Genomic DNA, 144,179 nt, shown 5'->3' on the forward strand with positions numbered 1-144,179 from the left:
ATGTATTGTTGATTGTAAAAGATAATCAATATGTTGATATAAACATATAAAATCTGGGTAATTTACTGGCCTATCTATACTGATGGGAGGAAAAAATTGTTATATTTAGACTGTGCAAACACGATGAACGTATTTTCTGTTTACATTTTATTAATAATGTGTTTTTGTGTTGTCTTTACATATGGATCTACCTTCTGTATTAATTTCACGTCACAAGATTCTCCTCACTGAGGAATAAAAAAGATAAAATCTTTCCTTAACAGTAAAATAAGTCTAAAGCTTATATATGATTATTATGTTAAAATGATATACACATATATATACAAGCAGCACCACATACTTATTCACAATACTAAAATATCTTAACTATTGCAACAAAACATTTGTTCTCTTCTTCACAATCTGATCAAGGGAAATGACTCTTAATTAATATGTAAGTCTATGTCATCAACATTTACCTCCCTTGGTACTACATCAAGCATGGCAAAAGTAATGACTACAGTGCCTTCTCTTCACTTACATGATTATGTATTTTTCATGAAATCACCTAGAGCTACCCAGTATATCATTTTCAGACTAACATTGACAATGCTTTGATAATTCTAAAATCATATACTATACCAATCAGAAATTAGATATAATACCTAACTGATGAGTGAATACATTTAATGAAATTAAAAATAATTATACAAGTGATTTTTTAAAAAGAGATTCAATCAGCATAAAATTTATATGTTTATTTATGATGATGGGTAATTTCTCAAATGTTACACAGATATTTTCAAATGGAATTCATGTAGTAATAAATCATTGAAAACAATTAAACATTGCAATTCTATTTTACTTTAAACACAACGTCTCTTAAGGATTTTTTTGTAAAACCAGTAGTTGTGGATGTATGATTTAGTGTTTTTTTTAATGAAATAGTAAAAAAAGAAAATACAAAACACAAAATTTAACTGACACCCTCAATTCTCAGATGATCATAATTAAAATACAAATGAAGCTCTATGTATGCAGTCTGCTTTATACAATGAGGTTTTCATTAAATTCTTTTTCGTTTGGTTAAAAGTCATACAGTCACAGTAATGTTTTAAGCTATCTACAATGTTTACTGGTACAGGAAGACCTCTACTGCCCCTCTGTGCATTACGTCAGGCACAAACAGGTATCCCAGTAAAACAAGACCTTTGGTAAGCTAGCTGGATATCACCCTTACTTGACAAAACTCACAAGTCACTTGCCACATTTGAACCCACAGCTGTCAAAATCAGGTGCTTCAAAGACAGCAAGTGACTTTAACAACTCTGCCATAAGGAACCCATTTTCCAATTTAGGATTTCAGAAAATTCAACTGCCCGTACACAGGGAAAATGAATTACCAAACCATCTGGTGTTCACTTTTTAACAGAACCTCTTCATGATGTTGGGAGTTTATTTTGTTTACTCCCATGCAAACATTTATAAAGAAGACATTAAACATACATAATCTTTCATCATCTTTTATCTACCGGTAACACTTTTAGACGACTTAAATGAAGTAAAGAGTATACACTGCCTAAAAGTAAAACTTTATGAAATTTCAATCATAACTTCATTCTAATATCAAACATCAATAAACATGTACAACATATATCTGGATTTTCTAACTGTATACTGTAATGAATGAATGAAAACTATGTATACAACAGTCTAAAAAAAAACAGGTCATCAAAATTTGTAGTATTTATCTAATACTGATTTTGTGAAATCGTTTTGTAGGCGTAGAAACATGTAGAAATCCAAAAATATAATAAATATATATATTTAGAAATACCAAAGTGTTCATATGCTCAAAGTAATTACTAATATACAAAATATTTATTCATGTAGATCTACTTAAAGAAAAATATAAAAAGACTACAGAACATGTTACTCTATATAACAAGAACCACTGCTGAACAAGGACCATGCTCTCTATATAACAAGAACCACTGCTGAACAAGGACCATGCTCTCTATATAACAAGAACCACTGCTGAACAAGGACCATGCTCTCTATATAACAAGAACCACTGCTGAACAAGGACCATGCTCTCTATATAACAAGAACCACTGCTGAACAAGGACCATGCTCTCTATATAACAAGAACCACTGCTGAACAAAGGCCATGCTCAACATTTTTCTTATTTAACGATAGAACATTGTTGTAAAATGGTTTCAAAAACATATTTTTGTCAACAGAAATGAGTTAAAATTTCATATTTGACCTTGACAGTAAAGGTCATTTACAGATCAATAGATCAATGTACATAGTTGTGTCTAAGTGGGAAGACAATCCATTCATTATAACAAAGTTTTACCCAATTTGTAACCAAAATCGAGCAATATTGAAAAATTTGACCATGAAGGTCAAGGTCATTTGTGAGTAAAGGTCAAGTTCAGTCCCATCAACTTGAAGGTCTTGTCCAAACAGTTGTCCAGTTATGAAGGCAGTCCAGTGAGAAAAAATAAAATAATGGCCAATGTTTAAGATTTCAAACTGCAACAACAAGATGCATGACCTCATCCACAACATGGACTCCGCTTCTAAAGAAATAAAAATAAATGATACAAATAAACCCAGTGAAATAATAAAGGAGTCCGACTTCATTCACTTTTTTGTAAAATGCATCTTCTACAGCACTAAAGATACATTATAAAACAATAACCTTTTTTTATTAAACTTATTCTCAGATTTCAATTCCATGTTTAAAAATAATATTGACTTTCCAAAGTAGTTTTATATTTCCTATTACCTCCCTTTTAATTTGTTCATTGTATTACCTTCCTTTCAAATATATACTTTCTGTTATTTCCCTTTTTATGTTTCTTTTTATTATATGGACTTTTCATTTCACCCCTTTCTTATTTAATTCTGCTTTTTACCACACAAATTCTGCTACTTCTTTGAGCTCTTAAGGTGTAAAATTTGATATACATGTACTGTTATCTCTTTTCCAGCTATTTAACACAGATTATTTTCTTTAATTAGACATTTAATTCAATATTCACTTCATCACAAAACTTATATAATCAAAGAACAAAATGTTAAGATGTAAAAAAAGGTTTAAAGAGCAAGACTATTTTCTACACAATCTTTCATTACCTAAGCTAATACCTTTTTTATAGCAATCATATTTTAATTGTAAAATGAAAATGTTTTTTTGTACAGCTATTCACAGACAAAACAACAGTTATGTTAATGCAAAAAGTATGAGGAGACCTTCCAAGAACATAAACATGTACAATGTATTTGAATGTTATGTAACTTTTCAGATTAAAGATTTTCTACATACCCGATCAAAAAGGTTGATACCAGTATGATTCAAGTGTGAGAGAACATAGACCATTCCTTTTAAACATAATACAATCTAGTTTTAACTGACAATAAATAAAAATATTAATACATTCTTGATGTGCTAAATGATCAAACTCCTGATTGCTTTGAAACAATGAATGCAGGTCAATGTAAAGGTCACCAGACTGGTTTTAATAACAAATTTAGGTCAAAGTAAAGGTCACCAGACTGGTTTTAATAATGAATTTAGGTCAATGTAAAGGTCACCAGACTGGTTTTAACAATGAATTCAGGTCAATGTAAAGGTCACCAGGCTGGTTTGAAATTATGAATTTAGGTCAATGTAAAGGTCATCAGACTGGTTTAAATTATGATCTTAGGTCCGGGTAAAGTTCATCACTAGCAGCGCCCTCTGTTACATTATCTCCTCCATTCCTCTTTCCTTCATCCATCTCTCCTAGCTCCACCTCAATCATATTGTGTTTGTCAATTTCTGCCAGCTCTGCTTTCGACAGGTGAGCCACTACAGCTGCACCATAGCTGTCCCCTAGCACATTTACAGAGGTTCTTAATCTGTCCCTAATGGTGAAATAAGTAGAAAAAAAAATCAAACAGGTTAAATCAAATCAATGAGTTAGAGAATCACATGCCAAAATCAGATGAAAACTTCAATAATTAACTGAAATCACTACAAATCCTTCATGGAAAACAAATTGTGTAACAAATTTTGTAGTACTTCATGGAAAAACAAAGAAAGCTGTAGTGCACTTTGAATATCAAGGTGAAAATTTGAAGTTTGTTAGCCAAAAGCATAGAGTCTAAATCCCTGCAAAGATGTGCATGCTGGCTGGCTGGCCTGGTAGCAAGGTTGTTCCAGCATTCTTAAGAATAAGTGAGCTCCTACAGTTGAGTTCACACTAAACTTCCCACCCTTGTGCACTTCTAGTGCACTAGAGCTGAACTAGAAGTGCACACCAAGTGCACTTTGTGCAATCTTTAGTGTGAACTCAACTGTGTCTTACTTTATTACAAATTTACTTTTTTTATATTATATCTGCATACACTGCTGTTTACAGAATAATGTTATGTAGTTATCAGTTAAATTAATAAATCATATAGACAGATAGATCAAATAACATCTGTTCTAATAATCACATCATGATCTATTGAATAACCTTTTCATTATACATATATGCAGCACTTTTTTACATTTAATTACATCATCATCTATTTTTCATAGAACAATCTGCTCCTTAGATCACATGTCATTATGAAAACAGATGTATTGAAACACAAAAATATCACTGTCATATTTATGGACAGACAGACAGACAGGACCAACTTTTTACCTTAAGTAGAGGTGGTATCATAATCATTACACTTAGAAAAACTATTTATTTCAAAAATTTACAATTCAATTTACAATATACAAAAATAAGATCTGCCAGAAAGAATAGCCATAATATTTATAAGTGTGATTCTGAATGACTTAATGTGAAAAGGTTTAAGTAGATTAATGTATCATAAAAGAGCCATTATCAAGATTCTTTATCTATGTCTTATATTTGGCATTAATGTATATAACTAGAACAGATCATACGAGCCTTGGATAAAACTAAAAAAAAGCCTTTTGATATCAGTCATAAAAGTAAAACTGTCATATACAGTATGTCTTTATACTCTTGTGTAGTGGGTGATTACAAGTGATTTTTCATAACAGTTACAGTAACACTGTTAAAGCTGGTAATATTTTCCTATGTACTTTGTTATAATTGACAGATGGTCTTTAGCTCAGGGTTAGCTGTACTGATTATACATTTTCTGAACACTCACTAACCTGATCTGTGCAATTAATTACAAATTTTTACTCTAGTTTGCTCACAAATAATCTAGGATAATCTGCCTTTAATTTAAATATAATATGTGATAAAACACGGATGCTTCAAAATAAATTGGTAAGACCCAGCATGAAAGGAATGCTTAATTAATATAATGAGTTTTACACCAGGCTCTATAAATAGTCCCAACACTTAGCTCACTGCAACTAAGTTATTATAAAGTAAGTACAATAAAGTTAGTATAAAGTAAGTACAATAATATAAAAACTTACAAGAACCAGTCTACTGCCAGAATGAGGCTGACATCTTCTACAGGAAGTCCAACAGATGTTAGAACCATCAACATGGTAACCAGTCCAGCACTAGGAATGGCTGCAGCACCTATAGCAGCACAGGTCGCAGTCAAACTGTAATATATAATCATTTTAACTTCATATTCTATAATATAAACTTAATTAAAATCAAATATAGTTTCTTTACATTTAAAGCAAACCAACTTTAAGTAATATGAAATCTCCAACTAAAGAACAAATGTCCTACAAGGAATTACATAAGACCTGTACAAGCAGACATCTTGGTAGAACAACCTAGAGTAAGACAGCCACCGGGCTTCCTGAAATGAATGTATATAACATAACAAAGTAGATAAAACCCATTGCAAAAACTTCAGATAGTAGAATTAAATATTCCTGTCATGACTTAACATATACGGCAGTAAAAGTATGGTAACTAGGCCATTGTGTACTTTCTGTCAAATTTTGTTTTCAATCTCCATGCAGGCAATGCACAGAAGAACTTACCTACAGCAAACTATTTATGAAATGATTGTGTACTGCCTGCCTTGTGTTGTACATGTAATCAGGAGCTATTGCAATACTAGTATTCTAGCTCAAAGTTAGTAACATTTATCAATTGGTATAAATTCTAACCATCCAAATCAGCTAGACAGCTCAAAACTTTTAGAATCAGTCAAATATCTTGTTTGTAATACCTTTATACTAATGAAAAACATATCTTTCACAAGTTTTATTCCATAATGGAGAAACCTGTTTAAACCAAAGAATTGCCAACAAAGCAATATCAATAACTTGACACAAATACTGTTCATGTAGAGATATTTGATAAACATGTATACTATCATAATGAAAACCAATGATCTTCTCACCTGTTAGCTCTTTAAAAAATCAGGACTAATTACATGGTCACTATAAATTAAATTCTCTGTCCTCAATGCTCACATAATGCAAAACCCTCTCAACAAACATCACTACCAAATCTTAAGTCAGAAGGCCAAAGTGTTTTTTATTCACTGAATGGACAATTTTTTGGTAGTGAAGTGACTTATTCATATAAAAGCCATTGTGTACTAGCATAGCAAATCTAGGCCAAAGCTTTTCTCTTGATGTTGGTCTGACAACTTCTGGTCAAGGCCACAGTGATCTTGACCTTTGGCCAACTGGTCCTCAAAATCAATAGGGACCAACCTCTGACTGTAGGTCAAAGCATTCTATAGTTACATGTATTTGCTAGACAAGCTCTTTGTGGTAAAGGCCACTGACTCGTACCTTTGCCCTCTAAATCAGATAGGTGCCAACTCCTAGTTCAGATTAACCTCCATAGCAAAATTGCACAAGCTTTTAATGGAAACAGCCATGGTGACTTTAACCTTGATCCTTGACCCATCTGACCTCAAAATCAATAAGGACCTCCTACTTGTCATGATGACTATAGGCCAGTGTTTTCTTATAATGGCTTGGACAAGAAGATGTGGTTAGATGGACAAATGCTGAGAAAAGCAAAACATATGCCCATTTCTTCAATTCTAAGGGAAGTAACTTGCACTAAACTTCAAATATATATATTTTACTTAGCAAGTTATCTTACCTGACAGTGAGAATCTGACCAAATGAGAGTTCTATACCATTCATCTGAGCAATAAAGATTGGTGCAACAGCCTCGTACAGTGCTGTTCCATCCATGTTGATGGTAGCACCAACAGGGAGCACAAACCTCGTCACACGCTTGTCTATTTTCATTGTGTCCTCCAAACACTGGAATGTCACTGGAAGTGTTGCCGAACTAAAATAACAGACTTAAATCATAACTTCAGTCTTATAATTCTTTAATACAACATAAACATACATTGATAAATAACTATTAATTATACTTTAAGAAAAACAGTCAATAATAATTTGAATCAATGCTGAACAAATATCCTATATATTCCTCATGAATTAACAATGAAAATAACTTGCAGTTTATCATTGTCATACATGTTTTTTTTTCTATAAATATTTCAAAATCTATTTATACACAAGCAAAAATTCTACATACACTGTATAAATAATGAAAAATATATTTGACTTGAATGAATTCTCTATAATTAGACTGCATACTATAATATCAGTGTAATAATGAAATTAAAATTACTCACACACTTTTAAACTGTTACAACTTAATAACAGATGTATATGCAGTATTTTTAAAGGAGAATGACAAGTTCATTTATACAACTATTTTACAAATCATTATCCAGTATTATTGGTATAACAAACTTTATGACAGCAAATTTTAAGGTTTTTACTTGTGATTACCTTGAAGCTGTAGCAAGGGCAGTAATCCATGCCTGGAAAACAGCTTTGCATAGTATCAGCGGACTTTTACGTGTGATGATAAAATATGTGAGAGGTAGTGATACAAGGGCGTGAACCCCAAGCCCTGCTACCACGGTAACAATGTATAGACCAAGACGTGCTGCAACAGCCTGAATATCTTCAAGTTCTAGAATCTTCCCACAGATCAAAAACATGATACCAAATGGTGAATACCTGAAAAATATTATATCAAATGGTGAATACCTGAAAAATATAATATAAAATTGTGAATACCTGAAAAATACTATACCAAATGGTGAATACCTGAAAAATATTGTATCAAATTGTGAATACCTGAAAAATAATTATACCAAATGGTGAATACCTGAAAAATATTATATCAAATGGTAAATACCTGAAAAATATTTATACCAAATGGTGAATGCCTGAAAAATATTATATCAAATGGTAAATACCTGAAAAATAATTATACCAAATGGTGAATACCTGAAAAATATTGTATCAAATGGTGAATACCTGAAAAATATAATATAAAATTGTGAATACCTGAAAAATACTATACCAAATGGTGAATACCTGAAAAATATTGTATCAAATTGTGAATACCTGAAAAATAATTATACCAAATGGTGAATACCTGAAATATATTATATCAAATGGTGAATACCTGAAAAATAATTATATCAAATGGTGAATACTTTCTGTAAATTCTTTTGGAAATATAAAAATGAAAAAAAAAACCTTCTGCAAAGGTTGATAATATAATACACTCAGAATTAAATTTAATATGGATTCTTGTGTGATTCTTAGCCTGATTTCAGTGAAAAGAGTTTTTTTCACTTTTCATTTATGTGTTATTTTTCACAATAAAAATGATTATGGTATTCTGGGAAAACAGGTAGAAGGAATGATCTGAAAATTTGCACATAATTTATCAAATGGAACAACATATTGGAAAAAAGAATTCAGTCCTATCATGTCACAAAACCTCAGTGGAGTAAGTCCCTTAAAAATTATTTAAAAAGTACATTTTGCCATTTAAGCCAACTGACATACAACTGGTGAGAATCACTGACAACACTCTGTTTCCTACATCACTCAATTTCTAGACTTAAGTCAGAGATAAAAACAGCACCATGAAATCTATTCTGCAAATATTCTCTGCAAATTGGGAACAATAACTTAAGTATATATAGGTCAGTAAATGTCTGTTATAGCTTGTATTTGTTGGAATTTTCTGCCAGATTTTTGCATGCTCTATCTCCCTATTGTCAAGAACATTTACGTGACTCTTTCAAAATTCACCACCAGCTCTGGCAGAATAATAAATAATTGATTTAAGTCAACACCAGCCAGACAAGAGAACTTAATTGCTTTTACGCATCCATATATCTTCATTTGGGTAAGAGAATATGTCTAAAAATAATTAAACATAACAAACTACAGCTTTATTTCACAATCATCTCAGTCAGAGCACTGCACTCGTCTATATGTATATAAATAATGATATTCCTTACTACAATATAAATAAAGATATTCCTTACAAGTATATATAAATAAAGATATTCCTTACTAGTAGATAAATAAAGATATTCCTTACTAGTATATATAAATAAAGATATTCCTTACTAGTAGATAAATAAAGATATTCCTTACAAGTATATAAATAAAGATATTCCTTACAAGTATATAAACAAGAATTTGTAACAGAGTTACCAACGTCCCCCGCCCCGGGAGTTTTATATGAAGCATAAAATTGTGCTATTTCAAAAGATTGAGGTATGGATCTCAGGACATTCAGTCCAAAATCATGATCAATGCTAGATCTGCAAATGTAACAATAAATTTGTTAAAAAAATAAAATGAAACACGGAATTTAAAAATCTATCATGTTAAGCTTTGACCTCTAAGTGTGAACTTGACCTTGGAGGTAGGGGAGCAGGTGTTGTGCATGACATAACGTCTTATTATTGTGACTATTTGTGCCAAGTTATTTCAAAATCCCTTGAACTATGAAGAAGTTCTAGATTCAACACAAAATATACCCTATAACAGACTATGTTAATTTTTTACCTCTAAGTGTGACCTTGACCTTGGAGGTAGGGATGCAGGTGTTGCGCATGACACATCCTCTTATTATAGTGACTATTTGTGCGAAGTATTTTCACAATCCTTTGATCTATGAAAAAATTATAGACCTGACACAAAATATACCCTGTAACAGACTATGTAAGTATTTGACCTCCAAGTGTGACCTTGACCTTGGAGGTAGGTGACCGGTTTTTGCGCATGACACATCATCTGATTATTGTTAACAATTATGGCAAGTATTTACAAAAGTCCTTCATAGATAAGAAAGTTATGGACTGGACACTACATATACCCTCAAATAGACAATGTTGACCTTGAATGAACAAGTACGACCTTGACCCAGAAGGTACGGGTCTGGTTGTTGCGCATGACACATCGTCTTATTATAACAAACATTTGTGCCAAGTTATCTCAAATTCCTTTGATAAATGACAAAGTTATGGACCGGACACGAAATATACCCTGTAACAGACTATGTTAATATTTGACCTCCAAGTGTGACCTTGACGTTGAAGGTAGGCAACTGGTTTTTGCACATGACACATCGTCTGATTATTATGAACAATTATGGCAAGTATTTACAAAAACCCTTCACAGATAAGAAAGTTATGGACCGGACACGAAATATACCCTGTAACAGACTATGTTAATATTTGACCTCCAAGTGTGACCTTGACCTTGAAGGTAGGTGACTGCTTTTTCCGCATGACACATCGTCTGATAATTGTGAACAATTATGGCAAGTATTTACAAAATCCCTTCATAGATAAGAAAGTTATGGACCGGACACGAAATATACCCTGTAACAGACTATGTTAATATTTGACCTCCAAGTGTGACCTTGACCTTGAAGGTAGGTGACTGGTTTTTGCGCATGACACATCGTCTCATTATTGTGAACAATTATGGCAAGTATTTACAAAATCCCTTCATAGATAAGAAAGTTATGGACCGGACACGACATATACCCTCAAATAGGCAATTTTGACCTTGAATGAGCAAGTGTGACCTTGACCCTGGAGGTAGGGGTCTGGTTGTTGCGCATGACACATCGTCTTATTATAATAAACATTTGTGCCAAGTTATTTCAAATTCCTTTCATAAATGACAAAGTTATGGACCGGACACGAAAGTGTGACGGACGGACGGACGGACAAACAGACGGAGCCTATTTCTATATAATAAAGATATTCCTTACTAGTAGATAAATAAAGATATTCCTTACTAGTTTATATAAATACATGTATAGATATTCCTTACAAGTATATATAAATAAAGATATTCCTTACAAGTATATATAAATTAAGATATTCCTTACTAGTAGATAAATAAAGATATTCCTTACTAGTATATAAATAAAGATGTTCCTTACTTGTATATATAGAAATAAATTCTTTGCTAGAATATAAATAAATTGCTTGAGAAAGATAAGAATGCAGATAAATGTGTCTTTTAGGACCTATTACTGAACACAAGCTATAAACACAGTATTGTTGTAATTTTGCCAGATACTAAAATTTTGAAGGTTCTAGAAACAAAGAAGTTTTAGTGAGTAAAAAATTTCAAGAACTAGTAACAGCATGGTTGCAATGGGCCCTCTATAATGAATTGAATCTCATCTTTACCTTTCAACAGTTTTTGCCTGACAGGCTACATTATCTGCCATCTGGGTGAATATACCTGCATGAAGTAAAGCAAAACAAACTGGCCCTTCTTTGAATTTGGGACTGTACATTGTTATTTTAAGAGATAAGATTAATGAATATTTTAAAAGTAAGAGGCATCTAGTTAATGTAAGACACAGAAAATCTTGTTTTGATTAAGGTACATAAAATTAATAAGGTCAGTCAATTTTTTTGCATCACTATGCATCACTCCCCTACAATAAAAGCTTTATGGAGATAACAGACTTACTACATAACAAGAGCAATCAGTTTGAAAAGGAGATAACAGACTTACTACATAACAAGAACAATCAGTTTGAAAAGGAGATAACAATTACAACAAGACAAGGACAATCAGTTTGAAAAGGAGATACTGACTTACTACTTGACAAGAACAATCAGTTTGTAAAGGAGATAACAGGCTTAATACATGACAAGAGCAATCAGTTTGAAAAGGAGATAAAGGACTTACTGCATGACTAGACAGGAGATAAAGGACTTACTACAACACAAGAACAATCAGTTTGAAAAGGAGATAACAATGATACTTACTACATGACAAGAGCAATCAGTTTGAAAAGGAGATAACATACTTACTACATGACAAGAGCAATCAGTTTGAAAAGGAGATAACAGACTTACTACATAACAAGAGCAATCAGTTTGAAAAGGAGATAACAGACTTACTACATGACAAGAGCAATCAGTTTGAAAAGGAGATAACAGACTTACTACATGACAAGAGCAATCAGTTTGAAAAGGAGATAACAGGCTTACTACATGACAAGAGCAATCAGTTTGAAAAGGAGATAACAGACTTACTACATAACAAGAACAATCAGTTTGGAAAGGAGATAACAGGCTTACTACTTGACAAGTACAATCAGTTTGAAAAGGAGATAACAAACTTACTACATGACAAGAACAATCAGTTTGTACAGGAGATAACAGACTTACTACATGACTAGAACAACCAGTTTGAAAAGGAGATAACAGACTTACTACATGACTAGAACAATCAGTTTGAAAAGGAGATAACAGACTTACTGCATGACAAGAACAATCAGTTTGCTAAGAGATAACAGACTTACTACTTAACAAGTACAATCAGTTTGAAAAGGAGATAACAGATTACTACATGACAAGAGCAATCAGTTTGAAAAGGAGATAACATACTTACTACATAACAAGAGCAATCAGTTTGAAAAGGAGATAACAGACTTACTACATAACAAGAACAATCAGTTTGAAAAGGAGATAACATACTTACTACATAACAAGAGCAATCAGTTTGAAAAGGAGATAACAGACTTACTACATGACAAGAAGCAATCAGTTTTGAAAAGGAGATAACAGACTTACTACATAACAAGAGCAATCAGTTTGAAAAGGAGATAACAGACTTACTACATAACAAGAACAATCAGTTTGAAAAGGAGATAACAGACTTACTACATAACAAGAACAATCAGTTTGAAAAGGAGATAACAGACTTACTACATGACAAGAGCAATCAGTTTGAAAAGGAGATAACATACTTACTACATGACAAGAACAATCAGTTTGAAAAGGAGATAACAGACTTACTACATGACTAGAACAATCAGTTTGAAAAGGAGATAACAGACTTACTACATGACAAGAACAATCAGTTTGCTAAGGAGATAACAGACTTACTACTTGACAAGTACAATCAGTTTGTACAGGAGATAACAGACTTACTACATGACTAGAACAATCAGTTTGAAAAGGAGATAACAATTACAACAAGACAAGGACAATCAGTTTGAAAAGGAGATAACTGACTTACTACTTGACAAGAACAATCAGTTTGTAAAGGAGATAACAGGCTTACTACTTGACAAGTACAATCAGTTTGAAAAGGAGATAACAGACTTACTACTTGACAAGAACAATCAGTTTGAAAAGGAGATAACAATGATACTTACTAAATGACATAATAAGGAAATAATAGACTCACTAAATAACAAGAATGATCAGCTTGAAAGGGAGAAACTTATTTACAGCATAACATAAACAATCAGTGTGAAAAGAATATAACTCACTTACCCTATAACAAGGACAATCAATTTGGAAGGGAGATAATGAATAATCAATTTGAAAAGAATGTACTTTACTTACCACATGACAAGAATGATTAGTTTCATGACAATATCGTTGAGTATATCAAAAAAGTCGATCATAACTTGGCCCCTTGGTCCCATCTTGCTGAGAAATATTGAGAAACCAACACAAAAACAAATCAATCCTGAAATATATCAGAAAACAACACATTACAGACTAGCATGTGGTATTATGATATTAACAATTATCTTAATAAAAAATAATTAGGACAATGACCTGAATAATCTATATCAACATTTATAGTAACACCATATAGGTCAGTATTCAGCAGTAACTTTTTTTGCCTTATAACAGAAAGAGGTTTTTTAGAAACTAAAACCAAAATAGTATAGAAATCCAGTCAAATGAAAATGTTCGATTAATGACTGATTTTGTAGTAATAATTGCATTACTAATGCAGTAAGGGTTTCTTTTGCACATTTTGGTCTCTTTTTTGGTAATTTATGTGGATTGTAAGCGCCATTTGCAATGAGTTAATTATTATCTTTGTTATGACTACGAAACTCAAATGGGAATAAGAAAACAAACTGGGAAACAACAATATCTTATCAACCGCAAATCTTTCAATTATGAAGATTTCCTTTCATCAAAAGACCCTTAATACTCCTTTAAATTGAGTAAGCTTTGCCTGCTTATCCTATCACAAGGGCAAGTAAAATCCATATAGCACTATATAAGATCTCATTTCTATTGTACTCAATTGTTACTGTAGAGAAATTAATTTGCTTAATAGGAAAAAAATATTAAAGTTTTTTAACAGAACAGAACAAATATTAAAGTTTTTAAAATGTGAAAATGTTACAATTCTCAACATCATATAAATTACTGTTATAAATCATATTGAAAAGCATTAATATTATTATAGCCCAAATACTGTCCAAAATTAATGATGCAAAGCCCTAAAACTACCATAAAAAAACATGATTTAATTACAAACAGCTCCATGCATTCTTTCAATAAAACCCCAAATCCCTACCACCCCACCCCCCACCTCAAAACTTCAAAAAAGTAAAATTAACATAATAAAATTTAAAGAGCAATTGGGGGCAAAATTGTTAAATGTTATTTTAAATCATCCCTTTAGGCTTCTTTTTCATGTGGATTAACTACTGAAATAACATGTTCTAGGGAGAATGCTTGTGCCCTAGAGAAACTTGCCAAAATTAACCAAGCCTAATGGCATCACTTAAACCTTGGTTTCTCCAGTTAATTTAAATAATTAGCTCTGACGTGAAGTAACACTACATTTTCTCTATTTTGTTACAAATACAATAGAAAAAGAGAGAGAGAACCAAATATAGAATGCAAAGCATGCAAAAAAAAGACCAGTGTAATTAATATAAATATTCCAGAAAATTCGTTTCTATTCTAAAACGAATTTTTTTTTATTTAAGAAAGAGATGTAGACAAGTTTTTGTTTCTTTTTTTCCAATAAAATGTTTTATTTATAATTCTGAAATTTACTTCTTTCTCCCTCTAAACATTAAAGGGACTCCACTGAATGAGGATTTCTGGACATGGCAGGACTGTCAAGATTTTATACCATTTGAGCCGCGCCATGACAAATCCAACATAGTGCGTTTGCGACCAGCATGAATCCAGACCAGCCTGTGCATCCGCGCAGTCTGATCAGGATCCATGCTGTTCACTTACCAACCCTATTACAAGTAGAGAAACTGATAGCGAACAGCATGGATCCTGATCAGGCTGCACGGATGCGCAGGCTGGTCTGGATCCATGCTGGTCGCAAATCCATTATGTTGGTTTTGTCGTGACGCCGCTCATTTGATGTGGGCCCATAGCAACAACATATGTGCAAATTGTCAGATCATTCCCTTACCCCATTTTTCTTGAAAAATAATGTCTAGTGTGCAAAATAAAAGCTCACTGTTCTTTCCAGATTAATCATTTTTGAAGTGCAAAATGACCTACAAATGAAAAGCTTTTTAAACACTTTAAACTTAAATTTGATAAAAAAAAATGCTAATTATTGATTTAAAATGGAATGTTTATTATTTATTTTCAATGGAATTCTAAGTATATTTCTTAATTATCTATTCATATATTTCTGTTTAAAAGTACCCCAGTTGATCTATGTATGATTGTCAAATTTTACGGTTTTTTTTTTGTTTTGTTTTTTTGCTTTAAGAGCTCAGTGGATAGCTCCTTTAATGTATTAAAGATGTTATGAACTAGAAATGTGTCATCATGCCACGGATGCCCCTGCATGCAGCCAAAATTTCAAATGTTATAATATTTAGTTCCAAATTTGTTTGCACAAATTATTTTTTTCATTCTAAGTTCAAAGCCCTTAAAACTTTTCAATGTTAACACAAACCATTTTTATACAATGTTCAAGGCACTGAAATTATTCAGTCTTAACCTTTTGAAAATAGCATATTGCATATTTGTAGCCAAAATAATGGCTATATACATTTCCACAAAAGTATGAGTGCTGAAACTGAAAGTTCAAAATTTTTCCAACATTCAGGAAAGATAAGTTTGTCCAAAATCATTGAACCACGACCAAATTCAAACTTAAACTGCTTATTCCTAAGATGTATCTATATTATTTTCAAAGTGAAAGGGACATAACTCTGCCAAAAAATCATCAAACCATGACCAAATTCCAACTTGACCTGCGCATTCCTTTGACATATTCATATGTCAATTTTGAGTTGAATATGTAACACTGTTGGGTTGATAATGAACAGAAACTGTAAATTTCATATCATTTTTAAAGTGAAAGGGGCATAACTCTGCCAAAAATCATCGAACCATGACCAATTTTGACCTTGACCTGTATTTCCTCATGACATATCTATATGTCAAATTTGAGTTTAATATGTGCAACGGTTATTAAGATAATGAACGGAAACTGATGATGACGGAAGGACAGAATGACGGAACAGGGTAACACTATATGCCCCTGCCATTATATGGCGGGGGCATAAAAAACCTTCTACGAATCAATTTAGACATTAACATTTATATATAGAAAACATTATAAAGATAACTTAACAAATACAGTATATTCTAAAATGTTTGATATCTTAATGTGAAGGTTTAAAAGGCATCCATGGGGAAAAGATTATGTAAATGGGCAGAAAATGACATGTTCCAATTCAAAAGCAGCACTTTTACCATATTACCATAATAGTGTGGGAAGTCATGAAGTTCAAAATCCATTTTTCATTAAAGGAAATATTGGTAAATGAGCTTCAAATCCTGAATTGTCTGTCACAATGTGTTACTGTCATAATGTGTTACAGCAGATATTTTAATTTTACAGTATGCTTAAGTTTGATATTTGAAAATATTGATAATTGCTATTCAGTCTTTTTTCAAAGCAGCATGCCTCAAGATTCATGTCAATTTTCATAAAAATTTTGAAAATGTATTAAGAAGTAAAATATTTTTTTAAGTGAACAAGGAACTTTCACATTGCAAAACGGCACTTACAATTCACGTTAATTACCAAAAAGAGGTCAAAACATACAAAAATAGCCCTTACTTGTAGAAGTTAAAATATGTAAAAATACCACTTGCTCGAATATAACATGTAAATCATTAATTGAATCTTGAATCTTTTTACTTTTCTTAAAACCTTTGTACATTTTTCTCAAGTTTAATTTTCTTGAAATATTTTGGCTCATCTGAAGACGTGGCCAGCTTTAATATGTTAATAAACCTCTTTTGAGTACAGACAGGACCTGTTACATTTTAAACTATACACAATCTAGATAAATACAGTATCAATACATAGTGTCATTAAAAAATTGGCATTTTTTTCTTCTTCAAATAAACATGATTGGTAATAGGGAATGCAGCTTCTCAAACATATTTCCTGCATTCTCTTATTCAAATTAGACATATTCAGAAATAAGGATTTCATGCATTTTAAATTTTTTTTCTAAAATTTAAGTATTTTCCAGAAAGATTGGCATAGCATATCATTCAGTTTAGAGAACCTTTATGAAAACTGAACATTTAATTACCAAGAACGTTTATTCCATTTCCATATTTCAGTCCACGTTTTTCTACCATCTCGACATATTCTACAATCTGCTTCGTAAAGTTACCGTCTTGGCTCGTGTATAGTGTTGCATTAATACGCTCACCCGTAGTCTCGTTTACCAGTATTGTTCCGTTAAGAATGATGTCATCAGTGAAAGGTAATAATTTAATACGTTTCTTTTTCACTTCTATATCTGAATATGATGTCTTCACATGCTGAAACATGGCCTGTGCCAGGTTGTCTGGGAAAAAATTCCTGTAAAATTTGAAAATTGAATTGTACTTTAGCTTAAAGTTCCTGTTAATGAAAAACTGTATCAATTTTATCATATTTTAAGAACTGATAATTACAGCACTGGTGTAGTACATATTTGATGGGGCACAAATTAAAAGTTCATATCTCCAACAAGGGCATTAATTCTGACAAAAAAGGTTACAAGTACAGTTATGACCCTTGATTATTGTTATTTACTTGAAGCAATTTCTGTTATCTGTAACCAACTCCTTGGTTCATAAGGATCATGATTATATATCTCCAAGTCCTTACTGTATTCTCCAACACAATATGTAAGGAAAGTAACCATAGCAACTGGTCACTTAGCATTATATACTTAAGAAATAGTACACAGCATTGAGTGCTTTATAGTATTAAAGTGACCAATAACTCAGCCTGCAAACATTTAACAGACAGAAGCCCAAGGCTCAGGTTCATTTTCTGTTTCTGGCTGACTGGGAGGTCACTATAATGCCATGTGGTCAGAAAAACTGTGTGAACATTATGGCAAAATGTGGAAATCATATTGTTTTAATCACAATTTCTTTTTTCAAATGTTCTGTAAATTGTTGGCAGTCAGCTTATATTACATGTGTATTTGTAAAAAAGTCCTCGTGGTTACATGCCTCTAAATTTTAGCAGTCCCACCAAAACATAATAGTGCCCACTCAGGCTGACACAAGATTTTTTTGTCATACAACTAGCATCATCGTGAAAAATATACTATTGAATGACCGACTGATACTTATATAAATAAACAAGAGCAACTGCCATGCATTTTGTGGCCAAGTAGGAAGATTATACATCAAGAACTTTAGAAGTTATTATCAACGTTAAAGTTTGCCAATGGCTATATGCCAACAAGAATCCGCCATTACTGTAACAATACAATACAAAAAATTTTTTTTTTTTGAAAAAAAAGTCTAGCTAAAAAGAAACACATATTCGTTTAAGGTATAATATATGTAATTATGATTCTAGAATTTACAGATACCTGGTAATTTATATCATATTGGATAAGACCAATTCATCACAACACTAAATCTATCAAGCAATGCGTTAATTATAATTACTGTTTTGCACTGTATCATCTAAAGTAATATTAATTACACAAAGTGATATTAATTACTCACCTAATGAGATCAAGTAATGCATCAAGGGAGGTAATTCTACTGTCTCCCTCGGCAACAGCTGTTTCGTCCTTCAAAACTGGGTCACCAGGATGAATAGAGACCACCAGAATAACGCCTATGATAATTGCCATGAAAGTTGTGCCGAAGTAGTACAACAACGTCCTCAATCCCATGTGACCACTTGCTTTTGCATCCAACGACGACACACCTGTGAACAATAAAACTTTAATTTATTATTTAATAAAACCATCTTTGTTAGTGAAGAATTACTGTAAAAATAAACTTACTATACTAGGATCCTTCCTATTTACCAGACAATCAGTTTACCGGACAAAATCTTTTTCTGTCGAATAGTACTTCATTTTTGTTTTGTTTTCAAAAGTCATCCTGTCTGAATCTCACACACACTGTCCATTTCAAAGTAAATAAGAACAAAATTACTCTCAGGTAAATATTGTTGATTCAGTTCTTTAATTACTAACATGCCCTTTTGTTGACTATGTTATTTCTTGACCTGGGGAATAATGTGTATTGATCATGCCCGAATATTGAGGCCTTTAATTTTTTTTTTTAGTTTACATCTTCTCTGCGTTATCTCAGCAGACAATCATAACATAATTTAATGATAAAAGTATATCTAAATTTAGTCCAAACAGTATTTTGTTGTTGTCTTTTACAAAGAAATGCAAATTAAAACTCTTATAAGGAAACGGGTTATGGAAAGGGAGGAATTTCTACATGAAATGTAAATCAAATGAATTATCTAGCTTTAACAGGCTTCATGATGACCAAAATGAAACTGTATGGCAAAGAACAGAATTCCAATTGAACATCAAAAATTTTAATACATTTTACTGATTTATGAAGAATCAATAATTATGTTAATTGAGTTAAAAATGTTAATTTCCATTACACCCCATATAGGCCTCTTCGGAACAAGCATGGCTACAGTGTCTATTTTAGTGACATCTTTGGGTTTTCCAATATCTTAACCTTGCCATTCAACGAGTAGTTCCCTAGCTGATTTATAAGATTTTTAAAGATTTATTTCATTTCACGACTCAAAAATATTATGAAACACAATGTCCGGTAAATTGAGTTGTCTACACAATTTCTTTTCTTTTATAATGCCATACTTTGAAGACAAATTTAATGGTCAAAATGTAAAATTTTGTGTTTGATAAAGTAACTTTTACATGTATAATAAGAACCCAAAATTAAATAGGTAAAATTCCATTATTTTAAATGGTTTTAAATAAAAGTTACAGAGAAAAAAACATCATATTTTGTCTGGTAATATGACGGATTCCAGTATACAGTTTTTTAAATTTTTCAATCTATGTATTCTTGAAAATTCTTGCTTCAGCATATCTGTCTTTATCATAAATTACTTTCTTCCAGTATTAAACAACTGACATGTTCTAAATCTTTTATTGACACATGTTTGCCTTTTCTACAGAAGCAAAAAATTATTCATTTTTATTTATTAATGTGCCTTTGGTGTGTGTTAAAATAATAATTATAAAATTAGGAACTCTCTTCATAGACTAATCTGGGATTAAAAACATATAAATTTTCGTCAAGTCCATTATAAGAGATAAATGTAACTGCTCTGATGTTGCAATGACACATAAAGTGAAAAATCTCATTTTTCAGATCATTTACATAAACTGGATCTATGAGAACTAGTGTAGATCATATTTATCTTTGTAACATTTCCCACATTGTTTCCTGTATTATTTTCATGTATCACATTATGAATGAAATACTAACATATTACAGTTAAATGTATGTAACTTTTGACCTGTATCAAAAGGGTAAAGTCATTGTCATAGAAACTGATTTCATTTAATATAATGGTAAATACTCAACATTGTATTTACTATTTAAAATAACTTAAATAATACTGTTATATTATAATCACCTTAGTGCAGAAACAGATTAACTCCATATATAATTTAATTTAGTTAAACCAGTGTTACTGCACCAAGCTGAGAATATGTTCATTTCCATTTATCTTTCTCTTAAATCTTTATCATTAATTGTTAATCTTCCCATTTTTCTTGATTTAAACTAAAGCCTGAACTGATAAGCTGTGTTATCTCTGTGGGGCCCATTAAGGAGTTATGCAGGAGATGAAATTTGCATAAAAAACAATCCTTTATAGTACATGTGTCTGCAATATACTAACAATCACTGTACTAACTCAACTTGTCCCTTATGACAGTCTTTGGAAATTGAAAATTTGGTCTTTGTTATTAGGTGGTCTTTAGATTCAGGTACATTTGTATTTATCATTTCATCATGCTAAACTTTCCAGCTACACTATTGTCAAATATTAAAAATCAGGCAAGAAAGCTTAAATTTAACCCAATTAAATTGACAAAGGTTTAAATGAATCAAAAGAAATAAAACTATTAGGCCTTTAATATACATGTGTAGGCTTAAATAAAACACAGTTTAGTCAGCTGACCACGTAGAGCATGAGCCTCATTAAGACCAAATGTACACGGTTTGACAGTACATCAAATAACATCATAAAAACAATGGAAAGCCAGGTATTTATAGAGGGGGAAATAAGAAACAAAAGAAACAATTAACTTCCACACAATTTGGCAAACAATACTGATAAACATGTAAATTTACATGCTGGTAATCTGGTTTGCTTGTCTAAAATCAAAATTTTTAAACACGGAGGAAATTGTATTTTAAAACTGACAGACTTTTAAAACATTAAAATCATGGCATTATAATCAAGTATAAACATCAATTTATAAAGCCAATACAAACACGGAAATGATTATCATATTGTTCCTTCTTTGATAATACAAAAATAACACTGCAGTTATAAAATATTGCCATGAAAAAATGGAAGACATAAAATATATTATGACATCAGTTTTAATCAACTCCCCCCACAATATTAAGATTGATCTGTCAGGGTTGTAATTTATGAGTCATTAGTCTCTTTTATGATGCATAACAACAGAATAAAGCTTAATTATTCATAATTGAGAAAGCGTTCTCTATAATTACAACAAACTGGCACGAAAATTTCTTTATACAATACCAATTATAATAACTTTCAGCTTCTTTTTATAGATAATTTATAAAATTTGTCTGAATAAAATTTAATGGTAAAAGACAAACTTCCCTACACTAAAATGTCACTTCATCCCTAGGCCTGGGACTCTTAAACTCACAAATACAGTAAAATATATGAAACTACAATAAGATATATGAAACTGCCTTAAAATACATGTAACTGCAGTAAAATACATAACAACAGTATAAACATTAACATCAGTAAAATACATGTAACTGCAGTAAAATACATGTAAAATACATGTCACTGCAGTAAAATGTAAAATGTAAATGAGATAAAACTGCAGTAAAATACATGTCACTACAACATATTATGAGTGAAATTTTCCATATCATGATTAAATGTAACTTTGTTTTAATATATAATTAAAATTCATGAATAAACCATATACTATCATCCCTTTCATTCCCTTGGGAAAACAGACAATTTTATAACAAATTGAGCTAACAAAATTACAACAATTTTCTGTCATGAATAATATTAACTGTAGACATTATATCAATTTTATTACATAATAACAATTTGCTTCAGAAAACTTTATTCTGTTATCTAAAGGAAGTCTATCATAGAAAATAATGCATATCCTGTATATAACTGAAGTGTGACAAAAAATCATCACAAGAAATCCAACATTGAATCTGAACATTATAACAGTTGATACAATATGTGACGGCCACTGTTCTTCTCTGACAAGCTGTTAAAACACTTTTACATAAGGTTAATTTCTCTAATTAGGTGCAACTTTGTTTATTGATGTAAGGGATAAAATAAAAATAAAGGACATATTGAAAATTTAGATTTTTTTTAGAGTGTTTTCCTTTTCTATATAGCAAGGGCCATTTACAGGCCTCTAAGTTCTGATAAAGTCTTTAAAATCATGCAGTTGTTTTCCCCCTATTAAATACAATTTATATCCCGTTTTGCAAAAATACTGTGTTATTATTTATTTTTGAAATATTGATATGTGTTGGTAGCCATAAGTTTTACCATAGATTTATGCCCATAAGTTTTACCATAGATTTATGCCCATAAGTTTTTACCATGGATTTATGCCCATAAGTTTTACCATGGATTTATGCCCATATGTTTTTACCATGGATTTATGCCCATAAGTTTTTACCATGGATTTATGCCCATAAGTTTTACCATAGATTTATGCCCATAAGTTTTTACCATGGATTTATGCCCATAAGTTTTACCATGGATTTATGCCCATAAGTTTTACCATAGATTTATGCCCATAAGTTTTACCATAGATTTATGCCCATAAGTTTTTACCATGGATTTATGCCCATAAGTTTTACCATGGATTTATGCCCATAAGTTTTTACCATGGATTTATGCCTATATGTTTTACCATGGATTTATGCCTATATGTTTTACCATGGATTTATGCCCATATGTTTATACCATGGATTTATGGCAATATACCATGGATTTATGCCCATATGTTTTTACCATGGATTTATGCCCATATGTTTGTACCATGAATTTATGGCAATATGTTTTTACCATGGATTTATGCCCATAAGTTTTACCATGGGTTTATGCCCATATGTTTTACCATGGATTTATGCCTATATGTTTTTACCATGGTCTGTAAAGATGAACTAATAATTATTTGCTACTGTTGGTACTGTTTAAACATTGTAGGTTCCAGTTTCCAAGACAAAATGTGATTTGTCTGAATCATATCCACAATATCATGGCCTAGAATTACTACGCAGAAGAACTCATTTAATTTTCTTTTAAATGTTTTTTGAAGAGATTAAAATATGAAACATAAATAAAACTTGTTATTTCAATAGAACATCTACTAGCCCTTAAAACAATCATTCCTGTAAAGTTTCATAAAAATCTACCCAATGGTTTAGGAGGGGATGTTGCTTAAAGCTTTTCTACTTTTAACTTTGGTGACCTGACCTTGTTCAGTGCACCAAAACCATTTGCACCACAGTGTTGCTTAAATTGTCCTGCTTTTAAGTTGGGACATTTAAAGTAATAAGAGATTTCAAAAACAAAATACAAAATTTTTGTTGTCAACAGTATAGAACAGTGATACAGGCTGGTCTGGCTCTTGATCAGATGCCGTAGTTAAAATGCAGCAGGTTAAACCCCTGCAAATAAATACAAGAAATGCCTATTTTCTACAATTTAATTGGGGAAAATAAACTAGATTATAAACTAAACAATGGACAGCCAATGATCTAAACAGCTTGGAGCTTCCATGTCCATGTAATCCCCATTCCGTGCTCAGCTTATGTGAGGAAGAGTTAAATCTAACGATAATAAGATTGCTGCATTCATTCTGCTATAATGATCCTGTTGAATACCCTGTATCTTAAAAATGTTGATAGGTAACTATAGTGATTAGAAGGTTTGGTTTTTCAACTAAGACAACTTTAACAATGTCAAACTTAAACTTTAAAACTTTCTCACAGTAACATAACAATAGAAAATTATGTATTTACAGGTTAATACATGACAAAACAGGGCAGGAAGGTGATCATTGTTGTATAAATACTGTCTTTTTTGTAGTTTTGATGAAAGGGACAGAGGTTTTATTGAAAATACACATAAGTATTTGCCACTCAATAATGAACTGACATTTGATATTTTATATTTATTTATTTATTTTAGTATCATCTGTGTACAATTACATATATTTCAAAATAAAAGATAAACATTACATTGTACATAGCCATTCTTTAAGTAGAATTACAGGAGACTTAAGATATTTTACATATTTTACAATTAAAACCATATTCTGTTATGTTATGATATGTCAGCTTTCAAACGATCATGATCTTTTTTTGTACCTATGTCATCACTTCTGATCAGCAGGAATTATTAAATATGAATAAAAAACATATTCTTTAAACTTCATATTTATTTTATAAAGCATTTTATAACTGGTTATCATTTACTTTTAGATCAATAAAATCCAATCATGATGTCCCATTCCAAACTTTTCTATAAACTTTAGTACAAAATGTAATTTGTTAAGGCCAAGTAAATAATTTTGTCAATGGAAATATTGACTTGAAGTGTGCAATGACTGCAAATAATGTCTACCAAATATATTATTCATTGTTTATTTTTGTTGAGTTTGATGTTTTTTAAGTATCATAATGGAGAAAAGCCAAAATAATCAATTTGTAGGTTGCTTTTACACATAATGAAATATTTATATAAACCTTTTTCATATGAAATTCAGTACATGTTGAAGATAATGATGAAGCAATACAAAGAACAAGATTTATGAAGAAACGATATATAAGGAAAGATATAATAAGGTTGGAGATGAGGGAATATGAGGCAAGATAAATGAAAGACGGGAGATGAGAGAATATAAGGAAAGATATAATAAGGTGAGATATGAGGGAATACAAGGCAAGATATATGAAGGTGAGATATGAGGGAATGTGAGGCAAGATATATGAAGGTGAGAGATGAGGGAATGTGAGGCAAGATATATGAAGGTGAGAGATGAGGGAATGTGAGGCAAGATATATGAAGGTGGGAGATGAGGGAATATGAGGCAAGATATATGAAGGTGAGAGATGAGGGAATGTGAGGCAAGATATATGAAGATGAGGGAATGTGAGGCAAGATATATGAAGGTGAGATATGAGGGAATGTGAGGCAAAGATATATGAAGGTGAGAGATGAGGGAATGTGAGGCAAGATATATGAAGGTGAGATATGAGGGAATGTGAGGCAAGATATATGAAGGTGGGAGATGAGGGAATATGAGGCAAGATATATGAAGGTGAGAGATGAGGGAATGTGAGGCAAGATATATGAAGGTGAGATATGAGGGAATACAAGGCAAGATATATGAAGGTGGGAGATGAGGGAATATGAGGCAAGATATATGAAGGTGGAAGATGAGGGAATATAAGACAAAATATATGAAGGTGGGAGTTGAGGGAATATGAGGCAAGATATATGAAGGTGGAAGATGAGGGAATATAAGACAAAATATATGAAGGTGGGAGATGAGGGAATATGAGGCAAGATATATGAAGGTGGAAAATAAAGGAATACGAGGAAAGATATATCAAGGTGGACAATAAGGGAATATGAGGAAAGATATATGAAGGTGGAGATGAGGGAATGTGAGGCAAGATATATGAAGGTGGGAGATGAGGGAATATGAGGCAAGATATATGAAGGTGAGATATGAGGGAACATGAGGCAAGATATATGAAGGTGGGAGATGAGGGAATATGAGGCAAGATATATGAAGGTGGGAGATGAGGGAATATGAGGCAAGATATATGAAGGTGGGATGTGAGGCAAGATATATGAAGGTGGACAATAAGGGAATATGAGGAAAGATATATGAAGGTGGGAGATGAGGGAATATGAGGCAAGATATATGAAGGTGGGAGATGAGGGAATATGAGGCAAGATATATGAAGGTGGGAGATGAGGGAATATGAGGCAAGATATATGAAGGTGGGAGATGAGGGAATATGAGGCAAGATATATGAGGTGGAAGATGAGGGAATATAAGACAAGATATATGAAGGTGGGAGATGAGGGAATATGAGGCAAGATATATGAAGATGGAAAATGAGGTAAGTGAATATGAGGAAAGATATATGAAGGTGGAAAATAAGGGAATATGAGGAAAGATATATGAAGGTGGAAAATAAAGGAATACGAGGAAAGATATATCAAGGTGGAAAATGACAGAATATAAGGCAATCTATCTATGATTGTTCCACAATATAAGGCATTAGTTAAGTTTACTGTATTCCTTGAAACTTTCACCGATACAAAATATCACACAATCAAGGCAACCAATTGTATTTCTCGAATATTAATTTGCTGTGGTCAAATTTGCAGATGTATATTACTATAATCTATATGTGAGATATAAGATACCATTATGATGTAATTCTCTGATATCAGAAAAATTAAAATGCATTTAGATGCCTTATTTATTGCAAATAATATTATTTGCATTTTAAATCATAACATTGAGTTTAATAATTTTGTGATTAATATTAACATTACTATCTGAATACAAATTATTGTTTGAAGGAAATAATTTTAACTTTTACAAAAACACTTATTCCATAAACATGTAGGTATTATTTGCTATACACAATGACACCTTCCTTTTTAACAAGTAAAGTTACATTTATTCAAATTTTGCAAACTGTAAATAACATGTATTATATGCTTTTATTTAATCTGTAAATAATGAATACTTTCAAACAGCAAGACTGTTTTTTCTTTTTCAAAAGAAATTGTGTATTATATAAGTGTAGGTAAAAGTTATCCATAATAAATCAATTTTTTGCTAATAAAAAAAACATTTGCGGAAATGTACCAAGCTTTAGAAACGCTCACTTGAAAAGCGCCAATACAGTTTATAGAAGATGAGGGGATAGGTGGCAAAGGGAGATGATGAGGGAGATGATGAGGGAAATGATAAGGGAGATGATGAAGGAAATGATGAGGGGAGATGATGAGGGAAATGATAAGGGAGATGATGAAGGAAATGATGAGGGAAATGATGAGGGAGATGACGAAGGAGATGATGAGAAAGATTAAAAGGGAGGTGATGAGGGAGATGATGAAGAGATAATGAGGGAGATGATGAAGGATATGATGAGGGAGATGATGAAGGTGCTGATGAGAAAAATGATGAGGGAGATGATGAGGGAAATGATAAGGGAGATGATGAAGGAAATGATGAGGGAAATGATGAGGGAGATGACGAAGGAGATGATGAGAAAGATTAAAAGGGAGGTGATGAGGGAGATGATGAAGAGATAATGAGGGAGATGATGAAGGATATGATGAGGGAGATGATGAAGGTGATGATGAGAAAAATGATGAGGGATATGATGAGGGAGATGATTAGGGACATGATGAGGGAGATGATGAGGGAAATGATGAGCGATATGATGAGGGAAAAGATGGAGAAGATGAGAGACATGATGAGGGAGATTATGAGGAATATGATGAGGGAGATGATGAAGGTGATGATGATAAAGATGATGAGGGAGATGATGAAGGTGATGATGAGAAAGATGTAGAGGGATATGATGAGGGAGATGATGAGGGACATGATAAGAGACATGATGAGGGAGATTATGAGGGAGATGATGAGGGATATGATGATGGAGATGATGAGGGAGATAATGAGGGAGATGATGAGAGACATGATGAGGGAGCTTAGGAGGGAAAAGATGAAGGTGATGATGAGGGATATGATGAGAGACATGATAAGGGAGTTTATGAGGGAAATGATGGAGATGATGAGGGACATGATGAGAGACATGATCAGGGACATGATGAGGGAAATAATGTGGGATATGAGGTCAGTGTATGTCAGAGTGGGGTTAGATTAGAGCAACAAAGACAACAGAATGGTAGAAAATATATAAATGACAGACACAAGTTAAAACAGATGAAGATTGGCGATGTTTTAGCTACAGCTAATTCAAGTATAAAAGATGGTTCACAGTCAAGATGAAGATTATGATGCATTAGGATGAAAAATGTTTACAAATTAGAAAGAGACAACTTGTTAAAGTAGATCTTATCTAAGCTTATAAAGCAGCAGGCCTCCAGATTCATGCTAATTTTCATAAAAATTTGAAAATGTACAGTCTAACTTGCCCATGCGACCACGTGTATTAAGCGACTTTTGTCTTAAACGACCACTTTAAATTCCCCCCTGATCATTTTCTCTCTATATCTTTAATGTATTAAGCGACTTTTCCTCAACGCCACCAGCGGCCGCTAATTAGTCACCTAATTGAGATCAAAATCTTTTCATTAAACGACCACTTTTACCTGTCAAGTAATTGTGTGTTTTTAGAGAACGCTGCCTCGTAAAGTGACAAGTGTCAAAAATCAAACACAACAAATAAACGTGTGAAAAACTCTATTTCCCAAACCGTTTTAGCGTATGCAAATGAAGTTAAGTACATGTATATGCGTGACGTGTATTATCCAATAATATCGAATAAACAATGCAACCCTCCGCCCCTACTGAGATGGTGTATACGCTTCGCTTGTTGACATTATACTGCATTGAATTGACCTTGAACTTGATCAGTAATTAAATTAATCGTAACAATTAGATGTAGTTTGTTTATTTCAAACGAAAAAATGCACAACAGAAAGTATCTTCACTAATGGGGTTTTCGTGTTGGAGTAAAGGACAAAACAACGGAGAAGTAAAAAAATTCTGGAAAAAATGTCAAACATGTACGTAATGGATCAAAACTGTTTTGTAAATAAATATCAAAAAGTTTTTTTACATAAGCATCCATTTAGATTATCGGAGCGTACTAATTATTCAACATTTATATAACAAGAGCCACCGCCGGGCGGGGGCAACGCTCGACTTTTTACTTTTTCTAAATGCAAACATAGAAAGGTTTGAACATATATTGATGTTTCCTTTTTATAAATTTAGTTGGTCTGTCTTGTCACATTAGTTTTGTTTATATATTTTGTATATATATGAATAGAAACATTAAGCATATTTCTAAAAATAGCAACAGTACGCAATTTCTAAAAATAGCAACAATGACGCAATTTCTAAAAATAGCAACAATGACGCAATTTCTAAAAATAGAAAAAATGACGCAATTTCTAAAAATAGAAAAAAATGACGCAATTTCTAAAAATAGAAACAATGACGCAATTTCTAAAAATAGAAAAAAAATGACGCAATTTCTAAAAATAGCAACAATGACGCAATTTCTAAAAATAGAAAAAAATGACGCAATTACTAAAAATAGCAACAATGACGCAATTTCTAAAAATAGAAAAAAACAAGATATGTTTGTAAAACATGTATGCCCCCTATCAGCAGCCAATTAGTCATGTGATAAGGTTATTATGCATGACGTCTGACCCAGTGATCAAACAATTAATAAGGGTTATAAAGTATCTACTGGTCATGACCTTGACCTTTGACCCCTTGACCCAAAACTCAATAGGGGTCATCTGCTGGTCACGACCAATCATCATACAAAGTTTGAAGTTCCTAGGCCTAGGCGTTTTTAGTAAATTGATCAGAAACCGTTTTTACCTACAAGGTCAATGTGACCTTGACCTTTGACCCCTTGACCCCAAAATCAATAGGGGTCATCTGCTGGTCATGACCAATCACCATGCCAAGTTTGAAGTTCTTAGGCCTAAGGGTTCTCTTATTATTGATCGGAAACCGTTTTAACATACAAGGTCAATGTGACCTTGACCTTTGACCCCAAAATCAATAGGGGTCATCTGCTGGTCATGACCAATCACCATGCCAAGTTTGAAGGCCTAAGGGTCTTTTGTTATTGATCAGAAACCTTTTTTTACTTACAAGGTCATTGTGACCTTGACCTTTGACCCCTTGATCCCAAAATCAATAGGAGTAATCTGCTGGTCATGACAAATCACCATACCAAGTTTGAAGTTCCTAGGCCTAAGCGTTCTTTGAGTTATTGATCAGAAACCCGTTTTTTACTTACAAGGTCATTGTGACCTTGACCTTTGACCCCTTGATTCCCAAAAATCAATAGGAGTAATCTGCTGGTCATGACAAATCACCATACCAAGTTTGAAGTTTCCTAGGCCTTAGCCTTCTTGAGTTATTGATCAGAAACCGTTTTTACTTAAAAGGTCAATGTGACCTTGACCTTTAACCCCCTTCACTAAAAATCAATAGGTCATCTGCTGGTCATGACCAATCACCCATACCAAGTTTGAAGTTCCTAGGCATAAGGGTTCTTAAGTTATTGATCCGAAAGCATTTTTACCTACAAGGTCAATGTGACCTTGACCTTTGACCCCTAGACCCCAAAATCAATAGGGGGTCATCTACTGATCATGACCAATCACCATCTCAAGTTTTGAAGTCCCTAGGCCTAAGGGTTCTTTCATTATTGATCGGAAACCGTTTTTACCTACAAGGTCAATGTGACCTTGACCTTTGACCCCTTAATGCCAAAATCAATAGGGGTCATCTGATTGGTCATAACCAATCACCATTACCCAAGTTTGAAGTTCCTAGGCCTAAGGGTTCTTTTGTTATTGATCAGAAACTTTTTTAATTAAAAGGTCAATGTGACCTTGACCTTTGACCCCTTGACCCCAAAATCTATATGGGTCATCTACTGATCATGACCAATCACCATACCAAGTTTGAAGTTCCTAGAGCCTTAAGGTTCTTTAGTTATTTGATCGGAAACCGTTTTTATGTACAAGGTCAATGTGACCTTGACCTTTGACCACTTGACCCAAAATCAATAGGGGTTCATTTACTGATTCATGACCAATCACCATACCAAGTTTAATGTTCCTAAGCCTTAATGTTCTTTAGGTATTGATCGGGAAACCGTTTTTTACCAACAAGGTCAATGTGACCTTTGACTTTTAACCCTTGACCCCAAAATCAATAGGGGTCATCTACTGATCATGACCAATCACCATACCAAGTTTGAAGTTCCTAGGCCTTAAGGTTCTTTAGTTATTGATCGGAAACCGTTTTTGCTTTTAAGGTCAATGTGACCTTGACCTTTGACCCTTGACCCCAAAATCAATAGGGGTCATCTACTGGTCATGACCAATCACCATTACCAAGTTTTGAAGTTCCTAGGCCTTAAGGTTCTTTAGTTATTGATCGGAAAACCGTTTTTTGCTTTCAAGGTCAATGTGACCTTGACCTTTGACCCCTTGACTCCAAAATCAATAGGGTCATCTACTGGTCATGACCAATCACCATACCAAGTTTGAAGTTCCCTAGGCCTTAAGGTTCTTTAGTTATTGATCGGAAACCGTTTTTGCTTTCAAGGTCAATGTGGACCTTGACCTTTGACCCCTTGACCCCAAAATCAATAGGGGTCATCTACTGGTCATGACCAATCACCATACCAAGTTTTGAAAGTTCCTAGGCCTTAAGGTTCTTTAGTTATTGATCGGAAACCGGTTTTGCTTTCAAGGTTCAATGTGACCTTGACATTTTGACCCCTTGACCCCAAAAATTCAATAGGGGTCAATCTACTGGTCATGACCAATCACCATTTACCAAGTTTGAAGTTCCTAGGCCTAAGGGTTCTTTTGTTATTTGATCAGAAACTGTTTTTAACAAGATATGTTTGTTAAAACATGTATGCCCCCTATCTGCAGCCAATTAGTCATGTGATAAGGTTATTATGCATGACTTCTGACCCCCAGTGATCAAAACAATTAATAAGGGTTATCAAGTATCTACTGGTCATTGACCTTAACCTTTGACCCTTGACCCAAAACTCAATAGGGGGGTCATCTGCTGGTCACGACCAATCATCATTACAAAGTTTGAAGTTCCTAGGCCTAAGCGTTTTTAGTTAATTGATCGGAAACCGTTTTTACCTACAAGGTCAATGTGACCTTGACCTTTGACCCAAAATCAATAGGTCATCTGCTGGTCATGACCAATCACCATACCAAGTTTTTGAAGTTCCTAGGGCCTAGGGTTCTTTAGTTATTGATCGGAAACCGTTTTAAACATACAAGGTCAAATGTGACCTTGACCTTGACCCCCAAAATTCAATAGGGGTTCATTTTACTGGTCATTGACCCAATCACCAATGCCAAGGTTTTGAAGTTCCTAGGGGCCGAAGCGTTCCTTTTAGTTATTTGATTCAGGAAACCCGTTTTTTACTTACAATTGTTCAAATGTGACCTTGACCTTTGACCCCTTTGAAATCCAAAATTCCCAATAAGGGGTAAAATCTGCTGGTCATGACAAACACCCATACCAAGTTTGAAGTTCCTAGGCCTAAAGCGTTTCCTTAAGTTTTTTTGATCAGAAAAACCGTTTTTACTTACAAAGGTCAATGTGGACCTTGGACCTTTGACCCCTTGACCCAAAAACTCAAATAGGGGTCATCCTGCTGGTTTTTTTCACGGGGACCAATCATCATACAAAGTTTGAAGTTTCCTAGGCCTAAGCGTTTTTGTTTAATTGAATCGGAAACCGTTTTTTACCGTTTACAAGGTCAATGGTGACCTTGACCTTTGACCCCCTTGACCCCAAATCAATATGTCATCTGCTGGTCATGACCAATCACCATACCAAGTTTGAAGTTCCTAAGCCTAAGGGTTCTTAAGGTATTGATTGTTAAAGCATTTTTTACCTACAAGGTCAATGTAACCTTGCCCTTTGACCCCTTAACCCCAATATCAATAGGGGTCATCTGCTGGTCATGACCAATCACCATACCAAGTTTGAAGTTCCTAGGCCTAAGGGTTCTTTTAGTTATTGATCGGAAAACGTTTTTTAAAACCTAAGAGGTCAATGTGACCTTCACCTTTGACCCCTTTGACCCCAAAATCATTAGGGGTCATCTACTGATCATGAACCAATCACCATATCAAGTTTTGAAGTTCCTAGGGGGCCTAAAAGGGTTCTTTCGTTATTGATCAGAAACCGTTTTTTTACCTACAAGGTCAATGTTGACCTTGACCTTTGACCCTTAACCCCAAAATCAATAGGGGTCATCTGCTGGTCATAACCAATCACCATACCAAGTTTGAAGTTCCCTAGGCCTAAGGGTTTCTTTTGTTATTGGTCAGAAACCGTTTTTACCCAAGAGGTCAATGTGACCTTGACCTTTGACCCCTTGACCCCAAAATCAATAGGGGTCATCTACTGATCATGACCAAATCACCATACCAAGTTTTTGAAGTTCCTAGGCCTTAAAGTTCTTTAGTTATTGATCGGAAACCGTTTTTGCTTACAAGGTCAATGTGACCTTTGACCTTTGACCCCTTGACCCCAAAATCAATAGGGGTCATCTACTGATCATGACCAATCACCATTTACCAAGTTTGAAGTTCTAGGCCTTAAGGTTCTTTAGTTATTTTGATCGGAAAAACCGTTTTTGCTTACAAGGTCAAATGTGACCTTGACCTTTGACCCCTTGACCCCAAAAATCAATAGGGGTCATCTACTGATCATGACCAATCACCATACCAAGTTTGAATTTCCTAGGCCTTAAGGTTCTTTATTATTGATTGGGAAACCGTTTTTGCTTACAAGGTCAATGTGACCCTTGACCTTTGACCCCTTGACCCCAAAATCAATAGGGGTCATCTACTGGTCATGACCAATCACCATACCAAGTTTGAAGTTCCTAGGCCTAAGGGTTTCTTTAGTTATCACTCGGAAACCATTTGGTCTACGGACCGACGGACCGACGGACCGACAGGACCGACGGACCGACAACGTTGCAAAGGCAATATACCCCCTTTTCTTCGAAATGGGGGCATAATTAAAAGGTCAATGTGACCTTGACCTTTTTGACCCCTTGACCCCAAAATCTATTTACGGGTCATCTACTGATCATGACCAATCACCATACCAAGTTTTGAAGTTCCTAGGCCTTAAGGTTCTTTAGTTATTGATTGGAAACCGTTTTTATGTACAAGGTCAATGTTACCTTGACCTTTGACCCCTTGACCCAAAAATCAATAGGGGTCATTTAACTGATCATGACCAATCACCATACCAAGTTTAATGTTTCCTAAGCCTTAATGTTCTTTAGGTATTGATCGGAAACCGTTTTTTACCAACAAAGGTCAATGTGACCTTGACTTTTAACCCCTTGACCCCAAAATCAATAGGGGTCATCTACTGATCATCGACCAATCACCATACCAAGTTTTGAAGTTCCTAGGCCTTAAGGTTCTTTAGTTATTGATCGGAAACCGTTTTTGCTTTTAAGGTCAATGTGACCTTGACCTTTGGACCCCTTGACCCAAAAATCAATAGGGGTCATCTACTGGTCATGACCAATCACCATACCAAGTTTGAAGTTCCTAGGCCTTAAGGTTCTTTAGTTATTGATCGGAAACCGTTTTTTTTTGCTTTCAAGGTCAATGTTGACCTTGACCTTTGACCCCTTGACTCCAAAATCAATAGGGGTATCTACTGGTCATGACCAATCACCATACAAGTTTGAAGTTTCCTAGGCCTTAAGGTTCTTTAGTTATTGATCGGAAACCGTTTTTTGCTTTCAAGGTCAATGTGACCTTGACCTTTGACCCCTTGACCCCAAAATCAATAGGGGTCATCTACTGGTCATGACCAATCACCATACCAAGTTTGAAGTTCCTAGGCCTTAAGGTTCTTTAGTTATTGATCGGAAACCGGTTTTGCTTTCAAGGTCAATGTGACCTTGACATTTGACCCCTTGACCCCAAAATCAATAGGGGTCATCTACTTGGTCATGACCAATCACCATACCAAGTTTGAAGTTCCTAGGCCTTAAGGTTCTTTAGTTATTGATCGGAAACCGTTTTTGTTGCTTTCAAGGTCAATGTGACCTTGACATTTGACCCCTTGACCCCAAAATCAATAGGGGTCATCTACTGGTCATGACCAATCACCATACCAAGTTTGAAGTTCCTAGGCCTTAAGGTTCTTTAGTTATTGATCGGAAACCGTTTTTGCTTTCAAGGTCAATGTGACCTTGACTTTGACCCCTTGACCCCAAAATCAATAGGGGTCATCTACTGGTCATGACCAATCACCATACCCCAAGTTTGAAGTTCCTAGGCCTAAGGGTTCTTTAGTTATCACTCGGAAACCATTTGGTCTACGGACCGACGGACCGACGGACCGACGGACCGACGGACCGACAAGTGCAAAGCAATATACCCCCTTTTTTTCAAAATGGGGGCATAATGACGCAATTTCTAAAAATAGAAAAAAATGACGCAATTACTAAAAATAGCAACAATGACGCAATTTCTAAAAATAGAAAAAATGACGCAATTTCTAAAAATAGAACAAAAATGACGCAAATTTCTAAAAATAGCAACAATGACACAATTTCTAAAAATAGAAAAAAATGACGCAATTTCTAAAAAATAGGAAAAAATGACGCAAATTCTAAAAATAGCAACAACAATGACGCAATTTCTAAAAATAGAAAAACATGACACAATTTCTAAAATAGAAAAACATGACGCAATTTCTAAAAATAGAAAAAAATGATGCAATTTCTAAAAATAGAAAAAAATGACGCAATTTCTAAAAAAATAGAAACAATGACGCAATTTCTAAAAATAGAACAAAAATGACGAAATTTCTAAAAATAGAAAAAATGACGCAATTTCTAAAAATAGCAACAATGACGCAATTTCTAAAAATAGAAAAAAAATGACGCAAAATTCTAAAAATAGCTACAATGACGCAATTTCTAAAAATAGAAAAAATGACGCAATTTCTAAAAATAGAAAAACATGACGCAATTATATACATGTATATATATGTATATATATATATATATATATATATATATATATATATATATATATATATATATTTGATATATATATTTAATATATATATATATATCTATATATGTATATATATACATGCATATATATATATTTATATATATATATATATATACCTGCATATATGTATATATATATACACACACACATTTATATATATTTATATATAATACATATACTATACATACACACACACCGATAAATGCACAATCTGAGAAAATTCAGTAATATAACCTTCAAGGTCAGGTCATTAAAGAGCCCAAGCAAATTTGGGTTTGATAAACAACAAGGTCTGGTCCTTAAGAATGTTCTGTTATAATATGAAGTTTATCCCTTCAAAAATAGCAAAGTTACAGTCAGTTACTGCCAAAACAATGAAAATTTCAATAATTTGACCTTCAAAGGCAATGTCATTAATGAGTGAAGGTCAAGGTCTTTCAGTATATTTTAACAGTTATCTTTGAAGATTATTATGTTCAAGTTTGAAGACAATCCATTCAAAAATAACAAAGTTACAGCCAATAATAGCCAAAAAATTTCAATAATTTGACCTTCAAAGTCAAGGTCATTGATGAGTGAATGTCAAGGTCTGACTGGTTTATTTTTAAGGGATATCCTTGAAGATTATTATGTTCAAGTTTTGAAGACAATCCATTCAAAAAATAACAAAGTAACAGCCAATAACAGCAATGAACAAGCAAAAATTGGACTTTTAACCTTGAAGGTCAAGTCATTTATGGATGAAGGTCAAGGTTAGTGTGGTCTACTGAAAGGTCTTGTCCCAAGGGTTGTTGTGGCCAAGTATGAAGACAATACACCAAGAAATAAAAAAGTTATGATCCAGGTACAAAGTTTTCGGACGGCAACGGCAACGGCAACGGAGACGGCAACGGCAACGGCAACGCCGACCTGACTATAACAATACCTCTACTTTTTTTTAAGAAAAAAAAAAAGTCGAGCTAAAAATGAAGTTAAAAAACATTCCCACCGCATTAGAAAGATGTCATGTATAAATTTTGACTTTTATATCATGCTTTGTCTTAAGAGACCGTTTCATTAAGCGACCGTTTTGGGTGTTTCCCTTGCACGGTCGCTTAATACAAGTTTGACTGTATATAACAGTATAATATTGTGAAGTTACCAAAAGAATGCAATTTACACATTATCAATGGCACATACATACAACCCATGTTAATTACCATAATTAATATGCAAAAATAGCCCTTACTGTATTGGTAACGCAGTAGAAATATAGTCATAAATACTGAAAAATCGGTCATTAATCGCGATAACATGTAAATTACATGTATTACAAAAAATTTTGAATCTTTATACTTTTTGTAAAATCTTAGTACATTTTTCTCAGGTTTGATTTTATCGAAATATTTTTCCTCATCTGGAGGCATGCAGCTTTAAGGCATCTTTTACATCACCTATAGGCATTCAAATATCATTCAGTCAATTAAAACTCTGGAGCCAACTCTCATGAAATTATAACACTATATTACTAAAACAGCAGTTCAAATGAACCTTCCATGAAATTATGACTTATTATTAACATGTCTATTTTATCAAAATAATCTGCACAGACTGCCATCTGTTACTGTAAACAGCTTAAAATAATAATAAAGAAATAAACAACATATTCTAAATGAACAGATTGACAGCAAATTATTGATAAAACAAACTGGATGGGGGAAATATCTAGATTTTCATATATTAGTAATTTCAAAATAAAAAATTTCTTGATCAATTTATGTTAAAAAAGCTGCGATTTAAACAATATTGTAATTATATATCAAGTTACTTTTGACTAGTTTTTCAGAATTATTACAAACTTAAGCTACCACACAAGTTATAAATACCCCCATCATCTCTATCATAAAGGATTTTATGTACACTTGTGTAGGTCCATTTATTTCAATGGTGAATATTTCACTTAAGCGGACAATCGGTCAAAACCCCCTAACCATCCCACCATATGGGGCTCCACGTAATTGAGTCTGGGCCTCACAGGGTATAGAAAAGTCCTTCAACAAGAATACAAACAAACAATTTTCAGTGCCAACAAAAACTGACTAAATTTTTACCTAAGAGGAGGACCTTGATCTTAAGCCAGCATAGCAACATGAGTTCTGCATTTCATGTTGTTGAGAACACCAGGTGACCTAAATAGAGCCAAGTTTGAAGAAATTCCTTCAAGGGTATAAGATTTGTAAAGTGGGCAATAAATTGTCTAACATTTGACCTTCAAAGGTGACCTTGAACTCAAGCTGGCACAGCAGCAGCAGAGGTTCTGCACATCACTTTTTTGAGATAAACATTTGAACCAAGTTCAAGAGGTTTATAGAGCTAACAAATTATCATCTGACCATTTGACCTTAAATTGTGACCTTGAGCCAGCACAGCATGGATTCTGCACATTCCATTGTTGAGGAGAACAACTGAGCCAAGTTTTTAAAAAAAACCCTTAAAGAGATATAGGATTTGTAAAGCAAACAGGAAGTTAGACCTTCACTAAACTGATCTTGACCTTGAGCTGGCATACTAAGGAATTGGTTCTGCACATTATCTTGTTGAGATGAATATTGAAACCAAGTTGGAAGAAAACTAGATATCAAACACAAAACTGTATTTGACCTCAAAGTTTGATCTTGACCTTGACTCAGCACATGGTGAAATAAATTGAGCAAAATTTCAAGAAAATCCTACATGGGGTTAAAGATTTATACAGTGGAGCAGGACTGACTGACCAACAGATGGATGAACAAACTGACTGAAGGGCTTGACAAATGATTCAAGTTCACCCCCTACACATTATGTGGTGGGGGTATAATGGAAATTTTGATAAAACTGGACTCTATAAATCACATTAAAAATCTAAAACAATTTAATGTACAAATTACCTAACCAAAATGAAAACAAGAGCCCTGAAAAGGCAGGGCAATGATATATATGCCCAAGTGCAAAGTTGGTTCAGCTCTCATTTCCAATAATTATAATCCTTAAATCCTGAATTTATTACCGACTCAAAATGTTGCCAAAGAATTTTAAGAAAAATCATATCATATACAAGAAAAAAGAAAAGAAAACCCAAAACAATTCTCTTCAAAAGTTAAAAAGTATAATTAATGCAAAAACAAATTTATTGAATTTCATAACAAATGTATTCAAGTTAAAGTTGTAAGTAAAAGTCAAAATCTGGCAAATATCCAATTATTTAAGTACAGATGACAGACAAAAAATTGGAAACAAGAAAGTAACTAAAGACATCATTAAACAAGAATGTCATGTATGAATTAATTATGATAATTATTGTGTTTTTTTTGTGACAACTATACCCTTTTACCTGCACTACAGTTAAAATAATCTATATTATTTTGTCATTTACGTTACATTGTTTATTATATACTTATAAATGAAATATTGAGAAATATTGACGAAATAAAATGTGTATTTTCAGTTTCCGTATTATCACTGAAAAAATTTATTTTTCACTGCAGTGAAACATATTTTCCGTATTTTCACTGGTGTCTTGCCGGACTACTTTCTTTTAAATTCTGCCAGTACACTAAATCTAAGGGAAAGTCTTTCAAATTTTAATGTCAAAAATGAGAAAAATGTATATAATAAACAGAAAATTCAAGTTTTTTCCATAAATACATGATGTATTTTCATCTTGTGGCATGAAAATTACCATATTTCACTCGTGGCTACCGCCACTCATGAAATATTTATTTTCATACCACTCGATGAAAATAAATCATGTATTTATAGAAAAAACTTGAATATCCTCTATATATTTATCTATGACAAAAATTTTCAAAATTATTTTTTGATATTTAGAAGCAAGCAATTCTCTAATTAATTTAAACAGTTAAAAGGAATTGTTGCAAACTTTAAACCCAATCAAAGTATAACAGTTGCTACAATACTTTCCTCAGCCAAACAATGAGTGACATCTTCAGGCACACTGAACTTAAATCTGTGAAGTTCATGCTTAACATCAGAGAATTTAGTTCCACTTAATCATATTGATAACATTGTGAACTAGTTGTCCTACAGATAAAATTCACATCACTTACGTCTGCTTGATGGTATTGCCAAAAAGAGAAAATGTCTTCAAATCCTGATTGCAAAGGAAAATACAGGTGGTTGGGACTTAAGTTCTATGCTGGCCTATTGTCAGATTGTCTGACCAATAATGACCATAGCTTTAACTATAATTTTCAATATAGAGCAACAACAAGAAACTTTGTACCTGGTATCATACAGCTGTGAGAAGCAACTCTACTGAGGTTTTTTATAACATGAAGAAACTGGGAATATTTTTTTTGAGACTTGTAAACCATCTGATGAAGGTTTGGACTAATAACCTGAGTGCAAATTTTCAGATCATTCCCTAACTCTACTTTCAAAAAGAAAATTATTGTGCAAAATGACCAAAAAATGAAAATCATTGCAATGCTTTTCACTCAAACAGGGCTAAACATTTTGCAAAAAATTGAGTATTTCTTTTTTGATCTTAGCAGATTTTTCCATTTGAAAAGCATTACTAAATCTATTCAAGAATTTTAAATTCTAGGGTTTTTATGCATTTTGACCTCAGTGGAGCTCCTTTAACCCTTTACCTCATATAGACATGTTTTGACAGCTTTTCGACCCCCCTCTCCCTTTTTGAGGCCTCAAATAGTGAAAAATTACCCTATTTAAGCCCCATTCACTGTTTTTCACTTGGGAAATGTTGTTTAAAAAAGTGATTACTTTCTCAGCGCCGCATCCATCAATAAGGTACATCAGGGGGTTGCCAGAAGGGGTATGTGCCCCCTTCTGTTTCGGGGGGTTTGAAGGGGGCAGGCAGCTCCCCTCACTGCCAAGAAAATTTTGGACATGTGACAGGCTAAAAATGGCCTCAGGTGGATGGTAAGGAAATGTGTAACCAACCCTGAAAAGCATTTTACTCCATCTCAATCCATTGAGAAGTTGCAGCACTTTGAAATCAGTTTTGATGGAAAAAATCAATGCAAAATAGTGATTTTTCGCAATTTTGAGACGTCCCCCTATTGCCATAGTAACAGGAAATTTAAGTTTGAGCATGCTGTTACAGAGGCTATGGTCCAGTCAACATTTGTGCCAAGTTTCATCAGTATTGAAGCATTTTTCATAGTTTCATAGCAGTTTGAACTTGTAAAAGGAGGCTTTTCAATGAAATTGGCCATTTTTCACAATAATATTATGCTCATAAGGTCAAAGGTTAAAAGTGATATATTCACTGATATATTTACTTTACATTTCAAAAAGATCAAACAAAATATTATAACATAAAATAACATATATATAAATGACATAAATAATGTATATTGTGTTCATACCTACGATAAGACTGGAAACAATGAGAGGTAAGATCAACATTTTGAGAGCCCTCATCAAGATCTCCCCGGGAAATGATATTATCATTATAGCATTAGGTGATGGTTCCGCTATACGTATTATAAAACCAAGTATGACACCAAACACCACACCAGCTATTGTCAATATGAGCAGCAAGTTTTCCCGACACCATGACTTCACCTGAAAATAAATAAAAACAGAATTGGTTAACTTGTTGTTGAAAGATTTAGCAGAAAAAGCGCGGGCTTAGCGCAAAACGGTTGTAACTCAATTTAAGCAAATTTTACAGGAGCATGAAAAAACTTTTTAAAACTTTTGTTAATGAATAAAAATGTTTCATTTTAGGAAAATATATACATTTTAGTTAAGGAATTAGAAACAAAATAAGACAAAAGAAGCAAATTATTTTTGAAAAAAGATATTTGAATAAGTTCAAGTTACAACCGTTTTGCAAATAAAATTTTGATAATTTGTTACATATTTTTTTGTGCAAAAGGGTAGTATCTCAAGTTACAACTGTTTTCCGCACAAATTTTGAGCAATTTTAATTATTTTCTTTGTGCAAAACGGAAGTATCTCAAACTCACATCTTATTTATAGGATGTAATAATTGGATAAAATAAAACATTACTTCTAAATCACATAAAATACATGTAGCCATTATAAAATAAGATTATAATATGTGCAAGTCATGTTTAGAATGATAAAAAATAATGAAAGTAAGAATAATCAGTAAAAGTTTGAAGAGAATGGATGTCCTCAATAGAGAATAATATAGCCTATACCACTTTATTTAAAAATATGCTATGGGATAAGCTAAAATTATTTTTTATGGTAATTATAAATTTATATGCTATTCTATAGAATGGTATAAATGCTATCTTAGGCACATGTACATGTATTTCAAAATAAAAAGTAAGGTTAGCCACCCTTGCAGCTGCTGGGCATTTAATCCTTAATACCCCAATTGATATTATTATCCTAAAATTTTCGGCGGAGGATATAGAAATAGTCTCCGTCCGTCCGTCCGTCCGACCTTCCATCCGTCCGTCCGTCCGTCCGAAATTTTTGTCCGGAGCATATCTCTAAAAGTATTTGAGTTATCAACTTGAAACTTCATAGGTGGATAGACCTCATTGAGGAGGAGTGCAGTGCACAAGAATGATAACTCTACCTTGCATGATTTTTGAGTTATTGCCCTTTGTTATTTTTCAAAATTGATTTTTGTCCAGAGCATAACTCCAAAAGCCTATGAGATATTAACATGAAACTTCATAGGTGCATAGATCTCACTCAGGAGGTGTGCAGTGCACAAGAATGATAACTCTTACTTTCATAATTTTTGAGTTATTGCCCTTTGTTATTTTTCATACCTAATTTTTACCTGAGTGGAGCATAACTCAAAAAGTGTTTGAGATATCAACATGAAATGTCATAGAAGGATAGATCTTATTGAGGAGGAATGTTGTGCACAAGAATGATAACTCTTCCCTATACAATTTTTGAGTTATTGCCCTTTGTTGTTTTTTTCATGCTATTTTGTCCAGAGCTTATCTCAAAAAGTATTTGAGGTATCAACTTGAAACTTCATAGGTGCTTAGATCTCACTCAGGAGGTGTGCACTGCACAAGAATGATAACTGTACCTTTTATAATTGAGTTATTGCCCTTTGTTATTTTTCATACTTAATTTTTCAATTCAATTTTTTTCTCAAAAAGTATTTGAGGTATCAACTTGAAACTTCATAGGTGAATAGATTTTACTGAGGAGGGATGCAGCACACAAGAATGATTACCTACCCTGCATTATTTTTCAGTTATTGCCCTTTGTTATTTTCAGCCATCAGTATTCACATAGGTTTCAAATCTGTAATCACTATAGCCATCAATTTTCATTACCAAAAGACCTCTTAAAATGGAATTATTCTGCTCTACTACATATACATTCTTCCAATGAGCAAACACATTCGGCGGGGGATGGCCATGTTGACATGGCTCTTGTTAAATTACGGACTTCAATTTTAGCGAAATAATTCAAAATCTTTTAGATTTCAAAATGTTTTAAAGGATAATTATGCTGGCTCTGATCTTTACTGGTTGCATGATAGAATGTGTGACACCATTTGCAGGTTAAGAGTTTAAGCTGTAATATTTGAAAAATATTTGTTTGGAAATATGACAGAGACACCATAACAACTGTGAATACAAGGTCCTCATAATGTGTCTTGACTTAAAGCTACAGTCTCACTGACATCACTGCAGAGCCCTGGTAGACGTCCGGGGTGATTCGGGGCTCTTAGTAACCGGGAACAACCGGGGTACATCCGTTACACTGCCGACAACATCTGGGATGATCTGGGAACATCCGGCATTCGACCCTGGATGGAATAAAATATTTAATATCACCAGGGTGGTCCTGGATGATCCGGGAAGTAAAGCTTTGCAGGCTTCATCCTTAGCTCTGCCGGGAATAACCAGGGTTACACAGGGGAAGCACCGTAGCTGAGACTTCCGGCACAAACCGGGGATGATCTGGGGTATGATATAGCCAGTAGAGCCCCGGTGAATGCTGGCAGAGTACCGGTAAATGTCGGCAGAGTCCCAGAGGATGCCGGCAGAGCCCTGGAGGATGACGATGGAGCTACGGTTGATCCAGGTAGAGCTCCGGCAAAGCCCGGTTCATTTCAAAAGAATCACAACAATTTGCGATGATTGCACTTGTTTGTTTTAAAACCCTTGCAATTTCCCTTCTATCCAGTATGGCATAAGGATTTTTCAGAAAATCATCATGAATTACTGTTCTGGAACAATAGATATTATATTAAATAAAAATTATGTTTCAATGTTAATCTTTTCGTGCGTTTAATTTTCAATCTACCAGGGGTCTGCCTGGATCGACCGGGGAAGCACCTGTATTAACCGTAGCTTCACCTGGGCTCTGCCTGGATGGTCCGGAGCGCATCCTGGTTGGTTAGTTGGGAATACCATAGTGCTGCCGGGGTTAGTGTGACTGCAACAATAATTTCACCCCAGTTGTCCCGGATCATACTGGTAACTTACCGGGTTGGTCCTGGGCTCTGCCGGTAGTAAGTGAGACCACAGCTTAAAATTGATGGGTGCTGATAAATCAATTTCTACTTGTTATACCTTTCAATTTCAGTTATAATATCAATTACATGTACTTTGTCATTCTAGGAAGTTCATAAAATCTTAGAATACCTTTAAATTACATCAGCCCACTGACCAGTTCTCATTAAACTTGCAGAAGTTGTACATTCTATATCCCCAAAAAAATTTTCTTTTACTTCTGGGCATATTTTGGTTGGTTATATTGTCCAACAGTATTGTCCTTGTATCATCTTCATTAACTTTCATAAAGGTCATTGAATAAACACTTGTATCAAACGAATATATTGATAATTATTTGTTATCTTCACATGTCAGTAAGGTGAGGTATATTTGTATAGATGCCGGGCTACTGATCTGAAGGTCTCTGGTTTGATTCCTAACCAACACTGCGTTATGAAGTCACACTTTTTGTGTTTTTGTTTTTTTTTATTATAGCAAGAATTGAATTAATTTGAAATTGTTTTAATATATCTACTTTTAGGAGAACTTTTAAGTAAGGCTCCCACGTTTACAATTTTTTGTAAACGTTTACACGATTGCTAAGAACCGAAACGATACCGTTTAAACGGTGGTACCTCTATGTACTATACACACCATGTTTTTGAGTCGCCAAATGATGTCTTTCTTTCTATTTTTAATACATGTACAAATAAAGAATGTGCAGGGCTCATCACAATTGAGTCAGCACACATTTTTTGCATTGTAACCCCATAATTCTGTGTGGAGGGTTGTAAACAACCATTTTCCATTTGTTTACTTTGGAATAAACCACTAGAATCCATGATTACAGGCAATGATAAAGAAATTTTGTAAGACAATACAGTCATTTTGATTAAACGGTAAACAATATCGTAAACGTTTATGAATGAAAATCGAAACGAATCCGTTTAAACGTGTAATCGTGGGGGCCTTACTTTTAAGTAGTGTGGTGTTTCCTTTTGTTTTATCAAGATGACTTGTTTTCGTAAGTACTCTGACATACGGACGTTGGACAATCGTAAGTTTTTCTCTAGAACGCATATTTTTCAATGGTTTCTTGGTGACATTATGCAAACGTATATGGTTTATAGCGCATACACACTACAGAATGATGTAGTTAATATAAAAGTACACAGATAGAATACACAAAAAAAAATGATTTGCACAAGTTTAATTTACAGAAGGAGAGAAGGGCAATTTTAAAATTAAAAGAAATAAAGTGGCTGAACCAGGATTTGAACCTACGATTTTATAATGTCTATAATATCTTGAAGCAATGTCTTAATTACTGCTTGCGCTAAGAGGGATTCTTAATTAAGACCATTTAACAACTCGTTATATTATTAGTTATAAAGATTGTTGTCAGGTTATATGGCCCTATATAAACCGCTATTTGTAGGCGGGGTTATATTGCAAACAGCCGTTTATATACCGCCATAATATTACTACCTGTCAACAATCTTTATAACGAATTTATAATACAGCAAGCATTATTTTTTAGAGAAAAAAGTAAGATGTTTTTATGAATCGACAGCTGCGAGCCGTGTATATAAAACTATATAAACGTCACGATTATCCAATGAAAAGCGACGTTACAAACATGCAGTATTATAAACATTCATTAAGATTAAGTAGATCAAAAGTTTACGGAATTTACTGGCTAGGGGGTCAAATGAAGAGTGCATGGTCAATATTGTTGGAAAAAAAACATAGTCCCCTGTCTGTCTGTTAGTGAACAATTTGTTTATAAAAATAAACTGCTGAATGTCTGTAATGGATTTGCCCTGCTTTGTATTTGGAAAAGTCAATCAAATCAATCAATCAATATACAGGAACTAAAATTGAGCTGTCTACAGTGCAGAACCTGAACTGAGTGCACAGGTGATCAGGCTGGCCTGGATCTATACTTGTGGCAAGAACTTATCATTTTCTGTTCCAACATGTCAAGGGTTACAGACTTCATAGATTGTCATAACAAACTAATTACGGAATTAAAACTGGATGTTTATAATATTTAAACATGGTCCTCTTCAAATTTGGTCTTACCCAGAATTTGTGATATAGAGTTTAATATGGACTTCTTTTAGGTAAATTCTACATTGTATGTGGATAGAAGCTTTTAAAAGACTTCATATTATAAACTCTTAAGCTATGTTTTTGCTATTTCCATGTTTCAAGGCAGTGTCATTCTATTGTTCCTTTTTAAGTATGTCATTTGCCTCAATGGTTTAACAATGGTCTTGGTTCCTGCCACTTTGTCCATTCCCTTCTCAGTTTTTCCTCATTGTATTTTAAAGTGTGTCTTTAGTCTGTATAGTTGGAGATTACACCCCCACCTCCCTCCCTTCAATTTGGTCCCATATCCCCTTCCGTTCTTTTATCTTTAATTATACCTTTATGATATACTATGGTAGTTTTCTAAGCCATTCACAATAATAAATTAATAATATGGTTTTTGAGAATGTAAGATGCTTGTACAACAAGAAAATGGTGATCAATGTAATATAATTTGTCATAAAAGTAGCAAAATGTAATCAAAGCACTGGCAGTATTGACTTCCACAAAGAATACTAATTCACTGTAACTGTACTTCTTTCAAAATTGCAAAAGATGAAAAAGATTGTTCAGGTAATTTGCCATGAGTAACTTTCTTGATAAGAACACTAAAATTTAGAAGCTTTTGAGAAATAAAAATAAAAGCATTTCTGAAGCATTATGGGTCTGAGCTAGGTGGCCTTGACATACCTTCCATGAACAGACTTTGTGCCTGCAACAATTTAAGTTTTGCTACTATGAGCATAAACTGAAGATACTCTGAATTAAATCTACATGTACTTGCATTATTTTTCAAAATATGGAAACGTTTGTCTGCCCTGTAAAAATAAGTGTGGCGCTAATTTTCGACCCATAAGGGGCTAAATCTGTCCGCCTTGTTATTTTATAAACTGTTTGTGTTTTTGAGGTGGTGGGGGGGGGAATATGGACATTTGTCCTTCAATATATATTTGAAAGTTATTTCATTTACTTAATATCAAACAATTGCTGATTGTGGCAGTGGATATTTTCATTTATTGGAATTAATTTATGAGATTAAACTATAGTGTAATATACATTTAAGAATTTCATGAAGATAATATAAAATCACAATTTAGTTGGATTTTTTACCAATATTTAAGGTTTATTAGATATATTAAAACAAAAAATCTTTTCTACTGTCTTTAAATCCTCCTTTTCATGTGATGATTCCACTAAGACAAACAGAATGCTAATTTACTTCCATTGCACTATCAGAATTTTCAGCGCAAAAAGGTTGTAACTTGAGATACAACCCTTTTGCGCTGAAAATTAAGAGCAATTTGAGATACAACCTTTTGACAAATATTGATTTAACTTGTTAATTTTCAGAATCCATTTAAAATACTTACTGAGGATATGCATAACCACAAAACACATTGAAAATGTTAAAAATGTTATTTTGTGGAAAAAAGTGAGTTACAACCGTTTTGCGCTAAGCCCACGAAAGGGAGAGCAAGGTTCACTAAGCACCAAAAATGGACCCATCTTAGGCAAAAATCCATGGTTAGTGAACCTAACTCTTTGTTTAAAAAGTAAATTGGAGAAAGGTTTAATGGAAAAAGAAAGCTGTGGAAAAATGTTTTAGCAGAAAAAAAAATTGTTGAAGGAATTAGCACCAAAAGTAAGTTCCTGAAAAATCAGCACAAAAATGTTGAATTGTTTCGCAGAAAAAGAAAGAATATGAAAGGTATAGCATAAGGAACAGAAAACAAACCAAAGATTTAAGATACTTGACTGACACTAAACACTTTAGACATAAAGTGGCTGCTAACAAATTTTGGCAAAAGAAATAATAAAACCATTGGCTTACAAGTATTTTGCTGTGTTGCTTGAGAACAACAAAACTTCTTCACTTGACAAAAAAAAAGCCAATTTTGGCAAGAAAATGACAGATAGTAAGATGGTTCCTTTTTATGTTCTCTAAAGTCTTCATTTAATCAAAGTTTACCATCAATGTATATTTCACATTATAGTTAAATAAATGTGCATATGAAGAAACATTGACACTAAAAATGAAGCATTAAAGTATTTGCCAAGATTTATTTTTTAATGTTAAATAAAGGATATTTGTCTAGTTCAGTGTAAGATCAGAGTATATTTCACTGAGTGAGCACCAAAAGGTATATTTCACAAGTGGTGCAGCCACAAGTGAAATATGAACTTTTGGTGTTCACAAGGTGAAATATATTTCGATCTAAACAAATTTTCTTTTTATTATATGTAAAGAAACATTTTAAAAAGACATTTAACATAATACTGAATGAAAAGCACGCCAAATAATAATACAACGTGACGTTATTTACGATGTCACGTCATTAAGCTGGTTCCCAGTACTGTGCATGCTGGTAAATTTTCACTGAAAAAACGTAAGGGGCTTAAATTCAAAACAGTGAAATTATCAGATTGATAATTTCACTGTTTAAAACAGTGAAATTACCAGTTTTATATCACTGATATATTTCTATAAACCACCGAAAAGCATGTAATAAAGGCATTTCATTTGGTCTGGAGGTCACTTTTCACTGACAGTTTCTTTTAAATCTGCATTAATGGAAACATGGACACTGGAGATGTCAAAAGGGTGCAATTGTAATAAAATTGAAAGAAAATTCGAATAAATTAGAGCTAAAAATTGTTTAAGTATTTATAAATGGTTCAAGTTTAGTTTTATTTTAGTGAAGATCACAAAAAAAGTAGAATAGACCCTGGAGAAGCAGTATCCAGCATTCAACACATTAGCAGACTGTCAAATGCATCCATTTTATAATCCACTCTGAAAGAAAGCAGATTTCCCTAAGGCCTGATTTCAGCTAAGTGAAAGTCGTAAACCTTAGACAAAATGATATGTCCTAGATTGATTTAATATTCTGTAAATTACAGAAACCTGTCTTTTCTAGGAGAATATGTTTTTGTTTAATATAGGCTAGATCTGCATCAAATTGCATAGTAGAAGATTTTCAATAAATGATTAATAAGTAAAACTTAGTTCAATGTCTACTTCTGGGATTTCAAACCAGTATTTATGTCAACTTGATAAATAGTGGTGAGAAATATGATTTTAAATCCGGCATGCACAATATATATCTGCTATTTTTCTCAAATGCAAATTTGATAAGAAGCAAAATACTCCATCTTTAATGTACCATAGAAAGTTTGAGAAATTATATGTCTACTGGCCTCATCTATCTACAAGGAACATTTATCTTAATCCAAATTCAAATTCTTTCAAATATTTAGGTCAGAACAAGTATTTCAAATATATGACAGGTTAACCAATTTCTTAAGCTTCTGTTTCAAAAATGTAAAAAGTGTGTCAATTTGAAAATGAACTAAAGTTTAAACTCTGAAGTAAAATTTGAACATATTTCATGTTTATTCGGTCTACCAATAATTAAATTATTACAACTAATCTTGTTAAAAGAGTATAATTCTGTTCACCATTATCTTTGTAATAAAGAAAAAAATAGAGAGATATCAGTATTCATATCAAGAAACCATTTTTATTATTTTTAGTAACAGTGACATTGACCTTGACCCAAAGTGGTCCAAAAGAGATCCCAAGCGAGGTCTCCACACAAGCTATATACTTAAGTCTGATTACAATATCTCATTCCTGACTCAAGTTATTGTGTGGAAATCATTTTTCGCTTTTTGTAACAGTGACCTTGACCCTGACCTCAGTGGTTCTAAATTTAGCATTCCCTACCTGAGCTGACTCCTATATGGCTCCCTTAACTTGTAGGGGTATAATTAAGCTTGGGAAGTTGGTCAGTATATTTATAATTAAAAACCTGATCACATGGCCCTAATGTGCCAAATGGCAATCAATTGATTATGCTTGGGTGGCATTAACTTGAACTTGAACTTGCAATACAATTTTGGTTTCAGCACAGTAAGCACTTCAAATAAAGTTTGCTGGATAGCGTCCTAAAATGTCCTAATTCAAAGTCCCTGTCGTGATTCTATCCAGTAGCAGTGAGAGGCAAGTTGTTTGAAGTACAACATATATATAACCTGACCATAAACGGCCTTGACCCCTCAAAATTGACATTATTAAGGTCATACAGCAACTTTCCAGCTTTACAGTGAGTGGTGGAGGAAGACCACAGATGACCTCCCTAGTACATTATTTTAGACACAAGTGGGCACGTAAGTAGAACCAAACAACCTTCTGTAAGCTTACTAGACAACTTCTTCACATGACATATTTTTCATCTAAGGCCCCTGTTGGGGTTCAAACCCACAGCCATGAGGGTCAAGCTGTTTAAAGTCAGCATACTTAACCACTTGGCCTCAGAGGCTACCTAAATAGTAAAGCTAAGAATTAAGACTTACAATTTCCCTACAAATAGAAACTAATAAAGAAACAGCCAAACTTGAAATATTATATCACCATGGAATTCAACAAAATGAGATAATGACATCAACTGACAGACTGACACAGATGAAAATCAAACCTCCCTATACAAATGAAACCAAATTTTTCTTTTATGTGTTCCCTAGAGATAGAAGACTCAGTCAATGAAATAAACCTGTCACTCAAATATCCAGAAACATTATTGCCGGCTTCTCTAGGATAAATTTTCTGTTGATTCAATAAGAGAGACAGTAATGGCCTTTCACCAATCAATCTAGGATCCAAACCAAATTATCAGTGCTGTGGAAATGGCACCTACTACATGTAAATTGCCTCTGTTATTCTTAAGCCCTATATTTGAACAGCAGGGTGATTAAAATCTTGCCCTGTTTGCATTCCATCTAGCTATAATAAAATTTCAATTTAGATTATTAACAATAAAACTGAACTTACAACTCATTTAAATACTTATACATGCAAAGTATGTACATTGTCTCGGTGGGGAAGGGAAGAGGGTGCTGGGACACTGAAGAATGTGGACAAATTATTGAAACTTAATTAGCTCCTGTTGAACTTCACAGACTAGTTATTATTACAATTCTATAAGGTTACAAACATGTAAAATTCAGCTTTGATAGGAAATTGTTATTTATCATAATATGGATACAACTAGTTTTGCTCTGTCTGGTTCTATAATCTATGACTTAAACAGACAAAACAAAAACAAGCAAAATAATTAAAATCAACACATTTCTGTTGCTACAATTTTGCCTCCTATTATAGAACAATGTTTTATTTTGGTCATCTGAGACTGGCTTCTCTTATATGTCAATTTGAAAAGTATCAATTGTGACAGTTATTATAGGAATCACAATGAAGTTATACTGCTAAATGAGGGCACCTGAATATAATTCTTTATGTTGACAGTTATTAAAGAAATCAATAAACTTATATACTAAATGAGAACTTCTGACCTTAATTGTTTGTTATGGACACAATAAAACCAAATATATACATTTATATCAAAAGCAAGGCAAGTATAATTATCAGCAGAACAATAACAAGATTACTTCGTGACCTTTCATAAGCCAAGTCACCAGGGTATTAACAAAAAAACAACAACAAGAAACTACCTTGTTTCCTCAACATTTTTTGATAAATATTTAACAATGAAACAGTTGTGCCAAATGCAGTAAATGTTGTTAATGTGAGAGGTTTTCATCTGACCAAATAGATAATAACTTCATACTTGAAACTAATGTCACACAAAAGTGAAGGTTTTCCTAGAAAAAAAAGTAATGTTTCATGTCTAACAGAACAACAAAGAAAAGGAGAAAGAAAAACAACTAAAGTAACACATGTCAGCTACCTTTATCTGTATATATTATTGAACAGAAACAACAGTTAAAAAGGTACCAGTCAAGATGTATCTGCTGATATTTGTCTGTACTGGTCACATGGTAACATATGTTGCCACTTGCATGCTGAAGGTCAATAATGCTTTATTATAATTTGTTATCATTTTTTTAAATCAAACATCTCCAGGTGAATATATACAACCAGCTGCTATTGATATAGTTTCTGATAAAATTTCAAACAATCCTAGAACAATACTCAGGTGCTAGAGGCCTGTGATAGGGTTGTATCAATCAAATATTTAGGGCAAGTGATGTATAACATCTATATCTATTATGTTTCTGCTATTTGGTCAGGTTATGTATCAATTATGTTTTGCTATTTGGTCAGTTGATATAGCTGTTATATTTCTGCTATATTGTCTGGTTATATATCTGTTTTTCTGCTATAGGGTCAGGTCATATATATCTGTTGTATTCCTGCTATTTGGTCAGGTTATATATATGTTGTATAACTGCCATATGGTCAGGTAATATATATATATGTTGTATTTCTGCTATAGGGTCAGGTTATAATCTGTTGTATTTCTGCTATATCGTCAGGTCATATATCTGTTGTATTTCTGCTATATGGTCAGGTTATATATATGTTGTATTTCTGCTATATGGTCAGGTCATATATCTGTTGTATTTCTGCTATATTGTCCAGTTATATATCTGTTGTATTTCTGCTATACAGTCAGTTCATATATCTGTTGTATTTCTGCTATAGTGTCCAGTTATATATATGTTGTATTTTTGCTATATGGTCAGGTCATATATGTCTGTTGTATTTTTGCTATATTGTCCGGTTATATATCTGTTGTATTTCTGCTAAATGGTCAGGTTATATATCTGCTATATTGACTGGTTATATATCTGTTGTATTTCTGCTATATGGTCAGGTTATATATCTGTAGTATTTCTGCTATATGGTCAGGTTATACAAGGGTTGTCCAAAAAATTCGTGCACTGCAGTTATTGTCGTGTGAGTTATTGATAGAAAAACATTAATTATATATCACTTGAAGGGGAGATATATCTTAAATAAGAAAACAAAAGAAAAAAACATGTAACCGGCATGTCCTGAAAACGAATCGTCATACAGTTACCTTGGTAACGTAATACCGGCGCACGACAAAAACATTGGGTTAGTTCATTACTTTGATGCATCACGGTATTCTTAAAACACTACATAATAACGTTAAAATTCAGGAAAAAGTGTCTGTACGTATTCCTAACGTCACTAGAAAATATGGTGTCATTTGCCCTATTGTAACAGTCGTAAACAAACATTTGTGTGCGGTCATCAATACTGTAATTACGTGAAAATGTCAGTCGCTAAACGTCTGAAAATACGGACGATCATTAAATTTGGTGCAAATATTAGTAAATCACCAACAGATACCTACAAAGAACTTAAAAGGGCAAGCGGGACAAGTTCAGTGTCACGAAGGCTTGTTTTTAAAATGGCACAAACGCTCTGTGAAAGAGAAAGAGAGTCGGTAAACGATGACAACCAGTCAGGCAGACGTCCGTCCGTAATGCCGGCGCATGTGACGAGGGTTGTCCAATATATTCCTGCACTGTTGGAATATGCTACATGAACGTTGCATAAAAAACTAGAAATGTGTCATCATGCCACGGATGCCCCCGCATGCAGCCAAAATTTCAAATTTTATAATATTTAGTTCCAAATTTATTTGCACAAATTATTTTTTTCATTCGAAGTTCAAAGCCCTTAAAACTTTTCAATGTTAACACAAACCATTTTTATACAATGTTCAAGGCACTGAAATTATTCAGTCTTAACCATTTTTATACAATGTTCAAGGCACTGAAATTATTCAGTCTTAACCTTTTAAAAATAGCATATTGCATATGTGTAGCCAACATAATGGCTATATACATTTCCACAAAAGTATGAGTGCTGAAACTGAAAGTTCAAAATTTTTCCAACATTCAGGAAAGATAAGTTTGTCTAAAATCATTGAACCACGACCAAATTCAAATTTAAACTGCTTATTCCTAAGATGTATCTATATTATTTTCAAAGTGAAAGGGACATAACTCACAAAAAAATCACCGAACCATGACCAAATTCCAACTTGACCTGCGCATTCCTTTGATATATCCATATGTCAATTTTGAGTTGAATATGTAACACTGTTGGGTTGATAATGAACAGAAACTGTAAATTTCATATCATTTTCAAAGTGAAAGGGGCATTACTCTGCCAAAAATCATTGAACCATGACCAGATTCGAACTTGGTCTGCGCATTCCAAAAACATATCCATATGTCAAATTTGAGTTGAATGTGTAATATTGTTGGGGAGATAATAAACGGAAACTGAAAATTTCATATTATTTTTAAAGTGAAAGGGGCATAACTCTGCCAAAAATCATTTAACCATGACCAAATTTGAAATTGACCTGTGCATTCCTTTGACATATCAATATGTCAAATTTGAGTTGAATGTTTAATACTGTTGGGGAGATAATAAACAGAAACTGAAAATTTCATATTATTTTCAAAGTAAAAGGGGCTTAACTCTGCCAAAAATCATCAAACCATGACCAAATTTGAACTTGACCTGCGCATTCCTTTGACGTATCGATATGTCAAGTTTGAGCTAAATGTGTTGTACGATTGGGGAGATAATGAACGGAAACTGAAAATTTCATATTATTTTCAAAGTGAAAGGGGCATAACTCTGCCAAAAATCATTGAACCATGACCAAATTTGAACTTGACCTGCGCATTCCTTTGACGTATCCATATGTCAAGTTTGAGTTGAATGTGTTGTACCATTGGGGAGTAAATGAATGGAAACTGAAAATTTCATATTATTTTCAAAGTAAAAGGGGCATAACTCTGCCAAAAATCATCGAACCATGACCAAATTTGAACTTGACCTGTATTTTCTCATGACATATCAATATGTCAAGTTTGAGTTGAATGTGTTGTACCGTTGGGGAGATAATGAACAGAAACTGAAAATTTCATATTATTTTCAAAGTAAAAGGGGCATAACTCTGCCAAAAATCATCGAACCATGACCAATTTCGAACTTGACCTGTATTTTCTCATGACATATCCATATGTCAATTTTGAATTGAATGTTTTGAACCGTTTGGGAGATAATGAACGGAAACTGAAAATTTCACATTATTTTCAATGTAAAAGGGGCATAACTCTGCCAAAAATCATCGAACCATGACCAATTTTCGAACTTGACCTGTATTTTCTCATGACATATCCATATGTCAAATTTGAGTTCAATATGTGCAAGGGTTATTAAGATAATGAACGGAAACTGATGATGACGGAAGGACGGAATGACGGAATGACGGAACAGGGTAACACTATATGCCCCTGCCATTATATGGCGGGGGCATAACAATAAAAACTACACAATACTTTTCATCAATCATTCCTCTATTGACAGTAAAACAAATTATAACATAAAAAGCAAATACCACTTTATATTTGCAAGCAACATACAATACAATTACAGTAATGAACTAACCCAATTTTTTGTCTTGCGCCGGTATTACGTTACTAAGGTAACTCAATGTTTAGTCTTTTACACGACACGCCGGTTACTCGGCTTTTTCTTTTGTTTTCTTATTTGAGACAGATTTCTCTTTCAAGTGATATATAATTCATTTGTTTTTATTAATAACTCTCAAGACAATAACGGCAGTGCACGAATTTTTTGAACAATCCTCGTATATCTGTTGTATTTCTGATATATTGTCTGGTTATATATCTGTTGTATTTCTGCTATATGTTCAGGTCTTATATATATGTTGTATTTCTGATATATTGTCTGGTTATATATCTGTTGTATTTCTGCTATATGGTCAGGTCTTATATATATGTTGTATTTCTGATATATTGTCTGGTTATATATCTGTTGTATTTCTGCTATATGGTCAGGTCTTATATATATGTTGTATTTCTGCTATATGGTCAGGTTATATATCTGTTGTATTTCTGATATATTGTCTGGTTATATATCTGTTGTATTTTTGCTATATTGTCCAGTTATATATCTGTTGTATTTCTGCTATACAGTCAAGTCATATATCTGTTGTATTTCTGCTATATTGTCCAGTTATATATCTGTTGTATTTCTGCTATGTGGTCAGGTCATATAGATCTGTTGTATTTTTGCTATATTGTCCGATTATATATCTATTGTATTCCTGCTATATGGCCAGGTTATATATCTATGCCATATGGTCAGATTATATATCTGTTGTATTTCTGCTATTTGGTCAGGTTATATAAAAAAACAAACAATTAATACACACAATTATAACAAAGACTTTCTCACCTTTTGTACTGGTGTGCCCGCTACTTGCGGAGGACGTGTATTGTTACTCAGCATCGGTTTTTCTGACATTGTTTCCCCGGACTTGTCTTCCAGGAGCAGGTGCTTGTCTGCAAGTTAATCTCCGGTTAGATGACAATCACAGCATGCGGTGTTTAATCAGATGGTATTTCCTGTCAATGTTTACCAAACGTTAATCTTGCACCAGATTTGTTTTCACTTCTTTTTGTTTGTTTTGGCTCTCCAGGGTTAAAGTTGGTACTTTACGCTGTCATATATAAACCTTCAGTTATCCTGTAAGGGTGAGAAAATAAATAAAATTACATCACATAAAATTATATCTTACATACACAATATTTAGCAACTGTGAAGCTGAATCATTTTATACATATCTTAAATGTAAGTTCAAGGGCAATACTTTTTTTTTTGAATAAAAATAGAAGTAACTAATGATAAATGTAGCCATGTAACTGGTGAATTCTTTCATTATATGGAAAAATAAACAAACCAGAAGCTTGTTAAGCTTAGACTGCATCTACAATGCTTAAAGTAAAACATTCAAATGTAAAACAATTTCAAAGTAGAGTTGTCATCGATAGAAGCGATATTGACATATTATTGATAGTTTTCTGTTCATCAATTACTAGTACATTACAGATATGAAAAAAATCAATAATTTTGACTAATTGATATTTTTTTTTTTAGAAATGATGATAATTAACGCAAATCAAAAATGGAAGCAGGTGCTCTGCAGTTAAAAAGACATGTTTAAACCTAAACTGTTGTAATGTAATGGGCAAAACTGATATAAATGGAATTAAAACTTGCAGTGGTTCATCGATATTGTGTTAATAATATATAATTGTATGCACAGAACATATGTTTTTCTGAAATCATAAAAACAAGTATGTGAAATATAGATAAGTTATAATTTGCTATAAACAAATGTTATTATTGATATTTGTCATCTGTGATTGATGTATCTTAGATATACTTTAAACTATATATACTCAGGTGCCCGTAATGCACGGAAGGGCACCTGAGGTCTTCCTCCACCAGTAAAGCTGGAACGTCGCCAAATGACCTATACTGTGTCGGTGTGACGTAAAACCTAATCAAAAACAAACAAAAACAGCCAGGGAATCTTTGTAACTATCCAGTATTGAGTTTAATTCTATCAAATTGGCCCCTTTAATTTCAATTATAATTATCTATGAATGAAAATCAGGTTAAGTATATGCACTATCAATACATGGCTGTGTATTCAGGTGTGGGCAAATTACAACATTGTTTACCTTGATTTAAATAAGAAGAGTTTTAGTTACAATCAAAATATAACCGACTTGTCTGGTTCACACATTAAAATACTGTCAGTAAACATTTAGCCAAAGGCAACAATTTTGTGTCATTATATTGTTTGGCAATATTAACCCGAGACATTTGAATATTCATTGACCTTTCTTTGGCATAATACAGTTATATATGTATATTTTTGAAGCATTTTGTATATTACATGTCCCATTGGTCTTAGTGTTAAAATGTTAGTCTTTGAAACTGAACAATGTAAGTTTTAATGCAGTGTAAGATATGTTTTTTTCGTTTTTTTTTCAGTATTTCATTTTAAAGTAAATTGACCACTATGTTTGGTAATTTAATTGAATCACCAGGTTTTATTTAATGGGTGTTGGATATTTTAGATGGTGAATGTACTTATGATCCAACATGTGATGTACGAGGACATCATGACCTTTAAAGCAGCAATTATGTCCTCCAGATTCATGCTAATTTTCATAAAAAGTTTTAAAAATTGTAGTAATTGATTACAATACTATCATAAAAGTAAATTTTTGAATTGGAAGAAATCACAGAAACTGACAAAAATAATTAAAAAAATTATTGGGTCTCATGTCAATATTGCAAGACAATCAAAATCTATTTTCATTTCATAAATTAGACAGTCAATAACTCTAAAAGGGGTGTTAAATAAGATACATTTCTTTCCACTAGCAGTCAATAACTCTAAAAGGGGCGTTAAATAAGATACATTTCTTTCCAGGCAGTCAATAACTCTAAAAGGGGTGTTAAATAAGATACATTTCTTTCCACTAGCAGTCAATAACTCTAAAAGGGGTGTTAAATAAGATACATTTCTTTCCACTAGCAGTCAATAACTCTAAAAGGGGCGTTAAATAAGATACATTTCTTTACAGACAGTCAATAACTCTAAAAGGGGTGTTAAATAAAATACATTTCTTTACAGGCAGTCAATAACTCTAAAAGCGGCGTTAAATAAGATACATTTCTTTACAGACAGTCAATAACTCTAAAAGGGGTGTTAAATAAGATACATTTCTTTCCAGGCAGTCAATAACTTTAAAAGGGGCGTAGTTAAATAAGATACATTTCTTTCCAGGCAGTCAATAACTCTAAAAGCGGCGTTAAATAAGATACATTTCTTTACAGACAGTCAATAACTCTAAAAGGGGTGTTAAATAAGATACATTTCTTTACTGACAGTTAGTTACTCTAAAAGGGGTGTTAAGTTTTTGAGATACATTTCTTCACAGAAAGTCATTTTTTGTATTATGCTTTTATGTATTTTACATATATCGTACATTTTAATGCATACATCACATTAGTATACATGTATGAAGCTTATCAAATAAATGAGTCACATTTTCCATTAATTATGTAATTTGTTCACACCTGAATTATATATAACACAGCCATGTATTAACTATGACAATATATATCTGCATTTATTAGATCAGATATATCTCAATGTAATGTCATTTTAGAGTTTAATTCAGTGCCCAAGATTTCAGCTATAATAAATGGGAGTAAAAACATCTTATTTAAGTTTACAAATCTGTTAACATATTCAAATGAATTTCATACATAAAACATTTTATTCAAGTTAACAAGAACACATTATCAAAAGATAACAAGATAAAAAATGCACGGAAATGCTTTTTTCTATGTAATACAATTATTTTATCTATCATGTTGAGTTAAAGTGACATTGATATAATTATTGTTAAATGACAAGTCTCTAGGGACGACCCTAAGTGATACATGGTGTAATTGTTTCAGGCACAAGCTAGCATGGTATTTCAACATTTACTGAAACATTTCTTGAGAATTTGTTCAAAATTAACCATGATCTTGTTCAAAATTATAAAAGATTTTGGTCCAAAGATACAATTTAAAATTCAAAATATATTTTTTGTATTCGATCATCAAGATTTTGTTCAAATTCACTTCAGTATTTTTTCTAAATTCATCAAGATCTTATTAGAAAATCACCAAGACGGCACTGAATCAACACAGATATATACTGCAATATCCATCAAGGTTAACTACAAGTCACTCTTGTTCAAAATTTGCAATGATTTTGTTCAAAATGTGCAAAAGTGAAGACTTAATTGTTCTTTCACCAAGGTCTTGGTGAAATCATGTTAAAATCTATTTAAATCTTGTTCAAAATTTATCAAGATCTTTTTCCAAACTTCATAAACCTTTGCAATTTTGTTCAAAACTAACCAATTTTTTGTTGGTCTTGTTCTAAATTCACTTACATTTGGTAAAGAAAATTTACAATGATATTGTTACATCATCTCATAGGCATTGTTAAAATTCATCAGAATTTTGTTCATGGGCCGGCAATTTTATCACTACAATTTAGTTATTTAAGACTCAGATTAAAGACATAATTCAGGTTGCACTGAAAGAAGTATAGAGTACCTGATATCCAGTCCTGCTGTACTTTAAGTACTTTGATAATTATAAATTTTCCTCTATTTTATTGCAAGTCAATCAAGAAGGCTGTACGTGTTAAAATTTTCAAGATTAAGTAAAAATTAACAAAGGTTTGTTCATCAGACTTCACCAAATACTGTAATTATCATGTACAAGAGCTAGAAAAAATGCACGTACACTCACAAGTAAAATTTCCTGAATCTTATATATTATAATGTAAAAAAAAAACTTAATAAATTTCAAAATTGCATCATATGACATTAACACTCCCCGTGGGGCTCGAACCTTCGACCTCCCGATCCGAAGGTGGACGCCTGAACCACTAAGCCAAGAGTAACTGATGATTCCAGTTCTTTTGTACTTTGTATTTTGATTACCGGTATTATAAATTTACAAATTTACCACTATTTTATTGCAAGTTAATCAAAAAGGCCTTGTCCTGAACTTCAAATTTTCCGGATTAAAGGTTTCTTCATCAAACTTCACCAAAAACTGTTATTATGTAACAAAAATGCATGTACACTCAAAGGTAAAATTTCCTGAATCTTAATTATATTTTTATATACAAAAAACTTACTAAATTTCAAAATTTCATCATAATTATGACATAGTTCCTTTTCATCCGTGAATTTTACTAAAAACACTGATATATTAAAATGCACTTCATTCAAATCAACAACAAAAATTTAATGAATTTTGCATAGAATATCAAATGTTGGATATTTGACAATGCGGTAACTAAATCTTTGGGATTCAATAGTGAACAACTTTACAAGGTTATAGTTGACCAAAAATAAACAATTACATGTTATAATATTGTTAAAGATCTTTTTAATCCATTCACAACTATGGCATATCAGTCTGATCTTCAATTTATTATTACTATATGTGTAATTAATAGGAGTTAATCTAATACAAAATGATTTTTGCGCATTGTGATGAACATCTGTGTCAGGTAATTATTGACTCAATAGAGAGTGTCTATAAGCTTTAAGCTTCCTACACAACTAAACTAAAATAAATTCTGTATAAAACAAGAAATACTTGAATTAACTCCATACAGAAATGAAGAAATATAAGAAGTTGATATGTAATAATAAATTTGCAATTAATAAATCAATCTCAATACAAAGTATAACTACATTAAAAGCCAGCATTTAATTGGTCATCTTAAATATCAACATTTATTACTGACATTGCCAGCATCCATGACCAGTCACTTCTGAGAAATGCATTCACCATTGAAGTTATCAAAACTTCGAAAAATGACTCTTTTTTACTAATAGTGTTGCCATTCATATGCCAAAACGTTCACTATTTTATAAGATATGACATTTTTCAAACGAAATATAAAACCAATTTTGAAAAGGTATAATTTATCCTGACACTATCACTGTACGCATCCAAACATTTTACATTTTTTTCATAGAATGAAATTGGGTAATATATTAGATAAACATCAGGAGTAACCTTTACTAGATACAATTTTATCATAAAGTCCATTAACCAAAAAATGTTAATTATCTGACAATTCAATGAACTTATTGTGTCTGCTTTTGCAATATAACTTGTACCACTTTAGTATTTTGTACTCATAAAAACTGCAGTAAAAAATCATGACTTGAAAAAAAAAAATTAAAAAAATCAAACAAAATACATGTACCCCCCCCCCCCCCCCCCCTCAAAAAAAGAGAGAATAAATTTAAAATAAGTAAACCAGATGAAAAGAAAATTCTTTTCATATTCAATTTTTCAAATTAATAAATTTTCCTAATTAATTTGGTCGGTAAAAATTAAACTGAAGTAGAACATTACATTAATGTCGGCATAATTGTAACTTACAATTAGAAAAACAATGTATCTGTAATTACACTTACTAGATATTATTATCCATTAACACATCCAAGTAGGTCTTGAATTTAGTTATAGAATCCTATTAATTTAACAAAATAATTAGTCATTTTTTGGGACTTTTCAATTATTGTCTACTTTATGAGTCTCCCAATGTAAATCATGTCAAAATTGACCTACTTAAATCTATGAGTTACTCTGCTATGAAGTCAAGCAATGTTTACCTAATTATCATTTCCCCCTCACATGCTTTTCACCACATTTTTACCCCATTACTGTCAACATGTCAAATCCATTCAGCACCAGAGGTCAAGGACATGTCTTAAAAACCTTCAGTTAATAATAACAGTCAAGACTTTGTGAACATCTTCTTTGTATACTATACAAATCTTGCTAAGGAGGAGGTTTCTGTATACATTTATATAAATGAAAATCTTGCTAAAGAAACCTTGAAAGAGGTCATACTGATAACGAACTTTTAAGTTTTGTTTCATTAAATATATACCTCATCCCACTGCCTTGTCCATTTGTGACAATTCAATTATCTGATTACATGAACATGACTGTGGACTGTAAATTAATCAGACAAACCTTGTAGCATTCTAAATTTCATCCCCACTGAACAAATATTTGATCAAGAAGTTTCATTGATAAAAATAGTTGTGAAATATGTCGCTAATGGTCAGAAGTAATCCAGTTATTAAAAGATAACACAGATAATGTCTGATCTATTCCTGGATAAATATAATTTCACTCTGATTCCAGATTTGACTTGTAAATCTTGTTAAGTCTAAACAAGTATTTTTTTTTAAATATGAAATCAGAACAAACAAACATTAATAAATCATAAAACATAAATGTTTCACTAGAGATACATTGAATACTATACACTAAGCATGAAAACAACTGATTTATTCTTAAAGTAGATCCAGTTTTGAAGCATAGATTGCACCCATTAAAATGTGGTTCTAATCCAATCGCAATAACCACAGATGCCTGCATAATGCAAAACAACATGATACATGGAAATCTAGCCTAAATATACTCGATACTCTACTCCTTGAAGTGCTAACCAGTCACACATTAACATAGTCCCATGCAGGATGAAAATTTTTCACTTACTATTAATTTACAAAATATCAGCAGAGATTAAGATTTTATTACAATTATAATTATTTTTATAACTGGAGAGCATTAAGAATATATATAACAAATTGAATTCAGTTCCGTTGGTATGTTGAGACATAACAGCCTGGGTTTTTTCTTGGGCATATACCATTACCGGTAAATCTCCATAACCTTTGGAATTTGCCGAAGAATACCAGTACACAGAGGAAAGTCAATGTCTAATCTACAATGGTTATAGCTTCACTAGACACCAACCTTTACGAAATTACAACGCTTCAAATATGAAAAACAATATCAGCAAATAAGGGTGGCATTCAATGAACACATCCCCCACATGAGGGAACAAAAACAAAACACAAAGATACACATAAAACATTCATGGCTGAAGATGTATAAGATGGATTTGACTAAAGAACAAACATCTGCACATGAAACTCATCTACAAATTGTATGTATCACCTCAAATCAACCTGTAGGTTCCTGCACCTGTTCAGTTCAGGCCACTTGATATGAAAACTGCTACATTTGTAATATGAAAACATTAGCATTGAATTAAGCTTTAAGTTAACATTTTTTTCAATTTTATGATTTCTGATCTTGCAATGAGTGTTATTTCAAACTCACTCCAAACAAAAATACCTTGATTAAATATAATGTTTGATTTTTATTTAATAATATTATTATTATTAGTATGCTTATCATTCAAACCAGGACTTAAATATATTCAAGGATTTATGCATAATTTGATAATATTTTTCATGTTGCAGACTGGGCCATTTTTAATGCCACTCTCACATGTTTAAAATTTACTCTACATGTGTTCCTGATTAATAAAACTTTCTCAGTAGCAAACAGGCAGTTCTGAAGAAAGTAAAACATAAATTAATACAGAGTAAATCCCTAGGGAAAACAACCCAGATATTTTTTTTTTAATTGTGCTCTTATTAGTTAGTTTATAGATAATGCTTTAAAAAAAACTCACTTTAAAATAAAGTATTGTAAATTAAATTGTTATACCTAATCAAGGAATGAGTGGACAGTTTTGCACAGTGAAACAAGAGTTATGGGTCTTGACCAGTAACTGCAAAGACATGGTTGTGGAGACTCAAGTGGCACAGAAAATCCTTAATCAGGCATTTTCTAAGTGATAATTACATTCTTTAATTTTTTCCCATAATGTTACTAAGAAATGAAACTGCACACAATATCTTATATAAATATATTGAAGACTTCCCACCAATGTTGATACTAGAGGATATCAGTGAAGGTAGTCCTATTTTAATTTGATTAGTTGAGCTAAAAAGGATGCGTAAAAACCATGAACATAATTAAACCAGAAAATTCATTTCTCAAAATCAATCTAATTAATGCCAAAGTCAGCAAAAAAAATTTTTTTCACCCACTCAAAACTGCAAAATAGCTTCACAACTTGGTCTTTTCAGATCTTAAAATCTTTAATTAAAACTTGGGATTATAGGTTCGCTCCTAACCAGCTGCATTTTTAAAAAGAGGATAATCAGACAAACTCAGGAAAATTGGCAAAAAATCTTAAATGTCCCCTTGAGCAAGGCGCAGTTTCTCAGTATGTAATCAGATCAGCACTCTCAGACTATCTGTTTCTATTACACTACCATCAATATTTAACAAGAACAGATTTTCTCTAACACTTACTCTCAAATGAAAATCAATAAAGAGTTTTCCCTCCAAAACCTTAATTGAAAACGAAGACTTCCTACTGAATGGTCCAAACAATATTGTATCAAAGCTGATATTAAGGCAAGTATTCAAAAATGCAGATAAGACAAAAGATTGTGAGAGGAATTCATTAGGCAGTATGGAATTTATCCCTCAGCTTCTATAATGAGGCCAATAATAACATTTTATTTGTTTTTTTCAAACGCAGGACACAAATTTTAACCTACGGACAAAGGCAAATCCCTTAAAAAAGTTCATATCATAACTATTTTTCCTGCTTTTTATTTTATCTAATTGAGTTGTTGTCTGTATCAAGTTTATCAACTTACTAGAAATGTACAATAATTATAATAGATATAAAGAGACACATGGTAGTTTTAAATAGTATAAATAGAAGAAAACAGTAAGAAATATTCTAACTTATGATTACTTGTACTTTAACCTCTTTTACCCTGATGTTATTCTATCACAATTTGAACAAGAGAGCCACTATAGCTCTGAATGCTCACCTCAGTAAAGACCAATTTTGCCCCCATGTTTGAATCAGTAGAGGTGTAATAGTAAGGATGCCACTTGTCAAAAAGCTATTAGCTCCTATAGGCCATTTGCTTCATGAGCAGAAGACTTCTAAAGATTTCAATTTTAAAATATATTATTTTTTCTGCTCCCGTTACCCAGATATACATCGGACCAGAATCATTTGTTAATAGAGCTTCAAGCAAAATTTGTCAAATTTTTTACCCTTCTTTTGGAACAAATGTGAATAACAAATAGATGAGGGACAACAGACAGTGAATCATCTATCCTAAAAAATCAAGAGTTTAAATTTTCAAATATTTTTTAATAATAAAACCATTTCTTTTCAAATTAATATAATTCAGTGACCTGTTTTTTTCCATAGGCTATATGATTCAAACTTATTATTTAAGTACTGTATTAATATCTTACTTATCTTTAATATTTCCTCCATGGCTTCATACATTAAGATGACTGATGTAATTTTATTATTCTTTATTATTGCTATATTTGTGCTCAACAAATACTTAATTAACAAAAATGCCAATTCTATGTATTAAAGTAAAATATATAGGCTTTTAATATTTTTCTTTTCAGCTTCTTTTGATCTTCCCACAAACAAACAAAAAGTTTATAAAAACCTGGGTCACTATAAGTTGTATCCCTTATAATATTGTTGTTTGTATCATTTTATTTTTTAATATACAAGATCAACAAGCTGTGCACAACAAAAAACAGTAAATAGCTATAAAAAATTCCTAACACATTCATCTCTATCTTCACATGACATTTACTTTTCCTACACATGAAATTCACTTTTCCTTCACTACACATACATCTGTACCTTCACATGACATTCATTTCTTCCTTCATATGACAAGCAATTTGACCTTCCTATGCATGACATACACTTATACCTTCACATGGCATGCATTTTTTCCTTCCCATGACATACATTTTTTCCTTTACATGACATAAACTCTTACCTCTACATGACATAAGTTTTTTCTTCACATGACATACATTTCTACCTTCACATGACATACATTTCTACCTTCACATGACAATCATTTCTTCCTTCATATGACATTCATTTCTACATATGCATGACATACACTTCTACCTCCAGTGTCATGCATTTTTTCCTTCCTTTCTACCTTCACATGACATATACATCTAACTTCCCATGACATGCATTTATTCCTTCATATATCATTTATTTCTACCTTCACATGACATACATTTCTTTCTTTATAACATGACATACATTTCTTCCTTAATAACATTAATGTCTACCTTCACATGACATACATTTCTTTCTTTACATGACATACATTTCTACCTTTAAATGGCAAACATGTTCATTTCTTCCTTCATAACACTAATGTCTACCTTCACATGACACACATTTCTTCCTTCATAACAATAATGTCTTCCTTCATATGAGACACATTTCTTCCTTCATAGCACTAATGTCTACCTTCACATGACACACATTTCTTCCTTCATAACAATAATGTCTACCTTCACATGACACACATTTCTTCCTCAACACATGACATGAATTACTTTAGATTAAATCATTTCTGTGCCAAAGACAACTCTAATGGTCACTGTGAGCAACATAGTTATATTTTTTTTGCTTGAAGCATATTTAGTTGTAGCATTATAATTCAATAAATTCCTCTCCATTTTTAGTGCTCTCATGTTGAATTAAGCAATTAGTGTGAAGAAGCTGTCAATTCCTTCAAGACATCACAGTCATTCTGAGGACACATTATGAGTTATGGGTTATTAACCCTGAAAATTCTGAATATTTTAAATGGAGTTGTCCCACTTCCATTTTTGGGACTGCCCATTCTCAATTTTAGAGATATCAATTTGAATATTTAAAGTTTGTCAGCCAACAGTTAGACTGCACAGATGTGCAGGCTGGCCTGGCTCTATACTGGTGGCAAAGGCTTAACGCTTCTGGCTCCAGCACTTAAAGGGTTAAAATATGAATCTAGAAATTATCACAATATATAGTGTAATGACCTGACCTGATATACTTGAAAACAGAAAATTCTTTCTAGCAGGAAAAGGTCAAACCTAGTGGAAAAATTCTATATTAAGTTTAAACCATAGTTATTTGTTTTTTGTTGTTTTTTTCATATTTATTAATCTACTGACTGGCCATTGAGTTGACTGTGTACAACAAACATTACAGCTAGGCTGACAGTGTACAACAAACATTACAGCTAGGCTGACAGTGTACAACAAACATTACAGCTAGGCTGACAGTGTACAACAAACATTACAGCTAGGCTGACTGTGTACAACAAACATTACAGCTAGGCTGACAGTGTACAACAAACATTACAGCTAGGCTGACTGTGTACAACAAACATTACAGCTAGGCTGACAGTGTACAACAAACATTACAGCTAGGCTGACAGTGTACAACAAACATTACAGCTAGGCTGACAGTGTACAACAAACATTACAGCTAGGCTGACAGTGTACAACAAACATTACAGCTAGGCTGACTGTGTACAACAAACATTACAGCTAGGCTGACAGTGTACAACAAACATTACAGCTAGGCTGACTGTGTACAACAAACATTACAGCTAGGCTGACTGTGTACAACAAACATTACAGCTAGGCTGACTGTGTACAACAAACATTACAGCTAGGCTGACAGTGTACAACAAACATTACAGCTAGGCTGACAGTGTACAACAAACATAAAGGCTGACTGTGTACAACAAACATTACAGCTAGGCTGACAGTGTACAACAAACATTACAGCTAGGCTGACTGTGTACAACAAACATTACAGCTAGGCTGACTGTGTACAACAAACATTACAGCTAGGCTGACTGTGTACAACAAACATTACAGTTAGGCTGACTGTGTACAACAAACATTACTGCTAGGCTGACAGTGTACAACAAACAATACAGCTAAGCTGACAGTGTACAACAAACATTACAGCTAGGCTGACTTTTGTAACAATAAAACAACACTTTTTTTGGACAAACTAGAAAATACATTAAATACAGGGCAGATGTACCTATACCCTTCAACCAAAATCTGGGTGGGATTGGGGATGCTATGGATGGGGAATGGGATTGGGGATGCTATGGGTGGGGAATGGCTCAATCATATTTAAAAAGTCTTGTCTTATTCAAAGAATGTAATGTATTTACATCAGTTAGTTGTAAACTGTACATCAAAATAAATGAAAAGTCAATAACTAAATGAACAAGATATGTTTGTAAAACATGTATGCCCCCTATCAGCAGCCAATTAGTCATGTGATAAGGTTATTATGACTTCTGACCCAGTGATCAAACAATTAATAAGGGTTATCAAGTATCTACTGGTCATGACCTTAACCTTTGACCCCTTGACCCAAAACTCAATAGGGGTCATCTGCTGGTCACGACCAATCATCATACAAAGTTTGAAGTTCCTAGGCCTAAGCGTTTTTAGTTAATTGATCGGAAACCGTTTTAACATACAAGGTCAATGTGACCTAGACCTTTGACCCCTTGACCCCAAAAATCAATAGGTCATCTGCTGGTCATGACCAATCACCATACCATGTTTTGAAGTTCCTAGGCCAAAGGGTTCTTAAGTTATTGATTTGAAAGCATTTTTACCTACAAGGTCAAAGTGACCTTGCCCTTTTGACCCCTTAACCCCAATATCAATAGGGGTCATCTACTGGTCATGACCAATAATCATACCAAGTTTGAAGTTCCAAGGCCTAAGGGTTCTTTAGTTATTGATCGGAAACCGTTTTTACCTAAGAGGTCAATGTGACCTTGACCTTTGACCCCTTGACCCCAAAATCAATAGGGGTCATCTACTGATCATGACCAATCACCATATCTAGTTTGAAGTCCCTAGGCCTAAGGGTTCTTTTCGTTATTGATCGGAAAACCGTTTTTACCTACAAAGTCAATTTGACCTTGACCTTTGACCCCTTGACCCCAAAATCAATAGGGGTCATCTGCTGGTCATGACCAATCACCATAACCAAGTTTGAAGTTCCTAGGGCCTAAGGGTTTTTTTTCGTTATTGATCGGAAATCGTTTTTACCTACAAGGTCAATGTGACCTTGACCTTTGACCCCTTAACCCCAAAATCAATAGGGGTCATCTGCTGGTCATGACCAATCACCATACCAAGTTTAAAGTTCCTAGGCCAAAGGGTTCTTTTGTTATTGATCAGAAACCGTTTTTACCCAAGAGGTCAATGTGACCTTGACCTTTGACCCCTTGACCCCAAAATCAATAGGGGTCATCTACTGATCATGACCAATCACCATACCAAGTTTGAAGTTCCTAGGCCTTAAAGTTCTTTAGTTATTGATCGGAAACCCTTATTGCTTACAAGGTCAATGTGACCTTGACCTTTGACCCCTTGACCCCAAAATCAATAGGGGTCATCTACTGATCATGACCAATCACCATACCAAGTTTGAAGTTCCTAGGCCTTAAGGTTCTTTAGTTATTGATCGGAAACCGTTTTTGCTTACAAGGTCAATGTGACCTTGACCTTTGACCCCAAAATCAATAGGGGTCATCTACTGGTCATGACCAATCACCATACCAAGTTTGAAGTTCCAAGGCCTTAAGGTTCTTTAGTTATTGATCGGAAACCGTTTTTGCTTACAAGGTCAATGTGACCTTGACCTTTGACCCCTTGACCCCAAAATCAATAGGGGTCATCTACTGATCATGACCAATCACCATACCAAGTTTGAAGTTCCTAGGCCTTAAGGTTCTTTAGTTATTGATCAGAAACCGTTTTTGCTTACAAGGTCAATGTGACCTTGACCTTTGACCCCTTGACCCCAAAATCAATAGGGGTCATCTACTAGTCATGACCAATCACCATACCAAGTTTGAAGTTCCTAGGCCTAAGGGTTCTTTAGTTATCACTCGGAAACCATTTGGTCTACGGACCGACGGACCGACAAGTGCAAAGCAATATACACCCTTTTCTTCGAAATGGGGGCATAACAACCTAATTACTATTCAAAATGTGTAAAGAACTTTATTTTTTTTAACAAAAGGATATAACCACTTTAAAATCCTGATCTGTGTAACCCTTACCCCCCACTAAATATTTTAAAGGGACTTGTCCATCTTTCAATCTGTATAAAGTCATTCATACTTTTTATTGAAAATTTCAATATAGTTCTGTCAGTGAACTGTGCAGACCATATTCAGACAGCAGGGATGTGATGGCTGATCTAGATCTTCGGTGGCCGGTCACATGGGAAAGCTGTCACTAGCGGCTAAGAGTTAATTAAGTCTATATTATGTCTGTAGTAAATGAAAAATAAATATTTGTTTTGTAATATTTGACAAATCTCTTTCAGCTAAATTTGATTAAAAGTCATTTTACCAGAAATATGGAATACCTATTGAAGAGTTCAATGTCCTAGTGCTTTTATTATAAAGATTACAGTAGTTCATACTATCAACATAAGATGAACAAAGTCGTAAAAGAATAACAGATTTACATTCCATTCTAACAAAACCACATTCCTAACACCTTCATTCTTATTACTGAAGATAATTCCTTACAACAATTCCACACACACAAAAATACTTCCGCCATTTCCCACAGAAGAATTTTTCCTTAACTCCCCTCCCCCCCCCCACCACACACTGGGCACAAGTCAAACAATAGGTACAATATTATTAATCAAATATTATATATTCTCTCCCAATCATTTATCTCTACAAAATACCACTGTCAGAAACATATCTACCCACTTACTAAACATTGTTTTACTTTATTACAGAATTCTTGTAAAACACCAAGCTGTAAAATATTTATCCTGTAAACAAATTGGTACCTGATACTATGAATATAAGATAAATTACAAGCAAGAAATCATCTGAAAACCCACATCCTGACATTTACATCTAACATTAAATTAGAAATGCATGTGCTTGAAGATTGTTCAAATTATGTAATTTCAATATCTCCATATATCAGATGTAAAAGTAATAGTTACCTATCAGATACCAACAGATACCTTCTCTTTTACAATAGTGGAACATTTAAAAGGAAATAAGTGCATGAGCCAGAAAAAAGACAGCATGCTTTTTCTGGCCTAAATTTTTAACAAATTATAAAAACTAAAAAAGAAATTGTGTTAAAAAAGTTACACTGTTTCTTTTGCACACAGAGCAGTTGTTTTTCCTGGCCTATGTCACAATTTCTCTTATTTATGCTATAAACTAGTTTAAATGTTACCCATAAATCAGTGCTTTAAACATGAGTACTGTCTTATTACATCTGTATAAATGTCACTCAACATTAATAGGCAAGAGTGTGAAATAGTCAAGTTCAACAACAACTTTAAATTACCAGCAACTAGTTTACACTTTTGCTGACAGAACAATAGGTCATTTCTGTTCTGCTGAGTTAGCACTTAGCAAACTTACAAGTCATACAAAATACAAGTAAAAATTATACCATTTGTGGGTACAAATTAAACCAGCTTGCAATGTTTATGAAAAGTAACTATAATACTGGTAGTATTATAAATATATTTGAAGACAAAATTACCAAAGGTATTTAGTAGAAAAATTACATAGTGTTTTATTTTGCAGATACCATTTTTATCAAAAATTCACATTCTGATACACTCAAACCTGTTCATATAGCGCACCTATTTAGTATTTAATTAGAGCTTCAATGGTGAGTTTAAGACATGATTATATTATATAAGTATAATAATTTTTACCAGAAAATTTACCTCAAACAATTAAGTGTATGTTGGGTCTGTGTCGGCACAAACCTATTCTCCACAAGGAACTGTTTACTTCCACACATCAAACAATCAAACCATATCTGGAGAACATCCAGCTGAATACATTATTGTCTCTAGTAACTTTATATAGAAAACAATATATATACATAATACAATTATATAATTATTATATAATATTATATATAGTGTGGTTAATACTATCTGTTACCAGTTTCATGAGTTAGATTTTCATTCATTTTTCAGCCTTAAGTAAGGTACACTATTCTCTTCCCACTCATATACATTTAATGTAACCATCTGTTTGCCAAAAACAAGGGTGTATCCTGTATGAAATTTATTTAACTTTTGTATGTATGTAGTTTTGTACTTTTGATTGTATTTTTAGGCGGATAAAAATATTTTCATACATTTTCTACCACAAAAGGTTTAATATACATAGAGTAAAAACTAAACATCTATCTATGATGGTAAATTCCTGTAATTCTTAAAAATTGTCCTAGACTCAATAGTCTGTAATTATACAATAAAAGTTCTGGTAGTAAAAGGGTTCAGAGATAATTACTGAGATTATCAATATAAGTTATAAAATCCAAGTAGATAATTTACAGTGTAGATAGTTTCTTTATCATATTTCTACTGCAAAAAAAGAAATCACATAAATGCAAGTATTATATTTTTCGGGAGAACATTGACCGGAGACTGATTATATAATCTTCTGAAAGTTTTTTTTCAGTGTCAGTGATCCAAACATCAAATTGTTCCTTTATACATCTCATGATTTCCATATTTAGGAAAAAAATAGCTTAAAGGTATGTTCAGTGATCTTGTTCTGTTTCTACAAAGTTCTTTTCAAACTCTAACCCCACTAAATATCATAAAAAGTCAAAAATACACTAGTCTCATGGGCAGAATCATTTGCCGCAAGCAGGCTAAGAAAAAGACTATCTGTCTTATTTTATCTTCAAGTTGGTAATATTATTTATATTAATTATTTTTGATAAATGAGTGTTTATTTTTGTTATTTTAAGTGTGTTTGTTATTTTGTAAAATTACTATGCTTTTACATGTATCATGTTAGCATAGAGTTATGAAATGTTGCAGGCTCAGTTTCATTGAGCCTGTTCATGGACGGTATTGCAAAGTACAAGTTACCGTCCACGCCCCCTAGCACCGGCTCAAGCACGGTATTCAACATTTAAACATGGTGAAATTATGAATTTAGAAACATCTGCTGATTGTTCAAACTGCGCTGATCATAATATCTTCAATGAGACACTTACTGCCATGCATGAAAAGTGGCTTATGGTCCCCAAGTAAAAGAATGCAAAACTAAATAAAATCAAATTTTGAAAGGGGATCAGAGTTATAGGCCTTACATGATTGTAACGAAATTGTCTGTCAACTGCAATGTTAATTTTTTTATTTCAATCATTTCTAGAACAATTAGAAATGAATGCTTTACTGTTTTAAATCTTAATTAGTATGTTGTATCAGTCATGCACATTTAATATATCTATAATAAACAGGTGCGTTACTTGAAAGTGCATATTCAGGGAGGACCTCTTTTCATAGCTGTTGAGTAGAGTGACATGATAATCATTATAGGATAAAAACATCTTTTCTGTTTGTATTAAAGCAGCTTTCTTGGAAGGGATGGGTTTACAAATTGATGCACCCATCCATATCCCGAGTGACTGGGGTCTGCAAGTAATACAGATTTTGATTTTTGTCACAAACACTACTAACCTTTAAAAGGTTTATATGCCGGATTGAAATCCAAAATATTTATTATTACGTCTTGTCTTCTGCATCAGAACTTTGTCAACAAAAGCTCAGTAAAGGTCACTGAATATCCAAATGTCGCAAATCAATATTGCCCATTAATATGGGATATATACATGTACATTAATGCCTGAATCAAATCCGCTGACTAAGTTTATATCTCCGACCACTTCCACAATCTTATCTATTTTATGATTTAAGTGCTAAACTTTATTTTCCCACAAAAATTTGTTTAAACAAAATGTTTTGAAATAAATGCACTTCCTGTTGTCTAGAATGAATCAAAGGTACATAAAGTTGTCATACGAAAATCAATAGCTAGTCTAAATATGTCGATTAAGTACCTTTAAAGTTTTTAGGAGGTGTTTGTTGACATTCTACTTCACAAAATTCTACAGTTATGCTACATAAATATTGCACTAATCTCCTGTAAATTATTTAACTTTTTTATAAAGGTAAAACACAGAACAAAAAGTATACAAAAACCACAAGTACCCACTACTAGTGTTCTAATGAAGTGATTTTTGATGACCTTTTATTAAAAGTCACAAAAAAATCTATCTCTCAACAAAGGGACCTATGGTTCAAGCCCTACTGCTGTCTCAACAGTAACTATTTTTTCTCAGGTCTAATAAGGCCCAAATACTGTTAAGTTCCAGGCAGCAGGCTCAAGAATGGTTGAAATAAGCTACAAACTTTCTTCACAATAAAGCTTACATAAATAATGTTTTAATATTTATTTCTCATTTCTGTCTTAGAAATCAAGTGACACATATTGTATTGCAACGGTTTTATTCCCATGCTCACCACAAAAATGAATATCTTAGGTGACCTTGACCTTCTATATAATGACCTAGATTGTGCTGGCATTATCTGGAACATTTATGATTTAATCCCTCAGTTCATCACTACCAAATTGTTCAAAAAACTTTTCCATATTCTCATCTGACCTTTCACCTCTAAAAGTGACATTGACCTTTGTCATAGTGACCTGAATTTTACATGTGACACTCATACCTCGCAATGGTGAACATTTGGCCACGTTCTATCAAAATCACTTAATGCATGTAGAAGTTTTGCTCCAGACAGGTTTTTTCCTGTGTTTCCCAAAAAGTGACCTTAACCTTTGACCTAGAGACCCGTTTCACACATTCATGTTGGTGATCTTTTGTGTCAAGTAGTACAGAAGATTTGCACCAGACAAAACAAGTTGATATCTGGATGATTTCCGATCCTATATTAGTTCCAGTTTTTTAAAAATTTCAAACAGGTGCATAAAAACAGAAAGCAACATGGCTATCCTCTGCACATTTTAAAGTTTCTGGAAAATATTCTGACTGTATTTTGACAAAACTAGCTAGTTTGACAAATACAAATATTTTAATTAGATGTATTCAATCAAGATGATGTTCTTTTTTTAAATAAAAACTCCTTTTGTACATACTACAGTTAGTTTTTACCACTGTTTTAGTAATATCATGGTACATTTCAATATATTGTGATGTTTTATATAATACATGCAATAAAGGATGATATTATTGATTCAATATTAACAGAATACATTCACTTTAAGGATACAATTTTTTGCAGACTTAAAATTGTAAGCATTTAGTTTATATTTAAAATGGATGGGAGAAAGAAAATGAAGATAAAATTATATCTATTTGAAAAATCATTAAAAAAAATAGATCATTTTTTTCTTACAAATTTTAAGAAATGAAAATAAATGCATATATAGGAAAAACTGAATCTAACTTTTGAACAGTATGAAAAGGAATAAAAGACAAAATTGAAAATAGAAATTATCAATGATATCAGTTTCTTACTACAGAATTAGCTCAATTTAACTTTTAGAATATGATGCTACATTTGTTAAGTAGTTTGACATTTAAATCAATATAACTAGGAATATGGCATTGTTAATAGAGAAAGTATTTAGCGATTTTGTTTTTTTTATTACCCCACAATTCATGTTTTTGCATTAACTTTAACCTTTTTCCAGATATACAACATTTCACTATATCTCCTTTAGAGTCTTCCAGATCAACACTACGATTTGTAAACTTTTTTAATTTTTTACAAAATTATTTTCAATTTTTATGAATGTTGCAAGATTTAAGAGGCAATGGATATTTGTTAAAGGCCCGGTATTTAACACAGGGAACTCAATCATGAAGACTGACATTAATCCCAAGAAACTTGACAGCTTGATATAATTCTTCAGAAAATATATTAACATTACTCACTGTGGAAGAAGAGTGTGTTAAACTAAAAAAAAATATCCACTAATTGCACAGTATAAATCCAGCAATAAAAACACTATTTACGCAAGTACAAATCTAAATCAATTCATAAACATGTGTGCCTAATATTAACTGCACACATGTATGGATAAACTTGTGCTATAAACAAAGTGTTGTATGGTGAAACAGTGCAAGACAGTATGAAAATATAAAAAGGGATACTTCACTTACACACAAACGTTTGTAAAATCCGATGAAAATAGAGCACAGTGATTGGCCTACTCATGCGAAAAATCTTGGCGGGAAGTCAATAGAGTTTCATCACAGTGTCTTTGTAAAGGACTGAAGAATTATAAAAGATGTATTAACATAAGTGACACTACAAAACAGAATGGTTTTATACAAATAATTATGTTAACTTAAATTGAATAAGATTGGACATAAATTATAGGACAGAGAGAGAATGTAAAAATCCTGCATATTGATATAAAATCCTTAGGGTTAGTGGAAATTGTTAAGGTATTTTACTCTGACATAAAAAAGGGGGAAAAAGATACCAATATTATTAAAAGATGTATATAAGACTAGGATGACTGTTTCTGTGATGACTTGTTCAGTTATAGAATGCAAGCCATAGTATAAAACATCAACAGGTCTGTTATTTAAAAAAGCAAGAAAAGTAAACACACAGAGTGAAAGTGCAATAAAGAGTAATGTGAGAAGCAATTATTTAATTTTCTAGTTTAAAAGTCCATGTGATAAAGGTAAAAGAAAATAGGGTAATTTTTACTGACTGATAATTTTTAACAGCAAATAACAAGTATGTTTGGGTAAAACTTTAAAAATTGAAACATGATTTTATAATCAATCATTTCTTCAATTGGAAAAAAAGACAACTTTAACTTAAAGCTGCATGCCTCCAGATTCATGGAATTTTCATAAAAAATTTGAAAATGTATTTAAAAGTAAAATATTGTGGAGGGAGCAAAGACAGTAATATACAAATTGCATACAGCAGATAAATTATGTTTTTCTTTTACAATCCACGAAAATTACCCTTCCTCATCACAACCCCAGAATAAAAAGACAAAATATGAAAAATTGCCCTCTAAGTCACACAGTAAAAATATGGTGATAAATACCGCAAAATCAGTTTTTTATCACACAGAACATGTAGATAATTAAAAGTTTTGGTGTTGAATCTTTTTACTACTATACTGTATTCTAATAACTTTGGAACATTTTTTTTTCATCTTTGATCTTCTTAATACATTTGGGCTCATCTGGAGGCATGCAGCTTTAAATTTTCTCAGTTTATTTAGTATTCTGAAACCATGTTAGGCATGTTATGTATGACGAAACACAGTCGACTGTCTCTGAATGTAAGAATTCAATTCGCTACAGTACTTACTGTATCCATTAATCTGTCATCAATCAACATTTCTTTGAAATATAAAGTTAGTGACCTGCCACAAACTAATTAAAATGATATACAAATACACATTTGTTAATAAGAATCAAGTTTACTTCTTGAATAGTCCTGCTTACAAATGGCGTTTACTTATCAAAGGGACTTAATTTAACATAACCCATCTACTGCAAGCAAATGGCGTTTACTTATCAAAGGGAGTTAACATAACCCATCTAGTGCATGCAAATGACGTTTACTTATCAAAGGGAGTTAACACGGACCTTTAACATAGCATGTAAATGGAGTTTACTTTTCAAAGGGAAATAACACACACACACCCTCCAGACACAATGTGACTTATTATTGTGAAAGTGTATTTAGTGAAATTAACCCTATTGTTAGTTCATTTTTACCATGTTTACCATTCCACATAAATCAAATTATCTGTACTCCTGCCCTACCTACTCTTGAACAGTTTAATGCAGCAACATTCTGTAGATCTACTGGACACAATTAATTCAAGTCTTATTCTCATTACTGTTTATTTTACCAAATATACATGTATACTCTTTTTCTAAAATTTTTAAACCATTCAATTTCTATTCATACTTTTTGTTTGAGGTGCAAATGTCTGATTCCCCAAGAGGTTTGACATAAGCTGAAGTTTGATAAATAGTCTGACCCATTGTATACACTGATTTTTTTTCAGAGAAGACATTTCCTATCAAAGATTTTTCTGATGTCTCCATAATTGGTTGACTTCTGAAACTTGATTGTAATTTTTATTTATCTTAAAAAGTTTCTACTGGTTGGTTTGAATTTACTTACTTTTAATTCAGTGCATGTTGATGCATACTATATTTCATGAGAAAAAAAAACAAAGTAGTAAACATTTAGTAATGACGCAATATAAGTAATATAATCCTTACAACTACACACACATAATCCAGGTATTTATTAACATTATGCACACATGTTTATTAAATGCTAGTGGCTCAAATACTTGGTAGTTATTACCAGTATAGATCGAGGCCAGTATTGTTACCAGTAAAAGTCCACTCCAGTATTGTTCCCAATGTAGATCCAGGCCAGTATTGTTACCATCCAGGCCAATATTGTTACCAGTATAGATCCAGGCCAGTATTGTTACCAATCCAGGCCAGTATTGTTACCAGTATAGATCAAGGCCAGTATTGTTACTAGTATAGCTCCAGGACAGTTTTGTTAACAGTATAGATCTAGGTTAGTATTGTTACCAGTATAGATCCAGGCAAGCCTACAAAATGCAGTTCTTCCAGAGTCTATGCTATATTGGCTGCCAAATGTTAGCATTTCATCTACCTAATATAAGCAATGAAGGGTTGTAACATTACTATGACTTCTTTATTCCATACATGTGAACTTTTTTTTATGATCATGTGGGAGATTTTTCTTCAAAAAGAGGGAGATTTTAGAATTTGCAATAAACAAAGAAGGAAGTTCTGACACCAAAAGGAGGGAGTTTTCTTTAATTTGTGAAAATACCCCTTATTTTAAGAAAAATCTTTAAAAATATGGCTGCAGAAAGTGGGAGTCTCCCGCTTAAAGTGGGAGAGTTCACATGTATGTTATTCTCAATCAAAGACCATGGATTTCCCAGCTTGTAATTTGTTTTAAGATAGCATTCCTGTATATGGGAATGGGACATCAACAAATTGATAAATTATTCTTGATAGATATCCTGATTATTTCACACAAAAAAGGAATTAAACCATCAGGATAGTTTGGAAACAATGGAGAAAATCAATACAGACTTGTTTGGCTATTTCCTAGTATTAAACAAATATTGCGCAAAAGTAAATTAGTTTAAACATTAATTATTTAAACTTAATTGTAGAGAAAGTTTGAAGCTAATTTGAATATCCCACAAGTCTGCAGGGGCGTCCGTGGCCGAGTGGTTAAGGTCATTGACTTCAAACCACTTTCCCCTTACTGCTGTGGGTTCAAATCCCGATAGGGACTTTGGATTCTTTGATTTGAGAAAGCTAACCAGCTAGCTTAGGGAACTTCGGTGGTTCTGCTGAGGTGCCCATTCCTGCTTGAAATAATGCACAGAAGGTCACCTGAGGTCTTCCTCTACCAGTAAAGCTGGAACGTCACCATATGACCTATACTGTGTTGGTGTGACGTAAAACCCAATCAAACAAACAAAAATCACAAGTCTGCTTCTTGGAACTAATCAGTCCTAGTGCCGTATGAAAAAACAAGGTTATGACCCAAGTAGTGCTCAAACCCAAAATCTCTGTGTTGAGAGGTAGATACCTTAACCATTACCTGGCTACTTAATCTAATATTCAATAGTAGTTATACTAACAACCAGCAGTTATAAAAATAAAGGAATAGTTATACTATGTATATGTTAGTGTTCATCCGTGCTGTTCTACAAAAATTAGAAACTTCGACGGGAGCGATAGCGACAGGAGAATGTTTCTAATTTCTGTAGAACAGCACGGATGAATACTAACATATTTAGTGTCAAACTTTATTTGGCCTCATTATCATTCACTTTATTACGTCACTATGCGGTTTTATGAAGTACTATGAAAAATAGAAGCCGACTATGGACGTAATTCGATATAGTATCGACTTTTGTACTTCTATGAAAATTAACGCACATAATTTTTAAGAAATACAGCGTTTTCATTGGATGACAAATAAAGTTGGACACTAAAATACTATTTGATATCTTTTGATAAGTCAGTCTGAAAAAATAGCTAGAAACTGTGAATAGGAAGTTTTAACAAATTGTTATAAATATCTTTGATTTCTTCTTTTGAAAAAAATACCCCCCAAAAAAACCCTTATTAACAATGTAACAGTACTGGCTGACAAGAAAGGCTTACTAGTACATTTGTATTTCAATAGACAGATATATTCTAGACTTTCCTGGATAAATCCAATCCACTGATGTATGAGAAAAGTTTCAAGTTTATATTCCAATTTAAGAACCTGCCATCTTGACAGCTTCTCAAAAATCTCTTAAACCCTGTTGACTTTTCTGAGCACAGATTATTACAAAAGAATAATAAAATATGTCTATCTACAGTTTAATATTTCATCAATATTTTGACAAGATAAATCAATCATGTAGGAATAAAATTTAATACTTTCTGGTGTAGTTTAGGTGGAATTTAGAACTGCATTTAAGATATTTAAAAAAGATTAAGATTAGAACATAATTATATAATGTTAGATAATTATATAATGTTAGAAAGCACTAAGGAATTACTGCCCGCTATGTAATGCCTTGAGCTAAGCTACGACACTTCTTTTCTTATTGTGCAGCAAAAGTGATTCCTTATAAGAAAAGAGACTGACATCTTAAAAACAATTGAAAATAGAATTAAGACCCTTTCTAAAAAAATATTTTCAAAAATATCAAGTGTACAATTAAATATCAAGTATTTGCTCTGAAGGAAAATATATTTTGGATAATTTATCTTACAATATACAAGTATAATAACAAATATTGTTGCTTGACTGGCTCTTTACTGATGGCATTAACTTGTCATCCTCACTTGTCAACATTAACAGAGTTAAGAACCATCCATAAACTCATATACTAGACTTATGTAGACCATAAAAACAGATATACTGGAAGACTTGATTGAGATTTTAATGTCCCTAGTTTCAACCTATATATTAGTTTTAGCCTGAACTAGAAACTCCGGGCTTGTTACAGAAATATTTCAAGATATTGCTGCCCTATTTCATGACTGCTTCCAGTTAAAGATACAACTAAATGTTTATCTTTTGTCTAATATTTGGTTGAGAGATGTTTCTCTAAATACAAGCTTTAGAAAGTGCACAATATATCATTATTCTTGTAAACACTCTCCTGGTTTTTTCTTCTTTTCCAATCTAATTCCATTTATTAGTTAGTAAATCCTCTAGTGAGAGTGGTCATCTGCCTAATGGCAGTGATTTACTGTAATTGAGTATGAAAAACAAGCAAAAGGAAGCCACAGCCTAATGTAAGAAAATGTGAGAAAAATTGTTTGTTGAGGACAGTCACAGGAAATAACAAAGTGGCTGTAAAATCAATAAATACCAGAACAGCGTGGAGTACTGTTGTCAACGATACTGTATGATAAATAGATATTGTTAAGACTAGATTTTCGTTTGAATAGACTAACTACTGAATTAAGAATATTTTGGTTTTTCGCAGCTAATGCATAGATACAAACAAACTTTTACATTACAGCTTCGAAAATAAGGTAGTGCGCCGTGAAGCTATAATGGTAAAAATTTGTTTGTACCTTCAGATTTGCTGGGAAAAACCCGCATTTGCTGAGTTCCTGATAACATCTATTGTGTACTTGTGTACAATTTTGCCAGAAAAATAATAGATCCTGCAGTAGTTTGGCTTCTTTGAGGATATATTTAATATCTTTTAAAAAAGAAAATGTGTTAATAAATCCCTGTATAATTTGAAATAGTGACCAAGTCTTTACAGACCACTTGTCAACAAAATTCATTTTTTTCCTTCTCAACCAACCCCCACCCCCCCCCCCCCCCCTTTACCTTTATTCTGGTGTTTCCATTTTCCAATCCTAATCATTAGTAATGTTTGAATTTTCCTATACATGTATATTCCTTTTTATTTATTATTTTATTTACAATAATAGTCTTAATCAAAACCCTGGTCTTTACATTTGCAATATTGGTATATATATTTCATAATACTTTTCTTACCATGACCTTTAAATTTCATTAAACTGGTTTTTACATTTCCTAATACTGGTCTATACATTTCTCAATACTGTTTTAAATATTTCCAAATACTTCTCTTTACATTTTCCAATCTTGGACTTGACATTTTCAAATACTAGTCTTTACATCCTATACATTCCTTAATGTGCAGGGCTGAAAGTATTGTGCAGGGCTGATAGTACATTATCATATTTATATAATCTATAAACCATAAAGATATAATTCAACTCCTTGATATTGCTTTTTTTTCACTCTAGAATTGATTGCTTGGACTACTTTAGTCTGGTATGGCCACTAAGTTTCATATTTGTGTATGACAAGAAATTCAAAAGAAAATTACGCAACATAAAAGTTATAATGATGATATTTATCATAGTCATATTATGAAGAAAAAAAGCAAACTTGTTATATTTCAACATATATTATGATGCTTTGTGATTTTTTTACAGGCGCCCAGATAGCAGCCCAATGTTCTACATGTACACCAATCATGAAATTTCCAACTTGACTTAAAATCCTTAACCTAAGAAAATAAAATAAGAAATGAGAATTGAGAAAGATACAGAATTATAAAAAGTAGCACTACATTTTTTGAAAAAGAAAAACCTTAAAGATATAGTAATTAACTTTAATCTAAGCCATGACAATGAATAATTAGAGTTTGTATATCCCATGGATAATTGTTGTAGTTCATGTTTTAACATAGTTATAGTCAAAAGTTGTCCCATTAGTTGGACAGTCCTATTTGTCAAATTGTAAAGAGTGCATTTATGTGAAAATAAATGATTCATTTCAAACGATCTTCAAGGTCAAATTCAGATAACGCAAACAGATATTTTCTATGATTGAGAATTTTTTTTCAAAACAATTACAAGTAGTCATCATATAACTGTATGTGATATATAATGTTATATAACATAAAGAAATGTGCGGACAAATTTCCCACACCTGACTGTGAAAAATTAAACAGTAAATTTTATAATAACAAACCTATGTTAAATTAATGAAATTTAATTATACCTCTACCAGTTTCACAATATCAATCAGGAGGATAATGACAATATTAATCCTTTATATAAATATAAATACTTTAATGTTTTTATTATCCTCCTGATGATATTGTGAAACCGCAAGAGATATAATTATAATTTACATACCGGTAGATTAAATATACTGGAAAGTTTAATAGTATATAAGCATACATGTTAAAAAAGAAATTCGATCTACCTAAAAAAGATTGAAGATTCTAGTAATAATGAATTTACATGTTATGTGCGATTTTGCAGTATTTATCACAATATTTACTGCATGACTAATGCAGTGAGGGCCATTTTTGCATATTTGGTAATACTGATTACAATGTGTTAATTACTTTTCTTTGTTCACATCACAGTAGTAACTTTTGAACAAACTTGATAAATTTCATGAAAATAGCATGAAACTTGAAGCTTCTGCTTTAATATCATCATTATTTATTCTTTTCTTAGCAATAATTGTAAACAACAACAACCAACATATATATAGTTAATTATCTTATTTTTTTATGTAGTTTTTCTTTTTCCAAAAGTTGTTTGTTTTTTCTATTTTGTTAAGAACCTAATTTAGTTGTAACAGCTAGTGTGACAATTTGTTTCCCAACACTTTATATTGAATTCAAGCTACCAAACCTAATAAAAGGAGCTAAAACGAACCCGTCCCAATATCAAAATAGCTTTAGAATTTCATTAATGAAAGAAGCCTTGGACAAATAATCATTTAAATATCAGCTTAGCCAAATATATAGAAGATAATTTACTTCTCCAAATAAATCAAGTTGTGCTTAACTATTGTAAACAAGCACAACAAAAAGGTCTTACATATATCCCACACTGATTTTATTTACTTACATAACATGTAGACAAAACAAACATAAAATATAATGTATATAATGTTTTTTATGGTCATTATACAACAAATAAAAACTGTTTGTGCTCATTCAATAGTGATTTCATGTCCCCATAAATTGTTACACTAAGTTTAACATTTATCATTACCATATGTATTGAAATCTTGTCCTATTTTAACCATTAAGATGTCTTAAAAGGTAAAGGAACAACAATACATACAATGTTCAAGACTAGATGCCCAAGAGCAACATGTCGAGTCTGTTGTCACATCTGACCTTGAGGTACGACCTTGAGTTTTGACCTAGTCAAACAGTTCTTGCGTGTGACATGCTGTCTTATGATGTTGAACATTTGGGCCAGGTTATTTGAAATTCAACCTGCTAGTGAATGACCATTTTCTTGCATTTGACCTTAGAGTATGACCTTGACCTTTGACCTAGTCACATGGTTCTTGCACATGACACACCGTCTCATGATGTTGAAAACTTGTACCGGGCTATTTGAAATTCCACCAGCTAGTGATAGAGTTATGGTATGGACAAGCTGTTTGAGATCTTTTTTTTAATTTAACGTTAAAGTATGATCTTGACCTTTGATCTAGCCACACAGTTTTTGTGCATGACATACTGTCTCATTATTATAAACATTTGTGCCAGGTTATTTGAAAATCTGCCTGCTAATGACACAGTTATGCCCTGGACAAACGCACAGGCGCACATACACCAAACCGCCATTGTGACAACTATGTTGAGCTCTACACAAGCGGGTTCGATAAAAACCATTGATCCAGGATCTTGGTGCCTGGAAGTAGTAACAAAGTGAAATGTTAAAGCTGGGGCACTGGCAAAATGTTTGGGCATTAGAACAAAGCTGGGACATTAGAACAAAGCTGGGACATTAGTACAAAATTGGGGCATGAGAACAAAACTGGGGATTTGGAACAAAGCTGGGACATTAGACCAAAGCTGGGGCATAAGAACAAAGCTGGGACATTAGAACAAAGCTGGGACATTAGAACAAAGTTGGAGCAAAAGAACAAAGCTGGGGCATTAGAACAAAGCTTGGGCATTAGGACAAAGCTGGGGCATTAGAACAAAGTTGGGGCATTAGAACAAAAGTAGGGCATTAGATCAAAGTTGGGGTATGAAAACAAAGCTGGGGCATGAGAACAAAGCTGGGGCATTACAACAAAGTTTGGGCATGAGAACAAGGTTGGGGCATTAGAACAAAGTTGGGGCATTAGATTAAAGTTGGGGTATGAAACAAATCTGGGGCATAAAAACACAGTTAGGGCATAAGAACAAGGTTGGGACATAACAACAAACTTGGGACATAACAACAAAGTTGGGGCATTATAAAAAGTTGGGGCATTAGAACAAAGTTGGGTCATTAGAACAAAGCTGGGGCATTAGAACAAACTGGGGCATTAGAACAAAGTTGTGGCATTAGAACAAAGTTGGGGCATTAGAACCAAGCTGGTGCATTAGAACAAAGTTGGGGCATGAGAATAAAGCTGGTGCATTATAACAAAGTTGGGGCATTAAAACAAAGCTTGGGCATAAGAACAAAGTTGGGGCATGAAAACAAGGTTGGGAGATTAGAACAAAGTTGGGGCATTATAACAAAGTTGGGGCATTAGAACAAAGTTTGGCATGAGATCAAAGCTTGGGCATTAGAACAAAGTTGGGGCATGAGAACAAGGTTGGGGTATTAGAACAAAGTTGGGGCATTAGAACAAAGTTTGGGCATTAGAACAAAGTTTGGGGATTAAAACAAAGTTGGGGTATAAAAAACAAAGTTGGGGCATTAGAACAAAGCTTGTGCATAAGAACAAAGCTTGGGCATTAGAACAAAGTTGGGGCATGAGAACAAGGTTGGGCATTAGAACAAAGCTGGGGCATTAGAACAAAGTTGGGGCATTAGATCAAAGTTGGGGTATGAAAACAAAGCTGGGCATAAGAACAAAGTTGAGGCATAAGAACAAAGTTGGGGCATTAGAACAAAGTTGGTGCATGAGAACAAGGTTGGGCATTATGAACAAAGTTGCGGCATTAGAACAAAGTTAGGGCATCAGATCAAAGTTGGGGTATGAAAACAAAGCTGGGGCATAAGAACAAAGTTAGGGCATAAGAACAAAGTTGGGGCATGAGAACAAAGCTTTGGCATTAGGACAAAGTTGGGGCATGAGAACAAGGTTGGGCATTAGAACAAAGTTAGGGCATTAGAACAAAGTTGGGGCATAAGAACAATGTTTGGGCAGTAAAACAACGTATGTTAAGACTATTAAAATGCTTCAACAATAAGTACAGTTATAAAGCATATAAAGATGATGAAAGTTGTAAATACAAGTGTTTATCAAAACACAGCATGATATTTATATAAAAAAAACCTACATTGTTATGTTAGAATATGTCTACAATTATATGAAAGTTACATTACTATTTATAAATTATTTTTTTATAATAATGAAGAAAGTCACATACCTGGAATTATCCAATAAACAATATTTAAGTTTATTGAAGTTATAAATCATCTGAACCTAAAATTTTAATATTAAAATGAGATTATTCTGATATTAAAAATGAGATTATTCTGATATACATTTATTTAATACAAAATCAATTTTTTCGCAGCAATATATGTTCATTCTCCAATATACTGTAAATCTTTGAATTATATCATGTGTTTATCTATTTATAATATTTGATATATGTAATGTAACAAGATACTGTATTGTATACGTTACGAAATAAAATTTCTGTTCTGTTCTGTTCTGTTCCTAAAAAGTGGTCCCTTGGCTTTTATCAGCCACAGACTTCTAAGGTGACAGATTGCATTGACAAAGAGAACCTACTCTAGGAAATTACTTTATCATTTTTCTGTTTGAAACTGTGAAAAATTAATTGAAAGATTTTGTTTAGACCAACAGCTAAAATGGATTTAGCTTGGGGTCTGATTAACAGCTGATTAGTTAACAAATATTGAAAAGGTTAACAATAGAGTTCCAGGATATGAAGTTAAAATAAGTAGATTTTGACATCTAGAGTACATATTTAATAAAGCTTTAATTCAATAAGAAATCTGTTTTAACCCAAATATTTTAATCTCATGTATGAACAGTTTGGAAGATAAAAAAGTTATAAAAAAACAAAACGACAATATCTTTTCAAAGGATTCAATAATCAAGATTTCTAGTACAATATTTGTAAATACAAATACTTGAAAATTGGCATGCAAATATGGGGCATAACACATTAGCGATAACAAAGTTACGATATTAGAATTAGGAGTTTATTGATACACAAAGTTAATAAGGTATTTAAGTTTGTCACAAAATCACATTCATACCCAATATACATGAATTTATATTCATTTGTTACATTATGAGCATTAAAGGCACATTTTGCCTCAGAAATAAAATAGAGGATATTTGTTTAGTTCAGTGTCAGATTGGAATATATTTCACCGAGTGAGCACCGAAAGGTATATTTCAGGAGTGGCACAGCAACGAGTGAAATATGAACTTTTGGTGTTCACAAGGTGAAATATATTCCGATCTTACTCATCTTCTTTGTATTATATGCAAAGAAACGTTTAAAAAGACATTTAGCCTAATACTAAATGAAAAGCGCGCCAAATAATAATGCAATGTGACGTCATTTACGACGTCACATCATTAAGTTGGTTTCAAGTACTGTGAACACTTGTATACCACTGAAACAATGTAAGGGGCTTAAATTCAAAACAGTGAAATTATCAAATTAATAATTTCACTGTTTAAAACAGTGAAATTATCAGTTTTTATTTCACTGAAATATTTCTATAAACCACCAAAAAGCATGTAATAAATTAATTTCTACTTCTTTAGAAATGGCAAAACATGAATTTTATAATGTTTAAATTATGGTTTAAGAACATGTTAGATACTTATCACCTGAATAATGTAGTGTAACATGTGAAATAGTTTGTTATATTAAAGTAGCAAATAGTAAACAAAGTGGTATTTTGACTTCCATACAAAATACTAATTCACTAACTATGCCAAATACACAGGAAAAGGCTCCTAAGAGCATCTTAGAATAAAAAAATTTCCAGGGGAGCATGCCTCCGTACCCCCCTAGAACCACCAAATTGGCTGCACAAATCACAAAATCATGACAACGGGCCTGTACTTATTGCCAAACAGCAACAGATGCAAAATATAGTTCAGATACTTGACCAATGAATTAAGTTATGCTCACAGTGTTGACCATTGATAGAAAAAGTAGTACGAGCTGAATGCTTTTGAAAAGATACAAAAAGTATTGCCAAATTAGGCTGAGGTTTATGTATTATACTAAAATGAGATACAACTAGTATTGTAAAATATGCAATGATATGCATTCCTGCTACAATATATTTGAAGTTCTATGTGAACAACTTCAATAGCTCTGGTGATGAAACTTTCATTTTTAGCATATAATGTCGAGTATTTTAGAAATAGTCAGGCTGTAAATGAAATAGTTATCATCATTTTTTATTAGTAAGCAATAAGATAATTAGCAGGTACATGCTAAATTGTGTATTCTTTCATGTCAGGAAGCTATCCAATTAGGAATGTTGCTAGTTTTACTTAGGTGCCTGTTTGTGCCTGAAATAATGCACGGAGGGTATTCCTCCACCAGAAAATCTGGAATGTCACCATATGAGCTTTACAGTTTGTGATGGTGTGATGTTAAACCTAACCAAAACATAAACAAAAATCTTTCATAATAAAGACCTTATTGTCAAGTCAATACATATTATCTTATTGTAGGTAATATTAAATGTCTAAGCTTATATAAAACATACTACATATTTTGACTGTTTAACATTGCTGATATTAGATCAGAGTAAATCTGGATGCAACTGGAATAAACATGACTGTACACTACAGTCAGCTGAGCTTCAACAAACAAACATTCACAGTTACACATTCTAAAGTATTTACAATAGGTTGACGTATCTTTTGTGAATGGTAGTGCACTGTGAAACTATAATAATTGTAAAAGTTTGTTGGTATCATCAATGATTATGTTATGTGTTATATGGGATTGGTAGTTGAAAAAATAAAACCCATTTGCCAAGATTGAAGCGTGAAACATTAAATATTGTTGAATCTGTATTTTCATTGCAGGACCTAAAACTATGTTATTTGTTATTGTGCACAAATGTGCACAGATTAGCCAAATGTGAAGTACTTATGTTGTTTTTTTTTGTTTTAGAGTAAAGTAACCACCGTCACACATCTTTGAAATGCTTTATGTTTTTAATAACAACTTAAATATTATCTTTATCTGTGTGCATAAATGCAGAATTATGTTATATTTGACATGATATACTTTGAAGTGAAATGTAAGTAAATTGTAATGAAGCACTATTAGTTTTGTATAATATATCTAGAGTATTTTTATCCTCTCTATAGGGAGAGCATATCACCACCTTGTCTGTCCTTCCATCCATTCTTTCTGTCTGTTCACTCTGGGGTGAAGAATAAATTGAGAAGTATTGAAGGAATTTTATCTTTACTTCACTCAGTGAGAGCAAATGCAGTGTCCAAGAACCATAATTCTACATTGCTTCATTTTTTAATCATCTCCCTTTCATAAATAATGCTTGTACTGTGTATAACTTCTAACCTGTTGTAACTTTACCCAATTGTAGATACACAGACTAGAAAGGGAAAGTCCCTTGTCAAAGAACCATAACTTTACATTTTGCTTAGTTTTTAATTATCTCCCTTTATTATACTAATACTGCTGATTTTGTTTGTCATGGTTAAAGCTGTATAAGTGAAATGTTTTTACTTCTTTAAATTTTGAAAGACATTAATTACTTGTTCAGTATTGTTACATGCTAGCAAATAATATGGCTACATCATTTTGGTTTCCCAAACATGTATCATTTATTGTGCAATGCTATATAACCTAATATATATATCCAAAGAAGCATCATAATTATTATTATACATGAACATTATGACAGTTATACATGTAATTTAAAACAAGCAGCATCTGTAAAAGCACCAGTCATGAAATTGTATTATAATGTTAATATTGTTGCAATGGGCCAGATGGCTAATTACAATAAATAAATGCCATTGTACATTAATTCATATATAGCAATTTTACATAACTAGATACAGTTTTGTTGCATTGCTTTGTAAAACAACGAATAATATGGCAATTATACATGACTCCCTGAAGATATATTCATATAACATTGCTTGTAGATACATTCATATAACATTGCTTGTAGATTCATTGATATAACATTGATTGTAGATTCATTGATTTAACATTGCTTGTAGATTCATTGTCATAGCATTGCTTGTAGATTCATTGATATAACATTGCTTGTAGATTCATTCATATAACATTGTTTGTAGATTCATTCTATAACATTGCATGTAGATTCATTTCTATAACATTGCTTGTAGATTTGCAGATAAAACATTGCTTGTAGATTTATTAATATATATATATTGCTTGCAGATTCATAGATATAACATTGCGTGTAGAATAATTGATATAACATTGCTTGTAGTTTCATTGAAATAACATTGCTTGTAGATTCATCCAGATAACATTGCTTGTAGTTTCTTCATATAACATTGTTTGAAGATTCATTGATATAGCATTGCTTGTAGATTTATTGATATAACACTGCTTGAAGATTCATTCATATAACATTGCTTGTAGATTCATTGATATAACACTTCTTGTAGATTCATTGATACAACATTGCTTGTAGATTCATTCATATAAAATTGCTTGTAGATTCATTCTTATAACATTGCTTGTTGATTATTCATATAGCACTGCTTGTGGAGTCATTGATATAACATTGCTTGTAGAATAATTGATATAACATTGCTTGTAGATTCATTCATATAACACTGCTTGTGGAGTCATTAATATAACATTGCTTGTAGAATAATTGATATAACATTGCTTGTAGATTCATCCATATAGCAGTGCTTGTAGTTTCATTCATATAAAATTGCTTGTAGATTTATCCAAAAAAAATATTGCTTGTAGATTCATTCATATAATATTGCTTGTAGATACATTCATATAGCATTGCTTGTAGATACATTCGTAATAACATTGCTTGTAGATTTATCCATATAATATTGCTTGTAGATTCATTCATATAACATTGCTTGTAGATTCATTGATATTACACTTCTTGCAGATTTATCCATATTATATTGCTTGTAGATCCATTCATATAACTTGGCATGTAGATACATCCATATAACATTTGTTGTAGATTCATCCATATAATGTGGCTTGTAGATTTGTTAATATTACATTGCTTGTAAATTCTTTATTTAAAATTAACAAAATTAGTTAATTGAACAGAACAGTTCATTATTAAAACAACTACAAAATGAATTTGGAAGCTATTTTGTTAGATTTAGTGAACATTTTACCATGATTATGCTGAAAAAATAAATAATGTTACATCCAAATTACATTATCATGATAATGTAACATTTCACAATCTTTGAAATTATAAGCAAAACTCATATGAAATAAAGATAAAAAGGCACAACATAAATAATAATGTCAACTTTAAACATACATAATGTAAAATGTCTCCCATTGAAGTTAATTTGCTGAAACGGTTTTTTTTCATTTTAGCTGATGTTGCAAAAAGCACACTTTTATATTAATGCAATAAATTTTGAAAGCTATCATTATAATTATGTATAAATCTATTAATAATTCATTATTTCAACAGTAATTCCAATTTCTTCATCAAAGACATAACCTTAGGTCAACAACAAAATTATATTTGTACCATAACCTAATAAAATAATTATTTAGAAAATGACTGACTCTGACCCAAAATCGTTTTACCATAAATTGTATATCTGAACTGTCCAAGCTTCCTACCTTGATCTTGTACACTTAACGAAACTTATAAGTACTCAGATTTCAAACTTGCAGGAAAACTCCCGTTTTCATATTATATACCAAATCAATGTTGAAAATGTGTACTGACTCTACTTTCCGACTGCATGAATGATTTTAAAACAAAATCAGTCATCCGAAACGCAATATTGCGGTCACATGCAAAACCCCGAAAATGGGCACGTGCATTTCGTGCAAGATGCCCACATTGTGTATTTTGATGCAAATTGTTAGTTTATTGATGTGCCTAACATAAAAACACAAAATGGCCCGAATGTCGCTGCAACAAAGAGGAATTGTCATTGGGCTATTACAGGGCGGCGCACGATGCCTAGCTGTAATCAGAGCAAACGGAGGACATACGAGGTATTGACTAAATTGACTAAACTTGAAGGTATTTGATTTTTTTACAATGGTGATCTCAGTTACTGATTTTCTGTTAAGTTTGAGTTATTGTAAAATGCATTAACTATTATAAAATGATGATACTATGATTAAAGTTCATACAGTATCGACTTAGACTAGTTATCCCTAGTAATTCTAACACAATATAGTAAAAAATTGGTCGGAGTACTTATAAGTTTTGTTAAGTGTATTACATTAAGTATAAAGTAATGTATGTATTGTGTTTTAATAAAATATTGTGATTTATAAAGTAATATATATTTTGCATTTTTTTGTTTGTACAAGTGTATTTTGAAAATTTCATTGTAAATTATGTATACTTTTGTTTTGGAGTCCGACATGGAATACTGGGTAACCAAATGTGTAGCCTCAGTAAAAAAAGTCTTTACTTACTCTTATTTATTCACTCACTCACTCACTTACTCTCACTTACTTTACTTACTTACCTACTTAATCACTTTACACCACTCACTAAAAAATACCTACTTAATCACTTTACATTACTTACTTAAAGTTAAAATTTTATGCTCCAGTCAGATGGTAATGGCCAAGTCTACAGACAACAGCAGGATGGACAGTTCCTACTGCAAAATCTATATCCCTCCACCGTTTGTAGAATTTATAGGTGTATTTTTCATCATTAAAGGACTAGACACTTTGCAACTGTGTTTGCCTTTCTGCATTCTGTTGATGAAAATAAATCCTCTCCAAGTCAGTATATCTCATTCACTTATTGTTTACATTGGTAAAAAAATTGTCAGCTATTTCTGTAGTATGGTAAAGAAAGGTGGCAGTTGACAGAGCTCTTGTAAATTAACCTTATCCCAGAATGTCTCATTTTATAAATGTAAAGACTTTTAGCCACAAATAAATTATAAGGATCTCTGAACAGCCCGGGATAACTAGATTGTGGGAAACTGTTTACAGTGGTAATGAGGCTCTGCCGAGTTGTTGCTAGACAGTTAAACAGTTACCCAAGACCTAGATTTCTGGTCTGTACAGGCAGCTGCAGCTGCTGGTGTATGATTCTTTTTCTTGCATATAACATAATATTTTATAAATCTGATTTCTGAAAGAAATCACGAAAACTAATATTTTAGTTTAGTACTTCTTATAGTAGACTATATTCGTAATGACAAAATGATGACATTTAATGAATGCAATACATTCACAAAAGGCTTGCAGGAATAACGTCATCTAAAGCATGCGACTTATTTTGTTTTGTTTGTTTCATTTTACGCCTTTTCCCAACAGTATTTCAGTCATATAGGCGGGTAGTTTCCTAACCATCATTCCTGGAGAGTTACACCAGTACTAGACTACCTTCCTCCGTGCTAAACTACCAAAGCATCTCCCGGGGATCGAACCCACGCCAGAGAGGTAACTGGATTAGAAGTCATCGACTCTAACCCCTTAACCACGGAGGCTATTTGTCTTACATGGGGAGTGTGAGACTAATGATATCTGTCATATGTTCCAGTTCTGATATTTTTTCTTGAATATTCTACCATATTCCATTATATTTTAATTTCTTTACCTTAATAAAACAATTTTCCATGGAAATTTATGTCATTACACCTGTAACTATTTTCTTACAAACAGCGTATGAACTTACAATTTCATTCATAACAGAAAATTACTTCATCCTAAGCATTCCAATGTACAGCATGCGACTCATCTGGTACCCCAATGCCAGATGAAATTTCCGGCATGGGTAAAGCTAACGGAAACACCAGTCTGATATGCAAGAAATGTTTTTCTATCACAGATGTAAACAGTAGATAATCCTTTCTGACTTGCCAAAATATCCTGTAAATGTCCTTTTACTTGAAATGACTTTGTAAAAAGAATTGATCAACTCTAGTTTAAGGTTATTATACTTTAAATAGAATAGAAACACTGTAAAACTTGTTTATATATTTATTGTCATGGTTTAATTTACTACAGTGATCATCAACTACATCACTAATGAGCCGTGTCATGACAAAACCAACACAGTGCGTATGCGACCAGCATGGATCCAGACCAGCCTGCGCATCCGCGCAGTCTGATCAGGATACATGCTGTTCGCTATCAGTTTCTCTACTTGTTACAGGGTTTGTAAGCGAACAGCATGGATCCTGATCAGACTGCGTGGATGTGCAGGCTGGTCTGGATCCATGCTGGTCGCTAACCCATTATGCTGGTTTTGTCATGGCATGGCTCAATGTATTATCTACATAATTATATAAAACTCTATACAAAAAATGAATTTTCCTGTATCAAAAACGATCAACACAATTTCATAATGCCTTTTTTATAATAAAACAATGTGCAAAAATAATGCATGAACAAAGACTGGTCCCTTTCTTTAGATAAAAAAAATCCCCATCTTTAACTGCTGCTATTGTAAGAGAACCCATCCATAAATATGGTCAATACTGATGAATACTGATGAATGTTTCAGTTTATTTATCTAAAATGATAATTAAACAACGCCTTACATATGTATCAGAATCTCCCATTTGTTTTGGCATAAGCACTTTGTTACAGTATTTCCGTCAAGTACCTAATGATTGCTACACTGTCTCAAAGAATTAGTACAAAATTATACCTATAATACAAGCACGTACTTATGTAATGTGACTGGCTACAGTTAAGTTGAACAAATGAAGTTTGGCATATTGTTTACAGGCAATCTAATTGTAGAAAATATATGATGGGCCTTGAACTTCTAATGTCTAAAATATATACAGTGCCAAGAACTCAAAAGGTCCAAAATATATGTTATGCCAGAGATGTTTATATATATGTACATGTAATATAGCTCCATGACTGTGCCTGAAACTTTTAAGATCCAGAAGAAATGCAGTGTCTACAACTGGTCAGATACATAATATAAGCCGTGTTCTGAAGTAAAAAAATGTGAGCTGTACACAACCACTTCCCCTTCTCAGCTAACCTGGTAAGTTGAAAACGTTTTTAGATCTTTGATAGCAGTAAATATCTTTACGCTTACATCTTATATCACTGTATCAGTGAATATCTTCACTCTTACATCTAATATCACTGTATCAGTGTAAAGCTTCATCTCAGCTTTACATTTTACACTAAACTCTTTTAAATGTTTCAAATACCGAGAAACAATTGCTGTAAAATTCCATTTTTGTCCCTTGAGAATACATTATTGCAAGCTGCACTTAAACAAGTGTTAAATAAACCAATACGTCTTCTAGAGATAATGTTTAATATTGAATTATTAATGCCTTGGGATAGTTTTAAACACAGTTTCTTAATTCACTGATCAACTTTGATCACATATCAAATAAACAATGTCATACTGGTGAAAAATAATTCAAATTTCATTATTTGTAACTCTGTTGTGTATTGTCATTTTATGTTTGAAAATTACTCAATGAATTGGTGATTCATACAGGATACACTGGTTGATAAAAGGCACGAATGATTTCCAGGTTCATAAAGGGGAATAATTCAGTAAAGATTCATGCTAGAGTTATGGATCTTTTCAAACTGCTTAACAACCTTTAAATATTTTTTCTTCAATCTTGTTGGGTACCTTACAGAAATTATGTAATGGATTTAATCTGCTTCAAATTTGTATAAAGTATACTGTAAAATAAGGGCAATTCAATATGAAAATTCCAGATCATGTATTCAAACAAGCAGATGTTTGTGAACAATATATGCCTCACAAATGACAATGACGGACAGAGAGACGCTGTGCAAAGCAATTTACCATTACTTCTTCCAAGGGGGGCATAATAATACATTATCAGACACTACTTCAACAATAAAACATATTTTGTCCTGGACATTTTACCTCAAAGCAAGTAAAGTTATAAATACAATGTGGAGCACTTAGTTGTAAGCAATCAGTTTTTTTCATAACAAAGCTTTTAGACAAATGAAACACTTTTCAAACTATTTTTGAGACAGTTTTATTCCTGTTTGGAGTACCATAAAGGGTTAATATTAAAAGGATCGATTAACAGTACACATATGTTGTTTTAAGTCCTACCATCTCATCTCATTTTATACAGTATTCTCTTGAAAAATTGATCAAATTTAACACATTACTATTCTAAACAATAGTCTGTTATTTTAAAGTTGAAATGATCATTATCTGTTTTTATTCAATAGAAAAATAACTATCCGCACATCTCTTGAAAAAAACCAACAAAAGAAACAATTTTCATTTTCCATTGTTTCATATATAACTTTAAGGAACAACACAAGTCCTGTGATCCCTTGTTTTGCTGATATAAAGTCATATATAGTAAATATCATATTGAAAACCTGTGTAAATATTTAAATACACCACCAGATAATTATGTGTGTGGTTTTTACTGTTCTAATTGTACAGTTAGTTAACTTGGCTGTAACAGGCCTGAATGAGCTATACCAGAAGTCTTCTCACTTTCCACAAATGATTAGAACAGATTGATGGAGCACTGGGACACATTATTTCAGTGTTGACACTTCTCATATCCTTGTATATTGATCAAATCTTGTTTGCTACTCGTACAGTCACGGTGGAGTGTGAACACATTTTCTCATTTCTCATTTTTGCCGACAATGGAAGAACAAAATTTTGTTGAGTTTATCTATTTATACTACATAACTAACACAGACATCCAATTACAATTTGAAATAAAAGTTTTATATTTTCTATATTTAATTTTCATTAAAAGTCACTGCAATAGATCATTTTATTTTCATCTGTCCCTGAATAATTTTTCATCTTGTACAATGACAATGAATTGTTTTCCTTCAGTTCAAAACAGAACATAAAATAGATGTCATGGCATAACAATATATTTAACAACATCATACAAGTACTTTGGCACAGACATAATGACTATTTTCATACATCTGAAGGTGTTTTCTCATCACAAGTCATTATCTTTGATATATCTGACAATATTCTGGAAATATTTTTGTCCAATGAAGACTGCTCATTTCCGTCGAGATATACTGAAAGACAGATAGAGAAAACAATAATTACAGAACAGTCTGGTTCATTAACAACTTGTCATAGATAGTCTGCCATCTCTAAAACTGTACCAGTCTATAATTCTGTCACACTGTACCAGTCTATAATTCTGTTATATTGTACCAGTCTATAATTCTGTCACATTCTACCAGTCTATAATTCTGTTATATTGTACCAGTCTATAATTCTGTCACACTGTACCAGTCTATAATTCTGTCACACTGTACCAGTCTATAATTCTGTCACACTGTACCAGCCTATAATTCTGTCACACGGTACAAGTCTATAATTCTGTCACATTGTACCAGTCTATTATTCTGTCACATTGTACCACAAACTCCTCACAGTGATTACCTCCCTTGGCAGAATTGTAATTGTAATCACTGCCTTCAAAGACGTCACATGATGATGAAAGTCACATGACTAACGTCGAAATTCAAATGTAAATATCGACCGTTACAAAGAAAATCTAACGTTATTTTTCTCTTTCTGTTTTATTTTTAACTTTTAGCGCCTAAGGTCGATATAGTTTATCAAAAAATTATCGAAAGTATACAAAATAACGAAAAATAAATTCAAAAGCTAAAAAATATAAAATATCAAAATATCGTCTCGGTAGAAAATATATCATAATTTTTAAAATTATTTCTAAATATTCATATTATTTATTTATTTATTCATAAACATTGTTAAATAAATGAGAGAAAACTTATCTGATAGATAAAAGCAGTAGATAAAACAATTTTTAAAAAAAAATATAGTATATCAAAAATTCTGATATATCGGGACCTTGGTGGCAGAGATCTACACCGAAGTATTAAGGGGAGATCACTGTGTGGAGATTGATTGTACCAGTCTATAATTCTGTCACACTGTACCAGTCTATAATTCTGTCACATTGTACCAGTCTATTATTCTGTCACATTGTACCAGTCTATAATTCTGTCACACTGTACCAGTCTATAATTCTGTCACACTGTACCAGTCTATAATTCTGTCACATTGTACCAGTCTATAATTCTGTCACATTGTACCAGTCTATAATTCTGTCACACTGTACCAGTCTATTATTCTGTCACACTGTACCAGTCTATAATTCTGTCACACCATACCCGTCTATAATTCTGTCACACTGTACCAGCCTATAATTTCTGTCACACTGTACAAGTCTATAATTCTGTCACACTACCAGTCTATTATTCTGTCACATTGTACCAATCTATAATTCTGTCACATTGTACCAGTCTATTATTCTGTCACATTGTACCAATCTATAATTCTGTTACACTGTACCAGTCTATAATTCTGTCACACTATACCGTCTATAATTCTGTCACACTATACCTGTCTATAATTCTGTCACACTGTACCAGTCTATAATTCTGTCACACTGTACCAGCCTATAATTCTGTCACACTGTACAAGTCTATAATTCTGTCACACTACCAGTCTATTATTCTGTCACATTGTACCAATCTATAATTCGGTCACATTGTACCAATCTATAATTCTGTAACATTGTACCAATCTATAATTCTGTCACATTGTACCAGTCAATAATTCTGTCACATTGTACCAATCTATAATTCTGTCACATTGTACCAATCTATAATTCTTTCACATTGTACCAATCTATAATTCTGTCACACTCTACCAGTCTATAATTCTGTCACACTATACCCGTCTATAATTCTGTCACACTATACCTGTCTATAATTCTGTCACACTGTACCAGTCTATAATTCTGTCACACTATACCCGTCTATAATTCTGTCACACTGTACCAGTCTATAATTCTGTCACACTGTACAAGTCTATAATTCTGTCACACTACCAGTCTATAATTCTGTCACACTGTACAAGTCTATAATTCTGTCACACTTACGTGACCAGTCTATAATTCTGTCACATTGTACCAGTCTATAATTTCGGTCACATTGTACCAGTCTATAATTCTGTTACACTGTACAAGTCTATAATTCTGTCACATTGTACCAGTCTATAATTCTGTCACACTGTACCAGTCTATAATTCTGTCACACTGTACCAGTCTATAATTCTGTCACACTGTACCAGTCTATAATTCTGTCACATTGTACCAGTCTATAATTCTGTTATATTGTACCAGTCTATAATTCTGTCACATTGTACCAGTCTATAATTCTGTCCCACTGTACCAGTCTATCATTCTGTCACATTGTACCAGTCTATAATTCTGTCACATTGTACCAGTCTATAGTTCTGTCACACTGTACCAGTCTATAATTCTGTCACACTGTACCAGTCTATAATTCTGTCACACTGTACCTGTCTATAATTCTGTCACACTGTACCAGTCTATTATTCTGTCACATGGTACCAGTCTATAATATGTCACACTTATTAGACAATTATATCTCTGGTTTTATTGTTTATCAACAGGGCTCTTGTTAGCATTTTGAGACTGGGACCAGGGTCCATGCGGGTGGAGGAATTTCGCATGATTTTGAAATATTTTTCATTCAAGGTGGAATTTCAATAGAAGAAAATTAATTCATTAAAAACAAGTGAAAACAAGAATCAGTTAACAAATTTATCAACAATAAGCTGCTGTCATGAAATATTCTGGATATTTCCAATGGAATTGAATACATCTTTTATATTTTGTATAAAAATTCAACTTAAAAACTTGATCTCTGATCTATGGCAGTTAAATATTATTTTCGACAGGGATTTTTTTTTGGTTTTAGGGGGAAGAAACACACTATTTTAATGGGGGAATGTGGCCTGTATTCGGCCCCAAATTTTCTGTAAACAAGATTCAGTAACTCTTAATACATTTCTGAAGTTGTTTAAGATGTTTTATTTTTTCTTATTAGCGGCTAACTAACTTTGTGATTTTCGTATGCTAGTGATTTGTTTTTGCAGTAAGAGATAACATTTACATAAATGCTAATGAAAAAAAAATATGCAAAATAAACTGGCAGAAATTCTCAATTAAGGTCTTCTCATTAAAAAAAAGGAAAAAAGACTTATTAAAACAAGTGACACTTAGGGCAGGGCCAATTTTGTACTTTCATAAACAAGATTTAAATGTGTATTCCTATTAAATAAAGTCTTGATATAAATGCCCCAAGGGAACTTAAACTCTGGGGCCATGGCTTATTTAAATTTGTACAACAATGTTATATGCCACATACATAACCATTTTTATTCCAATATATGACTTTTGTAAAGGTCCACTAAGCAATGCTACATCCTATATACGAGATTCCTATATACGAATGTCAGACAAAATCCCCTTTGGACAAAATTCCCTTCATGTATTTTTTTATATCTAGACATAATCCCCTCCATGGGTGGACATAATCCCGTTCATGTATGAAATTTTGAAGTGGACAAAATACCCTCAATAAAATTGTTACCTAGGACAAAATCCCTCTCAGATGAAATTTCTGTTTATAAAGTGGGTATGAGAGCGACATTAAACTAATTAAAATGTTTTTCATACTAATCAATTTAAAACAATTAAAGAAATTGCCTAATCAAATATATTTGTTATGCAGTTGATAATTTACCACAATTATAATAAACACTGCTTAACTAATAAAATTGTTTTTAATGATAATTTGAAAAAAAAAATGTCTTATCAAGCTTATATATTATAATTGTTAACTTGATACATAATTAGAAATCAAAAATCAAAAAAACAAAAGTTCATTATTCATCAATTTTTATGGAGCAAAATAATACATTAGAAACCTATGAAACAAGGGGATTTTGTCCGGATAGGTAAGGGGATTTTGTCCAGCCTTGCAAAAACATGAAGGGGATTATGTCCACCTGGGATACTGACAAAATCCACCCCCCCCCCCCCCCCCCCCCCGGATGAACACTGCTAAACTAATTAAATTGTTTTTAATGATAATAAAAAAAATACAGGTAGGACAAAAGCCCCTCACCCCCCCCCCCCCATCAAACAATTGTTATTAAGAATCTCGTCAGTTTAAATGCAGAACTTGATGTATTGACACAAGTCAAAATCGGTATGTTTAATTTAACAAATAAATGCAATTGTTTTAAAAGATAATTTACATTAAGATTTAAATTTAAAGGTACAAAATTTCTAATTTGATATATTGTGTAATTCGTGTATAATTCATTGATGATATGAATGTTTTTATGTTTATTATATATTGTACTGTACAAATGTAAATGAATATTTTCAGAGAATCGCTTATCAAGGAAATAAAAGTAAAAGGCGCATTCTTGTTTAGATTTATTTGAATTATAACCCAAGTTCCCGAACATTGGGCATGTGAAAAAAGAGGTCATCAGACTGGTCTATAAACCTTAGGGGGGGCTTTTGTTTGATGGACTGGGGGGGGGGCTTTTGTCCTACCTGTATTTTTGATTGGGGGGGGGGGGGGTTGTCCTATGTGTAAATTTAATAGGGGGGGGGGGTGGCTTTTGTCCACCTTGTCTCATTTATAAATGGGGGGGGGGCTTTTGTCCTACACTCTGTACACCCAGTTATGCAAAGGGGATTTTGTCAGAAGGATATTATGTCCGTACACCCCGTAGACATAACTTTTAAGACAATTATTTTCAGAAAGCTTACAATTACATGTGTTTTTCTACTTAGGTGTATATAAATCAAGTCACCGCCAGACCACAATTAGAGCATGATTATATATATCTTATCTTTCAAGTAAAATATTAAAGCTCTAGGTACTGTAAATTCTGAGGAACAATTTTTAAAGACGTAGTCATTTTAAGTCTTATTTCACACACTTAATTATCATTTAGCAGATGTATTATGTATAACTATACATGTTACTTGCATTTCTATGACCTTTAAATATCATTTAAATACCTAAATTAACCAATGAAAATTTTCCTTACCAATATCTTCCTGTTCTTTTAAAGTGTTTAAATATTTAAGGTGCATGGGCCAAACTACTTTTTCAAAGTATCCTGGTACATCAGGGGGATTATATTCTCTATATCTGAAATAAGATAGATGCTATTGAAATGTAATACATCACTTTTCTCTTGATTTCAATGGTGTATGATAACTACATCAGGGTTTTTTCTAAGCACTTTTGGAAACGGGACCCAACCCCTAGAATTGAGAATTTTTATGATGTTTTAGACAAATTGGGAAAAACTGACAACATATTGTATACATGAAATAAGACAAAGAAATCATATATTTGCACATACATGTATTACAATTTGGAACATAAGACCACAATTTTTCTACGACACAGTGTAGTTAAATGTAACAAAATAACCATTATTTTACTTTTTTATGTTTCAAAGAACTGGAAATTTTCTCCTGGAAATTGGGGAAAAAAATTGGGAAAATTTGTTGATATTAGGAACATGACCTTATAACAGTCATCAAAATGGGCCAGAAAAAGTCCTGTACATATTCTTTACTTTTAAAATGAACTAAACTGTGTCCACTGGACATTTAAAAATCCATTTAGAATTTATTATCCCATCTGGTATACAAAATAATTGAAACAAGAGCCACAGATGAGCAGGAGCCACTCTTGACTTTTCCTTATTTCCAAAGGCAAACAAATTAAAACAGGAACATTGTAATGAAAGTTTTCAAAAAATAAAGGAAGGCCAAAAGGACATACACATATATATCTCAACCTATAAACACTGACTGTAGAAAACATATGAGCCGCGCCATGACAAAACCAACGTAATGGGTTTGCGACCAGCATGGATCCAGACCAGCCTGCGCATCCATGCTGTTGGCTTACCAACTCTATTACAAATAGAGAAACTGATAGCGAACAGCATGGTTCCTGATCAGACTGCGCGGATGCGCAGGCTGGTCTGGATCTATGCTGGTCGCAAACCCACTATGTTGGTTTTGTCATGACGCGGCTCAATTATAATATTGAATGTTGTTCTTATCTTTGGGACAAACTTGTAGAGACCCCATAGAGAACATTTCATACACAATATCTAAGCTCTAGCCTTTGTTATTTTTGACGAGAAGACATTTTAACATTTTATTCTATATATATAAGGAAAACAAAATTATAACCCTGGGATCAAGCCAATTTTGACCCAAGAGCTATATCATCATACATGTATTGTTGTTTTTTTTCCTTTCAAAATTTGAATCAATCTGTCCACCAATACCAAAGATATGGCAATTTGAGCAAAATTCAACAACTTGACCATTAGAGTTATAGTCACTTTCAGGTTAAGGTCCTATTTGAAGAATTCAACATGTTGGTGTGGCAATACGGTTGTTTTGACAAAGAATGAATCAAATAACAAAATTATCACAACTCAAATAAATTCAATAATTTGATGGTCTAGGTGATTTTCTTTCATTGTTTTTTCTTTGTTTGGTTTTACAGTGCACCAACACAGTATTGGTGTATAAAGGCAATTCAGAAATCTAAAAAAATTTGAACAACATTATATTTTACGGATGACAACCAAACCAGCAATGGTAACACGACTGTAGGAAAAACAGCTATGACTGCAGCAATAGCAATTTTTTTTCCAAACAGTTCAGCTAATAATGAAAAACTTACTTTCTCCTTTCAAAACAAACATCTCTGTCTACAGATAGGAAATATTTCTTGTCAAACAATTTAGTGAGTGGACTGAAAAACATAAAAACAGTAATGTAATGGCAAAACAAATTTGCACTTACATAAAATATAAAACACTCCTTACAGTAAACAAGAGCAGATTGAACCGGATGATGCTCCCCGAATAGTTTTGGACACAGAAAAGTATACATTTTGTAGTTTTAGAGTTATGTCCCTGACAAAGAGTTACTGTCCTTTGCTTCTACTCAATGAGTTCTATCTACCAACAAAGTTTCATGCCGATATCTCTAAAGTTTCAGAGTTATAACTCCAAAATTAGACAAGGCAGAGTTATGGTTCTTTTGCACTGCACATCTACACAATGAGATCTATCTACCTACAAAGTTTCATTTTGATATCTCTTATGGTTTCAGAGTTATTTTCTGGACAAAGTTTAAAGTGTATAATGAACAAATGGCAATAATTTCAATATTAGGAAAGGCAGAGTTATGGCTCATGTGCACTGCACATCTACCTAATGGGATCTATCTATCTACAAAGTTTCATGTTGATATCTCTAATAGTTTCAGAGTTATGTCGCAGACAAAGTTCAAAGTGTAAAAATAAACAAAGGGCAGTAACTCCAAAATTAGGTGAGGCAGAGTTATAGTTGTTTGCACTGCACATCTACCCAATGAGATCTATGTACCTACACCGTTTTATGTTCATATCTCTTATAATTTCAGAGTTATGTCCCAGCTCTGTGTATCAGCTGGAAGTTATATTTTGTTGACTGGAAAAACAATACAAAGATCTCCCCCTTGTTACCATTCTTATGCACTGCACTCCAACTCAATAAGATCTGTCTACCTATTAAGTTGATATCTCAAGAAGTTTTTGTGTTACCCTCTGGACAAAAATGTGGGACAGCAGGATGGACAAGGCGGCAACTACATGCTCTCCCTTTGGGGAGCATAAAAATCTGTGCTCTTAATAATCAAGCCAAGCTAAGGTGACAGACTAAAGTTGTTAATGGTGTTAGTTTAATTTCCTTGGTGACTTTGTTTTAAAACAGCATCATGTCTACAACAAACTTACTTTATCTTTCCCAAGAGACTTAATATATCAACACCCTTAGTTGCCTGATGCCACAAGTGACTTTAATTCAATCACTGAAACTAGAAGTTTCAGACTATTTACAGTGACTTTTATTATTTCAAATTTCTAAAATCTTAGTTCTCAGAATTCACAAAATCAAGTTAACTTTAACATTTGTCAACTGATATGCTTCCTGGGCCTAAGAGTATCGTAAAATTCCTATTAAATGCCCCCGGGGGCTAAACATTTTCAAAAGGGGGGGCTATTATTACAACCTAAATCCAAAAATCACTGTAAATACATTAAGTGTTAGCAAGTGTTGGTAATAACATTAAAAAGTGTTAAGGTTTTTAAGTTCATATTATACATATTTGTTTTTACTATAAAATAAAATGGATTCTGAATTATTTGAATAAAATTATGGCTTTAATTATTATAATTATGATGAAAAGATTGTTTTCCTTATCAAAAGGCCTGGGGGCCTTTATTAGGGGAGGGGGCGTTTATTAGGAATTTTATGTATGTGTTTACCAAAACAATCTAGTTGATTTTAGCAGAGGTCACATGAAAATAGATGACTCTGTTATGGACATGTGACAATGACATATTTAATCAGTAAATGTTGATTTGTAGACATGAATGGCCGAATTGCATGAAGGAGAATAAATGGTACACAATTTTTAATGCTGTTAGTTATTTCTGTAAATATAGTCAGATATTTATAAAACAAGTTTTGTCATCATAACACATAGTTACATATCATATATATTATAAGAAGTCTGACTGTTTTATTTTTCTTTTATTGTCCAGTTAAATTATGCATTCTAGGCAATTATCAAGTGAAACTACCATGACTATTGCATTATAACAAGTTTGAGTATTAAATAATGTATATTACTGCCATTAATACATGCAACTGTCTCGGAAAATATCAATTAAAATATTTAATGCTTACACAAGACTGTTTGTTAAGAACATCTGTGCATAGCCACTTTATTTTGTAAGTCCAATAGAAAGTTGCTATAAATAGATTAAACTTAATGTTTGAGACAACACTGATCTTCAGCCTTAAAATAGTAATGAGACGCCTCACGACAAAACCAACGTAATGCGTTTGCGACCAGCATGGATCCGCGCAGTCTGATCAGGATCCATGCTGTTCGCTTACAAACTCTATTACAAGTAGAGAAACTGATAGCGAACAGCATGGATCCTGATCAGACTGCGCGGAGGCGCAGGCTGGTCTGGATCCATGCTGGTCGCAAACCCACTATGTTGGTTTTGTCGTGACGCGGCTCATTTATCATACAAGAAAACAATCACAACACATATACATGTAGTTATATAAACTAGCATACCTCCAGCCAAAGATAGAGAACCCTTCTACAATAATAAGCATGTTGTGATTATCTCCCCTGCCCTGCTGTTCATATCTTGATATCATTAGTTGTACTTCATTCACCATCTTGTCCATCTCTAAAGACCTGAAATCTTAAAATGTATAATCTCTACAATAAAATACTGAAATCTTAAAATGTAAAATCTCTATAATAACGTACTGAAATCTTAAAATGTACGAGCGGTGATCAAAAATTTCGTGGACACGCTGCATAAAACAAAAAGTAATAAAGCAAATCACATGAAATTCTAGTATCTTATTAAGTGAGCATATGTCGACAAATTCTCAAAGTATTGTAAAGATTGTACAAGAATTAACGATTCTGCACCAGTTTATATACATAGACATGACAAAACGCGGCGCAGCTCACGACGTCACAAACGGCGTTATGCTATCATAGGAAGTAATCTATGATACCGTTTTGCCTTATAACTTATAACTTTTCAAAGTATTCCCTTTAACCCGCACACATTTTTCATGAGGGAGGATCCAGTCTCTAAATGTACTCGCATACCATTCCTGGCTGAATGATGACAGTATGCATTGGGTGGCTCCTCTCAACTCGTCCAGATTGTGAAAACGTTTCCTATTCAACTCTTTCTTTAACCTGGGAAACAAGGCGAGGTCACACGGGGAAAGATCAGGCGTATATGGTGAATCACTGAGTACTTCTGCTCCAAGCTGGGAACTAGAGAACGACACACTGACGGTTTATTTGTCACACTTTAGATCATCGTTTTTGTCTCGCCAGGCGTCTTTCCAAGATTTACATAGAACTGTATAACTGTCCGAAGTTTTGCTGGATCCGTGACGACCATTTTTGATAAAGCTGTTTTTATCACCTTTTCTTTAAAGCACGAGCGTAAAATAACCGAAACTTCAAAATGTCTTCTAATACTGACAGAATGACGTCATACACATCAAAACAACGTTATTATAACGTTTCCCGCAATTTACTTTGTTTGCACAGGTTTTACATGTGTTTAAATGAGATGAAAACGTTTAAATCACAGAGAAAAAGTAAGCTGCGCCGCGATTTTGATACTTAATGTTTTCATGTTGTCATATATAGATAAAAAATGTATTGGTGTTTTAAAATTTGGTCAATTTATTAAAAAAGCATTGATTAATAATATCCAAAGAGTTCACCTCGGTAGGACGCCACGTTATGGAGATACACACATTGTCCACGAATTTTTGGATCACCCCTCGTATAATCTCTATTATAAAGTTCGGAAATCTTAAAATGTATAATCTCTACAATAAAGTACTGAAATCTTAAAATATATAATCTCTACAATAAAATACTGAAATCTTAAAATGTAAAATCTCTATAATAACGTACTGAAATCTTAAAATGTATAATCTCTATTATAAAGTTCGGAAATCTTAAAATGTATAATCTCTATTATAAAGTTCGGAAATCTTAAAATGTATAATCTCTATAATAAAGTACTGAAATCTTAAAATGTACAATCTCTATTATAAAGTTCGGAAATCTTAAAATGTATAATCTCTATAATAAAGTACTGAAATCTTAAAATGTACAATCTCTATTATAAAGTTTGGAAATCTTAAAATTCAGGGCCAAAACACCATTTTTGGGGAAGGGGCCTCAGCCTTTTTCTTGGGGAAAATATGCGTGATTTTGGCATACTTTGGGAAAAGGGGTCTCAAATTTAACACAAACTTTTAACAAGTTCTTTAAAATAGAAAAGCAAAAAGCACTTGGAAATACTCATAAGGCAGTAAAAGACCTTAATTCAACACCATCATATAATTTTGTTCTAAATTTCAAAAGACTGGGGAATTTTAAGGACCAAACTGGGGAAAAAAGAGGCTAGTTTGGTTGGGGAAGCAGCCTATATACGGCCCTGAAAATGTATAATCTCTACAATAAAGTACACATTGACAGTGAGGACAACTTATTTTCCTTGAAGAAAATGAATAAAACTTAAACAAGAGCTGTCAGTAGGACAGCACGCTCGACTATTCTTCGTGCTTGATAGTAAAAGAGCCTTGATAATGTAAAAATTTCTAAGTTAACAAAAGGGCCAAGGTTTTCACAGTTATAGGCTTTAGAGAAAGTCCTTTTATGCTGTCAAAGAAGTGTATAAAATTTCAACTTGTTTCAAAGCCAGATGTCAATGGAATATGAAAATATTTGAGGTAGTATGCAAACTGTAACGTAAATTCTAAGTAAAAAAAGGGCATATTCTGTCAAAATGCTTGATAGAGTTACCTCCTCCTGTCTAAAGGTTGGGGGCATGATGGTGAACTATAGGGCAAAGTTTCAGAGCCACATATCAATGGACTTAGAAAATATTTGAGGTGTTATAATAAATTTAACTAAAATTCTAAGTTGAAAAAGGGTCATAATTCTGTCAAAATGCTTGATAGAGTTACCTCCTCCTGTCTACAGGTTTGGGTCATGATGGTGAACAAGTGTGCAAAGTTTCAAAGCCATATGTCAATGGACTTTGAAAATATTTGAGAAGTTATAAAAAATTTAACGTAAATTCTAAGTTGAAATGGGGGCATAATTCTGTCAAAATGCTTGACAGATTTACTTCCTCCTGTCTACAAGTTGGGGTCGATGGTGAACAAGTGTTTAAAGTTTCAAAGCCACATGTCAATGGACTTTGAAAATATTTGAGGTGTTACAAAAACTTTAACATAAGTTGTTACGCCGACCCTAGGGTGACTTGGATAGCTCTACTTATTCTTATCTAATAGTCAAGCTGAAAACTTATCTAATGTTATTACTGAACCACAAATTTTTTTCAGAATAGCGTACCTTGTAAACATTTATATAGTCATACATGACTTGACAAGAGATGGAAAAAGGATGAAAGTATCTCATGAGCATAATGCCATTGCACTAACATTTGATAAGTTTGGCATATCTCTTTACGTTAATTTGGACTTATCCAAAACATAAGTTCAAGTTAGTTGCATTTAACTCAAGTTCTAACTAAAGTGAACTTCAGTTACGATAAAGTAAAAGTATGTTAGTAAATAGTGAAATGCTCATCTGCTTCAAAACAGAGGGATTGTCGGGTCAAGTCCTATTGAGATCACGACAGTTTTTATCATTACACCAAATAGTTTGTAGCTTCAAGGTCAGTACTGGTTACTTCTAAAAAGGAGTCTCTAGTTCTATATTCCTTAAGCATTCTTTGTGTGTGTGTGTGTGTTTTGACGCTGTACCAACACAGTATAGGTCATATCATATGGCGACTTTCCAGCTTAACTGGTGAAGTAAAACAGTAAGACCTCAGGTGCACCTCTACATACAAACTGGCATCTGAACCACAGACATTCTGTAAGCTAGCTGGATAGCTTTTTCACATGTAGAATCTGACACTACTCTTGCACAACTTGAACCTATAGTGGTGAGAGGCAAGTGGTTTGAAGTCAATGACCTTCACCGCACAGCCCTTTCAAGCGTTTTTCAAAATTTGCAAATATAAATCTTGTTAACACTAAAAATTCATTTCTTAGATAAATTCAAAGAGTTCCTGAAAATAGAAATACACTGATTTAATTCCTCTCAATAACTTACCTTCCCAGTTATGATGATTAACCTCAGGTATATAAATTGGCTCCAATCTTGGGTCATCCGGTGACAGGAAATATGTATCTTGGCAAATTTTTACACTATTAGGTAATTTGTTCACAAGTTTTCCAGCAAGAGTAGATTTTCCACTATTTGTTGTCCTACATAAGAATGTAAAATCAATAATTAAACAAACATCATTATGTAATTCTGTAGCAAACATGTATTTTAGAAATTTAGTAAGCAGTTGTTAAAATACCCAAAAGATATGCATTTTTGTAGCAAGAAAATACAAACATTTATATCTTTTACAAAAAGAACAAGAGCTACATTTGATACATTGCATGGCCCCATTTTCTGTCAAGGGTTTTTCACAGATGGATGAGAGGGCTTCTTTTATATTACTTCGGTGACATATTTGATATTTGGAAGTCATGGTAACCTTGACTTTTGACATTGTGTCCTATAAGTGGATGTGGTGGGTAGAGCTAAGAGAAAAAGATAAGGTTTGTTTTGGCATAATGTACATACATGGTATTATAACACATGGAGTGAGACATAACACACATGAGCACAAAAACCATGACAAGCGCACCAACACCAGGGATGATACCAAAAAAGATTAAACCCTTATTTCCATTGTAGCCAATGTATAATATAATGTTATATTGCTCTGGGCGTTAGTTTTATGGCGTAAGTATATATTTGCTATTTAGGGTCATGGTGACCTTGACCTTTGACCTCAAAGGGGATTTTGCAGGTACAAGTAGATCACATAAAGTGTGTACCCCTGTTAAGTTTGAAGGCTTTTGATGGAAGGACTTCTATTTATATTTCACATTTGTTTGTTAGTGACCTTGATTTTTCACCAAATAAACTCTGTGGGTCTTGCAGTTTTAGCGCATCATCACATGTACATCTATGAAAAGTGAAAGCTGTGAATAGAAGAGGTAAAGCTTATTAAGGAGCATGCATGGTTGCACCTGTGAAGTTTGGATTCTGTTGATGGACTGATTTTAGTTTTGTAGTCAAGGTTATGTTTTGTGATAAACATACAAATAGAAAACAGCATGCTCTCCTGATCTATCTATACAGGGACATAAAGATTATTACCTTATTTCAATTAAAAAATCTTAAATCTCTTTTACTCTTATTGTAAAACAACATCTTTAAAACACTCATTTATATAGTAACCTATATTGTAATAATTTTAAAATTGACTTACCCACTAAGCCCGATAACAATTACTCGTCCTATTTGTTTTGCCATCTCCATATATCTGTAACAGACAAAATAAGGTATTTTATTTTTTAAAAATAAAATTTTAATAAAAAAGCCAACTTTTTAAAAATGTGTTTTTTGTTTTGCCCCCTTTTGATTTTTTTACCATCCTTATCACAGGGGATTTTTCAAGAAAAATATTAAAAGTTAAAAGAACCACCCCCAAAAAACAAGCATTTTTCAAGCAAAACTAAATATAAGTTAGCTAAACAATGCCACACCAAATAAACCATCCCTCAGCATTTGTGCTTTGAGAGAACATTTTTAACATTTTCCATAGTCTGGTCAATTAATACTGAAGGGTCATAATTTAAAAGAAATCGGTAGTGGTCTACTAAACAAATTGCTACATACAAAATATCAAAACTTTAGCCAATAAGTCTTGCAGTTATGAAAAAATAGAACTAATAGAACTTTTTTAAAAAAATAATGCAATTTGTGTAACTGTAGCTTTGATATAATACAGCAGAGCTCCAGAAAGAATGCACATCAGCGTAAAATACACATAGAATAATCCAAAATCCAGAATTCATGCCCACAGCAGACACTTATATCACAGATACTCTATAGCTCTGTGGTCAACAAAATAAAAATACACATATGTGGCCTGTAAAAGTGTTTTAAAGTAATACCACCAGTGTAGTACTGTGTACAGATATCTAAGTCAGCAACACGATGAAAACTTTTTTAAACATATAGTAAAAATATAGTTTGTTCTAATTCTTAATTGAAAGACTTCTAAAATATCCAGCCAGGGCATTTTTGCCATATCACCAGGACCCAGAATAAGGCCCAATTCACAATCCAAACTAGCCTGTTTTGTTATCAATTCCAAAAAAAATCCCAATAGCAGTCAAAAAAAAATGTTTCAACTTTTAAGGAAAGATTGAACTGTTTTAACTTTTTTTCCAAAGAAGTGACAGGTTTATAATCATACACTCATGATACATATGTAAAAAAAAACAACTAAAAATTGAGATTTCCCAAAATGTTGAATTTTTTTTTTCTTCAAATTTATGCCAGGGGCCTCATCCCAAAATACCTGGAAAGGACTCTGAAAGCTGAGTTCAATATATCAGATGTTACGGGCTTCTTATAGTTTATGATGGTCAAGCCCGACATCTAATAGTAATTGCTCATAATTGAAAATCTGTCTATTGTTTTGCCTTTCAAGTTTCATAAAATCATATTCGTACTTCCTGATGGTGCATAGACAAATATTTTGTTCAAAAAGATTTCATTTGAAACTTTCGACTCATTTTAACACTTGGATTGAATTAGCTAATTAATTAATTAAAAGGATTTAATCATTTTTCGGACATGACAGTTTAATTATTTCGTTAAAGGTATTTATTCCTTACTTTAGTTTATAAATAGTTCAAAATTAATGTATTTACTCACTGACTAACGTGATTTATAGTTCGGCCAGAAAATCTAGCGAAACGTGCTATGGGTTCATGAGAATTTATGATAATATGATGTTGCTTTGCCAAGAAGTAAAAATATCTCAAAGCAAAGTCATCAGAGCCCAACAACAATTATTTTCTGTGTTTTTTTATTTTAATTGAAAGGCGTTGAAAATTAAACATATATATTGATATAATGATAATTATGTAATAATTTTAATTGATGTTATTCAACTGCAACTAATCACTCTTTTTTTTCGCCATTTTGAGATGACAACGATCTATATTCATATTTTCATTAATGTAGACAACATGGCAATTGACATCTTCTAAAATTAAAAATACAAAGACAATTGCTGTATCTTGGTATAATAACATGTAGGCCTATGCATTTTTGACTTTCACTGGCTGGTGAAAATGCCCACTTGGGCTTATGACATAAAAAATCATATTTCTAGAAAAGTAATAAATACATTTCTTTTAATCTTGTTTGTTTATTGAGAATAATATTTGACATAAACAGAAAGAACTAGAAATGTGTCATCATGCCACGGATGCCCCCGAATGCAGCCAAAATTTCAGATGGTGCATTAATTATTTTTTTCATTTTAAGTTCAAAGCCCTTAAAACTTTTCAATGTTAACACAAACCATTTTCATACAATGTTCAAGGCACTGAAATTATTCAGTCTTAACCTTTTAAAAATAGCATTTTGCATATTTGTAGCCAAAAATAATGGCTAAAAGTATGAGTGCTGAAACTGAAAGTTCAAAATTTTTTCCAACATTCAGGAAAGATAAGTTTGTCTAAAGTCATTGAACCACGACCAAATTCAAACTTAAACTGCTTATTCCTAAGATGTATCTATATTATTTTCAAAGTGAAAGGGACATAACTCTGCCAAAAAATCATCAAACCATGACCAAATTCCAACTTGACCTGCCCATTCCTTTGACAGATCCATATGTCAAATTTAAGTTGAATATGTAACACTGTTGGGTAGATAATGAACAGAAACTGTAAATTTCATATTATTTTCAATGTGAAAGGGGCATTACTCTGCCAAAAATCATTGAACCATGACCAAATTCGAACTTGGCCTGGGCATTCCAAAAACATATCCATATGTCAAATTTGAGTTGAATGTGTTGTACCATTGGGGAGATAATAAACGGAAACTGAAAATTTCATATTACTTTCAAAGTGAAAGGGGCATAACTCTGCCAAAAAGCACTGAACCATGACCAAATTTGAACTTGACCTGCGCATTCCTTTGACGCATCAATATGTCAAGTTTGAGTTGAATGTGTTGTACCTTTGGGGAGATAATGAACGGAAACTGAAAATTTCATATTATTTTCAAAGTAAAAGGGGCATAACTCTGCCAAAAATCATAGAACCATGACCAAATTCGAACTTGACCTGTATTTTCTCATGACATATCCATATGTCAAGTTTGAGTTGAATGTGTTGTACCGTTGGGGAGATAATGAACGGAAACTGAAAATTTCATATTATTTTCAAAGTAAAAGGGGCATAACTCTGCCAAAAATCATCGAACCATGACCAAATTCAAACTTGACCTGTATTTTCTCATGACATATCCATATGTCAAATTTGAGTTGAATGTGTGCAACCGTTCTTAAGATAATGAACAGAAACTGATGATGACGGAATGACAGAATGACGGAAGGATGGAATGACGGAACAGGGTAACACTATATGCCCCAGCCATCACATGGCGGGGGCATAAAAATATTTTGCTACTGTCACTTTAGTGAGAATTATTTCCCCTTTTTCATGTTTTTATAACACATAATTTTTGAAGTCCTATAAAAATATGTTACATATGCAAAGTGTAAAATATAATAAGTTAAATAATTCTTTATGCTCTAATTCATTGCACCAACAACTGTCAGCATACATTTCGTTCAGTTTTTAGAGAAAACTTAAAAGTTTATTGTTCCGTGTCAAAGAATTGTCAAAATATAAATGCCAGAAGCAGAATATTTAATCCAAATATATAGAATAAAGCTACTGGTCAAATAATCTTGGGCAAAATGAAGTTGTTGGCAGACTTCCCGAAAGTTAAAAAAAAAGTGTCAGACATTTGGTCTGACAAACCATGAAAATCTTTCGGACCGAAACGAAATCTGTCAGACCGAATAAAATTAATCAAAATCAAAGGAAAACTTGTGTTTGTATTTCTAAGAAACTTTTCGGTTTTGATTTTTTCGCCGTAAAAATCGGCACAGTCCGTACAGCGCATTTTCATCTCCTCCCTGTCATACACCAACAATTCACGGTCCTGCTTCTATTTTTCATTAAATTTTGTCTCAGGTCTATTCTTTTTATCCTTTTACTTCTGTTTTGCACGTTCCTCTGACGTAGATTTTCGTTTTTTCCCACGTTTGGCACCTTTAGCGATGCCATTTTGTATACATGCAACTTGGATAAAAGCCGGACAGTCGGACCCATCCCGAATAAAAAAACGTCAGACCTTATCAAAATTTATCGGACATGTCCGTCGGACTGACGTATTTCGGGAAGTCTGGTTTGTAACATTTCTATTAAGAATTTTACATTACAACGTAATTTTTATAAACTTCAAATATTTTGTTTTTCCAGAAAGTGGGAAAAAGGGAAATAATTAAAAGAAAATAAAAGATAACCAAAATATTTTTATTTTGATTTGTATTACAGCGAGTTGGAAGAGCTGGCCCAAAGGGCCTGCTCACAAAGCGAGCTTTATGGTAACGCGAGTACCTGGTAGATAGTGATGGTTTTGAAAATTTTCGTCCGTAGTACTGAATTAACACATCGCAACTTTTCGAAAAACAAGATAATGATAAAAACTGAGGTATTCTGATTGAAAAGGAAGCGTAGACTGGTGTCCTGCGCTCTTATATTACCATAATTGGACGGGAACAAGAATAAACAGAAGCAGTGTATGAAATGCCGAAAAAATGAACAAATATTTTTTAAACTATTTCACAGTAAAAGTAAATCGAGCACGCTTTGAGGCTTTGCCTTTTTCATATTATATAAATTCTTAATAAACAAAACAAGTAAGAAAGAAACATATTTATTATTTATCTAGAAATACCGTAAAATTCCTAATAAACGCACCTCCCCTAATAAAGGCCCCCCCCCCCCCAGGTCTTTTGATAATGAAAATAATCTACTCATCAGTGCTGAACTCGTAATTAAATACATAATATTATTCAAATCATTCAGAATCCATTTTATTTTATAGTAAACACAAATATGTATTATATAACTTTAAAACCTTTATACGTTTTAATATTATTACCAACGCTTGCTAACACTAAATGTATTTACAGTGATTTTTTTGATTTTGGAAAAATGTTTTTTAATAATAGCATCCCCTTTTGGAAAATGTTTAGCCCCCGGGGGCGTTTAATAGGAATTTTACGGTATGATATTTCATGTCTTAAGCCCGATCAGGCATTTTCACCACATATAGTTTTGAAAAGTGCCGTACGGAAGGACAATACAGTGTGTCCTGGCTAGCCGTACATTACTCTGACACTGCTAGAACTTTTGGTTAACGGTACAGACCCTTCCTAATTATGATTGCTTCATTGTCATTGACGTAAACACAAAAAATTATGAAAAGAACGTAACAATACATCAGCTGATCAGATATTGTAACAAACAATAATCCTAACAATAACATATCACAAAAGCTGTGACAACGACCTTCAGAGGAATCGATAATCAATGTCCTGGTTGTTCTTCTTCCCAAGAATCCTCCTCTTCTACTAATGTATTAGAGTTATCTGCCCCTTTATCATTCAACTTGTCTAAAAACGCTGATAAAAGTCGCTTATTGAGATGATCTGTCTGGGTTATTTCTCTCTCTGGATTTTCTGATACTTCAACTGAATCTGTATAGTTATTATTAGAGATGTCACCTCCGTTTTGAATGTTTTCCCGGTTAATTTCTTCACTCTCTCCGTCAAATTGATTCTTATCCGCCATTATAATAAGACATTTACGAATGCACTTTCTATAAAATCGTTATGGTATGACTAGCACTAAAGGTCAGACACTTACATTGATTTTCCCATATACTTACATTATAAGAAATGGTCACTAACCCTACATTAAAATTGAGTTTTCATGCTAAGTTGTGATTTTTCCTGCAGAATGAAATGCCTGACACGTTAAAAAGTTCCTGTTATATAGGGGTAGCCAACCAATTTATTTTGCAAAAGACTTGAAAGAGGATTAACCAACACTCCAACAACAATCGATCTAGACAATATGGTTCAGTGGGAGAAACAGTTGGGCATGGAGTTTAACCCTTGAAAATGCCAACTCATCCATATCACAAAAAAAAAACAACAACATAATTAAACACAAATATATGCACCATGGCCAAGTCCTAGAGTCGGTCTCAAATGCTAAATATCTCGGACTAGTTCTGTCTGCAGACCTTAAAATATCTCGAATAACTTCCAAGGCAAACAGATCCCTTGGCTTTACCAAAAGGAGTGTAATTACTAAAAATTGAAAGTGGAAGAACTAGCATACAAGTGCCTGGTCCGGTCACAGGTTGAATATGCTTCAACTATTTGGTCTCCGTACACTTGGAACAATATTGACAAAGTTGAGATGATCCAGAGACGTGCAATAAGATATGGGTAAAAAGGTATTACTCCCCTCTCTCTAGTGTCACAGCCATGCAGGAAGAACTGGGCTGGCGATCCCTTGGACATCGCAGATTGGACTGTAGACTGATAATGTTTTATAAGATATATCATAACCTAGTTGCAATTAAATTCCCACCATATTGTTAAGCCCCACATAGATTAACCAGACATATGCATCCCTTATCCCTACGTCAAATATACATTGTAGTACTAGTCTTGCTCCCAGTGTTTTTAAATTATTTTATCTCTTATCATCTTCTTTCACTATTAACATTTTAACCATGACTAGAATACATTTTCAGTCTCACCTTCCTAGCATGTTCTTCCCTCTACCTGTTCATGGTGCTCGGACTTTTCTTTTTTTGCTTTTCTTTTCACCTTTTACTAACAATCCGACGTGCACTTAATTCCCGACTTTAACACTCGTAGGGGTTGGCAGTATCCAGAGATAGAAAGATAGATATGCACTTTTTCAGCCTATCGCTGGCCATATTACAATACAAAAGTATGGCCTAAAGGAGGGGTTGGTCTATACTAAGTACTGAATATGAATTCACATTCGCGAATATGAACAGAATACCGAATATGAATAGAATACCGAATATGAATATTATTTTCATAAAATTTTGGCATAAAGTCAAAAATTGACACTATTATTATAACATAAACCAGGACTATAACAATACCTCTAGCTATTTTTAAAAAATAGTCGAGCTAAAAATGGTTAAAAAATGTACAGATATTGGTAATTATAATCCAGTTTGAATAATACTTTCAATAACAATCATGAATATGAAATATGTGGTAGAAGTATTTATAAGTTATATAACGAAACATTATATCTTACTAACAATATATATTAAGATATGTTAGATCATTTTACATATTATAGAACTAAGATGTACATTTATTAACTTAAACAAATTCTCACACTGAAGTATCATTGCAGTAAAACATTTAGTGTTCTTTTCTCTTTAAGTGGACTTACGGGGTGTATGTTTCTCAGTTAATTAGATTCGCTAGAGCTTGTAGCAACGTAAAGGATTTCAACGAGCGGAATATTTTCATTACCAGCAAGTTTCTAAAACAGGGCTACCGCTATTATAAATTACGGAAATATTTTACAAAATTTTACAATCATAATTTTTATTTAATTTCAAAATTCATTAGTGATTTAAAAACTCTACTGCGACCAGGGATTAGCCAGCATAGTTTTTTTTATGGCGATGTGATTTACAAACTTCGAAAGATTTTGGGTCATGGTAATTTTTCTGCTGTTTTTACTAAAATCATTAAACGTTTTATTAAAAGAAGTTATGATCCTACTATTTTAAGACATACTGCATGCTTAGTGTTCAACCCTTTTACAGTTGGACACTACGTTTTCCTCTTTTGATTAAATCTGACGGACCAAGTGGGAGAACTATGATGGTCAGTTCTTAAAGCCCTTTGGGACTGAATTGTCTTAATTTTCGTCTTCTGCCTTGCTTCGTCGGACTCTTGTAGGTGTTTTTCTTGTTGCTCTGTCTTCCTTTAGGACATTGAGAACTTTTGTTATGGTCATTTGGGTTTACTTTCATATGTTTCTACATGATCATTTTGGTGTTTTACTTATTTAACCTTTTGTAACCATAACAACTGTTAGAATTTCACTTGGCGGGTATTCAATTTATTTATACTGTCTCGTTATAGGAACATTGTTGGGCTAAGAGTGAGGTTTGGTGCACCATTAGCCGGTTTAAACTCCCCAGCAGTATTTGTGCTGCTGACCGTTCCAAGGCGGCGTCCCAATGTGTTCCTCAGATGTATGTCTATGTTGTTCCATACTTGCTTCATACACTTGCTTGTGTTCCTTGTTGTTTTCTCGTCTACGGTAAGTATCTTCCCCTTTGCCCCTAGTTTTTTTTCTTTGATTTTACCCCCACCCCCTCCCCTGGTCTCTTGTCCCCTTCCCCTGTGCTCTTTGACGTTGTGGGCCTATTATTCAATCATTTATTTGTTGTTTTTTTAATTCCTTATTAGTTACAAATTATTTACTTTTATTCAATCATTTATTTGTTTTCTTTGAATTCCTTATAAGTTACAAATTATTTATCATTTTAGTGATTAACCTGTCCGTGCTCTGTCTTGTGCCCTGTCCTGTTTTTGTTTGGGGTCCGCCTGGGCTCCTTGCCACTGATTCTTGTTGCTGGGTCTTATGGGGGTTGCGTTCATTGAACGCCGCCTTTCCTTGTTGATCTTGTTTATCATATTGTAACATGCACATGTATGCTTTGAAAGTCATGATGATGAAGAAGATGATGAAGAAGATGATGATGATGAATATGATGATGAATATGATTATGATGATAATTATGGGTGGTATTTGTGCTGCTGGTGAAACAGATGACTATAATTTCACTATTATGATATATGTGATCACAATGAAGGATGATTATTATCATTATTATATAATAATGGTGATGGTACTGATGATGATGATGATGATGATGATAGTAGTTCTTCTGATTATAATTATGTAGATGATGGACGTGGTGGTGGTGATAATGATTGTTTTTATAACATATGTGCTATTAGTATGAAAGACATACACTTTTAATACTAAAACGAACCTGTGACGTCCTTATTATCAACATTAATTACAATGCAAAGAAATCATTATTTGACAAAAACGAATAACGATACAATGTCGAAGTAGGTTGTACGAATGTATTTTATGAGGATAATGTAAATACATAAAAAAAAACAAGTTTAAGTACAATATAATACATATGTTATAAAGTTATTAACATTTTTTTGTAGAGTCAGTAAAATGGCATTATCTTTTTTTTGAATATCACTTGTTTGAACGAGATATTTTCAGCTTGGTTTATCTGCAAAAGTTCTCATTCAACATTTTCCAATAAGATTCGTTTAGCATTCGTTGTTTCCTACGTTAAGATGTATTTTTACCGGCAGAATGCGTTTTAAGAACAGTTCTTAGTCCGTTTTTTCGACACTATATTTGGATTTTGCTTTCCCCTTTCTTGTCGGAATTTCTTCTCTCTATTATCTCTAGAATCTTGGGTCATGTTTTCCCTTTTGTCAATGTCGACACGATGATGCATGAACATAGTATCTAACTCATAATTACAAGTTCCTCTTATAGCCCGTGAATGTTCTGTGATTTTATTACTTACTATTTCGGCAAACATTTCAATAAATTTGGGAATATCGGATTTTTTCCAACCAGCTGCGCTTTTCTGGATATGGTTGGCGGACTCACAATTGTTGTTAGTCCACCCACTAGTTACTTTTCCATTGCGACACGGCTCAATGACACCTGCCTTTAATTTTGGTATTAGTATGTCGGTAAAGTAAAGCATAAATTTTTTATCACCAACATTTTTATCAAATTGAGCAATATGTTCTTTTATTCTATCTTCTATTAACTCATAAGTGTCAGCATCCGTCGCAGATGTGAGTCCATCTAGTTCATAAATTGCTTCAATGATAACCTGGCGTTCAGACTTTGGATAACCAACAGAATCCTCTAAATATCTATTGGGTTTTTCACGCAGGTGTGTGGTACAGAGCGTATTGGTGCTCCTGACAGACACCTGTTTATCGCTACATTGAAAGCTCCCTCTTCGTCCGAACCCGCGGTCATATTTTTTTATTTCTTCGTCCGTCAGATTGTCTGCAATATCATGAAAAAAGGATGAGTATGTTTTTGCCGACGAATTTGTGTGTATAAACGTAGGTCCAAAGGATCTGGAGTGTTCTCATGTACTTCGTTTTAAGACAGAAAGGTTCTTATAAACTGTTGGCGTTACATGAAAATCTCCTAGATTGTACGTTTTGTCAACACCTAAAACGGTTCTCCCTGTTTCACAGAACCGTTTAATGTCTGTTATTTGTTGTTCACTGCATAAGGTGATTACAGGGTGATTTAATTCTTTAAGGTGTTTAACACAATAAACAAAGGCATGTGCCTTGGTCATTTCTTCGATTGAGATAAGCTGATCTACCGCATTTGCAGGAACTTCCTTGGTTTTATTATGAGAATACTTTATGTTTCTCAGTTGTTTTTCATTTCTCTGTTTAAATCATCACTTATTTTTTGGTTCACAGTTTTTCCACAGATTACACGGATTGATGTTAAAGCCTTTCTTTAAATTCTCGATGTACTTCCCGTTAAGTTCGAGAATACATGGGGGCATTGTTTGATTTCAATATAACATCGCTGACATCTTTTTGACAGTCCTAATGCCATTTGTTGATTAAACGGTGTTGTTGTCTTCCCGTGGTCGGCTCGCGGTCTTTTAAGTTTCCTACCTGGCTTTATGCTTCCGCCAGGTCACTTTTTTCATCACAACAGCAGGAGCCAAGTGATGTGTAGCAGTCGTAAAAAGTTGCCCCGTACTTCACTTCAGTGTTGTTATATTTCTTTGGTCATTCGGTGTTATTGATTCCAGCACTTTAAAGTATGGAAAATTGAGTACCGCTCAAGCCTGTGGTTCGGGCCTGTGGTATGTTGCACGTTTTCATTATCCCCTCAGACTCAATCAAACCGAGACTGCAATTTTCATGTAATTTTGCTGTTTTTATTGCTTCCACTTTTATCAGGTTTACCAAGTTAATCACTTTGTTACAGATATACCTTCATATGAGTGATGAGCGGGGTCTTTGAAAAATTCTATTTGAAAGATCCTGGTAATGAGATACAAACATCATGATTAGCATGTGTGCTGGCAAGTTTGTAGTTTCTCGTGTTTCGTATGGCTCGCACTCTTTTTTCCATCCTCTATCCACTATGTCCTTTCATGTCTCAGGCACTGTTTCAAACTCAGGCACTGAGCTTATCTTCAACTGAGTTGTAGATACATGTATAATGTGATTTGCACTTTTTGCATTATTGCGGGTCTATTTATGCAGAAATTTGTCCCGTCTACATGGGATAACCACGTGTTCTTTTATCAGGGATACTTATTTTTTCGTTTTCATATCTACTAGCAAAAGTGTCGTTATCATTGCTAGTGACCAATCATTCTTTATTGAGAATTAAATTAACAATATTTTGGCATGCTTTCACCGGATAGCCGCCTTTGTCCTCCATATATTTCAAGTTGTTATTTTTTAAATATCCGGTACAAAGCAAATGTGTGGCATCGGACAGGAAGTTCCCTATTGAAGGCATGAATGCACCTTCGTCGTCTAAACATTTTACGAGCATTTTCTTCTCTACATTTGTCAATTCTCTCTAATTTGGTGCAGGAACGCATTGTATGCTCTAGTTGTGGATGATGTATGAAGAAACGTCGGACCAAAACATACAGGATGGTCCATTAATTTATCTTCTAAGGACATACATATCTTTATAGACTGTAGGTGTCACACAGAAATCACCGAGGTTATATGTATTGTCTATGTTCAGAACTGTACCACCTTCCTTGCAGCAGAACCTCTTTTTAGTGTCATTTATTTAAAAATTTCATTTTCTTAAATTGGACATTTTGCACAAAAAATATCTCTTTGTCATGTCCAATAGTGCAGGCCAATATTCTTGATCTGCTTTCATTGTATTTATTTATTTTGTGTCGGTTATATTTCAAATTTCTAGGTTGCGTTTCATCGCATTGCTTTTCGAAATCATCGTCCTTTTCTTACTCATTTCATTTTCTACTTGTTTTTTTTCCAGTGCTTCCGTAAATTTAGGCTTTGTTTTAATATAGGCATTGTTCCTTCCTTGAAATTCCGTATTTCGTGCATCTGATGGCCTGTATATATTTTCCCACTTACTCAACGATTGCTGCATTTTCATTAATGTATTTCAATTCGTCTAGAATATTGCTGAATCATGTTATTCGACTTTTAAATGTTGCTTCACCAATTGATAACTTCAAAGTATTGTAATGCTTCTGGACTTTCAAGATATCCTTAGGTTTAGGCATATAATCACATACTAATGCTATTGTACAAGATGTACAGAACTAAAAACATAAAGAAAACAATATGCCCCCCTTTTTTAGCATGTAGTACACCCTTTGGTTGTTATTCAAAAACTCTCTCTGATCTCTAAATGGAAAAACACATTCCCACAAAACTCATTAAAGAAGATCATAAGAAGAAACCATGAAAAAATAATACACTAAAAAAGGCTATGAAAAGAAGACCAAAACTGTACACCAGAATGAAGAAGACCTGGAAAACATCAGATATAAATAAATATAAAAGCTTTAAATCACAATTCCAAAAATTAGAAAGACAATCCTACTATCCATATGTCAGCAATATTATCAAAGTTGAGACAAACAAGCAAAGCAGAAAAAGTTTTGGAGCTTCATCAAGTCATTTCGGAAAGACAACTCAGGCATTTCACCACTTAAATATAAGGGGCGACTCTTTAACGCTGCATGTGACAAAGCCAACATCTTAAACAAGCAATACATGTCAGTATTTACTCATGAAACAGACAGTAATATCCCAACACCAGCAGGAACACCTTTCCCGCATATGGACACCATACAGATCAACGAAGAGGGAATCTTGAAGTTGTTACTCAACATCAACCCAAGGAAGGCTTCAGGTCCTGATTACATCCCGGCACGCATTCTAAGAGACTGTGCTTCTGATCTGGCCCCAATCCCCACTATGATCTTCCAGGTAAAGTACCGGACGACTGTACCCAAGCCAATGTCACAGCCATCTACAAGAAAAGCTCCAGGCAGGATCCTGCAAAGTATCGCCCGGTCTCTCTCACAAGCCTATGCTGCAAGCTGCTCGAGCATGTCATTGTCAGTCAGACCATGAAACATCTGGAAAGACATAAAATGCTACACGATTGCCAACATGGTTTCGGAGCAAGGAGGAGCTGCGAAACACGACTCCTCACTCTTGCGCATGAGCTGACAGAATCACTTGACAAGAGGATCCAGACACACATGAGTATATTGGACTTCAGCAAGACGTTTGACAGGGTACCACATCAGAGACTCCTCAAGAAGCCCATCACTATGGCTTCCGAGGCAGAACTCTCCAATTGATCTTTTCCTTCTTAAATGGCCGCACCCAGAGAGCGCTGGTCCAATGCCATTCATTTGAAGAAGCCCCAGTCGTTAGCGGCGTCTCTCAGGGCTCAGTACTGGGACCACTTTTGTTCCCCATATTCATAAATAACCTTCCAGAGGGACTTCTCTCAAAGACTCGATCATTTGCAGACGTCTGCATCCTATACAGCCAGATCAAGTCCATAAATCACCAGCAGTTGCTTCAAGCTGACCTGGATTCTCTAGCCAGGTGGGAACTCTTGTGGGGCATGGACTTTCACCCTCAGAAATGCAGCATCCTTCGAGTAACCGGGGCGAAATCTCCTCTCCGGACCAACTATATCCTGAAAGGTATAACTCTGGCTGAAGAACAGACATCAAAATACTAAAATAGATAAATACAGAATCCCTAAAGAAAGCCCAACACGGCAAAATTGAAAATGTTGCAGGCTCGGTTTGATTGAGCCTGTTCATGGACGGTACTGTTAAGTGCAAACTACCGTGTGGAATTACAATCAGACCTTGGCTGGAAACAACACATTGACAAGATCACCATGAAGCTAACAACATGCTAGGCTTCCTAAAACGTAATTTTAGAAACACAAGCTGTGAAACTAATACCAACGCCTACATATCTCTTGTTCGATCTAACTTAGAGTACTGCTGCACTGTTTGGAACCTCTATCATCTTATATAAAACCCTATATATTAAGTAAAACTGGTACAGCGAAGAGCAGCATGCTTCACTAAACAGGTACCATAACATCAGCAGCGTTTCAGATATGCTACATCATCTAAATTGGGAAACACTGGAAACACACCGTCAAAAGCTCCGACTCATTATGCTCTACAAAATCATCCATGAAAATGTGGAAATAGATCTAGGCCACTTCTTAACACCAACTAAACCCAGACCAAGGTCGCCCACACAGTACCCGATTCCTGCAGTATTCAACGTCCACTAACGTTATAAAAAATCTGGAAACAAAGTGATCCCTCGGAAGCATTAATCACAACAAAATTACATAAGAATTGCAGACTCGGTTTGATTGAGTCTGTACATGAAGGATAATGAATAGGTGCAACATCCCTCACGCACCCTAGCACCGGCTTGAACGGTACTCAATTCTCAACACTTAATAGTGCTGGCATCAATGATCCCGAAGGACCAGAAAAATATAACAACACTGAAGTGAAGTACGGGGCAACTTTTTACAGCTGCCACACAGCACTTGACACCTGCTGTTGTGAAGTATAAAAATCTGGAAACAAAGTGATCCCTCGGAAGCATTAATCACAACAAAATAACATAAGAATTGCATACTCGGTTTGATTGAGTCTGTACATGAGGGATAATGAATAGGTGCAACATATGAAGTTCAGCTTCTTTCCTCGGTGTATTCCTCTATGGAACAATCTGCCAGCATCTATTGCTGAGGCTCATTCTTTTTGCATCCTTCAAGAATGAGCTGTTTAAACTAACCTTCTTATCGGGACTTACATGCACAGTTACGAAGTACCGCCAATTGAAGGGCTTGAGCTATGTCAGCAGGGTCTCAGACCTGGGCACTGCCAGGGAAGCTGGATTGGTCTTGTCTAGATGGCTGAAAAGTAACTGTGTACAACTTTCTGCTTAACTTCTATCTAGCTAAAACTGTGTCTGTGTCATTTTTCTTTCTATCCTATTTTATTTATCTTTTGTCTTTTTTCTTGTGTACCGTAAAAGAAATGTCAAGTTTGACAGTTTAACGTACCTATACTGTAGATCCACATCTACATCTATATTATACTGCTTCAAAATCGTTATCAATTACACTAAGCAGGCGCATTGTCTGGGAATAGCTGTTAAAAATAAATATGTTAAGTGCAAATTTATAGACATAAGGTAAAAGAAAAATAAAAAGAATTACAATTCTGAGATAAAAAGTAAATGCAAAGCTGGCTTAGAACTGGTAAAAAGGATGCAGCTGCACAGTAAAGAGGTTTAGTTTGTAAGGACACGGGTTGGCCATTCCAAAGACAAATACTTCTGGGGGAAAATGAATAGGAGTGGTATTGTGTCCTTGAATATGGTATTAGGAAGTTCAGGTTTCTAGTGGGTGTAAGATGCTGATGGTCGACCCTCACAAGATCTGTTCTAGGGTTTGCCAATTAAGTTCACTTATCATTTTAGATACACTACTGGTGTAATTGTAGTCGTTGATGTAGATGTAGTATACTGTAATTAACTTTCTGTCCGTTTAAATGAACAACCGATTGGAACCCACATTATCGATTATCTGGATAGAGTGAGACAGTCACAGTCATGGTTACGCAGTTCATTTATGGGTGGCGTGATAGCTCAGTTGTTAAAACCACTGATTATCACTCCTGAGTCCAGGGTCCGATCCTGGGTTACACCCTTGGGATTTTTCAGAGACATTTTCAGTACGTGTTTCCCACCTACCTAGAGTTTTACTGGTAAGAAATCGAGGTAATCCTCGCATGTATCAGTGCTATACACTGGGATGTAAAAGAACCAAGGGGTCTATTCAATAAGAGCTAGGGACTGGTTCCCAGATTCCCTTGTATCTCATAGCTGTCTCTTTAATGTATACAATGTATACCTGCTTAGACTGATCGTAAACGGTTTTAAAGCAGTATGATGTAGATGTAGATTTAACTTGTGGAAAATGCGTGATTTTACTAAAAATTTAAAAAAGTCTTTTCGCATCTTGATTTTTTCGCACTTAAGTTATCGCGATGCGCATGCGTACGTTTAGCTTCCTATGTTTCAAGATGGCAGAAAGTGCATTTTTTGCTGCTAAGGAAAAACGAACATAGATTTTTATCTAAAAATGAAAAGATCTTCCCTTAGATAATATGGCAGTTGTAAAAAACTTTTGGAACTGTGATATTTGTTTCATGTATTGTATCAATTATGTTTAACAGTGTAAGAAACAGAGAATTAAATCAAAAGCAGGTAACAATATCGTTAAACTTTGTCTCAAAGGGGTACGGCTCATTGAATGTTCACAAAATATGTATTTGATGGTAGAAAACATTTATCCTAAGTCAGAAATGAATTCTAAGTACATTCCCATTACACTATATACTAATATATAGACAAGGGTAACAACTCCCATTAGAAGGTGTCTATGCCCAATCAGGGTTTTTGCCTCGCAGTTTTTTACACGATACAGCATAAATAAAAATGAATTATGCAATTTGTAGTCAAATGATTTATCTATCGAACCAATGTAAAACTTTTCTTATATCTCTTATACTTAACGAGTACTGGCCGTCAAAGTAACAAAAAACTGTTCATTTTCGCGAGGTCGACATCGATCGTGGCTACGCAGGAAACACAAAGTTACACTACTGTTGCAATCGTTGGAGATAATATCACAAGCATTTATCATTGTATATCTCAAGTAATAATTGAGATATTTGACTTTACAAAAAACTTTAACAACGCAGACGCGGACGCCGACGCGACTACAATAGCTCTCATATTCTTCGAATAGTAGAGCTAAAAATGAATTATGCAATTTGTAGTCGAATGATTTATCTATCGAACCAATGTAAAACTTTTCGTCATTTGATTGGTCGATTTATTTCCCGAAAATATACCCGTAAATTTCCGAAAAAAAACGACCAATCAGATGACGGTTGTTTATATTCGTCAAGATGGCGGTGTTTTATAGAAATTTCAACGGGGAAATATTTTGAAGCCGCAGGTGAGTTTATATCACATTGTCATTATAGGTTATTGGTATATTTTGATTACTTTTATGTATTTTCAATTGCCCAGCATGATAAATGCTTGTGATATTATCTCCAACGATTGCAACAGTCGTGTAACTTTGTGTTTCCTGCGTAGCCACGATCGATGTCGACCTCGCGAAAATGAACAGTTTTTTGTTACTTTGACGGCCAGTACTCGTTAAGTATGAGAGATATAAGAAAAGTTTTACATTGGTTCGATAGATAAATCATTCGACTACAAATTGCATAATTCATTTTTAGCTCTACTATTCGAAGAATATGAGAGCTATTGTAGTCGCGTCCGCGTCAGCGTCGGCGTCTGCGTTGTTAAAGTTTTTTGTAAAGTCAAATATCTCAATTATTACTTGACATATTCAATTGAAACTTACAATACTTATTTATAGTAACAAGGTACATCAGATTGACAAGTTGGATAACTCTGCCTACAATATTGACAGAATTATGCCCCTTTTTAACTTAGAAATTTTGGTTAAAGTTTTTTGTAAAGTCAAATATCTCAATTATTGCTTGAGATATTCAATTGAAACTTACAATACTTATTTATAGTAACAAGGTACATCAGATTTTGACAAGTTGGATAACTCTGCCTACAATATTTGCAGAATTATGCCCCTTTTTAACTTAGAAATTTTGGTTAAAGTTTTTTGTAAAGTCAAATATCTCAATTATTGCTCGAGATATTCAATTGAAACTTACAATACTTATTTATAGTAACAAGGTACATCAGATTGACAAGTTGGATAACTCTGCTTACAATATTGACAGAATTATTTGCCTCTTTGGAACTTAGAAATTTTGGTTACAGTTTTTTTGTAAAGTCAAATATCTCAATTATTGCTTGAGATATTCAATTGAAATTTAAAATACTTTTTTATAGTAACATTGTACATCAGTTTACAAAATTGCATAACTCTGCCTGCAATATTTGCAGAATTATTTGCCCCTTTGAAACTTAGAAATTTTGGTTAAAGGTTAAAGGTCTTCAAAGATATTTACTTGAAACTTTACACATGCACTTAGGGTCATAATTGGAGGGTCATAATTGTATGTCACTGACCAAGTTCCATAACTCTATCCTGCATTAAGGCTGATTTATATGCCCTTTTCTACTTAGAAATTCATGGTAAAGTTTTGCTTGTAAGTTGTTATCTCAATAACTACTGAAGGGTTTGTGCCTTTTTGGGGACAATTTTATGCATTCATAATAATAAAGCAGTGATTTACTTGATAAAACATCTTAATAACAAGCCTTTGTACCTTTTCTGTCAATTTTATGTATTCATAGGTAATTAGTATTATTATACTCAATAAAACACCCTTGTGACATTACCTTCCGAATAGTCAAGTCAATACTGTATAATTAGACTCTCTAAGGCCTATAACATGAATTAAAAAAAAAAACTAGCCCTTTTGTGAACCTAAAAAATTTAACATTATCAAGGCTCTTTTACCAACAAGCACTTAGAATAGTCGAGCGTGCTGTCCTACCGACAGCTCTTGTTATTTATGCTGTATCGTGTAAAAAACTGCGAGGCAAAAACCCTGATTGGGCATAGACACCTTCTAATGGGAGTTGTTACCCTTGTCTATATATTAGTATATAGTGTAATGGGAATGTACTTAGAATTCATTTCTGACTTAGGATAAATGTTTTCTACCATCAAATACATATTTTGTGAACATTCAATGAGCCGTACCCCTTTGCTTTGTCTTAGTCTTTTAATTAGTCTCTAGATATCTATGTTTACTTCCTCCATTTATCCTCCATAAAAACATAGTGAGATAGTGTATAACTTGAACATTTTTCAACATCCATACTTCCATTATAATATGAATAAGACTAAGCCTCAAAGCGAGCTCTTTCACAGAAATTACAGAACATTTTTATTTAAACCCATTGGCGGCTACACATTTTATGTTTTCAATACAGGGCTTGAGCTAGGGGGCGACTTGGGCCTTCGGATCAGCGACTTCGCCTAAAACAAACTTCAAAGCAATTTTGAAGTCGCCCGATTTTTTTGTGATCTGTCATACTTTTTTACGATGCTAGGTCTGTTAACAATTTATTTACTTCTCAATTACAACCAATTACCGTTAATCCGCTAGTTAAAAACACGTGTCAACATCAACTAATACACGCTGCAAGGCAAGAGTTCACTATGTATATCATTCTCATGCGATTGAAGAATCAGAACGTGCGTTGTATCTGCAGGGCTTTTTTTTCAATTTTGGGGAAACGGCCTGGCCTTTCAGTAGGGGAAAAAAATGCGTGAAAAAATGACATTTTGGGGAAAATCTTTTACATTAAAAAATGAGTTAATAACTTTAAAATAAACAATAAAAACATGCCCTAAAAGTCAGGTGAGTCATAAACAATGAAAACAGTTAATATCTCAGAACCATCTTTGTGGCCTTGAATTCCTTAAACATACAAAACCACTTTATTTAAGTTGGAATCACTTGAGTCAATATCATTTGTGATGTTGCCAAGCTTCAACATTGTTGTAACCTCCTCACACACCTCCCCTACTTATTTCAGAATGGTTGCTTTGATTTTTCTACATGTAAAAACTGCTAAATTAATTAGATGATGATTCTCAAAGGACATTTTGACACTTAATGCACAAAAATCAATTGACTGTTTTATGTTTTGTAATTTATTTCCTTTAACTAACTCATTCCTCTCCAAATTCAAGCCGAAACTCAAACAGGAAGTAGGTCAAGAAAATATGTGATAATAGAATATTTTGCCGATTTTTTGTATAAATATAACTCCATGTTCCTCCAGACTATGATTGAAATCTATAAGAATAAATAATAAGAGGATATTTTTTCGTTTGAGTGAAATATGGAATATATTTTCACGAAACATGATAAAATACCACATATTTTCACGAGCCGGGACGGCGAGTGAAAATATGAGGCATTTTATCATGTTGAGTGAAAATATATACCATATTTCACGAAAAACGAAAAAATAACCTTTTTATTTAATTTCATTATCAAAGAAAAATGGTTATGAACCCTCTTGCCTGCTATGCAACTGCAATTATACAGCGCGCAGTAATATAAGTATCGTCTTGTTTTGCACGCGATATTTAGCGCTAGATTGTGACGTCACATAAACAACTTTTTAAACGTCTGTACAGCGTTAATGACTGAATTAAAGATATTGGTGTTCCGATTTATTTTCTTAGTTAGATCATTTTCTATCATTCTAGATAGTTTTCAAAACAAAATTCAACAAAAGGTTGTTTTATTTATCAGATTTTTCAAACAAAATGGCGAAAGAAGTCCCTTAAAATAAATATGAGTTTTGACTCCGCCCACTTTCATATTTATATTTCATATTTATTTTTAAAAAATATGAAATATATTTGACTGATATAGAACCATATTTTATAGGTAAAATTAAATAATATAACATATTTTTACAAATTTCTGCATATTTTGAGTAGAGTTTTCACAAAGACAGAATGTTTAGAGATATGATCAGCGTAATTGGGATGATTGCCCATCGTCGGCATTAGACTTTTTACTTGCAGGACAATCGGTAATATCAAATACTGTAGGCCTATAAAAATTTGAACTATTTGAACAGAAATGTGATTTTTTAAACAAGCAAGCCATAATAGTTGATTTTTTTCAGACCGAGGGGAATTTTTTTAGCTCAAGGGGAATTTTTTTCAGCTGGGGAAGTAGCCGTTAAACGGCTACAGTTATATAGCAAAAAAAACCCTGATCTGAGACAGTTTGCATTGACCAATCAGCGCCACACAAACATACTGCGGCTAATTGTTGACATTTACACAAAATGGTGACAGATTCAATCAATTTTCGCCGATTGCATGAATAAAGACACCTGCATATACATAATTGTTGATAATTGTTGCGGTGTTTTGACGAGTAAAGATAAACACTGCCCAACATCTTAAAGGTGTGAATATGTTCGAAAACTCGATTGTTAAAAACTTTTCGGAGCACTTATCTGTTGAAATTATGTGAAGATTTGTATCTAATATTTTATTAGTACACAGAACTCCGTAAAGTTAATACGCTGATTATTCAAAATTAAATGTCTCTAACTTTCTGGCTTGTGGGCAAATCAATTAAGGAAAATTGTAGATGATTACCAGTCTGACTCATTGCCAATGGCAAGTGGCACTGTTCTGCCCTGAATATTGTTACCAACTAAACATACTCACAACATGTATACAGGATATGCATGGGTGCAAGTTTTCAGGCATATGCCTGAAGCTCAGGTTTTTTTGTGTGACAAATTTCATCATATTTGACTACAGTCCAACCCCGTTTATTCGAAGTGCCTGGGACTGAATATTTACTTCGAATAATCGATGGGTTCGAATAATCGAAATCGAAATATTGTGATAGACGAAAACTACTCCACTTTGACCAATCATCGCAAAACAACCGTTTACAACATACTTGCTTCCTGTAATCAATTGAGAAAAATAAATATTTAAGAAAAGATGCGTAAAAATTATTGTATTGAGATTGAAGACATAGATACTTGCATTTTATTTTACATTATGTATCATTTCGTTTCGCGCAAAGCGTTGATAATGGCCGTGTCGTCACTACGGTATTTACAGCTAAATTCTGATGTTTTCGATTAGGATAAATTAAGGCTCTCATGTAGCGTTGCAATTAATGAAAAAAATGTTTTGCATGTTTTGACAAATTCACATATACGGATTGTATAAAAATTATTGCTGTCATCTTCAACAAAATCGGACACGGTGCATAGCTTTTCATTTTCGGGAATTAAAGAACACACAAAGAGTTATTATCATGATTGTCTAATTACACACATGACTGTGGATATTTTTCACAAGTCGACTGGTCAGCGAGTGGATCTGCGCCAATTAGTCTGGGTTCGAATAATAATTAGACTGGTTCGAATAATAGGTGTGAAATTCTTTCATAATTGTATAATCGGGACCGAAATTTTACTTCGAAAAATAGGAGGTATTCGGATAATGCATTTCGAATAATACGCTCGTATTTATATTGTTTTATATAGAGATAAAAACGGGACCGCCAATCTACTTCGGATAATGCCGGGTATTCGATTAAAGGGTTGTCGAATAACCGGGGTCGGACTGTATTTGATTATGTAGGAAAATGATCATGAATAAAGGTTTTCAGGCTTTTCCAAATTTTCAACTTTCACTCATGTAATATTGTGTTTCACTAATATGAAAATAAGGCAAAGCCTACGCCTATTTGGTTAAAATAGTTGTTCATTTTTTATTTTATATTTTCCGTTATAAAAGTGTCATTCTGTATTTCATGCACTAATTCTGGCTTTTACTCAGAACATATCAATGATTATTATTGAGCCGAAAAGTTGCAATTGTTCCATTATTTGAATACCCCCTCTATTATCATTTAGTGTTATTAAAAATGGCGGCGCCCAACAAGACACTGAAAATTTCACTGATAGGTATAGAAATCTATATATTTTTTAATTGCTTTTTATTTGATTTCACATGTAGTCTATAGCCAGGCAAGCCAATGCCCCACTTCACGGACCCGGCCTTTGACTTCCCCGTGTTATAGTCTTAGAAATTATATAAAAATAGGTAACGTGGAAAGCTCTTTTATGATTTAATAACAAGCATAAAAGTTTAAATATATAAAAAAGATCTTTTCCAGGACAATATACTTTATATGAATAAGGCAAAGCAACAAAGCGAGCTCTTTGACAGTATTTAATAGCATTGCATTATTATGACCATATACATGTATGTACTAATTAAACCCAAAGGCAGCTTCACAATTATTATTGTTAACAAATATGATGTTAATATGTAATGGTGGTTCATACGCTTGTAAAGACACAAAAGTAGCTCTGGCTATCAAATGATTTTAAGTCATCTGTTCTGTCGTCAACTCCTAACCTTTTTGGTCAACTTTCATTTTTAATAGTTGATATTATATGAAAGAAGGCAAAGCAATGAACAAGCAGTCAGATAAAAACAATTCTGTTCATTTCTTTTTTTTACATTATTTTATCTTATAGGTGTCATTGGTATTTCATGCACTGTTTCTATTTTCAATCTGAACACTGCAACATTGTCATTATCAGGCAGCTGTTGACCTATATGACTGTCTCAGATGCATTTTTGGCCATCTCAAAACTTAGAAAACACTTTGTTCTTTTTGATAAAACCAAAAATGACTACCTCATATTCAAAACAGACCTTCTCATAGAAACTTTAAACTTGACAATCCTGGAAGAGAATATCCAAACCATATATCTCACATCATATCTAGGCTCCAGGGCTCGTACAACTGGCTGATTGGAGTGACTAAGTGGGCGCCAGGGCTCGTACAACTGGCTGATTGGAGTGACTAAGTGGGCGCCAGGGCTCGTACAACTGGCTGATTGGAGTGACTAAGTGGGCGCCAGGGCTCGTACAACTGGCTGATTGGAGTGACTAAGTGGGCGCCAGGGCTCGTACAACTGGCTGATTGGAGTGACTATGTGGCCTGAGGTTTCTGAAAATCTGGAGTCTGAACGTCAAAGCTGAAATGACTTTTTTACTTACCATATGTACAAATGTTTAAGTAACACAATTTAATCTTTTCCTCTGGGCATAACTTATTATATATACTTACTATATTGCATCATTCATTCATTCTTCATTTATTCATTCATTCATTTTTTAACTTGATTGGTAATACAAAACACTGCCAATTATACCCTGCAACAATTAACACATTTAAGTGACAAAATTTGCTGTTCCACTGGGCATTGGCCATAATTTGATGATGTTTTATATCACAATTACATTATTTACAGCATATTTCATGTTTAAAAACTATTATATTCCTTACTTTTAGAACTTTGAGAAATTAATAATACAAATTTTCTGACTTGCAGGTGGAATAAGTAAGTTACATTTTTGTTTGTTTTTGATATTTATCACCTTACTTAGTCACTTTGGACTTCCAAAATATTACACAGTTTTAACCATTGGAATAAGGACACATTTTATGAGGTTTATTGCACATATAGTATTAGCTTTTGTGAATAGACTCCATAGCCAAACTTACTTAGCCTAGCTTCCTTAAAATTGTAATATATCCATCGTGGAAGACATGTAACTTTCAAAGGCTAAAGCATTTTGTTGCTTATGACAATTTAATTTAAGACATAATAACCCTGAAAACCCTGTTTTGCAATCCAAATTCATTTAACCATTACCTCACTAAAAATTTTAAAATAACTTGTCCATCTTTCAAATCTGGATTTCAAAAAAAACTCCATCCATTAATTTGTGAAAATTTCAAGAAAGTACTGACTGTCAACTGAACAGTGAACACCAATGATTCAAGGCATGCTTTCTTCTTGGTCTTACTGGTCCCATGTCCACGATGTGTAGATTTAGTCCCGGCCAGCAGACAAGAGCTAATGTTAAAATTAGTTATAAATTACATATGCGATTAGGGGCAGGTTAACTTGGCACGTACTAAAATAAATTAGGTCAAGTTGTGACAGTTGACTAAAGTTTTAATTAGTTATGAAATGGATTTCCATGTTTGTGAAGTGATAGATTGTATAAAGATGTGTTAGTGTTTTGCAAGTTAATGTTAACTTTGTTACATACAAGTGGGTGGGTTTCATTGAAATTGTTTTGAGTTTACTGTTACTAAATAGGTTAATGTTGTTTTCTTATTATTTATTCCTTATTGGTGTGGAGACAACTTTACAAAAGTTAATGACTTTACATTGGGCAAATTTGGCAATTTAAGAGATGACAATAATTGAGTAATGTAATTTTATGAACCTGACAGTTATATTATATGATCATTTACCTTTTCAATATGTATGACTGTAGAACACTTTCCCTATATAATAGTTTCAATATATTTTCCCCCCTTTTGAAATTTGTTTGGCGGAATTTTTTAATTGTCAAATTAGGTTAGTTACTTGTGTCATGATTATAGACATCATTATTGGTTAACCTATCTAGTTCATATCCATTTACCTGATCTTTGTTAAGTAAAGAGTGTAAATTAAAAGTTTGTTTTATTTTTTCATTTTAAAGAAGATATCAAGCAATATACAGTTGTATGTAGAAAAAAACAACAAAAAACACTGAAACATATAGATTTCAAACTGAGATTTTTTTTCACCCTTAAAAGTTTTGGAGGGAGTAGGCACAATATAATCCTGTTCACTGAACTTTTATAAGGAATAAACAATAAATTTAAAGATTGGTAGGGGAGAACAACACATCAAAACAACATGTTGGTTTATGTATTTATTATAACTACTGGTTTTGGGAAGTATATAATATACCCTTCTTCAGGTTATTTATAAAGAATGAAAAAATATACTTTTCAGTTCCGATATTACAACTGTTGTATATCACAGTTTTGTCACAGAATCTTGTTTGGTTTATAAATAAATATAAAAAGTTTCATATATTTCAATTTTGACTGCTCTTTATTTAAGTCTTATATTAAAGTTCATTGATCAAGTTCCTATTTCTGTTTGAGATTTACAAATATCAGTAAAAAATAACGTAGTTAAAGATTTGGCATTGAAACAGAAGAAAATTAAATAAATAGAATCAGATTTGTCTCCCTTTAACTAAAAAAACCTATTATTTGACATTTGATATCAAAGGTTCTTGTTTTTGTGATGTTTTTAAAAATATTTTTTAAAGCTGATGTCAGATAAGCTATTAATTTTCTGTCCCAATTCACTATACATGTTTCAAATATACATATTTCATTATTGCTATTTCATCTCTGTTTATTTTTTCTTTATTTTAATAATTGATATTTAAATGTTATGTCTGTTATGTGTCTGAAAAGTTTCATGTTTTTTTATTTGTTTTATTTCCAGTTTTTGAAAGAAGAAGTGATTTTTCGACAGACACAAATTCCTGGAGACATTCCCATGAAGCGATTCAACCAGCAAACACCAGACTTTCCTGTTAGCCACCTTGCAGGTACTTACATGACTTTGGGTTAATTATAAACTAAGCTGATCTTTTAGAAATGTTTTAGTATATTGTGCATACAACATAATACCCTTTCTGGTATAGGCCTTTGATGTTGTTGTAGATTAACATGTATGATAATTAAGCAATTTCTCTTTAAACTTCCAGCATGTTTTGTATTATTAGACAAAAAACCTAAAATTATGTCAACTGTTCACTTCTTTTAATCAAAATTTTTATCATATGCAATACTCACTTAATGGTGACTTTATTTGCTTTAATTCCATATTTAAGTTCATTAATTGGTATAATATTATAATTGACCATCAAACCATTGAATCATTTTATTAACAATATTAAGCTAAATCTTACTGTGGATTGCTAATGACTGTCATTATGTCAAAGTTTAAGATCATAGCTATCCAAAATTTAAAACAGTTCTTGCATGCTAACATGGAGAAAGCTTATGTCTGCAGCATCTTTTGTATTATATGGTCAATGTGTTTGACTGCTTGAAACAATTTTTGCTTCAAACTGGGAGAAAAAAAACGAGGCCCACTGCTGGTCATGACCTGGTTTAAGGTCAAGGTCTAATTGAATCAAAGTTCTTCACAGTTTTTGTTCATTAACTGGAGATGTGTTTTTACTCCGGTGTAAAATTTCTTGGGGTGGTTGTTTTATATGGTGGATATAATTTATGCAAACAATTTGCTTGTTAATTGTAAAAGAACTTACTGATCCATTAAACACATGGGAAGAAGTGATATGTTAAACATGTAGTTGATAATGTAAAAAAAAAATAATTTATTTCCAAAGTTTTGAACATTTTGTAAAACATAGTAGAATAAAGACTGTACATTGTAAGCTGTCACTCCTGACTCATAATGATTTCCTACTTAATGTCAAACATAAATTGGTTAACATGGAAAATTAATTTGTCAGAAATTATTTAAAAATCCATTTGTTTTGAAATCTTAACATTTTAATGAAAATTAATATCTAAAGTCTGTTCTATAGTCTAGATATTTATTTTATTACAAGATAGACTTGAAAATCTGTGCAAACAATTTCATGAATAAATGAGTATTTAAAAGCTGAATAATATCTTTGCAGACACTTGAGTGTTTAATACAATATACTTGACATTTTATATAAATTCAGTGTTGAAAAGAAAGTCTTTATTAATATTCTAATGTCTCTTTAACAATTTAGCATTTAGATGTTTTAATGTAATAATGTTCTCTTCACAAAAGAGAATTCAAATCAATATAGTCTTTGCTTGAAAGTGATCATATCGATTTTGTTGGAGAAATTAGGGATTTTTTAAAATGATTTTCTTAAACAAGAAACAGTATTGTTGAAAATGAGTGATTTAATTAAATTTTTTATGAAGTGTTCAATAAAATAATTACAGTGTTTTTGAATAATTTTGTAAACACATCATGTAATAAATGGAGATGTTAAATCATGGAAAGTTGCACACTGTGTGAGGTTCGGAAGAAATGGTAAATGTTAATGTTTGAGAATTTCATTTGTAAATGTATAATTTACAAGGTGAAATATATGAAATCTCTACAATAATATATAGAAATGTGCAATATAAAGTAAGAAAGATATCAACTGTGATATATTAGAGAAAAACAAAACAACAACATGAGTTGGGAGTAAAATCTGCAAGTATAAGACATGGAGAAAAGTGAAGAATATACATTTATAAACAGTAGAAATCAGGTGACAATTACATCGCTGATTAGATTACATGTAAACAAGAAAGCTTTGTTTCTAGGATGTGGTAGGTATATTAAACTTTTCTTTTAAAATATATTATTTGAAATGTTAATCTCAGTAAATTAAAAATAAGCATTCTATAAGGGTTGATCTAGAAGAATTAGTATCACACAACACAAATAAACTGGCACCTGAAAATATGATAAAATTATAGTGAATGGTTAAGGTTCAAAGAAATAACTTATGTTTCATCATTGGATATGATGCACCTCAGAAACTCATAACCGTCCTTCCTCCATGGACATAAAAATCTTTTAAATTCATATTCTGGTGGTGGCCTTTTATATGACCTTGAGCAATTACGAAATCTATAGAGCACTCCAGTTTCATTTAAGTTTTATCTTTCAAGATACTTTGAAATTCCATACCTTACCTCACATAAGGCCCTCACATAATGTGGGGATAGAGAAACTTCATTGTTTCCAAATATTGTCAGAAACAATTAAGATATAGCTATGACCCTGTCTGTCTGTCTGTTAGCAATTTCATCTCCACCATGTTTTCTTTGAACCTATGGAAGAAAATTGAAACAGCTTGGTAGATATGTTAACCATAATGAGGTGATGTACAGAGCACATGATTGACTTTCCTCCGGTCAAGGTCATTCCTAGTTATTAATATATATAATATATTATGAGTTTCAAAATTTTGTGTCTGCTCTGTACCTTTGAACCCATAGAAGCAAATTAAAACTTTTTTGCAGAAATGTTACATATATGGATTCCTTAGATCAAGATTGGCCCTGCCCAGGGTGTCATATGATTTGTATAGACTTTATATAGGAAAACACATTTAAGTATGAAACTTCAATGCCCAGAGCTTCGTTATTTGGCATGTAGCATTGCCAACTATGATATTGATATTTATAATGTCAGGTCAGTATTAGCCCCACCTCTGGAAACTTCATAGATTTAAGTGTTATTGTGTGAAACTACAATGCCAAAAGCTTAGATATTTGGCATGAAGCATTCCATAGTTGACCGCTACAAGAGTTACATAAATCATGACCCTGGGGTAAAATTGGCCCCATCCTGGGGTTTTATTAGTTTATTTAGAGTTATGTGATAAACATCTCTTGATCTTTAAACTCTTTAAATGCTCAGAGCTTAGATATTTGGTGTGAAGTTTTCTACAAAGTTATATCGGTTAAAACTGTCCTTTCCCTGGGGTTAGGTGCTTTATGTAGATTGATATACACATTTATAAGAAAACACATCTAATCTTTTTGTGGAAAACTGCAATGCTCAGAGGTTACATGTATAGATTTTGCACCCACATTACTTATACTCTTTGAGGTATTGCTTTGAAATTTTGTATACTTGTTTGTAACCATCATCTCCACTTCCAGTCAAGAGGACATAACTTTGTCATGGACTTTGATAAGATAATGGCCCTTTTCCAACTTAGAATTTCCATTAAGTTTTTTGTACCACTTATTATCTATGCCATTTGAAGTTTTGCCTTGAAACTTTAAATATTTGTTAGTGACCATCATTGCCACTTCCTGACAATTACTTACAACAGTAGAGCTTGCTGTCTAATGGACAGCTCTTGTTAATCAATGCCATTGTGATCCCCTTAATGCTATAATTATTCTCCAGTTATTCTGAGGTTTTCACTCCAGATCACAGTAGAAAGCCACATTGCATTCACCAGAGCACAGTTCAGCCACTCGAGCTGTCAAGCAGTTTACCAGTATTAATTGCCTCCACTTTCGCAAGGAAGTGAAACTTCTGTACATGCCAGAGCAGACGTACAGTAGGAATGACAGTAGAAAAGATTTCATGACCAATCATAATGAAAGTGACCTGCACTGTCCGGGAATGAACTCTGGTCATCCGATTTTCAGTCCAACGCTGAAACTATTTAGTTTAAATTTCATTGAAATATATATTGCCTGTGTCAGTGAGTGAGGACTGAAATTGCATATAAATCAATCAAAAACACACCAATACCACTATATCACACTGAGGCAATAATCTTCAAACTGCTTGTTAAATCTGTAGATGTATGAAAGTTAAAGTGTATTGTATATTTGATTGGGTTTTCTATTACTTACCAGTAAGATCCTAAATTTGTCTGACCAGGTGGTAGAAATAAACACTCCTATTGAAACATGTTAAGCTGCCAATTATGTTAAAGCAATTACATTGTATGTTCTGTAATAGTGAAAGTGTTTAAATATCTTTAAATAGCATGTCTTAAAAAATAAGGATAAAATGTTTCCTGGGGCCACAACAGATTTTTCAAGTATGGAAAAGCTTTTAGCAAATTTATTAAATTGATGTCCCTTGGTCAATTTAAAATGGTTCCACCCTGGGAGTTAAGTTGAATTTACACAGACTTTTGCTGTAAAAATGTTTAAAAAATCTTCTCTTCTTAAACTATAATGCTTGGAGCAAAGATATGTTGCATGTAGTGTTATGTAGAATCAGTTTGAGGTCTTCAATAAATCTTGTATAAACCTTGTCCCATGTGTCAAAATAGAGTTATTTAGTTATACATAATTGGAAAATACATTCAAGTTGTCTTGTATCAAGAGGTTATAAGATACAGTCATCTCTAGTTATCAGGAAATCATCAGGACAGTAAAAAAAATATCGAGATAACGAAATGTTGAAATAAATGTATTAGGGTTCGAGCCAGTCAGAAACTGATTTTTACATTGCTAACAGATGAACAGACGGGGTCATATAAATGTCTTACTTGTTTCTGTGACACTGTTTGGAAATATGGTCAGTACTGTTGAAAATATATTTTATATGTTATAGTTTGCAATGGCTGCAAAGAATTTAACATAGGCCAAACAGGCGACAAACTCAGAAACAGAAAAACTGTTCAGTTAGCAGATAAGAGACCCATCAACAAGACAATTACCTTTAAGAGAACATTTAGATAAATGCTTAAAAAAAGACCCGAAATTTTGTATTTTATAGATTTATTCCCTTTGTTATCACACATAATTTTTGAGTTATTGCCCTTTGTTATTTTTCAAAATTGATTTTTGTCCAGAGCATATCTCCAAAAGCCTATGAGATATCAACATGAAACTTCATAGGTGCATAGATCTCACTCAGGAGGTGTGCAGTGCACAAGAATGATAACTCTACCTTTCATAATTTTTGAGTTATTGCCCTTTGTTATTTTTCTATACCTTAATTTTTCACCTGAGTGGAGCATAACTCAAAAAGTGTTTTACATGGAGGCCATCAACATGAAAATGTCATAGGTGGCGATAGATCTTATTGAGGAGGAATATTGAGAAGCTTATATTGAGGAGGAATGCTGTGCACAAAGAAATGATAACTCTTCCCTGTACAATTTTTGAGTTATTGCCCTTTGCTTTTTTCATACTTATTTTGTCCGAGCTTATCTCAAAAAGTATTTGAGGTATCAACTTGAAACTTATAGGTGGAGTGGATCTCATTGAGAAGAGTGCAGTGCACAAGCAATATATCAACTCTACCCTGCATAAATTGTTTAGTTATTGCCCTTTTTTTATTTTTCAAATTAATTTTTGTCCAGAGCATAAAACTCAAAAAGGCCTTTGAGATATCATTTATGAAACTTCATGTGCATAGATTCTAACTCAGGAGGTGTGCATGTGCACAAGAATGATAACTCTACCTTTTATAATTTTTGAGTTATTGCGCCTTTGTTATTTTTCATACTTAATTTTTCAATTCAAATTTTTCTCAAAAAGTATTTGAGGTATCAACTTGAAACTTCATAGGTGGATAGATTTTACTGAGGATGGATGCGAGCACACAAGAATGATAACCTTACCCTGGCATTATTTTTCCCAGTTATTGGCCCTTTGTTATTTTTTCAGCCATCAGTATCACATAGGTTTCAAATACTGTAATCACTTAGCATCATTTTCATTACCAAAAATATCTAAAATGAAATTATTTGCTCTACACAATATACATTTCTTCCAATGAGCAAACACATTTGGCGGGGGATGGCCATGTTGACATGGCTCTTGTTTAAAATATGCAGTACTGTCTATCTAGTAGTTTTTAAAATTTTTCAAATAAGGAAGTATAAATCTATCACTGAATGAGAGGTTAAAATGGGGTAGTGTTTATGGGTTTTCTAAGACTTTTTAGTTTGCAATAGATTTTGATAGCACTTGTTATATTAAAAATATAAAGATTTTAAAATGTCTTTAAAAACTGATTTAATTCAAATATTTTAAAATTTTTTTGATCATTTTGAAAAAGGCAGCTCTATGGGTTGGGGGTTTGTTTTTTTTTTTTTTGGTTTTTGGTTTTTTTTTTTTATTTTTTTTTGTTTGTTTTT

At 32.9% G+C, this 144,179-nt stretch overlaps 2 protein-coding genes across 4 annotated transcripts; both read right to left on the minus strand.

Annotated features, from left to right (window-relative positions):
* Positions 1 to 3,148: 3,148 nt before the first annotated feature.
* Positions 3,149 to 78,462, minus strand: LOC132713065 (excitatory amino acid transporter-like). Of its 3 annotated transcripts, XM_060695530.1 has the most exons (11): positions 78,358 to 78,462; positions 77,178 to 77,288; positions 57,189 to 57,479; positions 41,891 to 42,089; positions 19,097 to 19,304; positions 17,671 to 17,945; positions 13,670 to 13,796; positions 7,752 to 7,985; positions 7,042 to 7,236; positions 5,430 to 5,564; positions 3,149 to 3,898 (listed from the first exon to the last, which is right to left on the minus strand). In XM_060695530.1, the coding sequence occupies exons 3-11, from the start codon at positions 57,255 to 57,257 to the stop codon at positions 3,688 to 3,690; spliced, it is 1,653 nt and encodes a 550-aa protein (XP_060551513.1). In that variant the 5' UTR covers positions 57,258 to 57,479; positions 77,178 to 77,288; positions 78,358 to 78,462; the 3' UTR covers positions 3,149 to 3,687. The 3 variants fall into 3 exon arrangements, with proteins under 3 accessions (XP_060551513.1, XP_060551511.1, XP_060551514.1); XM_060695528.1 differs by lacking the exons at positions 77,178 to 77,288; positions 78,358 to 78,462 and adding an exon at positions 76,950 to 77,155; XM_060695531.1 differs by lacking the exons at positions 77,178 to 77,288; positions 78,358 to 78,462 and adding an exon at positions 74,668 to 75,094.
* A 19,647-nt stretch (positions 78,463 to 98,109) lies between these two features.
* On the minus strand, positions 98,110 to 117,660 carry LOC132713066 (nicotinamide riboside kinase 2-like). Its single transcript, XM_060695532.1, has 7 exons — positions 117,354 to 117,660; positions 112,169 to 112,222; positions 110,950 to 111,104; positions 107,344 to 107,476; positions 104,888 to 104,959; positions 103,218 to 103,321; positions 98,110 to 98,314 (listed from the first exon to the last, which is right to left on the minus strand). The coding sequence occupies exons 2-7, from the start codon at positions 112,216 to 112,218 to the stop codon at positions 98,205 to 98,207; spliced, it is 624 nt and encodes a 207-aa protein (XP_060551515.1). The 5' UTR covers positions 112,219 to 112,222; positions 117,354 to 117,660; the 3' UTR covers positions 98,110 to 98,204.
* Positions 117,661 to 144,179: the final 26,519 nt, after the last annotated feature.

The sequence above is a fragment of the Ruditapes philippinarum genome, unplaced genomic scaffold (assembly GCF_026571515.1).
Source record: "Ruditapes philippinarum isolate M1 unplaced genomic scaffold, ASM2657151v2 ctg100_1_1_1_1, whole genome shotgun sequence".
Classification (NCBI taxonomy): Eukaryota; Metazoa; Mollusca; class Bivalvia; order Venerida; family Veneridae; genus Ruditapes; species Ruditapes philippinarum.

Excerpts from the sequence above, each read along its gene's own strand:
- LOC132713065 (XM_060695530.1), bottom strand. The coding sequence starts at position 57,257 with ATGTCAGAAAAACCGATGCTGAGTAACAATACACGTCCTCCGCAAGTA. Across the intron at positions 42,090-57,188 it reads CGGGCACACCAGTACAAAAG|GTGAAGTCATGGTGTCGGGA; the intron begins GTGAGAAAGTCT and ends ATTTATTTTCAG. Across the intron at positions 17,946-19,096 it reads GCATTACTTGATCTCATTAG|GAATTTTTTCCCAGACAACC; the intron begins GTGAGTAATTAA and ends CAAATTTTACAG.
- LOC132713066 (XM_060695532.1), bottom strand. The coding sequence starts at position 112,218 with ATGGAGATGGCAAAACAAATAGGACGAGTAATTGTTATCGGGCTTAGT. Across the intron at positions 107,477-110,949 it reads TAATCATCATAACTGGGAAG|ATTTCAGGTCTTTAGAGATG; the intron begins GTAAGTTATTGA and ends ATACATTTTAAG. Across the intron at positions 104,960-107,343 it reads TTCTCTATCTTTGGCTGGAG|TCCACTCACTAAATTGTTTG; the intron begins GTATGCTAGTTT and ends TATGTTTTTCAG.